The 144,179-nt window shown below is 35.0% G+C and overlaps 1 long non-coding RNA gene across 1 annotated transcript; it reads left to right on the plus strand.

The window, feature by feature from the left end:
* The first annotated feature begins 24,313 nt into the window (after positions 1-24,313).
* On the plus strand, positions 24,314-94,365 carry LOC103890704 (uncharacterized). The gene is made up of 4 exons (XR_008525457.1): positions 24,314-24,608; positions 46,428-46,523; positions 87,108-87,144; positions 94,207-94,365. It is a non-coding gene; the product is annotated as an uncharacterized LOC103890704 (long non-coding RNA).
* Positions 94,366-144,179: the final 49,814 nt, after the last annotated feature.

The following is a 144,179-nucleotide window of genomic DNA, read 5'->3' on the forward strand; positions in this document are numbered from 1 at the left end:
TTTATATTTTTTTCTTTTTTTTTTTAGACAGAGAGTCTTGCTCTGTTGCCCTGGCTGGTGTGCAATGGCGCCATCTCAGCTCACTGCAACCTCCACCTCCTGGGTTCAAGCAATTCTCCTGCCTCGACCTCTCGAGTAGCTGGGAGTACAGGCACGTTGCCACCACACCCAGCTAATTTTTTGTATTTTTAGTAGAGACGGGATTTCACTATGTTGGCCAGGGTGATCTCAATCTCTTGACCTCATGATCTGCCTGCCTCAGCCTCCCAAAGTGCTGGGATTACAGGCATGAGCCGCCACGCCCGGCCCTAATTATTTAGATTTTTAAGTTACTGCTTCTTTTATTGATAATATGCTTTTCTTCTTTTCTTGGGTAGACTCCTTCAAGTTTCAGTTTATGTGAGATTTCTTCTATTAGAATATTTCTTACATCAAATTGACTTGTCTCTTAATTCTGTCTACACTGCACAGTTTATACTCCTCTTGTATTGATTGCTTAAAATGCATTTCTTATCTCCATAATATATTTTAATCTTCTTGTGTATAGGAATCATTTTTATTTTTCCATGAATAATCCACTGCACAGTCTTAAGCACATAGTAGACACTTATTTAATATTTGCTCAAATCAACTGCATTGTACTGGTGCCATTGTGACTTTTACTGAGGTCAATATTGGCCTCTATCTATCACTATCATTCTTCCCTTTAAGAACTCTCTCTGATGTGGCATGATAAATAGGAATTATTCTAATCAGTCCCAGTCAAGCCTGGAAGCGGAAAGCAAAATGCTCAATTGAGGGCATGTGGCCTAAGAAAAAAGCTCTTCTGTGGGAAAAGCAAGTAGTCATAAAACATGTGGCATTATTGTTCTTCAGATTTATAAACAGTTTGTAACCAAATTTCTTCATTTCTACTGAGGGCTGAATCAGAGGAAATGGGTTCATTCTGAAGCCAGGTGGTTTTTATATAAAGAAAAATTATATTTCTGTACCCAAAGATATTAAACTGGAAAAGCTTGAAGAAAGGGAATATTTAGATAACCTTAACTCATTCCCCATCTGTCTGAGATGGCCTGCCTTTCCGAGCTATTCTGAAATTGCTGCCATCACTACATCCTTTCAACTCTAGACTCGATTTCAAGACCGTTAATACTAAACTCTAGTTCTTTGTCAGGATTTGTTATCCTGAATCATAATGAAACCATGGAAAATTTTTCTCACAGCTGAGTTCAAATAAATGTTGGCAGAATTTACTCCAAATTAAGTCTGTAAAATGGATAAGCACCTGACTGACTTACTCTATTCACCACCTAAAAACGCTTTGTAAGAGTATCCTCTCTCACGGCACTTAAGAATTTCCTGTTTTATTCCTGGCAGGAAATTTTACTGCTTGCACCTTTTGGGAACGTTGTAAAGAAAAACTAAGCAGTTGTTGTAAAAAACATGAGGAAATTTTACAGTACTCTATAAATATTGACTAATGACCAAATTAATTATAGAAATTCCAAGTAATAAAAGCATGAACCAAACAGTATAGCATCTAAGGGAAAGTTTGACTAAAGTTGGTTTTGCAGTAAAAAATCTCTTGGATTTTCCTAATATTTCCTTTTCTTCATCCTTTAAGTACACAGCATATTCTATAATGTTTTAAATCTGCATCAGATAATTGAATAATTGCTGAAAGATCTATGGGTAAAGGAAAATGTGAGTATTTTACCTTGCAGCTGTGGTTTATATTATGTCAAAATATTTCCTTTTATGGCTGATAAACAACAGTATTTGCCCTGAGATGTGAAACCGTGTTGTGCTAATAAAAATAAGAATAAAGTAAAATAATGACATTCTAACAAGAAAATTAACAATATAACAAATATACCAAATTGCACTAGCTTACATTACTGCAGTACTTTCCCAGTTTTTGTGTTTTGTGCTTTCTTCTGAATAAGGAGAGGTATGAAATGCTTGCATATTGCATGATTTTAGATTTTACTGTCTCCACCTTCTAACTACCTCGGCTCCCTCTACTACCTCTCAGTGATACCTGGCGCTGTGACATAGAAAGACAACAGTCTCCCAGAGTTTTGGAATAACATGATGCCCTGATAACTTTGGCAGTCCTTATACATACTCAACAAGACCTAATTTTCCTCAAGAATCCGTGCTGTGAGGGTACATGAGCACTTCACTTCAGCGGCTCCAGGGATTGCATCAATTTGAATTTACCTTTTTCCCAGGGGATCTGTCTTTCGGATGCATTTGCTTGGCTTACTCTTTGTTAGTGCCTAATTGGAACATTTGGGCCAGTGGCGATGAGGGTGCCGAGGGTGCCAATGGTGCCAGAGGCACTTGATGGCAAAACTTGGCCAGAGCTCCCAGGTGGAGTTTAGCTCGTGATTTTTCACACCTGTCCTATTACCCCTGCCGTGTGGAAAACTGCCCAGAGTGCTTCTAGAGTCAAGGCAGTGACGTTTTTATTGCCCTTAGGCAACCGCAGTGAATGATTTGTTTTATGGCTGAATTCTCTTGAATGACCTCAGAACTTTATGCAAGCGATTCAGAATGCCAGCAGGTTGGAGCGGAAACCCAGTGGTCTCTCTTTTTCTGGGTCTGCTCCTCAGTTATGGTGAAAGTTGGAATGAATGGAATAGGGTTTGCCATGCATGGCAGCAGGGCATGATATAGTTCTCAGAAGGAGACATAGCTGGGTGGACCATTTATAATTTTAATTGCCTATGTAGTACAGGGCTCAGCTGCATCATGGAGCAGAAACTGGGGAATGTTCACTGCTAAATGGATCCTCAGAGTCTTGCTTTACTTTCCAGGCTGTTGTCCCTTTTACGGAGATTGGTTTTTTAGTCTTCCACACATGTTTTCCCTCTTGTCAAAATCTTAACCCTAGACAACTATTAGTTGCTTCATTATTTTAAAATTTAAAGAACACGACATTTAACAAGCAAAGAAAAAATTACCAGGAATTTGGCTAGAGTAGTTAAGCAGCAGGTGTTACAAGGGAAGTTTATGTCCATCCTTACCTTGAGAAGAGTATAAACATTCTGTTTATTGATTGGTTAAATGAGGTATTTTTCTTCTTTTTAAGTTTTGGAAAGACCATGGAACCTACATCATTTTGCCTAGGTACTAAGCCTCCAGCTCCACTAAATGCATTCTAATAATGTCTTCAGCCAGCAGAATATTGGCCTTAGATATAGAAAACGCAATGCTTATTTTACCTAATTGCTCCTTTTCATGCAACCTAAACTTGTTAAAAAGATTACCTATCAAATGTTGACAAAAAGTTATTTTCTGCCTACAAAATGTAATACAATATTACAGGCATGGTTTTGTATTACTCAAGATGTCAAGTACCTATAAGGTCAGGTAGTGAAAGAGAAAGAGAAAAAAATACCCCAGATTGGAAATATTGGGAAATAGAAAGGGTGGCTTTATCTAAAGCTGGCTGTGATAACTCAGCTCCAGCTGATTTAGCCGTAAGATAGTTCATACTTTTTATTTCTAAAGAAAATACAGAAACGGACATTTCTCTCCTATTTTTAAAATATTAACATCAAATTTATTTATGTTTTAATTTTGGAGGGAGTTTTGATAGACAAACTCATCCATGAGTTGACAGTTTATGATCTCTATCTTAAAGCCAGACGGAAAAAATAGGAGTTAGATTAAGAAATTATTATTGATGACCTAACAGAGTGAGAGTTACTATATGCAGAGCCTTTTGTATTCTCTCATTTACTTTTATAGTATTGGAAAGATACATAAAGAGGTGTCAAAAGCCCTTTTTAGGGAGGTTTAACTGTGGACCATAATTTCTTTTTTGCCCTTATTAGAGAAAGGGCCTTATATGTCTGCTAAGCATTCCCAAATTGTCATCAGGAATTTATTTCTTATTCAGCTCATTTGCAATATTCTTTTTAATACCCTCCCAGCAGCCTGCCTTGAATAAAAATAAGCCTTTCCTTTCTGTAGGCAGCTTGGTTACAAGAAGGGAAAAAGGTTTAGAGCTATACAACATGAATGCTCATGCGACACGACGCTACTTCAATCAGGAAAGGCTTCCCAATCAACTGCACCGATGTCAGTCGTTCCCCCCTCATCCATGATAAATTTCTTCTTTCCTCTGTGCATTCAATATTAACAGACTTCTCCGTGCGTTTAAATCCTGGTGCGGCCATGATTTTTAACTTCCTAAGCCAATTCAAATACACTTGCATGCAGCTATTTTTGAATTGAGAAATACATTTGATTTTCCTGCATATGCCCAGAGGACAGCATCTGTCAATTCCACTCCTAACTTTTCTTGGCACATCTCACATGAGGATCAATATTTATCCTGATAAAATCTACATGCTGTTTTGAAGATGAGTTTTCTTTTCCACTCTTGTCTGCAAATGCATATGCTGTTTGCTTACTTTTTTTTTGGACTTCATTATCAGCCACAACAGAAGGAGATTGCCACTGGATCTACTTATAGCTAGTGTGCATATTACCTCCTTTTCCAAGTCCTTCTTATTAAAGGAAGTAGGAAATATCTCTCCAGTGAATATCATACAGTAAGAAGATAATACATTTACAAGGAAAAATAAGCCACATTTTGATCTTTGCATCTCTAACAGTTTTAGTCACTCCATTTACCTTGATTTGATCAGCATTCTTAGTTTATCTTGTCTCAGCCACGCTTACAGTTTCTACGAGGTGATGCTATTCATTTTCAAGCCAATTTGAATTAAATCTTTGGTAAGATAACTTGAGGCAATGTACTAAAAAATTTAGCAATTACTAATTCATTACGTCTATTGCATTTTATTTGTGTAATAATCGAAACTCTTGGCAACAAAATCAACATTAGAGCAATAATTTCAGCCCTTTTCTCCATACTCTCTTTATCTTTCAGGCATTCACAATAGACTTCCCTGTGTCTTTCAGATAATCTACATCTGCATGATTTACATCACAATAATTTTTGTGATTGTATCCCAGATGTTTCATATTATTTCTCTATTCCCTTAACCTCCACAGCTCAAATCAACCTCTGCCCATTGCTGTATTTTGGGCCACATATTTATACATTATTTTTAAGGCAAAAAACTGACACTAAAAACAATTTTGGTTATCAGAACTTGTGTTTCACTTCTTTCATACTCATAAATAATAGCACATAGCATAGAAATCTGTGTGGATATACTTTGATGCAGAACAAAATATAACATATGTGACATATATGATTTTAAATTAAAAACTTTCCTCCCAAATGTCTCTGTAGAATAAATCATTGTAAGAAATGTCCATTTCCCCTTCATCATTAAAATGCCTCCTTTCCAAAACTTTAACTCTGAGTCAGCTAGTGACTCTTTCTGTCTCTCCGGAGTCCATGTCACCAGCATACAGAGGCTTGTCCCCGTTGTTCAATACAGTTTACAATTTTATACAACTTTAACCATTACTAATCTCCACAAAGCTGAAAAATATAGAAGTTAGATGACATTTGTAGAGCCATAGAATTTCAATTTAATATTTTTCTATATTTCCTTAAGTTTCTCTCATCTTACGCTATGTTTCCATACTTCAGCACTGATGGAAATGCTGTGTTTTAATCTTTTTATTTTTTTTGGTCTTACATTTTTATTCTTTCCTTGAAGCAAGGAAAATGTGAACCTAACTGCTGGGATGCCTAATTTGAAGTGACTTCAAATGGTAGATATTAATGATGTGTAAAAAGCCTAAAGCCAGAATAGTTTTAAACCCCGTTTTATTATACAGCTTAAGCTTCAGTTATACCTGAGAGCCTTCTTTATGGTTTCATAGAGGCTCTATTTTCCTCCACATTTTCATTTATGTCTAAGCTTGATGTGCACATTTGGTATGTCATCGTCTTTTCAATTTTTAGTGTAAAATAACTTGCATGTATTTGTGTAAATATATGTGTGTGGTATATTCATCCTAGTTTCACAAATAGCTTAATAAGTATAGTATCTCCTTAAAGAGTGACTTTACTGGTTAGGGGGAAAAATGGTATTTATTTTTAGCACCCATTTACACTTTGATCTTACCTATACTTATAATTCTTATTCTCTAAAAAGCATCCCTCTTAGTAATTATTTACAATGCTTTTGAAAAGGCAGAAAATTCTGTGCTTAACATTCCATGATTGGCCTCAGTCCAGATGCAGTCCCTCCGTGTCTCTCACTTGGCATTCTCACACATGCATCTGGCTGCTGCTTGTCATGTATTAGTTTATTTGGTATTAGCTCAGGCCATCTTCTTTTTATCTGTATATATTACATTGTTATTCTTTATTGCAGCATCTGTGCCTTAAGCAGATAGAATGTAAGGTATGGTGACAAGATCAGCAATCCAGGCCCTTGATAATAAAATGGCTTTTTTTTTCCCTAAAGATAATGCAATAATTATATTCCAAAAAATCCATGTTTGTAAAAATTTGAAGAGTTTTTGCCAAATTGCTCTTTATTAACTTAGAAAAGTTTAGTCTATCCATCTTTTGTTTGTTCTTATCCCTCAAAACAATAGTTAAGAAGTTATACATGTTTTCTTGTGAGACTTTTTAAATGTCTATTTAGTAAATGTCAATTGTATACAAAGTAGACAGAACAGTACCATGAGCCTTGTGCACGCATTGCCAAGTGCCCGTAACCATCAACTCCTGCCAACTCTGCTTCATCCATGCCTTTAGCCACTTCTCTTCCTCCACTCTTAATCTGCAGCAAGTCTCTAATATTAAACTATTTCACCAATAACTACTCAGCATTTCTATGATAAAAGTATTCTCTTTAAAATAAAATGAAATATTATCTTTTTCAAAAAATTAACAAGAAGAATTTAACATCAAATAGCCAAGCTGTTCAAATTTTCAATTAACTTATAAATGTCCTTTGTTAAAAATATAATATCAACTGAATTAAACTCCTGGTATATTGATTGATATGTTTCTTAATTCTTTTCTTAAAAATACTTTAATTTTAGGATATGAACAGACACTTCTCAAAAGAAGACATTTATGCAGCCAAAAGACACATGAAAAAATGCTCATCATCACTGGCCATCAGAGAAATGCAAATCAAAACCACAATGAGATACCATCTCACACCAGTTAGAATGGCAATCATTAAAAAGTCAGGAAACAACAGGTGCTGGAGAGGATGTGGAGAAACAGGAACACTTTTACACTGTTGGTGGGACTGTAAACTAGTTCAACCCTTGTGGAAGTCAGTGTGGCGATTCCTCAGGGATCTACAACTAGAAATACCATTTGACCCAGCCATCCCATTACTGGGTATATACCCAAAGGACTATAAATCATGCTGCTATAAAGACACATGCACACGTATGTTTATTACGGCACTATTCGCAATAGCAAAGACTTGGAACCAACCCAAATGTCCAACAATGATAGACTGGATTAAGAAAATGTGGCACATATACACCATGGAATACTATGCAGCCATCAAAAATGATGAGTTCATGTCCTTTGTAGGGACATGGATGAAATTGGAAATCATCATTCTCAGTAAACTATCGCAATGACAAAAAACCAAACACCGCATGTTCTCATTCATAGGTGGGAATTGAACAATGAGAACACTTGGACACAGGAAGGGGAACATCACACTCTGGGGACTGTTGTGGGGTGGGGGGAGGGGGGAGGGATGGCATTGGAGATATACCTAATGCTAGATGACGAGTTAGTGGGTGCAGCACACCAGCATGGCACATGTATACATATGTAACTAACCTGCACATTGTGCACATGTACCCTAAAACTGAAAGTATAATAATAATAATAATAATAAAACTTTAATTTTAGAATAGTTTTAGATTGATAGAAAAACTGTAATAATAATATTGACCATTCCCATATTTCCCGGTCCCAGTTTCCTCAATGATTAACATCTTATGTTCGTATGGTACATTTGTCACAATAAATGAGCCCCATATAAATACGATATTAATATTATTAGCTAAAGACTACACTTTATTCAGATTTTTATAATTTTTTTCTGTTCTAGGCTCCTATCCGGAATCAACATTGCTATTATTACTTCAAATATTTTTTCTACTCTATTCTTTCTTTCTTCTTCTTCTGAGATTACAATTATATGTATGTTACACCTATTAAAATTGTTCCACAGTTCCTGGATATTCCATTCTCCTTGTTTGTTTTTTTTCCTTTTGTTTGCATTTCAGTTTGTGAAATTCCTGTCAATCTGTTTTAAAGCTCATTGATGATTTTTTTACAGCCATGTTTAGTCTACTGATAAGCCCTTTGAAGGTATTATTTGCGTTTTTTTCCCCCAACAATTTTTTTTTTTTTTTTTTTGAGTCAGAGTCTCACTCTGTCACCCAGGCTGGAGTCCAGCGGCATGATCTCAACTCACTGAAAACTCCGCCTCCCAGGTTCAAGTAATTCTCATGCCTCAGCCTCCGGAGTAGTTGAGATTACAGGCATGTGCCACCATGCCCAGCTAATTTTTGTATTTTTAGTAGAGGCGGGGTTTCATCATGTCGGCCAGGCTGGTTTTGAACTCCTGACCTAAAGTGATCCACCTGCCTTGGTCTCCTAAATTGCTGGGATTACAGGTATGAGCCACTGCACCCGGTTCCTGTCCACTGATTTTTCTGTGTTGCCTTCTTTTTTCATTAAAGTGCTTAGCATATTAACCAAAGTTATTTCAAATTTCTTGCCTGATATTTTCTACATCTATGTCATGTCTAAGTTTGGTTTTCATGTTTGTCTCTAGATTGTATTATTTTTTGCCTTTGTCATGTTTTATAATTTTTTTGTTGTGTTGGGTAACAGGGATGTTATATACAATGTTATTGTGAGAATTTATATTAATCTAGCTGGGAGTTTCTATAGCTACAGAGGGCAGAACTTCAAGTTCCTTTAGTGTTCTTGCTTTTCTCTCTCCTGACTTTCTTCTTCCTGTATTCCTTCTCAGAGACAGTCTGTGTTTTGCAGCTCTCTCTGTTGCAATGCACTCTTATATTGGAGACTATTGGCTTGAGGTAAGGTTTGGGGTAGGGGAGTCTTCTATGATTTGCATTCTATTAAACTTGTCTTTTAGCAGACTTGTCTTAGTGGCTTTCAAGAATGCTTCTTCAATGATACAGCTTTTTTATTAATTTTTATTTTTTTAACCCTACCTTTTACTTCCTTGCCTGCTGCAGCATTGCCAGTCTACTTCCTTGAATGCCTGACCCCTGTTGACTATGTTGTTTTTTCTTCCTTACACAGGAGATGAAGGATAGAGGGTTCAGAGAGATGCTCTTCCCCAAGGTAGAAGGCTCTGGCAAAGTTTTTCCCCTGGAGGGCAAACCCAAATATGGAGAAGGCTTTGGTTATATTTCAAATGATTAGCTTTTTTCCACTGCAAAACCCGTGATGGAATCTTTGTCAGATCTTCACTTTGAGAACCTGGAGACAAACCCTAAGAAAATGTTGGGCTCCCCTAAGACCACAACCTCCCAGAGTTTCTCACTGGTACTAGTCCACACTCAGCCCCCAGCAGTTCATTAAAGTTACAATTTAACTAGAGTTTCAGAGGCTTCTTTCATTTCAGTTAAGCAGATTTGGGCTGTGTTCCTTGGGATACCTCTGTCTTCAAATTTTAGAGAGGTAGTTTGTTCTACCATGTTGTTTCTCTGACAGTTTCATAAAAAGTCATTGCTTTTTATTATTTTCAGCTTTTTCTTATTGCAAGAATGTGAGTGATGACTTTAAAACTCTCTTCTCAGACGGAAATCAGAAGTCTTCTCTTAATTAGCTTCTAATGTATAGGTTCCACTGTCTTTTTTCTTTGTCTTTTTTTAATCTTTGATATTTATGTGTTGAAGAAACTCACACATTTCTTCCTGTTGAATTTCCCACACTGTGGATTTTGCTGATTACATCCTGTGTTACCATTTAGGGTGATCTTCTGTCCTCTATTTTTGTCTGTGAATTGTTAGGTGGATCTAGAATATTTTGGTGAGATTATTTCAGAGGTGAAGTTGTGCTGTTCGGGAAGCCCATCATATCTAATTTGTGAAGTTAACAGCCATTGATGATTTATACCTAATCCATTAATTAATTATGGGTTGCAAAGTGGTGATTATCTTCTTTCATTATAACTTTTTGATTTATTGGCTGCAATATTTCTGAAAGAGAAGCATTCCTCATTTATCATTGGGTTACCTAATTGTACAGTTTTTAAAGGAAAGACTGGATACATGCCAGAATCTTTTCTTTGACATGTCAGTTTTCAAAATAAAAATTTAGTTTTCTAGAATCCTCTCAAATGGATATATATGATTGTATACATTTGAACATATTTGATGAAGTTCCATCCCTGAGAGGTTTAACGTCATTAATATTCAAATATTGTTTCATCCTTAGATGCAAACCTAAGTATGGAAACCTAATACTTAGGCTTACTCACATACCTCTTCTTGAGAGCTTCATGGCTATGTTGTAGTCTTGTGTTGTACATTTCCTGCTCCAGATCTAAAATAAATCATTTCACTGAACTGTCCCTTTTTTTTTTTTTTTAGTGGAAACTGCTATTCCAAAACTGCCATATGGGCACTTGCAGTGCCCATTGCTTCTGAGCTGGTTATTGCTTCTAGACTTTTCAGCAGATGGAACTAAAAAGTTATAAAAACAAAACAAATCAAAACAAAACAGAATAAAGATAAAATCAAGCAAACAATAGCAGTACAGATGCTCCTCAACTCACGATGGGGTTACATCCTAATAAACCCATCATAAGTTGAAAATATCATAAGTCAGAAATGCATTTAATGCAGCCAATCAACCAAACATCATAGCTTTGCCTAGCCTACTTTAAATGTGTTCACAATACCTATATTAGCCTATGGTTGAGCAAAATCATCTAAGACAAAGCATATGTTATAGTAAAGTGTTCAATATCTCATGTAATTTATCAAATACTATATTAAAAGTGAAAAATAAATAGTTGTATGGGTACTGAAAGTATGATTTCTACTGAATACATACTGCTTCCACATCATCAGAAAGTTTGAAAATGTGTTATGTGGAACCATTGTAAGCTGGAGACTTTCTGTTATATGTGTATATATGTACATATATGTGTACGTGTGTGTATACATATATGTACAGACATATACATACATAGTCATATGTATAATACATATAGTATGTATGTGTATGTATGTATATAGTTGTTTGCTTACATTTTTGCTTTGTTTTTATTATTTGAGGATAGAATACTTTATGAATTACTTTCTACTTATCCAATAAATTAAAATAAAAAATGAGTGAATTTATTTAATTTCTTCAATCTTACATCTCTCCACATTTTTTTCCACATTGAGAAGCTCAGCAATGATAGAGTTGGAATATCACTTGATTCTTCATTTGTTTTATCCCACATTATACACATTAATTGTCTCAAAACCACAATGCTGACACAAGAACAATGATATAATTACTGAAAATGGTTTACAAGGTTGGTGTTTTTTTTTAAGTTCTTTGTGCTATTAAGTCATATCCCATTAGGGAAGTATACTCCAATTACTGTTTTTTACAGTCGTTTGAAATAATTCCTCTTGAAATGAATATGCTGCCAATAGGATACACATTTGATTTATTTGATTCATTTTATTTTTAATTTTTAGGGATTTGTCTTTCCTTAATGTTGTTTCACAATCATACTAAACTTTGTAATTATACAATTATATATTTTCATTCTTTCCTATTTCTGATAGGTTACCATATCTACATTGTCAAAACATACAGCTGTTTCATGCTATAATCCATGCCTTATAACCGTGTTTATTCCTATTCCTACATATTAAATGCTCATCACCAATCCTCTTGTGGTTTCTCCATTCATTTTGGTTGTCTAAAGTCCACTCTCTAGTAAATTCTTTATAAAATGCTAACAGAAACAGAATTTTCCAAGTATTTGATTGTCATAAAGTTTATCTAAACACTTTATAGTTGAAATTCAGTTTGCTGGGATCAAATCCTAGGTTCATAGTTCATTTTCTTAGGTATTCTGTTATCCTTTATCTTCCCTTAGGTATCCCTCACCTTCTGCTATAAAATACTGTTATTGAAAAGTCTCATGATAATTTAATTTTCTTTCTCTAGTAAGAATTTTCATGTTTTTGCTTAGATGTAAGATGAATTTTTTGTTTTAATTCTAGTAATTTTATTAGACTAAGCGTCATTATTGGTTATTCTGGGTCTATTTGTCTATATTTGTGTTGTACTCTTTTATTTGTACTTTTAGTCTTTTTATTTTTTTTAATTTTAGGAATTTTCTTGCATTATAACTTTTATTATTTTTTGTTCTCTGATTTACCTTTTTATTTCAGGGAATCATAACATGTATCTTGAATCATTTTTATCTGTCTCCTACATCTGTTACCATTTCTCATATTTTTATATAGCATTTTTTATTTTTTGTTTATTTAAAAATATTTCCTTCTCTTTACCTTTGTCTTTCTCAGTCATAATCTGTTATGCTTACATGTTCTTGTGTTTTTCCTAGTTTAGTCTTCAATTCTAAATATTTTCTAAATCTTTCCTAGTTCTATAATCTCAGTTCTAAATTTTACCACTTTACCTTATGTTGTCATTCAAATAATTAAAAAAAATTATTTCAGTTCATTTTGAAAGATTAGATTACAGTGCTTTCTGATTTATCCATGTGTCTAACTGCCTATTCTACATCAATCATAATGACCTAAAATGGACCATGTTTACTGAGAGACTGTGATAAAGCAGTTACTCAGCATGTATCATTAAATGTTGAATGGAACATTCCTATCTACTTTATCTACTTTAGCTGACACACTCCCTTCCTTCTTTTCTTTTTTTTTATTTTTTTGAGACGGAGTCTCACTCTGTCACCTAGGCTGGAGTGCAGTGGCGCAATCTCAGCTCACTGCAAGCTCCGCCTCCCGGGTTCATGCCATTCTTCTGCCTCAGCCTCCCAAGTAGCTGGGACTACAGGCGCCTGCCACCGCGCCCAGGTAATTTTTTGTATTTTTAGTAGAGATGGGGTTTCACCATGGTCTCCATCTCCTGACCTCATGATCCACCCACCTCGGCCTCCCAAAGTGCTGGGATTACAGGTGTGAGCCACCGAGCCCGGCCCCTTCCTTCTAATAATGCTATGGGTTTTATTTATAAGGTCGTCTTCATTCACTTTATAAGATTTGAGAGAACTTTGTTCCAATCTTGGCTCTGCTGCTACTTTTAATAGGTCATTTCAAACAAATTACTTAATTTCTCTGAGTCTCGATCTTCCTCAATAAAATGTGGGTAATATCTATTTATAAAATTATTATATGAATTAAATAAATGTAAATGCTTAACACAGTGCCTCACTCTGAATGGTTGTCACTTTTATTATTACTTGATTAATCTTGGTATAAATCATCAAATCTGCTGAGTAAAAGTGCTCAATCATCTCTTTTCAGTAATGTGAAAATGACATTTTCTTCTAGCTCAGTAATACCATATTTTTCATTGATAATTTAAATTCTTATTCATGATATACTTTCATGTGTCACTGCTTTTCTAGCCCAACCTTATTTTCCCTATCTTACTGGTTACTTTAATTTTAATTGTATCATTATTCTGACTTTTTTTCCAATAAGACAAAATTCCTCACATGCCATGAAGTTGCTCAGTTCTGAATTACTGTCAAAAATTGAAGATATGCTTTACAACGCTTGCAGATAACACCTATACCATATATGTGGACAAAATGAAGAGAAACGGGCTGTGGGTGAAGGTGGAAATCCCTGTATAACTCTGCACCTACCATGATTCTTTTCTCCACTCATAACTTGTATTTCCTCCTTGCTTTTATTTACTTTTTATTTTATAGAATGTTCTGATTTCAAACACATTTTTCTCTTTTATTGTTTTATTGGCCCTGAGTTGGAGACACAAGGCATTTAAACAAATGGGTGGAAGGGGAGAGAAGGGACTACTATCTAACTGTTCCCTAGAGTACTGTCTACATTCACATTTGCAGACTACGTATGAACCAACCGAACTATGTAACCAGGTTCATTTACAGTGTTTTGAGACAGGTTGATTTGAGTTCCGGGTCCAGATAATGAGGTGGATTTTTGTTTTATTTCAATTTTGTTTTTTAAACATATTCATTTAGATGATGATTCATATATCCAAGGCTGTTGCAGATCTGTTTCCACACATTGTGGGTATAAGGTAATGATTACTTGTCCTGGTTGTGTACCAGGATATTTTTAGAAATATGAGCCCCACTCCCAAGACAGTTTTATTCGGAAGGTTAAAAAACAAAGGCCTAGTCATTAACATCCAGATTTATTATTCGCTACGAAATGTACTAGTTGAATAGGCTTGCACAAGTTACTCAATTTCCGTGAGAATTATTTGATTTTTAAAATGAAATGATGGTAATAAAATATCTGTAATAGTTTTGGAAAGCCACTTATCATGGTACTTGGAGAGAGCATGTTGTAATAGCAAATATTAAGATTCCTAAAAATACAAATTGTGGAAGTTGACTGAGCAAAGGTGTTGATATATGAGATGCAGAAATTCAAAGTCAACTTTAGAATAAGTACCTTTTCTGCTCCAGCTCGTTTGTTTCATTTCCTGAATTTTAACTGTGACGCAAAAATAATTTTGACTGTACTCAGTGGCATTTTAAGATAGTTTTCCATCTTTATCCCTCCATAACTATTCAATATTAGATCAAAGAAAGAAAGAAAAATCACAGATCTGAAACTGATCCTAGCACATTCTCCAGAGAGGAAATGCTACCAGTACTTGCTGCGACTGGGTCGCTATCTCTGCACTTTGGCTCTCACAGTAACGGCTGATGCTCAGCTGGAAAAGAGTGGCCTCCTGGGCTCCCTGCTTTTAGGGTAGAAATGGTTACAGTTTATCTGTGCAGCTTTCTGGAGTTCATGGACTTCACAGTTATCATCCACATGTCTTTGTTAACTATTCTCACTGGGAAAGTATATATTTTGTGTTTAAACCGTTTTCTTTTATCTACTCCCTAATCAATTATGGCAGCAAAAGAGGAACAATCTATTTTAGAGGATATAAAGGGACATAAAACAAAGATACATTTCAAAATTCTTATCATTTTTATAATATGTAGAGAAACCAAATTTGAACAATTCATTATAAGTCAATTTGAGAAAAATATTCCAATGAATACTTCTTTTTAACTGTATTAACAATTTAGTATTGCCAGAAAGTAATTCCTTCAGCAGATGCGTTGCTCACAAAAATCATCCTAACTTCATACACATAAATAAAACCCTTATTTTATACTTTTTGCCTAGTTTCTGGTCCAGTTCTAATATTTACCTTACTTTATTTAAAACATTCTATATAACATGTTCTATATTTTTCTTTTTTTAATCATGTCTAAGATAATGCCAACTATACTCATTTCATTTCATTTCTTATTCATTATGAATCTTTCTAACATCCACTTACAAATGTTTCTGTTGCCTCTCTTCTCTTTCTTCTGTGTCCGGAATTTATTCCTTCTGGTAGGTTCTTGGTCTCGCTGACTTCAAGAATGAAGCCATGGACCCTTGCAGTGAGTGTTACAGTTCTTAAAGATGGTGTGTCCAGAGTTTGTTCCTTCAGATGTTCAGACGTGTCCGGAGTTTCTTCCTTCTGGTGGGTTCGTGGTCTTGCTGACTTCAGGAGTGAAGCCGCAGACCGTCGCCGTGAGTGTTAACAGCTCTTAAACGTGGTGCATCTGGAGTTGTTTGTTCCTCCCAGTGGGTTCGTGGTCTTGCTGACCTCAGGAGTGAAGCCACAGACCTTTGCAGTGAGTGTTACAGCTCTGAAGGTAGTGGATGGACCCAAAGAGTGAGCAGGGCAAGATTTATTGTAAAGAGCAAAAATTCGACAGTGTGGAAGGGGACCCAAGTGGGTTGCTGCTGCTGGCTGGGGTGGCTAGCTTTTAGTTACTTATTTGGCCCCGCCCACATCCTGCTGATTGGTCCATTAAACAGAATGCTGATTGCTCCATTTTACAGAGCACTGATTGGTCCATTTTACAGAGTGCTGATTGGTCCATTTTACAGAGTGCTGATTGGTGTGTTTACAAACCTTTAGCTAGACACAGAGCACTGATTGGTGTGTTTTTACAGAGTGCTGATTGGTGCATTTACAATCCTTTAGCTAGACAGAAAAGTTCTCCAAGTCCCCACCCAACCCAGAAGTCCAGCCAGCTTCATCTCTCACTTCTTTTTAAATGTTACATATATCTTGGAACATAACATTTTTTGGCTTGCCATTCTATTCCCCCCACCACCTTTAACATGTTACTTTTTTCATTTAAACAAACTTGAGCTTTTATTCTGTTTTCTTTGCTTTCAAGAAACACACTTTCGAGAGTTTTTGTTTTTGCTTAACTTCAATTTAATTTAATTATTTAATTATTTTATTTTTTTGAAATGGAGTCTCCCTCAGTCATCCAGGCTGGAGTGTAGTGGCGTAATCTTTGCTCACTGCAACCTCCACCTCCTGGTTCAACTGATTTTCCTGCCTCAGCCTTCCAAGTACACACAGGCACACAAGCATGTGCCATCACATCCGGCTAATTTTTGTATTTTTAGTAGAGATGGGGTTTCGCCATGTTGGCCAGGCTGTTCTCGAACTCCTGACCTCAAGTGATCCACCAGCCTTGGCCTCCCAAAGTGCTGGGATTACAGGTGTGAGCCACTGAACCCGGCCAACTTTTATTTTAAGTTTAGGAGTACATGTGCAGGTTTGTTATATAGGTAAAATTGTGTTACAGGAATTTATTGTACAGATTATTTCATCACCCAGGTACAAAGCTTAGTACCCACTAGTTATTATTCCTGATCCTCTCCCTCCTTCCAGTCTCCACCCTGATAGGTCCCAGTGTGTGTTGTTCCCTTCTATGTGTCCAGGTGTTCTCATCATTTAACTCCCACTTGTGAGATTTACATGTGGTATTCGTTTTTTTGTTGCTGTCTTAGTTTGCTGTGGATGATGGCCTCCACCTCCATCCATGTTCCTGGATAGGACATGATCACATTCTTTTTTTTTTTTTTCTGCATAGTATTCCATGGTGTTTGTGTACTACATTTCCTTTATTCAGGCTACCATCGATGGACATTTAGGTTGATTCCACGTCTTTGCTTTCTGAATAGTGCTGCAATGAACACACACATGCATGTGTCTTTATAAGAGAACGATTTATATTCCTTTGGATGTATACCCAGTAATGGGATTGTTGGGTCAACAATATTATAGATCACATTGTATTTCTTTCTTTAGGTCTTTAAGGAATTGCTGCATTGTCTTCCACAATTGTTGAACTAATTTACACCCCCATCAAGAGTGTATAAGCATTCCTTTTTCTCAGCAACCTTGCCAGCATCTGTTGTTTTCTGACTTTTTAGTAATAGCCATTCTGACCGGTGAGAAATAGTATCTCCTTTTGATTTTGATTTTCATTCTCTAATGATAAGTGATGTTGAGCTTTTTCTCATATGCTTGTTGGCTATATGCATGTTTTCTTTAAAGAAGTATCTGTTCATGTCCTTTGCTCACTTTATATGAGGTTGTTTGTTTAAGAATTTATTTCCCTTTTGACTCCATCATATTTTTATATATATTTATATATATATTTATATATATATTTTATATATATATTTATTTTATATATATATATTTATATATATTTTTTATATATGTATTTATATATATTTATATATTTTATATATATTTATATATTTATATATATATTTATATATTTTATATATATTTATATATTTATATATATATTTATATATATATTTTATATATATTTATATATTATATATATTTATATATAATATATATTTATATATATTATATATATTTATATATATTTTATATATATATTTATATATATTATATATATATATTTATATATATTTTATATATATATATATTTATATATATATATTTGGCTTATAACTTCCTAATTTGAATTCCACGACCTTATATATCTCTACAGATTGTCTTTTTTTTTTCTTTTTTTTTCTGAGATGGAGTCTTGCTCTGTCACCCAGCCTGGAGTGCAGTGGTGTGATCTCGGCTCACTCCAACTTCTGCCTCCTGGGTTCAAGCAATTCTCTTGCCTCAGCCTTCTGAGTAGCTGGGTTTACAGGTACCCGCCCACCACGCCTGGCTAATTTTTGTATTTTTAGTAGAGACAGGTTTTCACCATGTTGGCCACACTGGTCTCAAACTCGTGGCCTCCTAATCTGCTGGCCTCAGCCTCCCAAAGTGCTGGGATTACAGGCGTGAGCCACCGTGCCCAGCCTCTTTTATTGTTTTGTTGTTGGTGGTGGTTTTGTTTTGTGTGTGTGTGTGTGTGTGTGTGTAATTTATGAATCTGAGGCAGAGAAGAATGATGATAGGGGAATAGGGGGGCTTAGACTCTGCTTAACTGAGTTCTAACTAGTCTGGAACTATTGAGAAGACAAGTGGTAGTTTCATAGACGTAGGTCCGAAAATGGGCTGCATCACTCACTAGGTGTTTGACCACTGACAATGTAAACTTGCTTATTCTCAGTTTTCTCCTCTATCAAATGGAGAAAAAATACATGGCTTGTACAATTGTTGCTACATTCTATATGTATACTGGCATATATTGGCCACCCAATTAATTGTAAACACTATTGTTTTTGATTTTTACTAACTGTTAAAAGTCTATACACTATACAAATTCAGCATTGAGATGTTAACAAGATGAGTTAATTGCTACGTAGGTTCAGGTCTCAGATTTTCTTTGTATCCCTAAAAGTTATGAGTGACTCAAAGAGCTATTTTTATATGGGCTATATCTATTAAAAGTAGAAGTTAAGGCAAATAAATTGTCAACATATATATTTATGCATTTATTAAAATAATAATAAATTCATTACCTGTTACACCTTTGCAAATATCACCTGTTTACTAGAAGACAGCTAGTACTCATATCGGCGTCTGTACTCCATCTGTGTAGTATCACATATCACATAGACTTTGGAGAACTTGACGGTTCACCATGAGAGTATAAAGTAAAAAAGATAGTAAGTTCCATTACTATTAACAGAATAGATTTGACTTTGTGGATTCCATGAATAGATCTTAGAATCCCATGGGATCCTGAATCACACTATGAGGATCACTAATTTATAGCAATCATGATCCCTAATTTTTAGTCTTATATTAATGTCCACTTGACCTGAAACCTTGTGGACTTTGGTTAGTTATTTTTGTTGTTTTTTTGCTTATGTATTTGACTTTTAATATAAAAAAGGGGAAGTTTGGACTACATTTTCTCCAAGATTCCTTTCAACTCTTAAATTCAATTGCATAAAAATGTTTTATTAATTTTTCAACTTATTATTGTCTTATTTTGGTACAATATTCAACATTTCACTAATTCTTCAAGATTTCATTTTTTTTTAAATTGGGGCAACAAGCTGTCTTTACTTGCCACCATAGTAAGTGTTGAGTGATACTGCTATATCTGAGTTATGGGGATATTCAACAGCTCATAGCATTTCCCCCCAAACTGGGTAAACATAATGAATTCAAGAAAGTCTAAGACAGGCTGGATGTGTTCAGCAGTGAGATTTCTTGCTTCACACTAAGGAATTCATGAAACTGCTTCAGTTCTCTAGAAGTTACTCAATCTCTGATAATCAAAATCAGATATATATGCATTGTGCATTACTTACACATTGGAATTTTATATACCTTGTCCCATTTAGAATGTGAGCTTCATGAAAGCAGAATTTTTTTCCTGTTTTGTTCCTTCCTCAACATCCAGACAAATACTGGCACATTCTAGATGCTCAGTAAATGTTTGTTGAATAGAAAAGGACATTCAGATATACGCTCATGAATCATAGTATTTTCATTTAAGACTGTATATGTTGGCAATGAAATATCAGTAGAAAATTTTCACTGAAATAAGCCAGACTGCTATTACCTTTCTCTTTCTCCTGCCCACATCAATAACATATCCTGAAAACCAGAACTTATCATTTATTTTTAAAAATAAAAATAATGTGTTGAAATTTTATTTGGTTTCTACTAATATGGTGAAAATACTAACTTGCAAATTAAAGCTTCCTAGAACTTTCTCCACAGACAAAATAGTGTAGCTTTAATTTATGAGGATTGTGTCTTCTGAAAAACATCAAAAAATACAAATCATTTCAAATGACCGGGCTTCAATTATCATTTCATTTATGAAAGGATACTCTATTTGAGAGCAGGAATTTTTCATAAAGCTACTCTCCTCACTCTTTCACCTCCTAAATTATTTCTAGGCTGTTACTTGAAATTGGAGTATGGAGTTGAGTTCCAACAAAAATCCTTGGTACTCACTGGCCCATGCTCTTCTTGTGCTAATCCTTTGATTGTGATTGTGTTGCATTCTGTGCCCAGCTTGGCCTTTGCTCAAGGTGTTCAGTTGTTCTGAATGAATCCCTCCATCTTTTTGCATTTCAGCTCAATGAAATCCCTGGAAACACCTTGAAAACAGGATCTGTATCTTTTCTCTGTATCTCACCAGGGTCTCATCAGGGCCTTCTTGTCTAACAAGGAAGTGCAGGACAAGAACACATTTCATGAATTAATTCAGTGAATAAATGAAAGAATGAAATCAGAAGCAAACACAATGCCCTTCTTGCTCAACTTCCTGTTTTTGGATAATATTATGCTTAATCATCTCTAAAGAATGGAGTGGATCCTCTCAATAAAGTCTGTTAGTCCTTACATTCCTTTGTTAGCAGCAGGCCATAAGCCTCAGTGTTTATAGGAAGGGTGATATCCTTAATGCCTAGCAATCACTTTAGGTTTATTTCTTCCTTTTGGCTTGTGTTCCACAGACAAATTACAGTGTTCAGGCAATTATTGAGATAACCCAGGTAATAAACCTGCTTTTACTAAAAGATCCCTTCCAGTGCAAATGAAAAACAGTTGTTCACAATTAGGTAACATTTTTATGGGCATGGTTGAAATCACCACTTAATTGTTTAGAGGGAGGCAATATGTAAGCCTCAAATACTTAATATTTTTTCTGTAGTAGATATATCTATTTTTCACCTCTTTTATCATTTTGGTCTTTGGTTTCCTCTGGTTTTCTTATGGATATTTCTTGTACAATATTTACAAGTTATTTTTTGAATCAGTGTTTTCAGTTTTACCATCTCCATCACTGTTAATATATATGCAAGAGATATATTTGTAGAGAACTTTAGCATTAATGGCTGGATTTTAAGGAATCTTTAAAATGCAAGGAAACACAAAAAGGTCCCCCAATAGTACAATACTCCCTGAAGACTTGATGACATATCAAAATTATATCCAGTTCTGCAATATAATTTTGTAAATAATTTCAGATTACATAACTAGTAATATTTTCATAAGAAAACAATGTCAATAATAATCTGTTCTGATACCACACACAGCACCTGAGAGGCTCATTCAATGGCTAGTTGTGGTGTCAGCAGCTGTGAGAGCTATCAAGGTTTAAGGAGGTGGATAGAATATGCCATGTAGCAGAGTTTCTTATGGAAGTCTCCTGAGTGCTATTTATATGGCACAATAGGTTTAAACAGTACTGATGGACACCCAGGAAAGATGAGTTTTGGCTTGAAATGGTCATTCTTTAAGAAATCAGAAACTAGGGCAGAATACTAAATTGCTGCAAATGAAAACAGAAATAGTGAGTCTAAGGAAAAGTTTGCCTAAAGGCACAAATCACTCTGCCTTTATTCCCTGATTAGACAGATAATAATAGTGAATTATAACAAGGCTGCTGCAGAATCGGAGTCAGTAAACAGAGTCTATACAAAGTCGTAATATTTGTAAACCCAACTAGAGATAATGGATGTCAAATATATTATTTTTCCCTCCTCCACATTTTAACATTTTATCAGAGTAAGAGGTGAAATCTTTTCGGTAATCTACAAAACAAAATAACAATTACAATTTTCTATAAAAAGCAAATAGCAAACAATTGATGGATTAGTAGTTACCAGCACTCAGCCGAGAAGCTTTTCTTCGTGTTTTCCTCTGCCCGCTATTACTACTTTCGAGCCAAATTCCTTTGTCAACTAAATTGCAATTTAAAAAAAAAGAAACAAAAGAAGAAAGCAAGAACACACATACTGTACATATATTCTATATATACCAGTTAGTGATCAATCACTGTTAATGGACAGCATGTTTACGTCTCAACTGTTAATTCATTGCTCCTGGGCACCATTTAGTTCTGCAAAATACGCAGTGTTTTAGAATACTCCCTGGATGAAATTTTACCTTTTCTGTTAGGGTTACCAGTCAAAACTTAAGAGCTATATATATGACACATCTTGGGGACATGCAACACAAAAAGAAAATATATCCATGTTCATTTCATAAAAGTTTCTGATAACCTCAGTGATAGTTTGCAGGGCTTGAAAATCAGATAGGTGCTTTTTATAAAGCTAAATGTGTCATGGAGTTCACAAAGTTGAGCACCTATTATTTTGCACTTTGAATTCTAATTTATTCTTTTCATTAAAAAGAATGCGAACGTATAAGTCACTTTAACAGGTTGATATACGGGCTCATGACAGTTTCTTACAGGACTTGCCACCTAGAAATACTCTAATGGGATGTCATCTACACTTGCCAAATCATATTATATGACTTAGCCATAGCTGTGAAAAAAGCGATCTGAGTGCCTCTTTTACCCTATTGAAGAATTTAAATAAAGTTCCTGTAGCCTTGGCCAATCAGGCATATTACACTCCAATAATAGAATTGCAGTCACTCGATGTTCCATTTAAAGACAGCATTAAAAATTTTCTTGTCAGGAGACTCACATGGCTGGAAAGAAGGGTCCTTGATGTTGAATGGAAAGGAAATATTTTTCTGAGACAGTTTGGAAACCAAGTTCCAGATGACGGCATCCATAGTATCACATAAAGATTTTGCCAGAAGCAGGATATATTTGACTTAGTTGCTCCTTGTTAGCCTGAGAAGGGGTTGAGAAATTTCATGACAGCAGAACTACTTTTGAAATTTTGTGCATCATTTCTTCTTTCAGATGTGTTGGATTTCTAAGAAAATCATATTTCTTTGAGGAAATACAGTTATTTTGCTTGTAGCTACTCACTAAAAAGGACAGTTGAAATTAACAACAACAACAACAACAAACAACCAAGAGTGAATGTAAAGCAAAGTAGTTAGCATAGTTAGCACTAGAGAACTCCAATAGACCTTCAAAGTTTGTCACATTTCTTCCTACCATTACAAAGTGAGAATATGCTATCAGAGACTGGTGAGAATTAAGGACATTTCAACGGACCTTATTTCCAAAGAAGTAGGACTTTCTCTGTGCTAAAGGAGATACTTAAAGATAAGAAGCCAAGAAAGATGTGTCACTTTTGGATAATCTCTGCTTTTCATAAAGTTTCACTAAGGAATGGGGTGTCCTAATGAATATTTACTATTTGAAGAGCTAAGAAAATAGAAGTATTATTAAAATAATAATTTTATTGAAAATGTGAGAAAATACTGACTTCCTTACACAATATTACAGATCCAAAACTGATTTGGGAAACAATAGGATTAGCCATCCAAATAATTTAACGCTTTAGCTTTTGCTTAGTAAATCATGTTTTAATATAACAGTTCTTTTGGGTAATGTGGAAGACATTAATATGGCTCATCAAATGTTCCCATCTTTTTGCCTGTTAGGCACTCTCTGGCCCTCTTATGAGAGGGATGGACATGTGACTAAATGTGGCTGGCCAATGAGTTCTGAACAGGAATGATGTGTGTGACTTCTGAGCCATAATATTTGACAGCTGACACAGAATATTCTTTTGATTACTGATCTAGAGTTTTCTGTGTCTCTGACAATATACCCAGTCATGGCTGCTATATCTGCTGGGCTCCAGGTTATGAACAATGCTTTGTTGTGAACAATGCATAACAGAATTCTTAGCCATCCAAGATAGACACAAAGCAGAGATTTAAAATAAGCCATACCATTTCAAATCATGGAGATTCTGACGTGGTTTGAACAACCACAATCTAGCCAATCATGACTTGATAAAATAAAGTTTTTGAATTTCTAAAAATATTTTTCTTTACAAATTAAAGGGCTGTGGTCTAAAATTGGTAAACTATTTGAGAATTTTAGAGTTGTTAGGAACTTCTGTATTAAGCAGCCCATTCAGTAGCCTGGCATTTAAGCTAAGTTCAACGGAATCCTGTATGCTGATGCAATTGTTCTTGAGAGAGTTAGGTCCAGAATGTTGCTTAGTTTCTATTCTGAAAGCATCTCTGCCAACTCTAGAGAGTTTAGATATCTGCTTATTTATATCTACATCTATCTATATTTATATTAAACAAAAGTGACAGGACATGGTAATAGATTCGATGTATAGGTGAATTAGAGAGAGGTATCAAACTTGACTCCCAGGTTTCTGATAGAATGGCTGAATTCATGACAATAACTTTCACTGAGAGAAAACATTGGCAGAAAACCAGTGTTTTGAATGAAGAGGTAAGTGCATTTTTGGACATGTTGACTTTTAGTCACCTTTGAGACATCAAGTAGATTGGATGTCAAGATGCTAATTAGATAGAGAAGTCTGAAACTCAAAGTAGAAATCTGGACTTGGATATACACTTGTAAATTTTTTGTATATGGTGTAATTTAGTGTTTATAAATGAGATGGTGGAAGAAGAAAGAATGACAAGAGAAGAAGAGGCTTTAGAGTTAAAACTTAAAAAAAATGTTTTTCTATGTAAACAAAGTGCTTGCAATTTAAAAGGAGTGATAGAGAAGGGATGTAGAAGCAAAATCAGGGAGTATTGCCTAATAAAAGCCAAGAAAAGAGAGTATTATAAAAATTGGTCAATAATGTTAGATGGCGCTGCAAATTCAGGTAAAATAAGGACTGTTATATTTAGTAAAAATGAGATTACTGTTGACTTTAGTAAGAGCTGTTTCAGTGGAGCATGGAACTAGGACAACATTTTAAAAATAACATATAATGGTATTTTAAATAGGTTTGTTTTTCCCTCTTCATTTCTAGTTAGAGTATGGGTTTGTTGCCTTTTTTGATTCCTAAAAGAAATGATGCAGAAAATACATTTTTTAAAATACAGACAGTGCTTCAAATCCTCAAATCATTGTAATAGCAATAAAGCATATAGTAGATGAAATGCTTTCATGTACATTAATTCATAAAATCCCCCAGAGGTGAGAATCTTTCATTCATGATCATTGTTCTAAAATTCATAAATAAACACCTATTTCACTGTCTTAAAATTATCATTTATGAAGTAGCACGGTCTCAATATTTTGCTCATAAGTCATAATAATTGTGAAAATGGCAACTTAAATTATTTATTTACATGCTAATTTTTATTCAGAAAATACGATGTGAATGTTTAAATGCACAATTTTAGCTAATCAAAAAAACATTATTAAATTACAGTCCAAACAGATTGTGTGACTATTAAAATTCAGCAAGTCAAATTTTCTAGGGGTCTAGCAGGAGGATTAAGGCAAGGTCGCTTAATGGCAGGCATACCACTTACAGCTCCATTTATGAAGAGAACAGGCAGGCAATCTGGCTGAGCTTCACCTGAATTCTGTAGAATTTCTCTAGAAACTCATGAAGGGCAATTGTGCATTTCTGGTTCTCCAAATAAGGTGTCTACAATTAAATCCAGCACATGTGCTATTTCTTCAAACATCTGTGAAAATAGGTTCTGAAATATAGAGTTAAATGAGTAACATGCTTTGAAACTACTTTCTCTCATTTCGAATTCACATAAATGCCATGCATGAAGTCATTTTATAAAATGTTTTAATCGGTGTCTATGATACTGCATTTGTGGCAGAGCATGAATGAATAAAAAGGAAAAAAATGTAACAAATCTGTTCATTGATTAGTACATAATTTAGTGTGGTTTAAGTTCCACTTTCCTAACTTAGATGCTTAAGCCAAAAAGTAGTACCTATTAGATTGAAAATTACTTATTTCTTAGAGTCTATTTTTCTTTAAATTTTCCAAATATTTGCAGCAGTGAACAATCTAGCTCATAGCTTCAATTACATATTATTTAGATTTGCTCAGGTATTTCGTTTAAATGTTCATTTCGCTTGTTGCTAATTGTTATCACTGAGGAAAAAATTCTCAAATTCAAATTTAATTTTATTAAAACAAACCTCTCTTGATTTATGTGGGGACATATGCTGATATTAATTATAGAGAGAAATTTTATCTGAACAGCAACTGGACATTAACCTTCACATCCTAAAATAAACATCCTGGAAAACCATTCAATCAGCCCATATTATCTTTCATCATTACCACAGTCAGAGGATGTTTAATGGTAGCAATCCAACAAAAGGTTAGAAAACTAATAAATATTTAGGCTGGAGTCAATGGCTAATTAAAATCACATAAACAGATAATCAGATATCCAAACCTCCAAGTTTATTGTTGTCCTTTTAAAACTCAAAAATCTAATGAGCATAGCCTTTAAGAATAAATTAAGAACTCTCAATATCGAGATCAAGCAGGGGAGTGCATGTTTATAAGAAAGACTTTAAAAAAAATGCCCATTATCTTTTGGCCTTTGGGCAAGTCCATGATATTCTCATATGGAGTAAGCCCCTTGTGGATATTTGGACTAATGAACTTAGTGTGTCTTCCAATCACAATATATTCTGATTCTATTATTGGAAGCAACTCCTCATTTCTACTCCAAACCCATCAACTCTAACGAATAAGAAAACCACATGAATTTGCACATTATCAACTCAATTATGATCTGATAAATAATTTCAAGACTATTCTTAAAATGGTCAAGAAAAAAAATTTTCTTTTCTAATTAACTTGTTTATCTTTAGCTTTATGGACTTCATTGATCATCAAGCCTTAAATGACTATTAAAGTCACTGCTTTCTGTAAACAATACTTATGATAACTTTACAGATAACTCACTCAAAGGATTTTTTTTTAATTACCTCTTGAGGCAAATACGTCACAGTGATTGAAGCTAAATGAAAATAGCTGGTTGCACCAGTTTTGACTATGTGTTTCACTAGCAAATATTAAATTGTTTCTAATTACATTTTTTTGTCTTAGGATGTAAAGTCATCCTAGATGACAAGTGAGGAAAACATGTATTAAATACAAGTATAGATATTTGTCATTTTTTAAACCTCCTTTCTGGGCCCAAAATGAGTGAAATAGTTTTGTCCTGTAGTCACAAAGTGTATAGCAACTCTTTGTAGTTTTTGATATATGGTTATTAATTGGGTTCTAAAAGAGCTTTTAACCTCCCTTGGCTTCCGTTTGCTGTTACCAACCAAGCTCACCTACTTGCTAAAACAGGAAGAAGGCCATGCATGCTTTTCATTCTACTGCGAAAAAAAGTCTATGGCAAAAGATCAACTCATTGCTCTAGAAATGTTATCAAAGGTTTTAATCATGACTTTAATAATTTAGTAAACTTAAAATAAATAATTTTGAAGAACAGAAATAAATTGTTCATCATAAAAATTTTAAAATAGCCATGTTTTTCTTCAAAACATTTAGGAAGAAAAAATCAAATGAAATATTTTTTAAAATCATAAAATAAGAAAAACACCCATTATAGCAATATGACAAATTTGAATGAGAAGAATTCTCTAATAACATAGGAAAGCATTTTAGAATGAACTTATTTATGTTAAAACTTCATTTTGTGATGAAGAGATATCAGATAAATAGGAAGATAAGAAAACCAGGGAGAGTAATGTTGGTATCACATACTGTACGTGAAAGAAAAATATTTCATATGATATAAAATCACATTTCATTGAGAAAAGTGTGATAGCAACATATGAATCATAAAACTGTATTAAATATTACAGCAGCAATAAGTCACAAAGCAAAAACAATTTGGAATAAAATGACCTATTAACAAGAAACTATTGCAAAAATTTTAGAATGCCATTGTGATTCAATGGCAGATCAAATGTACAGGGTACTAATGAGAATTGCCATTTACTTGAGGAAAGGGTTTTTTTGTTTGATTTTTACTTGTTTTTGCAGTTTTTTATTGTGATAATATACATATAATATAAAATTTACCATCTTAACCATATAAAGTATACAATTTAGTGGCACTAAACACATTCATAATGCAGCACAACCATCAGCACCATCCATCTCCAGAACTCTTCAATCTTGTAAAACAAACTTTATATGCATTGAATTATAACTTTCTGTTTCTCCCTCTACCCAGGCCCTGAAAAGTAACTTTCTACTTTCTATCCCAATTATTTGGACTATTCTAGGTACCTTATATAACTGAAATAATATATTATTTGTTTTTTTTGTGACTTAGCATAATGTTCTCAAGGTTCATCCATGTTTTAATATAGGTCAGAATTTCCATCTTTATTAGGGCTGAAAAATATTTTATTGCATGTATATGCCACATTTTGGTTATTTATTTATCTGTATATGTACACTTGCGTTACTTTCACATTTTACCTATTATGAATAATGCTGCTATGAACATAAATATGGAAGTATCTGTCCAGCACCTCACTTTCAATTTTGGGATATATACCAAGAAATGGAATTGTTAGATGGTGTGATAATTCTATTTTTGATTTTTTGAGGAACTGCTATAATGTTTTCCACAGTGATTGTACCATTTTACATTACAACCAACAGTGTACAAGGGTTGCAATTTTTCCACATCCTGACCAGCACTTGTTATTTTCTGTGTTTTTTTTTTCTAGTGATAGTCATTCTAATGGGCATGAGGTGGTATCGCAGTATAGTTTTCGTTTGCATTTCTATAATGCTTAGTGACGTTTACCATCTTTTTATGTGATTTGTTCATTCGTTTTGTATTCAAGTCCTTTGCCTGGATTCGAATTGGGTTTTTTTGTTGTTGTTGTCGTTGAGTTCTGTATACATTTTAGATATTGTTCCATTATCATATACGTAATATGCAAATATTTTCTCCCACTCTGTAGGTTGCTGTTTTACTCTGGGAAAGCAGTATCTTTTGATGTGCAAACTTTTATAATTTTTATGAAGTTCAATTTGTCTATTTTTATCTTTTGTCATCTGAGCCTTTGGTGTTATGTCAGAAATAACTGCCAAATCCAATGGCATGAAGATTTTATTATTTTTTTAAAGCTAACAGTTTTATAATTTTAGATTTTACATTTAGGTCTTTGATCCATTTTCAGTTAACTTTTTTGTATTTGGTGTTAGGTAATAGCCCAACTTTATACTTCTGCATGTGGATATACAGTTTTCCCACTACTGTTTCTAGAAAAGACTGTCCTTTCCCCATTGAAAAGTCTTGGTACCTTGTCAAAAATTATTGGATTGTATATATGGAGGCTTATATATAAACTTTCTATAGTATTTCATTGCTCTATATGTTTGTCTTTATGCCAGTAGCACACTGCTTTAATTACTGGAGCTTTGTATAACAGTAAGTTTCAAATCAGGAAGTGTGAGTCCTCTAGCTTTATTCTTTTATAAAATTGCTTGGGCTATTTGAGGTTTCTTAAGATTTTATATCAATTTTAGAAGATTTTATATAAATTTCTTTCAACAACTTTTATAGTTTTCATTGTACAAGTCTTTTACCTCATTGGTTAATTCCTGCTTTTTTATCTTTTTATCAGGAGATTTTTGATTACTATTTTAATCTTCTTATTAGTTAGAGTCTATTGTATTTTTTTTCTTTGAGACAGGATCTTGCTTTGTCACCCAGTCTGAAGTGCAATGCCCAATCACAGCTCACAGCAGCCTTGACATATAGGCTCAAGTGATTCTCCCACCTCAGCCTCCCACAAACCTGGAACAATAGGTATATGCCACCCATGCCTGGCTAATTTTTTAAATTTTTTGTAGAGACAGGATATCACTATGCTGCCGAGGTTGGTCTCAATCTCCTGGGCTGAAGGGATTCTCCTGCCTTGGCTTTCCAAATTGCTGGGATTACAAGTATGAGCCAGTGCACCTGACCAGACATTATTTTTCTTTATGACTTAGTCTTAGCAGGCTTTGTATTTCCAGGAATTTGCACATTTTTTCTAGGTTATCTAATTTGCTTCTATAATTGCTCTTGTATTTAAGTTTAACAAAATATTTCTTTATTTTGCCTCATGTTTCTATTTAGTGTCCTTAATTTTTCCTTGGAGGAATCCTTTGAGTATTTCTTGCAGGGAAGGTCTACTGGTAATAAACACTCTGAGCTTTTGTTTATCTTGGAATATCTTAATTTCTCTCTCACTTTTGAAGAACACTTTTGTTGGATATAAGATTCTTAGTTGACAGTTTTTTTTTCTTTTAGCACTTTGGATATATTAGTTCACTACCTTCTAGTCTCCAAAGACTCTGATGAAAATTTGCAGACAATCCAATTGAAGATCACTTGTATGTAATGAGTTACTTCCCTCTTGCTGATTCCTATATATTCTTTTTGTCTTTGGTTTTGAAAAATGTGATTATAATGTGTCTTGGTATGGATCTATTTGAGTTCATTTTACTTGGAGTTCCTTGAGCTTCTTGGATGTTTGTATTTATGTATTTCATCAAACTTAGAAGTTTTAATCCTTCAGATACTATCTCTTCCTCTTTCCCTGTCTCTTCTCTTTTGGGGGATTCACATAGTGTGCATGTTGGTCCACTTGATGGTATTCCATTGGTCCCTCTGCTACTATTCACTTTTCTTCAAATATTTTTCTTTCTGTTCCTCAGACTCAGTAATTTGCCTTTTCCTGTTATTGTTTGCTGATCATTTTCTCTGTCCACTCAAATATGCCTTTGAATTCACCTAGCGAATTTGTTATGTCACATTGTACTTTTCAGGTCTGTAATTTTTTGTTTACTTCTCTTTGAAATTTTTATTGTTGTTAATATTTTTATTGTTGTTGGACTTCTTCCACATCTTTTCTTAGTTCTTTGAGCATCTTTAAGATAGTTGTTTTAAAGTCTTTGTCTAGTAGTTCTGCCATTAGGTCTTTCTCAGAGAGAGTTCTGTTGATAATTATTATTTGAAATTGTGATACCTTCCTGTTTCTTTTTATGCCTTCTTTTTTTATTTAAAAAATAACATCTGAATGTAATAATGTGATAACTTCTGAAATCAAATTTTCCCCCTTCCCCAACATTTTCTGTTTTAGATTATTGTGTTTGTTTCTTCTTATTATAATTTTATAGGCTATTTCTGCACCAACAATTGGCCTAAGGTATGGATATATAAAACATATACATAAAAACAGTAAATTATATTGATTGAATTATATTGTTGAATAATGAACCAACCTTGCACCCTTGAGATAGAACTCACTTGTTAATGATGTATTATGTCTTTTATGTATTGTTGGATTCAATACATAAAATTCAGTTTGGAGCCAGCAGATGTCATCTCTCATGCTAATATTTGGTTAGAAATTTCTGTGTCAATGTTCGTGAATAATGTCCTTTGCCAGCTCTGATCTTAGGTTAAACTAGAATTAAAAAATGACCTAGAAACTGTTATTCATCTCATATTTCCTGAAAAAGTTAGTGTAAGATTGTGGAACCAGTTTAAGAATTATCAACAAAAAAATTTGATTTCAGATAGATATCTATTATGGTTTTGTGTTATTTTTTTCTGATCAGTTTTTATTAATTGTATTTTTTAAAGACTTTTGTACTTTATGTACTCTGTCAAATTTATCAGTATAAATTATGCATAATACTCTTTATTAATGAATATGATCCAACTATCTTGCACCCTTTAATACTTGTATTTGGGAATTTGTCTTTTCTCTTTTGTGTGTGTGTTAAATCTTGTTAGTAGCCTGTTAATTTTATCAATTATTTAAAAGAATTAATTTTTAGCTTTGTTAATAATCTTTCTAGTATGCATTTTACTTTTATTGCTTTTTGATCTTTTAATTATTACTTTATATTTACTTTGAGATTAATTTGTTCTCTTTCCCCTGCTTATTCAGAGAAAATTTAGGCTTTTTAAAAATATTTTTTCTTCTAAGCTTCTAAGCACTGTTTTAGCTGCATTCTCTATCATGTGATACCTGTATTTTTATAATTATTCAGTTTGAAATATTTTCTAATTTGCCATTATATTTTTATTTTGAGTCATGAGCTTTTTAAAGAAATACTATTCAAATTCTAAATATTTGGGATATTTCTAATAACTTTTTATTATTGATTTCTAATTGAATTGTGTTTTGGTCTAATGATAGTAATATTTCAGTCATTTAAAATGTATTAACATTTATTTTTATGGCCTAGCATGTGGTATAACTTGGTGAACGTTTCATGCACACTTGAGAAGAATATGTATTCTGTAGTTGTCGGATGCTGCATTTGGTGAAAGTCAGTTAGGTCAAGGTGATTAATTTTGTGGTTCAAATAATAAACATCTCTATATTCTATCTGTTTTTGAAATTTCCAGTGTGATTGTGGATTGGTCTCCCTCTTTGGTGTTATCAAATTTTGCTATATGTACAGTGAGGTATTAGCTTCAATTTTGAAAGACAGTTTATTGACTATGGAGTTTGACTTTTTAATTTGTTTATTTAGTTCTTTAAATATACCGTTTCATTGTCTTTTGGTCTCTATTATATCAAATCACCTTGGTCTCTAATAACCTGTGGGTCCTATATAAAGAATTAGTCTTGTTTTGTCTCTATGGGACAGATATAATTAATGCAAATTTACAAATACATTTTTAAAAACGTTTAAAGTGCATCATACAAATACGAAATTGGATAGTGTAATCTCTCCCTCTCTTTCTTGTCCCTCCTACTACCTTCCCATTTATTGATCATAATGTATATTCTAGCCAGGTTTCTATGCAATTTAGGTATAATATCTGAACTTTTGCAAAGCAATATAACTGTGGTATTAATATTTTTTTCCTTATTCTCAGCTGGGCATGGTGGCTCATGCTTGTAATCTCAGCACTTTGGGAGGCAGAGGCAGAGGCAGGCGGATCACCTCAGGTCAGGAGTTCAAGACCAGCCTGGCCAACATGACGAAACCCCGTTTCTACTAAAAATACAACAATTAGCTGAGCATGGTAGAGGGCACCTGCAATCCCAGCTACTCAGGTGGTTGTGTCAGGAGAATCACTTGAACCCAGGAGGTGGAGGTTGCAGTGAGCACGATTGTGCCACTGCATTCCAGCCTGGGCAACAGAGCAAGATGCTGCCTCAAAAAAAATTTCTTATTTTCTTCATCTATAAAATGTGTATAATAATAGTAAATACATTATATGGTTTTAGTGAGAAATAGTGCAGTAATGATTATGAAACTCTTAGGAAAGTGTCTGCTTCTTAATAATTGTTTATTAAATGACAGCAATTAAAATTATTTTTGTTATGCCCATTTTACAAATGCCAGTTACCAATTTATTGCCTCTCAAGTTTAAATCCACCTTATCTGTCATACTTTTGATACTGTTGCTGGCCCCAGTAGATTTCTTTTTTCAGCAGGCTTAATGTTAGGCTCTGTCAATAAAGGGTACTGCTTCAGTGTGTGGCTTCTTTGGTGCAGAGTCAGCAGATATCTTCTCTCATGAACCACCTCTTGCTCATACCTTCTGGATAGTTTCTTTGCAGTCGGAGGCTGCTTATTCTTGTGACAGCCACGCCCTCTCAAAAGATGTCCGAATCTCAGTTTTGGGGATAGAGGCTCTTGTTAACATTTTAGTTTCTCCATTGCTTACTCTCCGTCAACTTTTGATGTAGTAGCTTTGCTTTTGCTACTACTATACTAAACCCTCACTTGGTTTAGTAGTTTAGTAGCTACCTACATTTTAACTAGCTTACAATTCTTTATATATAAAAATTTTTTTATATAAAATTTCTTTGTTCATCTTACTGATGAAGTTTCTGTCTCTTGATTGGACCCTAAGTGATGGCACATACAATATCTAAATGTTAGAAAATTGACTAACTAAATGTCACAAAATGGATGACTTGTAGGGCTTAGAATTAAAACCGGTTTTACTTTTGTGCAGATTATTATCCATTAAGGCCTACAGATCTGCTCTCTATCTCCCTCCATCTTTCTTGGTGCCATGAGAGGCTGACTCTATCAGTGAATTCGTTTGTCCTCTGTTAGTCGGTGGGGAGTACCAGCAAGCGATCAGGAGGAGGGAGAACATCAAAGTATTATTCTCCCAGCTCTCTTCCTGCAGGGTTGCTGTAGTTTGGCTTCTTGTTACATGGCTTCGGCTTCTGTGACAGTCCTCTTATTTCCATTTCCTGATAACACTTTCTCCTCTTGTCTTTTTAAACCTAAGGGAGGTATCTTAGCCCTGCTATATCTAGCTATAGAATATTGCACTGTCTCCCATGGTTTCCCAACACCTTGCCAACACCTTTGAAAAAAGTGTCTTTATTAGATACGCCTTAAATTTTACTAACTTTATTGCACCATCTGTTTTCTGTAGGGATCTTGACCAAAATAACAATATTCAAAAGTCTGCGCTCAATACCTTAACTTATAATGCCTCTTTGGAAGCCAAATATCATGCCAAGTGCAAAAGTTTCTCTGCCAAATATTTTAACGTTTCATGTATGTGAGTTGGGATTTACTTAATTTTAAAAATCATCTAGAGAGGAAAATCCAATTTGAATGTTGGCAAAATGTTCTTTAAAAAGAGAATTAAGTTTATGAGGAAAAGAAACTCTAGCTTCCACCTATATCTTCTAAGCATTCATTTTCTCCTCTTGGAAGTAAACACCTTTAAGTTTCTTGTATTCTCTTCCAGAAATTGTCCATTCATTTACAAAGATTTTGATAGATAAATGGATGTACAGACAGATGATAGATAGATTAAAAAAATCTTTACACAAGTGGAAATACAATACACACAAAATAAAATTTCACTTAAAAACTACTTGGAGCTTTTTCTGTATCTGTCTTTATTTATTTATTTTAGAGACAAGGGGTTGTGCTGTGTTGCCCAGGCTAGAGTGTAGTGGCACAATCATAGCTCACTGAGGTGTCACACTCCTAGTCTCAAGTGATCCTCTCACCTCAGCCTCCCAAGGCAATAAGATTACAGTCATGAGCCGCTGTGCCCAGCTCTATCTCTTTTTTAAGGTAGCCTTTTAGTATTTTACTTTGAAAATATGCCATCATTTATTTAGCCAGTAATCTGATGATGGTCAATTGGCCTCTTTCCAATGATTTACTATCACAAAAATTCCACAATGAACATATTATGTTTGTAAAAGTGCACATGTATATGTATTTGCACACAACAATATACTTTTAGGATTAAACCTAGGGGTAGAAGGTATACACTTAATATATTGACATTGCCAAATTTCTTTCCATTGAAGTTGTACTGAATTGTATTTCCACCAATAATAGATTACAATTCTCTTTTTCCTACAAATTTCCTACACCATCTAATAGATAAAAATGTAGTATAATTATACCTTTGGTAGCACTTCTCTTCTGATTTGCAAGGGTGAGATTAAGTAACTTTTCATATATTTAAGAACTATTTGTATTTTCTTTTTAAGTGTAACTGTGTTCAATGTTGTTTATTTTTCTACAATGCACATTTTTTGAGCTATTATATTGATAGAGCTTTTTGTGTATTAAGGAAATGAGCCTTTATCTGTAATGATGTGACAATATTTTTTCTTAGTTTTTTTCTGTTTTTCTTTGGACATAGTTTATGGTTTGATTTTGCCATTCAGACATTTTTAAATTTAATGTGGTCTAATATGTTAGGCTTTTATGGTTTGGGGGTTTATTTCATACTTAGAAAATCATACATTTTCTAATTTTTTTTTGTTTTTAGTCCAATATAATTTTGGTATACATTTATATTTGTCATCCATTTTGAATTTTTTTCAGTGTAGGTAATATAGTTGTCCAATATATTTTTTTCCGAAATGACAGTCGATCATACAACCATTATAAAATCATTGATTGAAAATCAATTTTCACTATTTATTTTCAGAATTACTTTATCATGTAATAACTTTACACACATATATTAATATATGTATTTATACATATATAACACCATCTATACTCTTTGTTCTATTTATATTTCTCTGTTATTGATTTATTTCATACTATTTTATAATATGTTTTGTAATCTAATAAAATATTTTCTCCTAGTTTTGGATCTTTATTTTCCCACATGACTTTGGATCTTTTTTATCTGGATCTAAAATCAAAGTCCTGTTGGTATTTTTATTGTGGTTTTATTAATTGAAATTTAGTAGAAGCGTCGATAGAGTTGTGATACTGAGTCTTCCTCTAGGAATGGCATATTGAATGGTTTACTCTTTAGGATAGTTTGTTATTTTCTTACCTCATTGCCATAAAATTGGTTAGGTATATATTAAACAATACGTTGTGAGAAAATTCTCCTTCTGTTCTTGACCTTTCTGATTTGTGATGAACTTTATCTGCCCTTTCCTATCAGCAGATGACCTAACTCTCTCTTTCATGGACTAAATAAAATCCACAAATTTAAATTTTCTGCCACAATATCCTTATTTACTTGTATCTGTATCAAAGCTTCTCCTCTTTTCTTTAAGAAAAAAACAGAAATGGTTCTTTACTTTGAGATAGGCATTATCTGTTATCCAAGTATATTTCTTTTTTGCTCTTCAGAGCCATAACTTCATGGCCTTTAGCAGCTAAATATTTCTTCTAACAAATTCCAGCTATATTCTCTTCTTTTGACCTACATCACTGTCATTGTTGTGCAGAAGGTCAACAATATTTTCTTTGGTAATTGGAATAACTTCCTAATAAATCTGCATATCTCCAGTTGTGACAATTTTCCCCAATCTCCACAAATTCATTCTTCAACTTTCATTGTTAGTGTCCAACTGAATTCATAATGTTCTTGTTCAACTACGCATTTGATTGTTATACAGTCTTACTAAAACCCTTCAGTAGGTTCCCAATGCTTTTCAGATGAGGGCCAAGCTCCTGATCATGGCTTGTAAGAAGGAGACCATATATTCTGGCTTCTCTTTATCTTGCCATTCTAATCTTACTATCATCCTTGTGACACTTTGTGGGCTCCCAAGGTACCCAGTTTAGTTACCTGAATCTTGAGTCTACCATGCTCCTCTCTACTAGTGCAGCAATATATATATATAATTTTTTTTTTCAGCTGATTTTCTCTTTGTCTGGAACTTTCCTCTCTCTATTCCTCTCCTACCCCTAAAGGAAAACTGTTTTAATTCAGGTCAACTTTACTATTTACCTGACTTATTACAGGCAGTAGAGCATAGTAATCAGGAATATAATATTTAGGATGAAAAATTCAGTTTTTGAATCCTGTTTCTACCATATACACACTTTGTGTGATCTTGGGCAATTTCTTATCTAATCTGAGCCTCCGTTTCTGATTTACATAAAATACTGATAAGATCTACTTCACAAAGTTATGACAATTAAGAGGTATAAAATACATGATGTGCTTAGGACATGGTCCGGCTCTGAGTAAGTAGTCCATAATATTATCTTCTTCTGTTATGTCCAGGGTTGCCTTCTTTCTTTAGGCTATTCTCCACAATACAGTGACCTCGTCAAGTTACAAATATGCTTAAAACTCATCTGGGCCTATTCAATATCTATATAATAAAGAACAAATTCCTTTCTTCTTTTAATCAGCATGTATTTGTTGGGAACATTTTATATGAAAGTTATAGTGTGATGAAATAGTGAATGGTAAATGAAACACTTTCAATATACTGTCTTAAAGAGCTTATATTCTACTAGAGTAGACAGATCTAGCATTTATATCTAACTCTTTTAGATCCTAACTGAGGATTTTAGGGTGCTGTTGAAGCAATGAAATCATGTATCTTGTGCCCTCATGGTTTAAAGACCCAGAAAATGTTTCCTTAGGGGAATTGTTTTAACTGAGCCTGATAATATGAATAGAAATTACAAAGGAAACTTCAGTGTAAGTAGATTTGACTTGAGAGTCTTTAATATGGCTATGAATCATTTTGCAATTTTGTCCCTTCTTGCTTTTCCGCATCTTTCTGTTTTTTTCCTTTCAGAAGCTTTGCTTAGGCCATAAAAATTATCTATAGTTTCCCAAAGAGACCAGATTCTATTGACATAAGCCCTTTGCATATGTTACTGTCTCCTGTTTGACTGATTTTTCTCATTTTCTTTCTTAGATAACTCATCCTATCCTCAGGTTTTAGCTTGGATATTCCTTCTTCTGGAAGCCAGTTGAATTTGTTGTTCCGTAGATTACGTAGTACCTACTCATACAACATTATACTGGGTTTGCCTCTGTAGTTTACAAAGCTCCACAAAGGCAAAGGCAATATTCCATTCTACTTTTTTACCTTAGTTTCAAAAACAGTGCTTTGTACATTATTGCATGTTGTCAATAAACATTTGTTGAGTAGATATATGAATTTCTAATATAAAAAGAAAATGCATTTAGCACATTCAAATCAGAATGCAATATTTTCCAATAAGTTGTTGAATAATATAGTGTGTGCCAAAAATTTAGGAAAGAATATATCTTAATCCAAAAAATAGAGCATCTATTTTCCTAGCAGAATATAATCAGGAAAAATTTATGGCATAGACATGGCTTTGGAATGTGAGCTGCCACTTTAAATTAATACCTTTTCTGGAAAAACTTTGCTACTCTTAGCAATATTGAAATTGTTTTTTTCATATAACAAGTGAATGCACACACACATATATATATATATATATATATATATATACATCCACATGTGTATTCTCACATTTAAAATTGATGTATTAAGAAGGTTCTAGCAACTTTTAGGGAAACATTAAAAATCTATGTCCATGCAAAGACTTAAACATTTTTATAGTGGTATTATTTATAATTACAAAAAACTGGGTAACAATCCAAATATCCATCGACTGCTGAAATGGTAAACAAAATGCAATCATATTTATACGATGGAGTATAATTTAGATATAATAATGAACAGACTACGGATATGAATAAACCTCAAAAGCAATATAAAATAGTGACAGAAACCAGACAGAAAAGACTATGTATTGGATGATTTCATTTATATAACATTTCTAAAAGAGACAAATCTCTAAGAGACAGAGAGCAATGCTTGCCTAGGCCTAAGAAATGAGAGTAGGGACTGACTGCAAATGGACAAGAGGGAATTTTATAGGGTGATGGAAATGTTTTAATGTTACAATGATGCTTACACAACTGTGTAAATCTACTAAAAGTCATTGAAATATAAACGTCAATGTGTGACTTTTATCGTATATAAATTACTCCTCAATAAAGCTCTTTACAAAAGGATTGAAAGAAACACATACTAGTGCATTTTCTATTGGAGTATAAATTAGTACAGAGTTTTGGAGGATATTTTAGTAATATATATCAAAAGCCTTAAGATTATTTTATCTTTGACATAGCAATTACACTTCTGAGATTTTTGTTTTAAGGAAATAATTAAGAAATTATTAATGTACACAAACATTTAAATATAAGAATTTTATTTCAGGATGAAAATTTTTCTTTGTTCAAAACAAAAGTTTTCTTTACTTATAATTGCCTCAATTTTTCTATTTTGGTTTGCATATAATCAGTGCTTTAATAAAAATAACATAATATTTGGTTTTAGGATGAATATTAACAGTAAAAGAAGTTGGTATTAATCTAAATGTTCCAAGGGAAATATGGAAGCATTTCCTAACTCTTCCTCATGAATAGTTATTCTCTTTTTAATTCATATAATATAGCTCCATAGCTCCTTTTGCTTCCCCACCCATACCGTCAGCTTTAATTGACTACATAAACATACAAGAGAAAAACTACTTTCCTAGCCAACTTAACAGTTAGATGTGCACATGGTATGAACTACTGACCAATGTATGTGAATACAACTAATGTGTCCAATTTCTAAGCCATGCCAATTAAAGTCATGTAGCTTGCAATCTAACTCCATTTTTTCTTTACCCATCCTGTGCTTGGCATGTAGATGTGGTGTTGGTGAGCCACTTTAAAACTCATGGATGAGGACAATGTACTATAAGTTACGACAGAGTGACAAGGTAGATGAAACCTAGGTCCCTGAATGACATGAAGCAGAGCTGTCCTTTCAGCCTGGACTGGCCAGATGGTTAATATAAAACAGAGATCCATCGCAGGTCCTCCAATAACATCGTTTCATTCAAAGTTCCTTCGTCATTATGTTGGTAAGAAAACAAATAAAAGAATCCTGCCTGGGCCAACTCTCTCTGTGGAGTTTGCTCATTCTCCCCATGTCTGTTTGGGTTTTCTCTAGGTACTCTGGTTTTCTTCCACATTCCAAAGATGTGCACATTAGGGTGAATTGGTGTGTTTCAATTATCTCAGTGTGACTGAATGTGTGTGGGTATGTGAGTGCACCCTGCGAAGGTATAGCATCCTGTCCCAGATGGTTAAGGTCCCCACCTTGCACCTGAGCTTCTAGGATAGGGTCTAGTCACCCATGACCCTTAACTGGAATAATTGGGTAAATAATTGTCTTACTTATTACTCTTTCTCAAAAATATGAATAGCTCATATTTAGTTTAATGTTTAAGATTAGAAGTGTTTTGATCATTTTTTTCTTAGAAGTTTGATGATGCACTGTGACCAGAAATATGCCATTGGAATTTGCCCCTTGTTTGTATCAACTAGCTTATGGTAAAATTGGTTTTGTTATATATGGTTTTGCTTACAGTCACAGCTTCCAAGAACGTATTGATGTTTAGTGAGGACTTAATATACTTTGATCGTATGTCAGCTGCTCTAGTTCTTGTTCTCATGTTATAGCAGCTTAAAGTAGCACCTTCTAATATAGGAGAGGCCAAATAAAAAAAAAAGTGATACGATTAAGTGAAATTTAACCATTAATTACATACTGGAATTGAAAGAGAGCTGTGGGCATGGGACATGCTTTCTTTCTGGATATATCTATACATTTCAGCAGTAGACACACCAAGTTATAATGGCACTAAAAGTTGAAAAAGCATGTAAACAATTTGCCTGGTAAAGATATTTGGGATTTTTTTTTTTTTTTTTTTTTTTTGAGATGGAGTCTGGGTCTGTCACCCAGGCTGGAGTGCAGTGGCGTGATCTCGGCTCACTGCAACCTCTGCCTCCAGCGTTCAAGTGAGTCTCCTGCCTCAGCCTTCCAGGTAGCTGGGACTACAGGCATGCACCACCACACCTGGCTAATTTTTGTATTTTTGGTAGAGATGGGGTTTCGCCATGTTGGCCAGGCTGGTCTTGAGCCCCTGACCTCAAGTGATCCACCTGCCTGGGCCTCCCAAAGTGCTGGGATTATAGGCATGAGCCACCGCACCTGGCCTGGGATTCTTAAGGTAAAAATGTATTATATGCAGGATGGTTAAATGATGCTAAGATATTTAGTTATACCCCACATAACATTCTACAATGTGACAATATGATATTTTTCATTCTCATTCAATTCTCTATCTTTGAGAACTCATTAATTCATAGAACTTAAACTTCTACTACTCTATATACCAATCCCAGATCTATTTCTCTGAGTGCAAAAAATTATCCTAAAACCTAAGGGACATGCAACGCTGGGGCAAATATTATGTCTGTTCACATGACGGGGGGTAAACTTGACTACAAAGAATCTTTGGGCACCTAAGACCAATAACTGTACTACCAAGATAAATTCCAGATTGATATTATATTGCACAGTGAAACCTAACTCAGTATGAAATGAACTGTCTTAGGAGATACTGGAGTTGTCTTAATATAATCCTGTCAAGTGTTGTAGTTATTAAAGATAAAGTAGAAAAAATTATAAATATATATTTTGGCCTAAGTGGCCATTCAGACTTTTGGTTATCTCACAGGTCACCACATTCTTTGTTAAAATGCATATCCAAACAATGCCGTAGTTTGAATGCAATGCTTTGTACAAAAAGAGTTTTTTGAAATTATATTTTCCTTATTTTTAGAAAATAATATTTTTATATTAACCTTCAAAGTCTATGCTAGCTATATTTAGGCATGTCTTTATGATCACGGTTTCAGCTAAATTTCCTGGAAACTCACTGTTGTAGTGTGCTCTTACCTGAATTAATTTTGTTTTACTCTTTTAGGTCCTCAAAGACTGAATTTTTGGAACATTTTAGCAAAAACCACATACATCTTTAAGGAAAAACAAATAAGATACTTTTTGACATCTGGAAACCTTACAGTTAGTTTTTAGCTTATAAGTTTGGCCACCGTTCATAAGTTTACTTACAATAGCAAGTACATTTTATGTGCATTTTACATGTTGGTGTAATATAAGATACGGTCAATGCTGACTTGGAAAGATACACAGAAAATCTTTGCAAATTTTGAGGTAGAAAAAACTACTGTTTTATATGTCTCCACTAAAATGACAAAGATGCTTAAGTAAAGTTATAATGCATTTATGACTCTTTTTTTCTATTAAAAATAAGAACTGATAAAATGATTTTCAACATCTACTATTGATTTTCTACAGACTGGTGATTCGATCAAGAGTAAAGGAATGGTGATTGATTTTAGCTTTTGGAGAGTTGAAGAGAGCTCGCTAAAACTGCAGGCTGTGATTCAGAAATCCCATAACTGAGAAAGCCTAAAACTCAAAAAGGACACGTTTATTGTTGAGACAATTTGGCCTAAATTAATCTGAGTATATTCAAATGCAAAGTGAAAATGCTAAGCATTTAAGTGCCTTCGGCTCCTGTTCATTCCCCTAAATGGAAAAGCTGCTACGATAAAGAAAATACCTGGCAGCAGACACAGTGGCTTGGATGTGGCAGGCAGAAATGAGATGCTTACACACCCATGTACTCCTCTACAAACCATGTAATAAATGTGCATGGGTCAGTGGGAAGTGAAATGATTAGCCATATAATGCAGAAAGGTGTGTTTTCTACACACATTAGCAAATTAAAATACAGCCTGCCTTCATTGTGAGATGCAATTTCTCTTTATTTTATATATATTTCCTCCAAGCTGGTTCTCTTTATTTTATTTTCTTGAACCCTCTTCTCACACTTTGATGGAGTCAGTTAAACATTCACTAGCTCTGTTATCCCCACCTTTAAATGAAATAAATATGGTTTAAGTCTCAAAGCTGCTTGCTGCTACATGAATAAAGGTAGCAGGCACTTGCCTCAGCAAAACAACAGCAGCTGAAATGTGGTGAAATGCACATATTTATAGATGACACTACAGTATTTATAATGTGAGGCTGGAGTCTCTACAGCGGAGATCTGGCTCTGTGTGACTGTGCCACTGAGGTCAGTTCAAGGCAGCTGACTGGCTTTCTATATATGGCCTGGGGGACAGCTGTTAAGTTTTGAGACTAGAGCATTTAAAACAAGTCTTGGACCTGTTAAAGTCTAATAATTAGAATGAGAAATGGCAGGACTGGGAGTAAAAGATGCCATAGTCTTGACATTAGGGAAATATTTCCAAAAGAAATGATTTTGTGTCAGGTTGTAGTTATTACAAAGAAAATATTTAATTATTTTTGTGGTCTGAGTAACAAGTAGAACAAAAAATCAATGCAATAAAGTTTATAATTTTGATTACGTGACTCTCTCTTTGAGCAGTACTTTAGCAGAAAAGCAGATGGGCTCTGATTAGGCTTATAAATATAGAAATGTATTGATCACACACAAAAAACTCCTTGAAGTGTTCCCTGCATGAGGTCAATGCATCTTTTAAAAGAGTAAAAAGATGTAGCTTGTCTCTCAAGGCTCCAACAAAGTTCGTGGAGCTGACATCTCTATAAATTACAGAAACATATTGACTTCTTTACGGACTAGCCACAAACCAAATGGGATTATGTTGAGCAGTGTTCAGAGAATGTACAGAACCCTATTTTGATTCCATTGTATGGATGTAAATTTTGTCAATGTTAAAGAGTCCAAAGGAGCAGGGGGAGCTGTAGAATAGACACATTTGCACGAAGGAACTGGATTGTTTAACAAAGTTGTGAAGATTTTGGTTGCAACAAATTCTAGCCCATTTACCTCAACACCCTTCACTTTTGTTTATATAATGAATGAGATGTTTTCACCTTCCAAGGTTCTTATCCATCTATAATTTTAGTTCCTCTGAATTATCCCTGACTACATTCTCCAAACCCAAACAAGAGAATGTTCCTGCTGAACATCATCCTGTCACTACAGAAACTTTGGAATCTTTGTAGAACATTTCTAATGGCTGGCAGAAAACTTTCCTTTTCAGAAGTACACTTTGGGCTCAGTTCCTTTTCCCAGGGCAAATAAGGAGCTTTATCATTTCTCTTAGTAACTAAATACACGCTTGTAACAAAGTAACATTTATACAAAACTCTTAGAAAATATAAAAGAAAGCTAAGCATTTCCACATAAAGCAGTCCCTTTGGTCTAAAAGGATGTTTGTTAAATTAACAATTATGTAAAATTATTTCAATTGTTTCTTCATAGCATCAAAATTCTAGAAACTCTTTCAAGACCCAAGTAGGCAACATCCACTGAATAAACGTTAAAACTGTCACTTATGTATCATAGTTCTATTCTCTAATCACTCAAGCATTTTTAGGAAGAAGACTCATACTTCCCATCTTATAACAGGCATTTTATCCTAGTCATTACAGATGTAACTTAGCTCAAAATAAACCAGCCTAGATCTGAAGGGATTTGTACTAGAGACATATCTATTTTAAAATATGAGAATTAAAACCTTATTAACTTCGGTGTCATGTTTTCAGCTGCATAAGACATTTATCCAATTAACTATTTTATATGAATGACTTCGAGAAGATGTAACTAGTTTGAAAAACAGGGAAAATCAAGATTATAATTACAGAATAAACAAAAAAATCAGAGATTAAAAAATATACAAGTCTTTCATTGTACATATTTATTTGTGTCTTCTCAGTTAAAAAAGAAACAATTCTCTTGAGTGCTTACCATGTCGTAAGTAGATATCATGTTAAGGGTTTTGCAGGTGTCAGTTCAACCATCTCAAGAATCATTTAAGTTTGATACTATTAACATTACTTCTATTGTAGGAATGATGAAACTGAGACTTCATCATTAATTAAACAAACTTATTGGTAGAAGAGAGAGTCAAATTCTGGTATTTATGTACCCCTTAAACAATATTGTGCTGCATTTCTGATGGAAAACAAGAGCAACAAATAGAAAGTCCAGGCAAAGCAAGTTCATTAACTGAGGTCACTCATCTGCCTAATGGCAAAACATGAGCTGAGACTATAATCTACTGACTCATAATCATTAAGACATTTTTATTCCATAAAAAAATTTGTGTGCGCATTGTGTATTATATGCCATCTTATAACTACTGTTTATAACTCTTACATAATTTATAGCATATATAAAAGTGATACAAGATTAATAGATTTTTTTTTAATGATACACTTCGTAATTTTGTCTATTCTTGCTGAAAAGGGCACTCAAAAACATCTCTCCCAAATACTCCACCAAAAGTTTTGTGGAAACCCCTTGAGAGAATTGCTCTATGATAAATGGGTCATTCCCTCCTCAGAGTGGTTGACTTTAGTTGAATAATTTAATTACTCTCCTTTTACTACTAGCTGAGTTTAATTGCATGGAAGGTACAGGGATGTATTTTATTGGTCACCATTAATTGTTGAATTACTTAATTTTGAGTTGGCATAGTGAAGGAATTCAGGGAAGGAAAGATTTGATTTTGTTGCCCCCCACCCCCCGCGCACCCCCACCGCCCCCCGCTACAGGTGATTTGTGTAGAATAAACTTGATAAGTTTTAGGATGCAGAGGATGGGGTAGGGAAAATTCAAGATCAGCAACTAGGAATAGTGCCAAAAGGGAGGAAAATATACCACAGATACTTCAGCTACTTGTTCATTTTTCCAGATGACTGGGTACTAGATTTCATGTGGTGCTATAAGAGAAACAGACAGACAATATCTCAAATAAATGATAAGCAGTTTGGACCGTGAGGGATCAAGAATGAGAAATGAAAACTTTGCCTTTACTCACACTATTTTTTCTTTCCCTTGGATACCCTCCTTTCTCCCTATGCTGTAGTTTGGTGTGTTTGACCCCTCCAAATCTCATATGGAAATTTGATCCCCAGTGTTGGAGGTGGGGCCTAACAGGAAGTGTTTGGATCATGACAGAGGATTCCTCTTGAATGGCTTGGAGCCATTCTCCAAATAATGAGTGAGTTCTCACTCTGTTTGTTCCCAAGAGAGCTGGTGGTTAAAAGAGCCTAGAACATCACCCCTCCATCTCTTCCTTCCTCTCTCACTGTTTGATCTCTACACAGGATGCTTCCTTTCCCTTCTGCCATGAGTGGAACCAGCCATAGGCCCTCATCAGAGGCAGATGCTGGCACTTTGCTTCTCGTACAGCCTGCAGAATGGTGAGTCAAATAAATACCTTTTCTTTATAAATTACCCAGCCTCAGGTATTCCTTTATAGCAACACAGAAATGGAGTAAGAGCCTCTCTATCCACCTGGAAAATCCTACTTCCCAGAGAGTTTTCTTTTATTTGCTCATGCCGACAAAGTAGGGTCAACAGCTTGAAACCAAACCTTGTAAATGTTGCTAATCTGTGGTTTTAAAAATTCAAATGCCTTTAGAAACCAGGCAGGGGACCTTAATGTGAAGCAGGAAAGATTATTCTAACAAACGATTGTGTGGACTAAAAGGGGCATCACCCTCAGACACTGAATACTCAACAAGTATTTGAACAACTTGAGTTAGGATTTCTTCTGAATTGTGCTGGATACAGCTTTGGCAACTTAACAGAGGCTCGAGAGTATGTTGCCTCATGATTGTCAAAGGAAAGTCTATTATTACACTCCACAATGGCTCTAAAACCTGGGAATGGGCTAGCCTATTTCTTACTATATTAAATAACTTCTATGTCTAATGGCAATAATTTTTCAAGGTTCTTGAGCCAAATTTTTATAGATTTTTAAATTACCTATTCTCCGTATATATACATCAGTTTATATCCACCACTTCCAGACTTTTTCTTCTAACTTTCAACGTGCTGCTTCTGATTTTTTGTGGCCTAAGACTATGGATAAATACATTTTTGAAATTTTGCATAAAATAAAAATAAGGTTTGAGTAAGCAATCTTAGAACTGTGTATAAATTCAAGATATATTTTTATATAATATTTGATAGATATTAAGCAATACATCTAACATTTAAGTAAATTTAAAAGTTAATTAAAACATTAACTATGACCTATCAAACTTATAAACGATTAAAACACTAGTAATATTAATACCTATTATCTGTTCTTCCCATATTTAATTTCTAACTTCCCTACTAGAACCAAAACTACTCTTAATTTTGTGCTTATCATTTGTTTGTTGTAGTTTTTTAAATAGTACTACTATATATTTAAGTGTTAAACAATATGTTGCTTAGCTTTCTTGGTTTTGAGCATTATGAATTATCAAAATTATGTTTTCCACTATGAATTGCGTTTCTCCCTCATTATATTTCTCACATTTATCCATGTTGTTTTATGTAGTTGCAATTTATTCTTCTCATTCTTTCATAATATACCACCGTGATTATTGCAAACTTTATTTAGCCACGTTCTAGTCAATGCATCATTTCTGTTTTTTTTCAATTCTATGAACAATACTGTTATGAACATTATGTCTTTCCTGGTATACATATGCAAAATTTCCTCTAAAATATTGTTCAAACATTTTACTGTGATTTATACCAAGATATAAATTTTAAACAACAGCTTGGTAGATATTTACAATAAGGAGTCTTTTAGTCTATGAATGTGGTATATCATTCCACTTATTTAAGCCTTTTAAATCTTTCTCTTTTTTTTTTCTTCTTCTAGAGACAGAGTCTTACTCTGCTGCTCAATCTGGAGTGCAGTGTTATGATCATAACTCACTGCATCCCCAAACTCCTGTGCTCAAGCTATCCTCCCACCTCAGCTTCTTGAGTAACTGGAACTACAGGCATATGCGAATATGCTTGGCTATTTTTTAAATTTTTATTTTTTAAACATATGGGGTCTTAACTTTGTTGCCCAGTTTGTAAATATCTTTTCATAAAGTTTTCTTCTTTGCATAGAAACCATTAGCCACATTGAATTTTTCTATTCCCTCTTGAGATTACAAGTAGAAAGCAGACCTTCTAGTTTATCCCTTAGTTCTTTTAACATTCTTTCATATTTCCCATTTTCTTTTATCTCTAAACTATGACATGAGTACTTGCTCCACATCTATCTTCCAATTCTTTTATAACCATTGGCTGCTTTCTTACCTACAAATTAATTGTAAATTGTAAATTGTTGTTCTAGAATTTCATTTATTCTTTTCCAGATAAGTTTTGGAATTGTAATAGTTTATTTTCGGTTGTTCACTTAAAAAAAACTTTCTTCTTTTTCTCTTGAATATATTACATGATTTTATATTTTCTATGATAATTATATTATCTGAAGTCTTTGAGAGGCCTAAAGTTGTTGCCTTTTTAGTTTCTGCTTACTCTACCTCATGTTATTGTGTTTTCTAGGTTGGTTGGTTGGTTGATTTGTTTTTGAGACGGAGTCTCGCTCAGCCGCCCAGGCTGGAGAGCGGTGGCACGATCTGGGCTCACTACAAGCTCCACCTCCCGGGCTCAGGCCCTTCTCCCGCCTCAGCTTCCCAAGTAGCTGGGACTACAGGCGCCCGCCACCACGCCGGGCTAATTTTTGATTTTGTATTTTTAGTAGTGATGGGGTTTCACTGTGTTAGCCAGGATGGTCTCTATCTCCTGATCTTGTGATCTGCCAGCCTCGGCCTCGCAAAGTGCGGGGATTACAGGCATAAGCCACCGCGCCCAGCTAGGTCTGTTTTTATGATTAAAATATATTAGCTATACTTGGTTGAAGTTAGCTTGTAAAAAACTGGGTATGACTCAGTGATGTTAACCTCCAAAGAGAATTTTATTTGTTCCTGCCGGATCCAAGAACCTGCTATTAATCTGAAGCTACTTTAACCTCCTCAGTGTTTCAATCTTAATCCAGTGATATTAGGTCTAGCTCTTCCACTGGTATTCCCAAGGCCTTGGCTCTAATTGCATCATCACTAGTGGCATTAGTTCCCAGGGCAGTTATGTACCATTCACAGCTGCTTTCTCTCATTAAAGTTCATCGTTTTGTTGTGGTGGTGGCGGTGGTGCTTTGGTCTTAATTTTTAGTCTTTGGAGATTTTCCTTATTTGACCTTGACCTCAATGTCTTTCAAAGTATGTTTTATCCAGATTGTAGTCATATTGTAGCCAAAAGACCTTTCAAAGTAGCTAGCTTAACTCCCTTATTTCCAGAAACCAAAGGCCCCATGCATGATATCAACTTTACGGCTCCTTGACATCTACTGAGTGAATGACAAAATTCATTAGCAAACTAAAGAACATAATCAGCTTATGTGTGAATGTGTTGGGGAGTCTGCTTATAAATTTATGTTTGACTTTTACAAATAACTGTACATGTTACTTTGGATAAATGAAATTGATGAATCTCTTTGGGGACTATGCAAATATTAAAAAAGAAGAGCCTGAAGGTTTTATCTGCTGGATATAATGTTGTGGGAATGTTAATAAGAGTTAGATTATAACTTCTGTTAATAAGATATCTCTGGTGCTATAAAAAGAGGTTTTTGCTTCGTTGATAGTACGGTGAATTAAAAAACATTAAGTAAATGCTTTTCCTCTAGTGTCCACATTAAGAGGAGAAGGCAAGTTCTTGTTGGAAAAGTACTAATAGGACTTCATTCTTCTAATTAGATTTACTTTTTTTCTTTTCCTTTTGACAGCTGCCTGGGAAATATATAAAATGTAGTGAGCTGAATGGCATTGGGGATTTAATAGTGTCTGAGAAAAAATTCAACTATCTGTGCATTGTTTTAAGCCAAAGAAATACAATAAATTATCCAATTAACCTTACAATCCTGTGGGTCTTTAAGTGTTATATTGTACATATTATCTTTCAAAGGACTATTCCACTGTCTTCATGGTTTTGCTTTATCATTTTGGTAAGTACTTTCAAGTTTGTGTATGCATCAGGATGGCTGAACAGGTTTCTTAATACATCCCATGAGGTGGTAACAGAGAAACTCCAGGGTTGAGGTGGAGACAAGTGATACTACCTTTATGGTACAGTGTTATCATATTACTCCAACTACTTGCCACAGCAATGGCTGGAGTACAGGAAGGTTCTGAGGATGTGAGGAAGAGGTGTATAAGATACAACTGTGCCTAGGATGCTCATTTTGAACGATCAGTTAGGACTTTCTACAGTTTGCGTACTCCTTAGTCTCTTGTACATCACATAGTAACTACTCCTTAGATTCCTTTTCCTGTGCTTTTTGCAAGTTAGGGATTATTCACTTCATTAAGGTGTAATCTAGTACACTGGAATTGTCTTTTCCATAAATCATAAAAACAACAGTTCTATAGTGTCCTTTTTATGAAAATTCTTAAATATCACTTAGATTTTATGGTAAACATAAATATCACAATTACTCCTTTGTGTTTAATTACAGAAAAGCAGAAAAATATTATTTTATGCCTCTGACATGCAATGCAGGAAATTTGAATTCAGAATATAAATCAAGCAGCTGAGAGAAAAATCCATGATTAATTTAATACTTTATTGAAAAAGGCACTAAAGAATGGTCACAAATGTAGTGGTGTATTATAGATAAACTAATTGTTCATGTAACTGCAAATTTTTTTAAAGGCAATGTCTTTAGTTCTGCTCATAAAAAAAAAAGAAAACAGCTTGAGCCCACAACTTCTAATCACACATTCAAATGTATTCGAACTATAGATGTTAATCACTCAATTCATCTTTCCAAGTGTGATGAAGATGAGTTTAGGGTGAAGTTGAGTGTATGAGTTTTTAAAGATAACAGATTATTGAAAATCTGGGCATCTAGCTGGCTTTTGTTTTTTATGTTTGGAAATAAGAATGGGTCAGAGCACATAAGAAAAATGTTAAAATCAAACTGAAATCTGAGAAGAGACAGTCTCTCAGAGAGCCAGCAAGCCTGAATGGGATAGAAGAGAAAACATGAATTAATTAATTAAAAGGAGGAATTGAAAGACTGCTGTGAAACAGCGTTACTGAGGAGGACCAGTTTCAGAGAACATAAGGTAGGAAGATGATTTAAAAAGCAATGACTATGGACCAATCAGACGAGAACAATCAGAGATGAAAAAAATAATTTCTGAAAATGTATCGGGTAGCTTATGAAGCTAAGATCATGAGATGTCACCTAGGTCAGAGCCTGAGTGTCTCTAAAACTTCTCTCACATAAGTCTCTATAACCTCTCAGGTAGGTATATGCACTAAAGACATGCAAGTACAGTTGAGAGGGCAAATTAGTTTTCTTCAATGCTGTCCTAATATGTTCAGACACATATTTCATAGCAATTCTCATACCCATGTGAGAATGTGTTCATTACAACAATGTTTATGGTGGTCAGGTGTTACAGACAATTTGGGTGACATCACCAGAAAATGTGAGTAAACGTAAGTAAATGTATACCATGATAAATCTTTCAGTGATTCAAAACAGTGAATTAGATGTATTTATGGCAAAATGGATATATAAATAAATATATATAATATTTATATATATTATATATATCCTTCCTGATATTGATCAATCTACCTAAAGTTATAACAATTTCATCAATCTTTTTTAAAAATCTGCATTTATTTGCTTTTTCTTTAGTTTTCTCTCTTTTTAAATTAACTTTTGCTCTTACATTTATTATTTACTTTCTTCTACTTGCTTTGAGATTTTCTTCTCTATCCAGTTTATTATATTAGAAGCTAATATCACTATTTGAGACTTTTCTTGTATTATAAGTATTTAATGCTACAAATTTCTTTCAGAACATTGTTTTAGCTGTATTCCACAAACTTTGATATACCATTAGCATCTTTATTTAGTTCAAAATGTTGTCTAATTTGCCTTTGCTTTCTTTGAAACATGGGCTACATAGAAATGTGTTGTTTACTTTGTAATTACTTGAGAATTTCCCATACATATTGCTGTTTTTTATATATATATTTGATATATAAATATATGTGATATATATAAAATATATATGTTAATATATAGTTTAGTTCTATTATGGTCAGAAAATACGTGTTTTATAATTTCAATTCTTTTAAATTTATTGATTTTGCTCTGTGGCTGAAATTATAATTTCTCTTGTTAAATGTTTCATGTCCACTTGAAACTAATGTCCATTCTGTTAAGTTGAAAGTTCTTTAAATATCAATTAGTTGATTTTACTCCCTGGTAAAATTTCTTGTTTTGAATTATACTTTGTATCATATTTACATAGCCACTACAGTTTCCTTTTCATTATTATTTTAATGGTGTATCTTTTCCCATCCTTTTGCTTTTTCTGTATGTGTCTTTACATATATATTTTGTAAACAGCATGCAATTCGGTATGGCTTTGTTATCCAAACTGATAATCTTTGTCTTTTTATTGGAGTGTTTAAAACAATTACATTTAAAATAATCATGGATATGTTTGGGTTCAAATATTTCTTTTTACTTTTTTTTCAATTTGTAATATCTGTTCTTTGTTCTAATTTTCCTCTTTCCATGTCTTCTTGGATTATTTTTATTATTTCATGTTATCTCCACTAATTATTTATTAGTTACACTTATTTCTTCTCTTTTTGTTTTAGTGATTGTTATAGGGTTTTATATACATATGTCTCTGTCTTTCTCTCTGTGTGTGTGTATGTGTATTTAGCTTATAATGGTCTACCTTCAAATAATATTATACTACGTTACATGTAGTATAACAACATAGAATATACATTCATTTTCTCCCCATCTTGCTTTGTGCTATTTATGTCATTCATTTTACTTCTACATATATTATAACTCCCAAAATATATGTTATTATTTTGGTTTACACATTTGACTTTTCAAGAGATTTAAAATAAGGAAAAATATAGTTTACACATTTTCTTACATTGCTATACCTCTTTTTTTGTGTATTTATAAATGTATCTGTTATATTATTTCTGCTTAAATAACTGCTTTTAATGTTTATTTTAAACTTTTGGTTTGGCTATTTTTCTTTCAGTACTATATATTACCTCATTTTCTTTGGACTGCATACTTTTAAATGATATATCTAATATAATTGTTACCTCTGTTCCTTTATATAAGGTGTGTTTCTAGCTTGTCCAACCTTTATTACTTTTTACTCATCTTTGGTTTTCAGTAGGTTGACTATGATATGTCTATGTATGTTATTCTTTATATTTATGCAGTTTTGAGTTCTCTGAATTTATTAGAGCTGTAGTTTACTTAGTCTTTCATTAATTTGGTAAAGTTCTCACCCATTATCTTTTCAAATGCTTCTACAACTCTATTCTCTTTGTCTCTCTCATCTAAGGCTGGGAGTCCAATTACACATATATTAGATCATTTATTAATGGTCTTGGATATTTTATTTTTTCACTATATTTCATTCTCTCTCTCTCTACACACACACAGTCACACACACATTATATTTTGGAAAACTTTAATCAAAATGTATTCTAATTCACTGTTAACTTTCTGTAATGCCTTTAGTCTGCATATAAGCATGTAAAAAAATTTTTCAACTTTGATATCATGTTTTCTTAATCTTTCATTTCACAGGATTTCCTTTATAGTTTCTATCTTACTGCTAAAATTCTTCATCTGTTCCACACTGTTCTTATTTTCCATAGATTAATGAACATATTCATTATAATTATTTAAAAGTCCTAGTCAAATAGTTTCAAAATATGTTTCATTTCTGAGTCTGGTTCTGTTGACTGCTTTCTCCCTTGATGATGAGTTCTTTTTTTCATGCTTATTCATGTCTCCTGTGATTTTTAAAATTAGATTTAGGTATTGTATGCAAAAGAACAACAGAGACTAAAGTAAACAGCATTAACTCCTGGGAATTGGTATGCCTCTGCTTCTATCAGGTTGTCTGAGGGATTGAGACTTCTATTAGTCTATTTAACTCTGAGTCTCAGAGAATGTGGAGAGAGCCTATTCTCAGTATTTTTGTCTTTTCCTCCACAGCAACAAAACTGCCTTTCATAGTTAAGAAGTCTTGTCCAGGCGGTCTTGAACATAAGCAGTTTTTTTCACTTCTCTTCCAGTAGCAACAGCATCGTGCTTTGTATTTGTGTAGGAGCCTTGAAACAACAGAGAATTTATCCTTTCTCCAGCAGCAGCCAACCTTTGCTTGGGATAAAAAGAAGAAAGATTTTCTCTAAAAGACAGACAGGTTTTATTTTATATTTTCTCCAGAGGCAGCTTACCTATTTCTGGAATCTAAGCTGAAAGTTTTCTTGCCCCTTACCTAGAGGAAGACAGTTTTTGCTTTATATGAGAGAAGAGTTAATTGTGGGTTTCATACCTGTTCTATAGAAGCAACTTACCTCAATGTTTCATCATTAACGGAGACTTTCTCAGGTGGCCTTTTTTGATTCTACTCTTTCTCATGGACACCTGGTGGAGGCTCATGAGAAAGATCTGGCAAGTGGGTGAAGACTACTTTTGTATTTAGAACTCTCAAGAATATTAACCTGTCCCACTAGCCCACACTCTCTGTTTATATGTTTGTTAACATTGAAGATTTTTTCTTCTTATTCACTTCAATGAGTGTCATCTCTGTTTGATGTGCTTTGCCAGGGCACAATACTTAGCGCGGCCGGTCCTTTCTTTCCTTAGAGGAATTTGTTACCCTTTGAAAATCAAAGTACCTCATTGCCTTGGGATTTCAACTCATTGAAGAATTGAAAAGCAAGCAAACAAGCAAGCAAACAAACGAAACCCCAATAACTCTGGTTCTGTATATTTTCTTTGTTTTACTTATTGTTGGGTGGGATCAACGTTCTCTTATGGCTTTCTATATTCTTAACAGAAGTAAAACTCTGATTGGTCTTTAAGAATAAATCTTAGTGAAAAAAATGAGAACTATAATGACATATATAATACCATTTAAGTAAATTAAAATATCTTCACATTATACAATTTGCATTTTCTAAAAGAATTTCAAATAAAATTAAATACATTATAATTGTTGCCTGAGGAAGAAGCAAAGGAAAGTGATATATATTAATATAAATGAATGAATTAAAGATAAATGAATAAAGCAAGAAAGGAAACTTTCATTAAACAAAGTTGATTATGTGCAATAGACAGTATGATAAACTCTGTCCTTTGTACCTGAAATCCAAAAGGTATTGATAAACAAACAACCAAACACAAAAGATTGGATATATGACATTATCTTTTTCCACTTGTATTGCAATACTGTGCATATATATCATCTTTGTTCCATCAGTATGCTGTTTATAAAACTTTTTTTACTTTAATAATAAATGTATTATGAAATATAAAATTTGACTCATTGCATTACTGTAAATATTTTAGTGGTTTTTTTGTGAGTATATGTAGCTAATTGGAGGATGAAATACAATGTTTTAAGCAAGTGTGATTAACATAATAAAGCACATGAATTACTATATTTTTGTGAAAAGAATAAAACAAAATACTATGAACATACATCATGGAGGAAATATTTTATTTGTTAATACCATGTTTACTTCTTTAATGGAAATAATTTTAGTTCTGTGTATCCATTTGAAATAAAGACAATACGCAAAGTGATTTATCTAGGCTATGAACGATTTGTGGTACCTTGGGTCAGATATTATGCCAATTATGAGCCTCAGTGTTTTTCATCAGACTCATGAGGTAATTAGATTTTAAGGTCACTTCCAAATCTCATAATAAAGAATAGCCTACAATAGATAGCAAGTTTTGGAAAATGTTTGGATAAGATACCGGAGAGTACAGCCTAAGACAGGACACCTTGATAAAAGAAAATGAGAGAGAGCTTTGTAGGTTGAGATTTATCAAGGTAGTTAAAAAAATAAAAACTAACTAGTAGAATAGTAAAAGTAGGAGCAACTTTCACTGATTGTAAGTAGCATCATGTAGTAAGCTTTGAGTAATATTGAATAAGATCTTAATTCAATTCCACTCTCTTGTGCCTACACATACATCTCTGTATGAGTCTTGTTGGCTGTGCAGATTTAGAAAATTGATAGTTCTACCTCAAAACTACTATGAGTATTCTAAATAGGATTTAGATTCCTCTCTAATTTAGCTTGGTTTTTCATCAAAAGCAGAGACTGTAAAGGATTTGTACATAGGTGGTTTATTTAGAAAGCAATGGAACCTCAATTTAGAGAGCTAAATGAGTTTCCAGCAAGAGTGGACAGCAAAGGAAAAAGAGTCCACCCAAACATACATTATCGGATTGCCCAGTGGATGCATCAGTTGGAGATAGATCTCTTGAAGTCCTTCAGAGGAGTAAATAAAATGTTTCTCAAATTTTCCACAAAAGATCTCTAAGCAAAAAGCCCATGACACACCTATCTTGAAATGCAAGTAATATCTTATACCCTTGAGCTGTGTGTATATGCATGCCATACAGTCTCTCAACACTGCTCCACATCAGGACTTGGAAAAGCCCAGGAAGAAAGAAAAACTCATGCAGAGACTGTTTGAACCAAGGCACTGTCAATATACCTAAGTCCAGTCTTACCAGAATCTATTTACAGAACAAGGTGAGTCTGAGAGGATGATGTGGGGTGGTGTGGAAAAGGGTCTGATATACCTGAAGCTTTGGCATGGCAAGTAAGTGATTAAATTCCCTCCATCTGGGATTGGTAAGATGGTCTTTCAGTGTGATTCACAGAAGAATTTGCTTCTTATCTTCTGGCTAAACTTAAGACTGAGCTTAAATCTCAGACCATTGGCAGAGTATCTGCTTAATCTTTCAGTATACTCAAGGATCGGCACGGGGATGTTGGGATGGAACATTTTTCTATGTACGTTTAAGTTTCATGGAAAATAACACATATTTTACGTGTGATTCTTACATAAGGCAACGATTATTCTAAGTACTTTTTGAAGTAAGAAATAATATTTTTATTAATTTACACTTAAGAAATAATTTCTCCTGCTGTTTCTTGTGCTTTCTTCACTCTATTGGCAGAGGTTTTCTTGTGCCTTTGAAAAGCTTTCCAAGTGCTAGAGTTGCTTCATTCAAAGTTTGCTTTCTCAAAGTTCCAATAAACCTAAAACCATATTATTCTCATAGTAGAAAACTCAGTGTGCTAGTTTTCAATTAGAATACATATTTTTTAAATTTCTGGTTGCTTTGTTTCACCTTACTTAGCTTCACAACATAAAAATAAAGTAAAGAATTAGAAGTGTTTATTTTCTCTTCAATAAAGACATATCTTGAACAATAGTATTAGTTATCAAAAGTGACTTTCACCTCTAGATGAAAGATACATTGTTTAAAGAAAGGAAAAGTATGGAAATTTCCACAGAACTACTTTTCAAAATTACTGTTTTATTCAGTTTGATATATTTAGAAAAATGGGAAAAGAAGTCGTTTTGAAGTGGTAATAAGACATAATCTTTAACAAAAGAAAGTTCAGGGACAAACTACTAAGAAAAAAATAATAGCTTTGTCATCAGTAAGAGAGATGTCACTGGGTGACTATGAGAAGATTGCAGGTAAAGTGGAAATGCAAAAAGTTGAAGGAAGCCAGCTGAGGGGTTAGATTTAGATCATAAAATTCTGAGAAAAATAGATGAAGCTTGGTGAAATCTCAAATACATTTTTATTAGTAAAACAATTACAATCCCACCTTCTTACCAGGTATTAAAGGTACTTGAAACTTCTAATTCAAAAGATCAAAGAGAGTGGATGCAACGCATTCATATTGTTCTTTTAGTATAGTTTTATGCTTCTCATGGACTATAAACACTTTTACTTTCTTTCATAATTATTTGTGCTGCACAGTTTCCTCTCAGTGTGAAATCAAATACCATTTCCTTACTTTTTGGTAGACCTTTATAAAAAGATTACGCTATAAACCAATCAACAAAAGATGACATTTAAAATAGCCATCTACCTTTTGGCATTGTCTACTGTAAAATTTAAAAAAAAAAGATTGAAGCAGTGTTTGCCTCCCAACTGTCCTTGCCCAGTCACAGAGGACATGAAAAACCCAAATCAGAGGGCTAACAGTGCCACTGTTGAATTCCATGTCCTTTAACTTCTTACACAAGTAAGTGCTCAACATACCAATGACTTTTTCTAACCCAAATTATTGTAAAGTTGCTATTTTGTTAATCTGGAATGCATTTTCCTGTGGAAACAATATCATAAACAAAATGGTGTCCCAGATATACCTGTTGAAGTAGCTTTAGTATTCATTTAACAACTAGAATATTAATTGGGACAGTGCTGTTGCTGAGTCTTACATTGGCTTTGGGGAAAGGATGAGGAGAGATATACAATCAAGCAGAAAAAAGAAGAAGAGATAGTCTCCCTATTATAGGTTCAGGCTAAGTCATGGGAAGATGTCAAAATAAGGCATTTGAAATAAAGAGGAACATTCTCTCTTGGCTTTTCAGTTCAGAACTCATGCTCTAAGTCTCCCTTAGTTGGCATCTCAGATAGGTGTAAAGAGGGAAGGCATCTTATTCAGTCTTATTGGTTATGACTGATGCATCACTTTTTAATTCTGTCAAAAGGTTAAAAAGGAATATTAATCAAAAAATCTGTAACTACCATGCATGGCAGACCATATTAGCCTTTATCCCAAATCCATTTTACTTCTTATCTGGGCAATTTTTTTTTTTTACTTTCTTATCTGGACAAGAAGGAGTGATGAACTCCTCCTTCTTGAAGGCAAAGTTCACATCGCTTCACTTAGCAAAACATCACCATATTCTGAGCTCCCAAATCATTTGGCTATTCTTTGATGAAGCCAAGGTTCTTTATATTTAATAAAGCAGGAGTAGAAGGAAGACAGGTAAGGAGAGAAGGGAAAGGAGGAGAAAGACAATAAAGGCAGAGAAGGAGAGGAGAAGAAAAAGAAGAGCAAAAATGTTTTATGCTTTCTTTCTTTTATATTCACAAGGTATGACCCATATCCAATAATATTTGGTACTTTCAAATCTTATTTGGAATATTTGGTACTTCCTTGTAGTAAATTTTATTTTTTTAAAAAGTAATAGGACTTAATATTTAGAGAGTTAATTTTTGAAATTTAATATTAACCTAATGCATACTTTGATTAAATAAAATAAATTATTCCCTACAAGAAAGTCCCTTTGGGGAGTTTATTGTCTTTATATTTTGCATTCTATTTACATGTTTTCTTACAGAGTATCTGTGGCGTGATTTTTATTTTATGGAAGGAGTGGCTAAGAAATGGTCTGAACACAGGTCAGTTCAGAATTCCCACTACTCCACATTTATCCAAACAGCCAATTCATAACAAGTGTTATGAATGAGAGTTACATTTAGTGACATAGAAACACACTTCCAATTATAAAAGTCATTTCTTCCCTTCTTTCTTTCTTTTCTTTCTCTTTCCTCCTTCCTTCCTTCCTTATTTTCTTTCTTTCTCTTTCTTTCTTTTTCTTTCTCTTTCTTTCTTTCTTTGCTTTCTTTCTTCTCCTTCCTTCCTTCCCTCCCTCCCTCCTTTCTTTCTTTCTCTTTCTTTCTTTCTCTTTCTTTCTTTCTTTTTCTTTCTTTCTTTCTTTCTTTCTTTCTTTCTTTTCTTTCTTTCTTTCCTTCTTTCTTTCTTTCTTTCTTCTTTCTCCTCCTTCCTCCCTCCCTCCCTCTCTCTCTCTCTCTTTCTTTCTTCCTTTCACCACATTTTCACAGTAACATCAGCCCTATGTCAAACATGAGACAGGCTGGACCAAGGTCAGGTTCAGGAAAAGTAGACAGAGTACGCTATGAATTATCTGTGCTTCTTGAAGTTGTGTGTATGTGAAATGCATTAAAGTAAATATATGTTATTATTTGATTTAAATATTAAATGTACCATGTACATTATAGGGTTTACTTATTCTAGAAATTAAATTCTGGCTTACGTACTTCAGAAACAGCATTTCTTCAAGGAATTCCATCATACTTGTCCCAAATTCAAAAAAAATTTCCTTTTCACAGATTTTTGCAATTTTTTTACCCATTATCTCTCATAGTAGTATATGATTTTCTAGAGGGCAAAAGTATTTTTTATCGTCTTTGCACTTTGCTGTCGTTAGCAAGGATCTTAGTGTAAGACAGGTGTTCAATAAATATTGAATGATTGAGTAGAAATTGTCCAAATGTTCTGCTTTCTGTAGAATGTTTTCATCCTTTACTTTTTACATCACAAATCCTCTAATAGTTTCTATTATTAAATTATTAACTCAATTAAACATTAGCTCCCTTGGGGCCACAGAAAGGGCTTCTCCTCTATATCTACAAGGTCAGCAAGAACAATCACTTGTAAATTAGCTGTAATGGGATGTGATTGCTGATGTTTCTCTGTACTTATAAACCTCATTTCTTATTTTGCAGGCATGTTCCTAATGGATAATATGATGTAATTTTGCTGATTTTGTGATTTTGACACCTATAGTAATTGTTTCGAGGGAACTAAAAAAAAACCTCATAACAGATAATCTTTACAAAAAGCAAAGAATCATGTCTCTATCTATAGTCTGCTTTTTACAATAGATCTGTATAGTTGGAGCCTACATTTTATACCAAGTATTCATAACTCTAGATATACTTATTGCTCAATTAACACCTTCATCAAATATTTTTCTACTGCTTTCAAAAGTCTAAATTACAGATACACAATAGTTATTACATGGAGCTTGGTAGACTGAAAGTAAACTTCTTAAAATTATTTTTAGATTTACCTTATTCCCATCTTCTCATAAAATATATCACTCTGTCTAGATGAATGGGAAAAATGGATAACCACAGAAAAGAAGTTTTTGGTTGAGGATTCTAGCGATAAGAATATTGGTCTTCCAGCTTCTGTTGAACCCTCCAGGCTGGCAAAAGCCACTCTTTCCCCTTGCCAGACATGAGCAGCCTCATCCCAGCAGTCTTTACAAAAGCCCCATTTGAGGAACATAGCTCAGAAGATAGCATCTTTTCTACTCAAGATGCTCCCCAACCATTTTTAATGTCTCTAGGTGGATAAGCAGAGTCCACTTTCAGCATAAGCCATTCAGAAAAGTGAAGTCTGTGGTCTGGAGGAAATAGATCATACCTAGAAGAAATTTTAGGAGTTCACTAATATACACTAGCCCACCTGGACCTGGGGGAATATGTGTGGAAGGAATACTGGACTGTAGACTTATGCAGGATTTATCAAAGTGTAGTCTGGGGTCAGTAGCATTGCATCACCCAAACTTGCTAAAAATGCATTTTTTGGGCCCTATCTCAGACCTAATGAATCAGAAACTGTGGGGATGGCACTCAGCAATCTGTGTTGTAACAAGCCCCCCAGGTGCTTCTGATGCCTGCAACAATTGGAAAACCACTTCTCATATGCATCATGTCACATCATTTGTAGCTTCACTATGCCTTGTTACAGCTACTATTGTGGTCACCTGCTCTGCATTGGCTCCAACAAATGCAGCCTAACAGTACCATGCCTCATGCATGTGCCCTGAACCTCTTGCCTCCTGCCCTAGGGCTATCTTTGGATGCCAAAGGCACATAATGCTATGGGATTTAGTTTACTACCATATATATACAATGTGGAAGTATGAAAATTTTCCAATTTCCCCAGAGACAATCTTTGACACATGGGAGACACTGGGGAAAACATTTTTTATCACTTTTTCCCTCTGGATAGACTTTTGAAATGCAGTTTATATGTTTTCTTAGAGAATGCTTCTTTGAGATCAGGCAATTGCCACTAATTCAATAGCACATTTTTGTAGTATATGCTACTTTTTAAATACTCTTTCTCTCCGTTGGTCTCTCAGGTCAGCTCTCTGGGACTACATTTCCTAAAACAGTAGTAGCTCATAAGCCTTTGCCTCAAGCTCCAATTTCTGGGGAAATCAGGCTAAGAAAAAAGATGCCCAGTACGTGAGATTCATTGCAGTATCATTGTGGCAGTTCTGATGTGTACTTTCTACATAGAAAACAATATGCAAAATTCATATTTTTATAAAATGTTACAATAAAAATTATTACATTTAACTATTAAATAATAATGCAAATGCCTGAGAGCAAACTAAGAAATTTAATATATGCATTAAGTTTCTAATCATTATTTTTAGACAATTCTACTGGCTACTCAATGAGGTTTTATTGTACCATTTATTTATTTATTTATTTATTTAATTTTTATAGATTTTAGGGGCACACATGCATTTTTGTTACATGGATATATTGCGAGCAGTGAAGTCTGAGTTTTAGTGTAACCATCACCCAAATAATGTACATTGTACTCTTTAGGTATTTTTTCATCCCTTACCCCTCTCCCACTGTCTCGCCTTTTGTAGTCTCCAAAGTCTATTATTCCACTCTGTATGTCCACATGTATACATTGTTTAGCTCTTATTTATAAGCAAGAACAGGTGGTATTTAACTTTTTGTTTCTGAGTTATTTCACTTAAGATAATGGGCTTCGGTTCCATCCATGTTGCAACGAAGGATGTAATTTCATTATTTTGTATGGCTGAGTAGTATTCTATGGTATGTATATACCACAGTTTCTCTATCCAGTAATGTGTCAATGGACACTTAGGTCAATTTCACATCTTGGCTAATGTGGACAGTGCTCTAAAAAACATAGAAGTGCAGGGATCTTTTTGATATATTAAGCTCTTTTCCTTTGGGCAGATAACCAATAGTGGGATTGTTGGATTTAAGGATAGTTCAAATTTTACTTATTTGGGAAGTTTCTACACTGTTTTTCGTAAAGGTTGTAATAATTTACATTCATACCAACATTGTGTAAGCATTCCCTTTTCTCTGCATCCTCTCCAACATCTGCTATTTTTTGACTTTTTAATAAAAGCCATTCTGATTAGTGTGAGATGATATCTCAGTGTGGTTTTAATTTGCATTTCTCTGATGGTTAGTGATGTTGAGCATTTTTTCATGTCTGTTGGCTGCTTGTATGTCTTCTTTTAGAAAGTGTCTGTTAATTTCCTTTGCTCACTTCTTAATGGAGTTTTTTTTATTGTTTAAGTTACTTGTACATTTCTGATATTAGCCTTTTGTGGGATGCATAGTTTGCAAATTCTTTTTCCCACTCTGTAGGTTGTCTGTTTACAATGTTGAGTATTTATTTTGCTGTGCAGAAGAAGCTTTTCAGTTTAATTAAGTCCCATTTTTCTATTCTTGTTTTTGTGGCATTTGCTTTTGAGGTCTTAGTCATAAATTATTTGCCCAGGCCAATGTCCAGAAGGGTTTTTCTTAGGTTTTCTTCTAGAATTTTTATAGATTGAGGTCTTACATTTAAGTCCTGATATGGCTTGGCTGTGTCCCCACCCATGTCTCATCTTGAAATGTAGCTCCCATAATTCCCACGTGTCATGGGAGGGACCCAGTAGGAGGTAACTGAATCATGCGGGCAAGGTCTTTTCCTTGGTGTGGTGAATTTCTCAAATGGTAGTTGTAGTAGTGACATACTGGGCATGTGAGTAAATGCTCAGTCTCCTATAGAGACAGGGAGGTGGAGGCCTCAAGAAGCTTATCTCATTTCCATGCGCTGTGCTCTGGAGTCAGATTTTGTGTCGGGTTGTGCAGTTCAACCGCCCTGCCAGTAGGTGGCACTAGTAAGTAAGAACCGGCTATGGCAGAAACAGGTAAGTATAGGCTTAATCTTTATTTTCTAGGAGGAGCTTGCTGTTGCCTGAAGGGATGGAGTGGTCTGTGGAATGTCCGGTGCTGTGAGTTAACCTGCTCAGCCCTGGAGCAGGGGTCAAAGCTGGGCGGAGCTGGACAGCCAGTCTCGGCCTCAGGTACTCCAGTGACAAGCACCAGCACCGGTGCTGATGAGGGTAGCAGGGAAAACTGGTGAAATGTGCCGAGGTCTCTCCAGAGGTGGTAGGCGGTTGCGCCAGCTTCACATCCTGGATAAGCAGGAGCATTTCCCTATCATACTCCTGTCCCGGGTCTCCTGTGTCTCAGTTCAAACAGACACTGCCGTCTATCTTCAAGCTGCAATGAAGCTGAGAGCCACAGAAAACACCTGTACCATGGTTTCAGGGAGGAGTCTCTTCCCTCAACCCAAAACAGACAGCTTTGCTGGTCATCTGTTCTCCACTGCCAGGACGCTGCCACTCAGTGTGGAGAGAGGAAGAGGCTCTGCCTATGGTGCAAGAAGGTCGGACTCGGCAGGTAGGCACACCACCAATATCATTGTAGCTGTTCCTAATAGTCCTGGATTGGCTGTCCACAGGCATCCACGGCTTTCTCTGCAGCAGTGGGCAGTCAGGAAGGAGAAATCCTCCTCTCTACTACTGTGCCTGAGCACTGGGGCTGCCTGACCACTGGGGCTAAAAAACACTTCCCCCCAGAGCACTGAGCATGGTGTCCATTTCTCTGCTGGAAGGGGTGCTGTCACCCTCAGTAACCAAGCAGGAAACTCTTGGGCACAGGAGAGCATACGCTCTGGCTTCCTTTGTCCCAAGGGGCACTCCCTAGGCGCACTGCACTCTCCCTTCCCCTAGGGGCAACTTACCCTGAGGGTCAGACCACCGGGAATTCTGCAGCTACTTTGGGTACATCTGGCCCCATGTGTGGCTGCTGCAATCTGAGCAGGTGCTAGGGAATGTCTGCGGGGGATCTGGTGATGTGGAGACAAGAAGGCTGAGATTTTCTGGGCAGGACAGAGGACCACAATGATGCACACTCAATATGGCGCTTACCACTGCAGCTCAGGTCTGGGGAGAGGGTGAGCAACCTTATACAAGCTGGTAGCCTGGTGCAATGCCCTCAGTAAATTAACAAATCACCACCCACACCGGTCCTTGGGCTAGGGCCAGCAAATGAGCTCTCCTACAGTTCGGAAACCCAGTCTGCCACAGCTGTGAGTGGAACCCAAAACACCGTACCTACCCTTTCCACCAGACTCCAAGTTCCCTGGGGTTCAATCTCTGCCACACTCTTGCTTCCTTCTTTTTTCTGTGCCCTAGCTTCTTTCTGTGAGTTCTCCAATAGGTTCTGGCACTTTCTCCTTAATCTTCTATTCAATTTACGATTATTCATCTGTAACTTTGGTTCTTTCTTAGGAGAATTGGCATCTGACATCTGAACTCAGCCATCCTGACAAAGCAGAATTTTGATAAAACTAATAACACTATTTTCTCCCTTTACTCTGCATCTCAAGAGAATGAAGCAGAGTTATGACTTTTTCAACAGAATCATAAACTTCCATATGCCATTGAGGAATAAGGAGCATATTCCTTCAGCACCAGATTTACCTTTCTTCTTAGTGGCCTGATTTTGATGCTGCTTTTTTGGATTAAAAAAAAATCATTCACTTTGCAAATGGGATAATGAAAAGTATACACCTCAATTTCTTTTTGGGATTCAGTGGATCTTAAGAGAAATCAAGTTTCGATGTGATCAATGCCCCAGAATACAGAGGTGCACTTACGGAGACATGCCAATGCTCTTGGTGATCCGTCTGTGAGATGGGAATGGTCATTTATTCCTCTCTTGTCTGAAAAGTCCTTCCTTAGGTGCCTAAATTACTCTTGGGGGTGCATCGCCAGCCCAGGAGAAACAGACTTCTGAGACAAGGCTATCTTTTGTTTTGTAATTTAGGGGATGTTATGAAAAAGCCCCTAAAGTGAAATGTTCCCTTAACCTGCTCACAACACTGTCTTACATTTTTCATTAAAATTATTTTCTTCAACATAAGTTTTGATTTCCAGGAGGCTGGTGTTAAAGTTTTAAGTGACTTTCTTTGAATGTCCAAAAAGCCTTTAAGTGGAAAAACAGATGTTTTAGTTCTTTCTGTTGAAACACCAACCAAACACTATTCAGATCAATGCATCTTCTCTAAGGATTCTATATTTAGCCCATTATTATGCATCGGGGCATGCATTAAAATCTTTTTCTTCCATTTTCAGACTATTCGTATTTTAGGATTCTTGACTAAAACCTAAACCTATCTTGTTTTCATACTTCCACATGCTTCTGTTATAAACATGTCCCTGTTGTCAGTTTCAGCTCCACTCTACAGCTTATCTCTGGCTGACCCCCTCCACCTCTGACTTATTGGATCGTCATGAGGTCTCCACATCTTGATTTCTGAATAAGGCCTATCCCAAAAGATCCATCAGTAGTTATGTCATTGCTAACTCACAGTTACATCCCTAAAGTTCATGCCAACAAAATAAGCAATTGGATAAAATTATACTGGGGGATGCAGTAGAAAGCAAGTCCATTGGGGTTTTACATTTTAGAAATGTGAAAGTAAAAAAAAGAGAAAAAGTTGTCAATTGGTTGTAAGAATGGGACAGACTAAACAACATAAATGTCATTTAATCTTCTTTAAAAATAATCCATTTATGTTATACACATTTTCATGAGTTTTGATATATGACTTTTAATGGCAATTTTTAGTAGTTTTAAAATATTCATCTAGCATAAGTAGATTATGCTTGATTTGATCACTTCTATATTTGTGGTTGTATTGATTTTCTTCAATTTCTTAAAGATAAAATTTATTGCAATAAAAATCTAGTTCTGCATATAAGTAGTCCTCTTCTGTGGAATTATGACTTTAGGAAATATATTCCCAAAGGTGGAACTACTGACTCAAACTGGATAAACATTTTATCTTTTACTACATATTGTTTATTATAAAGCAAACAGCAGTGTTCAACTGTATTAGTTTCACCACAATCTCACAAACTTTGAATGTTTTTATTTTTATTTTTTTAAATTAATTAATTAATTTCTTATTATTATAATTTAGGTTTTAGGGTACATGTGCACAATGTGCAGGTTAGTTACATATGTATACATGTGCCATGCTGGTGCACTGCACCCACTAACTCGTCATCTAGCATTAGGTATATCTCCCAATGCCATCCCTCCCCCCTCCCCCCACCCCACAACAGTCCCCAGAGTGTGATGTTCCCCTTCCTGTGTCCATGTGTTCTCATTGTTCAATTCCCACCTATGAGTGAGAATATGCAGTGTTTGGTTTTTTGTTCTTGCGATAGTTTACTGAGAATGATGATTTCCAATTTCATCCATGTCCCTACAAAGGACCTGAACTCATCATTTTTTATGGCTGCATAGTATTCCATGGTGTATATGTGCCACATTTTCTTAATCCAGTCTATCATTGTTGGACATTTGGGTTGGTTCCAAGTCTTTGCTATTGTGAATAGTGCCGCAATAAACATACGAGTGCATGTGTCTTTATAGCAGCATGATTTATAGTCCTTTGGGTATATACCCAGTAATGGGATGGCTGGGTCAAATGGTATTTCTAGTTCTAGATCCCTGAGGAATCGCCACACTGACTTCCACAAGGGTTGAACTAGTTTACAGTCCCACCAGCAGTGTAAAAGTGTTCCTATTTCTCCACATCCTCTCCAGCACCTGTTGTTTCCTGACTTTTTAATGATTGCCATTCTAACTGGTGTGAGATGGTATCTCATTGTGGTTTTGATTTGCATTTCTCTGATGGCCAGTGAGGGTGAGCATTTTTTCATGTGTTTTTTGGCTGCATAAATGTCTTCTTTTGAGAAGTGTCTGTTCATGTCCTTCGCCCACTTTTTGATGGGGTTGTTTGTTTTTTTCTTGTAAATTTGTTTGAGTTCATTATAGATTCTGGATATTAGCCCTTTGTCAGATGAGTAGGTTGCAAAAATTTTCTCCTATTTTGTAGGTTGCCTGTTCACTCTGATGGTAGTTTCTTTTGCTGTGCAGAAGGTCTTTAGTTTAATTAGATCCCATTTGTCAATTTTAGCTTTTGTTGCCATTGCTTTTGGTGTTTTAGACATGAAGTCCTTGCCCATGCCTATGTCCTGAATGGTAATGCCTAGGTTTTCTTCTAGGGTTTTTATGGTTTTAGGTCTAACGTTTAAGTCTTTAATCCATCTTGAATTGATTTCATATAAGGTGTAAGGAAGGGATCCAGTTTCAGCTTTCTACATATGGCTAGCCAGTTTTCCCAGCACCATTGATTAAATAGGGAATCCTTTCCCCATTGCTTGTTTTTCTCAGGTTTGTCAAAGATCAGATAGTTGTAGATATGCGGCGTTATTTCTGAGGGCTCTGTTCTGTTCCATTGATCTATATCTCTGTTTTGGTACTAGTACCGTGCTGTTTTGGTCACTGTAGCCTTGTAGTATAGTTTGAAGTCAGGTAGTGTGATGCCTCCAGCTTTGTTCTTTTGGCTTAGGATTGACTTGGCGATGTGGGCTCTTTTTTGGTTCCATATGAACTTTAAAGTAGTTTTTTCCAATTCTGTGAAGAAAGTCATTGGTAGCTTGATGGGGATGGCATTGAATCTATAAATTACCTTGGGCAGTATGGCCATTTTCACAATATTGATTCTTCCTACCCATGAGCATGGAATGTTCTTCCATTTGTTTGTATCCTCTTTTATTTCCTTGAGCAGTGGCTTGTAGTTCTCCTTGAAGAGGTCCTTCACATCCCTTGTAAGTTGGATTCCTAGGTATTTTGTTCTCTTTGAAGCAATTGTGAATGGGAGTTCACTCATGATTTGGCTCTTTGTTTGTCTGTTGTTGGTGTATAAGAATGCTTGTGATTTTTGTACATTGATTTTGTATCCTGAGACTTTGCTGAAGTTGCTTATCAGCTTAAGGAGATTTTGGGCTGGGACAATGGGGTTTTCTAGATATACAATCATGTCATCTGCAAACAGGGACAATTTGACTTCCTCTTTTCCTAATTGTATACCCTTTATTTCCTTCTCCTGCCTAATTGCCCTGGCCAGAACTTCCAACACTATGTTGAATAGGAGTGGTGAGAGAGGGCATCCCTGTCTTGTGCCGGTTTTCAAAGGGAATGCTTCCAGTTTTTGCCCATTCAGTATGATATTGGCTGTGGGTTTGTCATAGATAGCTCTTATTATTTTGAGATACATCCCATCGATACCTAGTTTATTGAGAGTTTTTAGCATGAAGGGTTGTTGAATTTTGTCAAAGGCCTTTTCTGCATCTATTGAGATAATCATGTGGTTTTTGTCTTTGGTTCTGTTTATATGCTGGATTACATTTATTGATTTGCGTATATTGAACCAGCCTTGCATCCCAGGGATGAAGCCCACTTGATCATGGTGGATAAGCTTTTTGATGTGCTGCTGGATTTGGTTTGCCAGTATTTTATTGAGGATTTTTGCATCAATGTTCATCAAGGATATTGGTCTAAAATTCTCTTTTTTGGTTGTGTCTCTGCCTGGCTTTGGTATCAGGATGATGCTGGCCTCATAAAATGATTTAGGGAGGATTCCCTCTTTTTCTATTGATTGGAATAGTTTCAGAAGGAATGGTACCAGTTCCTCCTTGTACCTCTGGTAGAATTCGGCTGTGAATCCATCTGGTCCTGGACTCTTTTTGGTTGGTAAGCTATTGATTATTGCCACAATTTCAGCTCCTGTTATTGGTCTATTCAGAGATTCACCTTCTTCCTGGTTTAGTCTTGGGAGGGTGTATGTGTCCAGGAATTTATCCATTTTTTCTAGATTTTCTAGTTTATTTGCGTAGAAGTGTTTGTAGTATTCTCTGATGGTAGTTTGTATTTCTGTGGGATCGGTGGTGATATCCCCTTTATCATTTTTTATTGCATCTATTTGATTCTTCTCTTTTTTTTTCTTTATTAGTCTTGCTAGCAGTCTATCAATTTTGTTGACCCTTTCAAAAAAGCAGCTCCTGGCTTCATTAATTTTTTGAAGGGTTTTTTTGGTCTCTATTTCCTTCAGTTCTGCTCTGATTTTAGTTATTTCTTGCCTTCTGCTAGTTTTTGAATGTGTTTGCTCTTGCTTTTCTAGTTCTTTTAATTGTGATGTTAGGGTGTCAATTTTGGATCTTTCCTGCTTTCTCTTGTGGGCATTTAGTGCTATAAATTTCCCTCTGCACACTGCTTTGAATGCATCCCAGAGATTCTGGTATGTTGTGTCTATGTTCTCGTTGGTTTCAAAGAACATCTTTATTTCTGCCTTCATTTCGTTATGTACCCAGTAGTCATTCAGGAGCAGGTTGTTCAGTTTCCATGTAGTTGAGCGGTTTTGAGTGAGAGTCTTAATCCTGAGTTCTAGCTTGATTGCAGTGTGATCTGAGAGATAGTTTGTTATAATTTCTGTTCTTTTACATTTGCTGAGGAGAGCTTTACTTCCAAGTATGTGGTCAATTTTGGAATAGGTGTGGTGTGGTGCTGAAAAAAATGTATATTCTGTTGATTTGGGGTGGAGAGTTCTGTAGATGTCTATTAGGTCTGCTTGGTGCAGAGCTGAGTTCAACTCCTGGGTATCCTTGTTGATTTTCTGTCTCGTAGATCTGTCTAATGTTGACAGTGGGGTGTTAAAGTCTCCCATTATTAATGTGTGGGAGTCTAAGTCTCTTTGTAGGTCACCAGGACTTGCTTTATGAATCTGGGTTCTCCTGTATTGGGTGCATATATATTTAGGATAGTTAGCTCTTCTTGTTGAATTGATCCCTTTACCATTATGTAATGGCTTTCTTTGTCTCTTTTGATCTTTGTTGGTTTAAAGTCTGTTTTATCAGAGACTAGAATTGCAACCTCTGCCTTTTTTTGCTTTCCATTTGCTTGGTAGATCTTCCTCCATCCTTTTATTTTGCGCCTATGTGTGTCTCTGCACGTGAGATGGGTTTCCTGAATACAGCACACTGTTGGGTCTTGAGTCTTTATCCAATTTGCCAGTCTGTGTCTTTTAATTTGAGCACTTAGTCCATTTACATTTAAAGTTAATATTTTTATGTGTGAATTTGATCCTGTCATTATGATGTTAGCTGGTTATTTTGCTCGTTAGTTGATGCAGTCTCTTCCTAGTCTCGATGGTCTTTGCATTTTGGCATGATTTTGCAGCGGCTGGTACCGGTTGTTCCTTTCCATGTTTAGTGCTTCCTTCAGGAGCTCTTTTAGGGCAGGCCTGGTGGTGACAAACTCTCTCAGCATTTGCTTGTCTGTAAAGTATTTTATTTCTCCTTCACTTATGAAGCTTAGTTTGGCTGGATATGAAATTCTGGGTTGAAAATTCTTTTCTTTAAGAATGTTGAATATTGGCCCCCAACTCTCTTCTGGCTTGTAGAGTGTCTGCCGAGAGATCCGCTGTTAGTCCGATGGGCTTCCCTTTGAGGGTAACCCGACCTTTCTCTCTGGCTGCCCTTAACATTTTTTCCTTCATTCCAACTTTGGTGAATCTGACAATTATGTGTCTTGGAGTTGCTCTTCTCGAGGAGTATCTTTGTGGCATTCTCTGTATTTCCTGAATCTGAATGTTGGCCTGCCTTGCTAGATTGGGGAAGTTCTCCTGGATAATATCCTGCAGAGTGTTTTCCAACTTGGTTCCATTCTCCCCGTCACTTTCAGTTACACCAATCAGACGTAGATTTGGTCTTTTCACATATTCCCATATTTCTTGGAGGATTTGTTCGTTTCTTTTTATTCTTTTTTCTCTAAACTTCCCTTCTCGCTTCATTTCATTCATTTCATCTTCCATCGCTGATACCCTTTCTTCCAGTTGGTCGCATTGGCTCCTGAGGCTTCTGCATTCTTCACGTAGTTCTCAAGCCTTGGCTTTCAGCTCCATCAGCTCCTTTAAGCACTTCTCTGTATTGGTTATTCTAGTTATACATTCTTCTAAATTTTTTTCAAAGTTTTCAACTTCTTTGCCTTTGGTTTGAATATCCTCCCGTAGCTCGGAGTAATTTGATCGTCTGAAGCCTTCTTCTCTCAGCTCGTCAAAGTCATTCTCCGTCCAGCTTTGTTCCGTTGCTGGTGAGGAACTGCGTTCCTTTGGAGGAGGAGAGGCGCTCTGCTTTTTAGAGTTTCCAGTTTTTCTGCTCTGTTTTTTCCCCATCTTTGTGGTTTTATCTACTTTTGGTCTTTGATGATGGTGATGTACAGATGGGTTTTTGGTGTGGATGTCCTTTCCGTTTGTTAGTTTTCCTTCTAACAGACAGGACCCTCAGCTGCAGGTCTGTTGGAGTTTGCTGGAGGTCCACTCCAGACCCTGTTTGCCTGGGTATCAGCAGCGGTGTCTGCAGAACCGCGGATTTTCGTGATCTGCAAATGCTGTTGTCTGATCGTTCCTCTGGAAGTTTTGTCTCAGAGGAGTACCTGGCCGTGTGAGGTGTCAGTCTGCCCCTACTGGAGGGTGCCTCCCAGTTAGGCTGCTCGGGGGTCAGGGGTCATGGACCCACTTGAGAAGGCAGTCTGCCCGTTCTGAGATCTCCAGCTGCGTGCTGGGAGAACCACTGCTCTCCTCAAAGCTGTCAGACAGGGACATTTAAGTCTGCAGAGGTTACTGCTGTCTTTTTGTTTGTCTGTGCCCTGCCCCCAGAGGTGGAGCCTACAGAGGCAGGCAGGCCTCCTTGAGCTGTGGTGGGCTCCAGCCAGTTCGAGCTTCCCAGCTGCTTTGTTTACCTAAGCAAGCCTGGGCAATGGCGGGCGCCCCTCCCCAGCCTCGCTGCTGCCTTGCAGTTTGATCTCAGACTGCTGTGCTAGCAATCAGCGAGACTCCGTGGGTGTAGGACCCTCCGAGCCAGGTGCGGGATATAATCTCCTGGTGCACCGTTTTTTAAGCCTGTCGGAAAAGCGCAGTATTCGGGTGGGAGTGACCCGATTTTCCAGGTGCCGTCTGTCACCCCTTTCTTTGACTAGGAAAGGGAACTCCCTGACCCCTTGCGCTTCCCAAGTGAGGCAATGCCTCGCCGTTCTTCAGCTCGCGCACAGTGCGCGCACCCACTGACCTGCGCCCACTGTTTGACACTCCCTAGTGAGATGAACCCGGTACCTCAGATGGAAATGCAGAAATCACCCGTCTTCTGTGTCGCTCACGCTGGGAGCCGTAGACCAGAGCTGTTCCTATTCGGCCATCTTGGCTCCTCCGAATGTTTTTATTTAAGCAATTGTTTTATCCATGGAAGAAGAATACAGTGTGTCCTGAAAAAAAAATTTATTTTTTTGTTTCTTCAATAATGTACAGAATGCACATTTTTCATGTTTTTATAATCTCTGCTTATATAAACAGAGATTATATATTTGTTCATATCCTTTGCCTTATTTAATATGAAAAGTAAGACTCTAAAAATACTACAATAATCACAATATAAACACTTTGGAAATCATGTCTGATGCAAATGTTTTCCTAACATTATTTTTATCTTGGGCACTTTCATTTGTATGAAATTTTTATTATTTTATATGTGTTCATGTTATCCTGTCAATAATTTCTTTGTGTTTTTTAATCTCTGCTCTTCCTCACTGCTAGAGATTGGCATACCCTTGGATGAGTTCTGTATTTATCATCTCTTCTATATCTGTTGTCATTTATAGGTGATTTCACTTGCATCTCACCCCTTTGGCTTTAAGTATCATTTATATGCAGATGATTTTTATATTTTTATGCCCTGACTCTACTTCTCCCCTTAGTTTCACACACATGTCCAACCAGCTACTCTTCGTCTTTACTTATACGTTTATCTCAAACTTAAGATATCTAAAGTAGAATTTTTGATTCCATTCTCTAAACCTGTTTCTCCCCACTCTATCTCATCTTAGAAAATAGATCTATACCTATTTTTGTAAGTCAAAATCTAGCATTGGTTTGATTTCATTCTTTCCCTCAACTTCACCTCTAATCATCAATAAAGACTTTCATATTACTTCCGTTTTTCCCCAACTCCATACTAGCTGAAACACCATCATTGTCTACCTAGGATACTAAAAGAATGACAATCTGGCCACCCTGCTTCAACTCTTGCCCCCTAAAATATGCAAGCAGAAAGCAGATTCAACCCTTTTACTTCCATAGATCAAATCACATGATCCTTCTGTGTAAAACTTTCCAATGTCTTCTCACTCCATGTAGAAAGCAATCCAAATCTCTTGCCCTGGCCATCCAAGGTCTAGATAGCTACACATTATGAAGCTACACTTACCTCTTAATTCATGCAATTCTAGTTCTTGGTCATTTCTCTGTAATAATGGCACTTTTTTCTGTCCATAAAGCATGAAAAATTTGTTCTTACCCCAAGCCTTTACTCTTGCTGAACTCTGCATAAAATCCTTGTCTTTTTGATATGTGTATGACTGCCTCCTTTTTGTCACTCAAATCACAGTTCAAATATCACCTCCGTCAGTTTTTATTTTGAAAGAGACTTTCTCAGACCACTCAGCAAAAAAAAAAAAAAAAAAGCTCCCAAGACACTATCTATATAGTATCATCGTATTTTGTTTAAGTAATAACACTTATTGTTTCTCTGTTTTTTTTTCTTTAACTTGTCAGTTGTTTATTTTCTATTTCACGGAAATAATAGAAGCTTCAGGAGAATCATTATCTTGCATCTCCAGCATCTTAAATCATGGAAGTAATTCAATCAACATTTGTTTGATGAATTAATATAATGAGTTTTTTTTTTCTGCTATAAATCTGAGAATGTTATTTTGTGATGAATCCGGACACTGGTAAACTTTTTTTATTTGCTTGTTTTTCTCCACAATTTCTTTCTTAATTAAATTTTAATTTTTTGAATCAGAAATTTATTTGCATGGTTCAAAAAACTGAAGCTATAAAAAGCAGTATATTCATATCTTTCTCCCCTCTCTCTTTCTTGTCTCTTTAGTTTCGTCAGTCAAACAGGGGAACAACTGTTTTTAGCTTCTCATAGCACTTCCAAAGTTTATCTATATAAAAATGACTAAAAATAAATATTTTTATTTTCTACCTTCTTTGTAAGCACTGAGGTTTCATAATATAAAAGCTGTGTTGACTTAGATTTTTCTTTCATCAATCGTACATCCTGGATATCTTAGGAGAATTCTCATTATTTCTATAGCTATATCACGTTTTCATTGAGTAGATATATTATAATTAACATAGCCAATTCTTGTCCCCATCAATGCATATATGATTATTCCATTATTTTACATTTAATAGTAATGTTGCTATGAATAACCTTGTACATACTTCATTATGCACATACATATGTCTCTAGGATACTACCCAAGTTGGAATTTCTGTGCCAAGAGGTATATGCCTTTGTACTTTTCATAGATATTGCCAACTTGCTTTTCATAAATCTTGTACAAATTACATGCCCATCAGCGATATATGATAATAACTGTTTCCTCAGAACTTTGCCAATAGGAAGTTTTAGCACTTGAGTTTTTGCCAGTCTAATAGATAAAAATGGAATAATTTATCTTATGACTGATGAGAGAACATCTTTAAATATGTGTAAAAGCCATTTTTACTTTTTTTTTTACAAACTATGTTCTTTGCCAAATTTTTCAATTTGATTCATGTATTCATTCAATAAATATTTATTATGTGGCAGGTAGTGTTCCAGATACTTGAGATATAGCAAGTATATAGATGAGTTATATATTGCAAATATACTTATGTTTATATGTTTGACTTTGCTTGTGTTTTCTTACCTTTTGGCCATGCAATGGTTTTGTTAGGTAACTGAATTTCTACTTTCTTTCTAAACCTTGTCTAGGAAGCTTCTGCTGCCACTCTGATACAAGTCATAGTTTTTGCACTACTGAATGAATGACTCCTCATCTTTAGGAAGTATATTTTTCTGGTGTCTTTAAAGTGCTGCCACTACTGGGTCTTGCTTCACTCTCTTTTTTTTCTTCTTCTTCTTGTGCAGCTTCTATATATTTCTACTAGTTTCATTTTAAATGGGGTGCATGGAAAAGATATTTATTGCTTTTATATAATTTCCAAGAAGAACAGGTTGGCAGTAGAAGTTGATGTAGACAACCATGTTCATACCAGAAGTCTCTACTTACATTTTTTTTTAATGAGACATATGTAATTATAACCCTATAATAGGCATTGTCACAAAAAGTAGTCAAAAAAGTTTTGGGGGTTTCCACAGTGGCCAGCTGGGAGAAGTGATGTAGGAAAAATTTAGTCTTCAAAGGTCATTGATATTGGAAGTGAATTATCCAATCAGAATACTATTAAGAAGGTAAGAGACACAAAATTGAAAAGTTTGAAATGGTGGAGAAACTCTTACTTCCAAGACAATGTAATTCTATATAAAATCTCTCTCTAATATCTTCACCAACAAGTGTAAAGATATTCATATGCTGAAAATATTATATAATGAGAATCCCATGCAACATGCACCATGGATGCTAAATCATTACATGTAATATTTACCTATTTCTTGGGAAAATGTAAGTCAGGTTTCTGTTTCTCAATCGATATCTCTGCACGAAAGCTATTAGGGATGTGCTCAGTCCTGACACTGCCTATTTTGCATAGCATATATTCCTGTACATATTGAGAGGATTAATGATAAAAACGAAGGGGAAACTTTTAGATCACAATTTGCCCAGTTAATTGAAAACTACATCTGACTAACACTCCCTTTCCATTGCAATAAAATGAACGTAGAGACCACTTCTGATTTTTCAGGTGCACACTAACCAATTTAAAAATAGCTGTGGTTCAAACACAAAAAGGAAGTGGGCTGATCTGTGGTCAGGTAGGAGCCTTGTAGCATTGGTTGTCTCTCCCTCTGACTGGAAGCTTGATGGTGTTCAGCAGGATAGAGGGGACAATAATGGAACTGAGCAGGGGCATGTAACTGGTCAACATATTGAGAACTTTCATTATAGCCAACTAAAATTTATGTTGCTCTATTTTTGATAATTTTTTGTTTTATAATCCATTTACTCCAACAAAAAGCAAAGCCAATTCATTTGTTTTCTGCTTTTATAAAATAAGAACCTCATGGAGTTAGTTGTGAAACAAGATTCCACTTAGAGAAATATCCTCAGTAACAGGAATAGTAGACAATACCGTCTTTATTTCAGACTAGAAAAGTAAAGCTTCTAGTATAAAGAAATCCTGTTATATGTTGCCAATAATTAGATTGTAGATTTGCACTTTGAGGTGGTGGACATAGAAATAGATTATGGGAATGAGCAGCACCAGATATGAGTAATGTAGAACTTTGTTCAGAATAATTCAGTTATATCAAAGAACATGCTTAGGGAACTATGTCTACCCTGTTATTTAGAGTCTGTGTAGAGCTGAATGCCAAGGGATCCTTCCTGTCACAAGTCCAGAAATCCTAAATTCAGTACATTCAAGCCAGCTGTTTCTTGATTATTCATTAGAAAACACTTAGTAGAAAATAAACAAAGTTGAATGCTACAGGACTAGTCTTTAAGGAGTTTATTTGTCTGGAAATTACTCTTATCCCATAATTCTAACAATGAGTAATATTTTTCAAATTACATATTCTTTAAAAAATATTATTGATATTTTACAAAGGTAAATACCCTCTGCTCTTCACTATAATAATAACAATTTACTAATGGCTCAAACTATATAAAAAGCAGTTAATGTTTTTGGAAATAAATAAATTTAGGTCAAAGGGGTACTGAAGCCCAGATAAAGAAATAAAGGATCTTTGTATTCACATAGGCAAAATTTGATTTTCTGCTGTGCCTTGTGTCTCTAAAATTTAGGCATTAACATTTTAAATTGTATTGTGCTCATAAGAAGTAGGTTGTGTTCAACGATCAAATCATCAAAAATGATCAGTGATCAAAAAATGATCCAAAAAGAAAAGATGTTTCATTTTATATGATACTATTGAAAGTAAACTGGTCTCTTCTCTTGCTGATGAAGGAATATGTACTACATCTACATTTATTTTACACAAAATCTAGAAAATCAATGAATTAAGATAATTTTCAGAAAATTCAGAACAACAAATACCTTTATTGAATCAAAATAATTTGAAGAAAGTACACTTTGCAGCTAGAATAATAGGTGAGTATCCCATGCTTTGAAATCAGAAGAGAGTTAGAAAATGAGTGTATATATGTGTATATATGTGCATGCATTTTATATGAATGGTCTGGATTTGTTGTGCCAATAATCACACTAAAAACAAAATGTGTTTTTATATGTTTATATGTAAAAATATTATCATTACAATCATATATTTTCTCTTCTATAATATCTGAGAATTTTCCCTTTTCTATTGTTTTCATATTTTTCTGAAAATAAATGCTAGAATACTAGATTATATTTTAGTACATAATACTGAAATTAGATAATTGATGACTTTTTATTTACACATACAAATGAATTCAAGATACTCTAGGAATTTATAATTCTTTGAAAAACAAATAAAATTGCAATGAAAAGGTAAAAATTCTGAAAGTACTTTATTCTTCAATTCAGTTCAGGAATCCTGACTCTCAGATACAAAGGACATGCCTGAAATAGTCTACTCCCTCTGTAAGTTTGCTGATTTGTAAGAGTTTTGCTTTTTATTCCTCCATACCAGCAGAAGATTCAAAAAGATTTTTATTTTTGTGATACTATTTATATCAATTAGGTATGGTTCCAAAAAGAATCATCACATTTACTTCATAAGGCAGATAACTGAAAGTTTATCCTAGAGGCCAAATACTTTTTATTTCTACCCTCAAGCATATCCCTATAATTATCTATTCCTAGTCTTTTATTAGTACATGTTCTCCACACAAATAAAGCAGGTTAATGATCTCTAATCCTGAAGGTCATTGTTTCCCAAATCCATAAAATTGAATTTACTCCTAAAATTTGCAGCCTTTATTTTATCACATTAGCAATAGAAGATCATTCACATAATCTCTATTAGTTTTCCACATTACTTTTTAAAAGTTAAAGAAATAGTGATTATTTGAAAATTAAGGACTTAAATATGTTTGACATGTTGAAAGCCTTGTATCTTATGTATTTCTTCTGAAGTGTTTTGTCATTTAAAGCTAGCTTTAGGCTTAGGGATATTTATCCAGTGGCAGCATGACTATAAACATGTCTCACTGCCCTCCTTGCCAACTCCCTATCCCTTTTATTGGTAAGACTCACGGTTTTGTTATGAAATATTCATATTTGGAATTTCAGGCTGCTCCATCCTGTCAAGTGGATGACAGTCGCCTGGAAGGCAGCTGTGCATGTAAATTAATCAACCTTACTTATCTGCCCCAATACATCTTCTGTTTCTTAGGGATTGAAAAAAATATCTAGCCATTTCCAAAGCACTGTGCAATGAATGTAGACTTGGGAGATTTTTGTAGATTTGACTGTTTTCTTCTCCAATATAGCTGGACAGTTGACATTATTATCTTCTTGAACACTTTGAAAAGCCATTTATGAATAAACAGAAGTGCTGCAATTGGCTTTTCTCACAAAAATTTTGTGTGGGTTCGTTCAGTTGCTCAGGACACAAAGACACACAGTGTACTTCATTAGTGTCCTTGCCTTGTACTCTGGTTCTCAAACTGATCCTTAGAAAGCTTGTAGCAAAATAACCTCATAAATGAGAACTCTTGGACTGAGGCCAAGGACACTATTTTGCACATGCATTTTCAGTGAACAGCTTGGAGTCCAGATACCTTAACTAACATCTTTACAATCTGGCTCTAACAGATATTCTACTGCTCCTGTTTGATCACTTTAGGTACACTGAACTGTTCATGTATTTTGGCATGCATACTCTCCAGTTCCTCCATGCACTTGTGGTTTTCTCTGCCTAGTCTACCATTGCCCTTTTATGTTTAAAAAACTCTTGATCATTATTTTTTTCATAAGAAGCATGCTTAGATATACCTTTTATTTACATATGTATATTAAATTTTTAGGCATATATAACAGTTGTACATTTTTATGGAATACATGTGATATTTTGATAATCATATAATGCATGATGATCAAATCAGGGTAATTGGGATATTCATCACCTCAAACATTTACGTTTTTTCTGGTGTTGGTAACATTCCAAATCCACTGTAGTTATTTTGAAATATACAATACACTATTGCTAACTATAGATGTCCTATTCTGCTGTAGAATATTAGTTCATATTCCTTCTAATTGTGCATATCCATTAACCAACTTCTATTTATCCCCTTCTCCCCCAGTACCCTTCCCACCCTCTGATAACCATCATTCTACTCTCTACCTTCATGAGATCAATATTTTGAGCTCCCGCATATGAGCAAGAATTTGCAATATTTGTCTTAATGTGCCTGATTTATCTCACTTAACCTAATGTCCTCTAGTTCCATCCATATTGCTGTAGCAGACAGAGTTCCAGTATTTTTTTTATGTCCGAATAACGTCCCATTGTGTATATGTGCCACAATTTATCTGTTCATCTGGGTTCATGGAAGTTTGGTTGATTCCATATCTTAGCTATTGTGAATAGTGCAGCAGTAAACATGGGAGTGCAAATATCTCTTTGATATACCAATTTCCTTTCTTTTGGATATATACTCAGCAATGAGATTGCTTGATTGAACAGCAGTTCTGTTTTTAGATTTTGAGAAATCTGCATACTGTTTTCCATAGTACCTATACTAATTTACAATCCCACCAACAGTGTCCACATGTTCCCCTTTCTCCACTTTCTCGCCAGCATTCATTATTTATCTTTTTGGTAGAAGTCATTTTAATGGGTGGTATGATATCTCACTTTGTTTGCATTTCTGTAATGATTAGTGTTGTTGAGCATTTTCATATAACTATTGGCCATTTGTATGTCTTCTTTTAAGAAATGTCTATTCAGATTTTGGCCCATTTTAAAATCAGATGATTATTATAATTATTTTGCTATTAAGTTATTTGAGTTATTTATTTGTTCTGATTTTTAACCTTTTGTCACTTAAATTTTTTTTTTTATTATTAATATACTTTAAGTTTTAGGGTACATGTGCACAATGTGCAGGTTAGTTACATATGTATACATGTGCCATGCTGGTGTGCTGCACCCATCAACTCGCCATTTAGCATTAGGTATATCTCCTAATGCTATCCCTCCCCCCTCCCCCCACCCCACAACAGTCCCCAGAGTGTGATGTTCCCCTTCCTGTGTCCATGTGTTCTCATTGTTCAATTCCCATCTATGAGTGAGAACATGCGGTGTTTGGTTTTTTCTCCTTGCAATAGTTTACTGAGAATGATGATTTCCAATTTCATCCATGTCCCTACAAAGGACATGAACTCATCATTTTTTATGGCTGCATAGTATTCCATGGTGTATATGTGCCACATTTTCTTAATCCAGTCTATCATCGTTGGACATTTGGGTTGGTTCCAAGTCTTTGCTACTGTGAATAGTGCCACAATAAACATACGTGTGCATGTGTTATTATAGCAGCATGATTTATAGTCCTTTGGGTATATACCCAGTAATGGGATGGCTGGGTCAAATGGTATTTCTAGTTCTAGATCCCTGAGGAATCGCCACACTGACTTCCACAAGGGTTGAACTAGTTTACAGTCCCACCAACAGTGTAAAAGTGTTCCTATTTCTCCACATCCTCTCCAGCACCTGTTGTTTCCTGACTTTTTAATGATTGCCATTCTAACTGGTGTGAGATGGTATCTCATTGTGGTTTTGATTTGCATTTCTCTGATGGCCAGTGATGGTGAGCATTTTTTCATGTGTCTGTTGGCTGTATAAATGTCTTCTTTTGAGAAGTGTCTGTTCATATCCTTCGCCCACTTTTTGATGGGATTGTTTGTTTTTTTCTTGTAAATTTGTTTGAGTTCATTATAGATTCTGGATATTAGCCCTTTGTCAGATGAGTAGGTTGCAAAAATTTTCTCCCAATCTGTAGGTTGCCTGTTCACTCTGATGGTAGTTTCTTTTGCTGTGCAGAAGCTCTTTAGTTTAATTAGATCCCATTTGTCAATTTTGGCTTTTGTTGCCATTGCTGTTGGTGTTTTAGACATGAAGTCCTTGCCCATGCCTATGTCCTGAATGGTAATGCCTAGGTTTTCTTCTAGGGTTTTTATGGTTTTAGGTCTAACGTTTAAGTCTTTAATCCATCTTGAATTAATTTTTGTATAAGGTGTAAGGAAGGGATCCAGTTTCAGCTTTCTACATATGGCTAGCCAGTTTTCCCAGCACCATTGATTAAATAGGGAATCCTTTCCCCATTTCTTCTTTTTGTCAGGTTTGTCAAAGATCAGATGGTTGTAGATATGCGGCATTATTTCTGAGGGCTCTGTTCTGTTCCATTGATCCATATCTCTGTTTTGGCACCAGTACCATGCTGTTTTGGTACCAGTACCATGCTGTTTTGGTCACTGTAGCCTTGTAGTATAGTTTGAAGTCAGGTAGTGTGATGCCTCCAGCTTTGTTCTTTTGGCTTAGGATTGACTTGGCTAAGTGGGCTCTTTTTTAGTTCCATATGAACTTTAAAGTAGTTTTTTCCAATTCTGTGAAGAAAGTCATTGGTAGTTTGATGGGGATGGCATTGAATCTATAAATTACCTTGCACAGTATGGCCAGTTTCACGATATTGATTGTTCCTATCCATGAACATGGAATGTTCTTCCATTTGTTTGTGTCCTCTTTTATTTCCTTGAGCAGTGGTTTGTAGTTCTCCTTGAAGAGGTCCTTCACATCCCTTGTAAGTTGGATTCCTAGGTATTTTATTCTCTTTGAAGGCTAGTTCAATATGTATGTGTGTATATAATATAGATACATATGTATCTATATTATATGTATAGATACATATATACATATATAGATACATATGTATATATGTATACATGTATGTATATCTGTATATACATATGTATATATGTATCTATATTATATACACCTTTGTATATATTTATATATGTATCTATATTATATACACCTATGTATATATGTATCTACACACATCTGTATATATGTATCTATATTATATACACCTTTTAATTTGGAGTACTTTTAAAGAGCTTCCCAAAATTTTATCTATAGCAAATCACGAGTTCATAAATTTGAGCTTCATTCATTAAATGAGTTGAACAAAAAATATCCCTTTGTAGCCTTGAAATACTCGTCAGTCAACTGTTGTCATGAGGTTCAGTTTGCAAAAGTTATTTTGAAGAAATATATAGATATCTTCAAAATTTGTTTAAGTGGTTGTTTTCTATTAATGAACCTTAAAAGGAGCCATAAGAGTTCACCTTTCATTACCTTGTCTCTAGTTTGACCCAAACCATTTATTTTTTATAGTCTTTAGAGAAGAAGAGCCTATAGCCTGAATCATTTCAGTGATTAACAATGTTCACTACCAAGACAGTTTTATTTGTTATTAATCTAAGTTACTAAATGTAAGTCTATTTCCTTTTGTCTTGTCTTCAGAAAAGATGGAAAACAGCAGGTTGAAGACCATCAATAAGCCATCCTCCTCCAGGCTAAACAATCTCTGTCCCTTTAGCCTCTAAAATTGCTCTTATAGTCCAACATGTTAATCATCTTTGTAGCTCTTTTCTGAACATTATCCTACTCCTATAAGTTGTAGATTGCATAATGCTTTTCTAGGTGAGGATTCAGTACATTTTGTTTTAATTGATTACAAAAAAGAACATTTTTTCCATAGGTAATTTATTAGAGCTTTAGAGTCACACATTTTTCAGAACATTCCCTACTGAAAACTCTTCTATGTGCTCCAAATATGGTTAATATAATGAATTAAATGTGCGAAAGAGAATATCCTATGGCTACTTTTATTACAATTTGAGTATGTAAATTTAGCCACTTAATTATACGTCAGAGTACTTTAAATGGATCACTATGACTTAACTCCAGCAACCCAAAATAGAGCCTGGCTCCATTGAGTTTAACTGCTATAATCAACTTGAATTTACAAATCCATAGAAATTTGGTATAATACATATAATGGAGAAAGATGATAAACTGACCCTGAATGGGTCATTATTTTAGAAATGATGTTGCACTATTATGGTTCTAAACACATCAATCCCATTTTCTTTTTAGTTGCCCCTGGTGACCAGGCAACTCCATTATGTAGCTATGGCTCCCAGGTAACCTATGGCCAAGAAAAGATAGTAACTATACACACGGAAGCTAACAGAGCCCCCATTTAGTACAGGGATTGTAACCATTAGAAATTCTCCTTTATATAAAGACATGTAACCCTTTTGGTTTTAACCTTTTCCTTTTACACTATTTATCCGTACTAGTAGTAGACTAGAAAACTTAAATGCAAATAAATGCTGAAGAGAAGTTGAAATAATATTGAAATTTTTAGAAATTTTAGTCATTCCAAGGAGATGTTACTTGTATTATTTCTAGTCCTTCTCTATTCCTGATACAACATGAGTATTCTAAGCAGTAGATCCTTCTTTAGTGTTAATAGCATGCTCCAAATTATATGGAAAATATAAGGCCTCATCTTTCCACTGCCCATACTTGCCCCCAAGTACAGTGATATTATGAGTAAAGGCCAAGGATATGTATCTAAGAGTGAAAATTTAGGTTAATGAGGAAACTTGGATTTGTGTCTCTTGGATTGTGTGTGTTAGTGTATGTTCTTTTATTAGGCCATCTTTTTGTACTTATTTTCTCCATTAGAGTTGCATTAGCTGGGCTGCTACAACAAGCTAAGCCTGGGTATTTGTACTGCTAGGAAGAAAATGCGTGCCATCAACAGTTTAATTAGGCAACTGGACGGAAAAGAGGAAAAGAATCATTTTCCAGACCTCTTAGAAATGTTTTGTTGAGGGAAAAAGCAGCCAATATAGATATATTGATATACTAATAAAGATACAAATATACTTATCAATCCATCAATCAATCAGTCTATTTATCTATCTGTTACCTGAGCGATCACAAGGAATTGGTTTACATAATTGTGGAGAAGTAATTTGAATCCACAGGGCAAGAAGTCAGGAAGTGAAGATCACAAGCAGACTGAAACTCTGAAGCTTCATGATGAAGCTGTTGTCACAGGTAATGAGGAAGGGAAGGTTCCATAAAGGAAAAACAAACTGTAGACCAAAAATATCAGAGCATGGCTAAGGACAATGCCTAAGTCTTTTTAAAAAGGCTTCCACTGATTAGGTCAGGCTCATGAGGATAGACCCTGTACTTTATTTGATTACAATTTTAATTACATCAGCAAAATACCTTTACAGCCAGCACCTAAGTTAGCATTTGATTGAAAGACTGGAAGAAGATGTATGTATGGTACAAAATGGCTGCTGTAGTTCCTTCTGCCCTCATATTTTATGTTGCCAATTTGACACCTTAAAAAAGTCATCATAGACAGGTCTGGATGTTTTTCCCAGACATTTTTCTTAGTGGGCATCTATCAGGGATTCCTCTGATCATTGCAGTTGTGAGAATAGAATTCAGAGGTCTGAATCGTGATCTTTTGCAGGCAAGTCTATAGATCGAACAGTTATACCTAGATGCTAAATTAAAAACAAAATGAAAAGCAAAAAGCCCCTCAAAAATTGATGATGGCATAAAATTTGAGAACTAGAAATCGTATACATTACTGTGCTTATTTTCTCATTGTTATAGTGCTAGTTAGTAATAGAGTCACATCGAGTGGACTAATCATATCGTATCTTAATAACACTTAAAGACACTACTCCATGATAGTTACCTGTGGAAACCAAGGAAAAGGGAGGCTAAATAACTTCCCCAAGTTACTGTTAGTAAGGGAGGTAGGATTCAACATAGATGGCCTAATTTCCGAGGCTGTTTTTAACCTGCCTGCTCTATTACATATCCCAGACTAGAATACACATATCACAACTGCTGGTAACATAGTGTCTTTTTTTCTAGTAGTTTCTCATTTAGTATGGAAAAATCATCTCAAATTACTTTTATCATTTGGCAGGTAGGAAAATCCATCATCCAATGGCTTTTTTTCTTTAGTTCTAATTCTTCCCTTTTTTAACTCCATTCTTTCTCTTCTAAGAAAAATACCTAAAATATATTTCTGTGTTTTGACTTGTACCCATTTATTAGTTTCCGTTTATTTTCTCTTTCTGTGACTTCAATAGATGAATTTTATCAAAAGGTTGTTCAGATATTCAAGGGTCCCCTTCTTATTTTCACTAGCTTTTTAAACTATAAGCTTAGCAAGATTTCAAGCCTATAATAGCTATTCTTTTTGAATATCTGAAGTCTAGAATTTTAGTTTAACATTTATTTTTCCTAAATCACACACATTTAAAGATCTTTAGATGTGGCATGTACAAAAGATTGATCACAAGTCTAACATGAATCTGGAAAACTGTTATTTCCTAGGGCAATATGGAATTACAAACCTGTTATTCCTTATAGTTTTTTTCTGTAGATATGATTCTGGTAGGTTGTACTAACTGCAAATGACTTTCATCCAACAGCAGGTTTGGAATGACTTATTTTCATACAAAAATAAAACCATATTAAAAAATCAAAAGCACTAAACAACAAAAACGAATAATCAAAGACTGTAAAGTAAAGATCATACGCATGCCAAAAGAAAATAACACACTTTTCATAGCTATATTGGGGCTTAATTTATGTACCATAAAACTCACCTGTTTAAAGTGTACAATTCATTATTTTCTTAGAATATTTAGAGAGTAAAAAATAAAACTTTCTTTGGAGAAACAGCTATTCAAATCCTTTCCATTTTTAAATTGTATGATGTGCCTTTTTGTAATTTAGTTGTAAGCATTCTTTATGTATTCTAGATACAAATCCCTTACCAAATATATGATTTATAAATGTCTTCTCCCATTCTATGGGTGGTCTTTTTACTTAATGATGTTCTTCAAAGCACAAGGGATATATGTCATATTTTAAAAATTACCAATTTCTTTAAATAGTTGCATGAATCTAAACAATTAACTGGTTAATTGGAGGAAGAAGTATTCTGGTTCCACTTCTAATATCATATAACATAAATTAGAGCAAGTAGATAACATGGTATTTAATGGCTGTACCTTGGTCAAGGATTATTGAAATGACTAGCTTAGTATTCTAAAATATTTGGAGTGAGTGTTTATATCTACTTTTATGCATTCTTTTTTTTTCTTTTCAGTTAATACTCTTGGATAATGTATTTAAGGATGCTTAAGGTAAGCCATTTGAATATTATCTGAGTCTTAGTTTATAGATGCAATAAGATTCTGCCTACTGAATTTTCTCTTTTTCTGAGATTTGGTTAGCCCATTTTCTAGCAAACTAGGACAAATTTCTGTAAGTAGTATTATAAATATTTATAAAAGACTACAGTAGACACAATTTAGCTTTTTGAATTTTGCATAAATGCTACCTTATTCACTATGTCGAGTATTTCCCTTACAAATTAATTTTTATACTAGTGCATTCAAAAACAATGTCTTGAGAGATTTCCCACACCTGTTGAACTAGAGATGACAAACTGCAATTGAAATAAAATACAAACATTTTCCAAATGTCAACATTTGTTTACATTTTACATAGGTTTCTAGAAGGAGTCTTATCACAAACTATTATAAATAAAGGTGGTGCAATCTAGTACATTGTTTTTTCCTGCTGTAGTTGACGTACTCATTCAATTTTCTAGAAACACCCATAACTTTAGATCTATATATCACAAGTTAATCATCTTGATATATAATTACTTTTATGATTAGTTTATGATTTTATTTGAGCCCTTTGTGTGAAGATAGTGAAAGCTTTTTATCTTACACTAATTTTATACCATCTTCAACTTTGTAAGAAGCCATTTAATCAGAAAGGCTAAGAAATTAGTCAACAGCATGTATTTGAGAATATAGTTTTAAAAAGGTAGAAATATTATAGGTTTGATATTCTTTTCCAGGTTATAAAAATTATGTATGAGTTTTCATAATGTTAACAGTGGAGGTAATGGGAATAACTATGAATTGGGTAATTTTCTACTTGGAGGAAACCAAGGCAACATAAATAATCTTTAAGTGATTTAGTTATGTAAAATTACTTATTGGTCTTTTGAATGACTCTATTCTTGTTCATTTAACTAGGTCATATCACACATAATCATTCATTGTAAAATAAATTATAAATTGCGCTTCTAAAAATATTGCGATATTCTCATCATGATTTGTTATTCTTCTAAGAACAATGTTAAAGTGATTGATGCATTCTAAAGAACTGCAAAACAGAAACAAAATAAAATAAGAAAGTTTGAAAGTATAAGATTTTATAAGTTCATAGCAGACACACCATAAATGAAGTTAGGGATGTCAACAAAATTCTGTATAACAAGCAAGAGTGCTGAAGAAATAAATAGGTTGCAGCTTCATATAAAGCTCTTCTCCTTCTCAAGAGAAAACTGCTTTTTTACATGAAGTCTCTAATTTAACATAATGTGATTTGAATCCTTGTCCATAAAGTATGTTGTGCATTTCTTTTTATTGTCGTGGGCCCAGCCCCTGCTGGGACAAGTCTGCTGTGAGAGATTGAAATTTTCTCCTTCACTTCAGCTGCAGCTGCCAAGACTCTGCCTCCCAGGCCTGTATTCACCAAAACAATGATTACCTTGGACACTTGCTAAATCATGGAAACCTCATTTGCACTTAAATACAGTCTATGTACATGAATAATAATTGCTCATCTTTCGGGTGAAATTACGTAAACATACAGAGAAGCTACATACTTGGACATATTTATGGCAGCTTGGCCAAGAGTTTTCAAAAATCATTACATCAGGCTAATTAATCTTTTGAATTTTGCACAAGGAAGTCTGTTCACATTAACCAATGCCAACCTTTCCTTCTCCCCATCTCCTGCTATTCCACATCTCAAACCAAACTGCCTTGCCCAACCAATTTCATTGGACATAGCCTTAATAGACAACATTTACTGAGCATTTGACATGCATGAGACTCTAAACTAAGGACTTTATATGTGGGAAGAATATTTTGTAAAATATTGGAGAGATAGTCATGGCACAATAATTTAAAACAGCATGAATTTTGTATTCAGATATACCCAAATTCAATTCTTGGCTGTGTCTCATGCTAACTTGGGCTTAAACTTTCTGTTTCAGTTTCTGCATATTGGAGGTAAGGGGGGTAATTATAACTTGGAAATTTTTTGAGACACTTCTCCCAGGACATGGAGCCAGTCACTTGAGAAATCAACATAAAAACCCAGGACTCAAGTCCATGTTCTTATCAATAAGTTTTATTGTCACCATTAATTTTTGATAGCTCTTCCACTTTTAACATGGGTGTTGAGAACCTTCAAGGTATTGAAAAATATTGCTCTATTTATGGCTTATCAGAGATAGGAAAAATATAACATTATTTTATATTTCTGAACAATTTAAATTCATACCATGCATTTTAAGTTTTGAAAACTATCCTACAGTATTTCCCACAGCTCATCCACTCCTGTTTTTCCAATTGCTTTTCTTAACTCAGCTCTGATAAATAATTTTGTACAGTGTACAGGGTTGTGCCATGGGTACAGTGTACAGGGTTGTGCATGGGTGGCTGGGCAGGGAGTCATGGCATATGTATGAGGAAGGAGTCACAGAACTGAATACAAGTAGTGGGTTTGAAGAAATAAAAAACTTGATTCCATTTTCTAACGTCTCATTTTGTCACATGTGTTCTGTGACTATGAAAGTGGTGTGTTTTTCAGTATCGATGACTATCACTCATAAACTGGAAACTTTGGTCTCTAATTGTTTCTTTTAACACCAGTATAGAATATGGCAAGGAAATATTAAGGAGAGTGAAGGAGAAGAGATAAAGACTGTTTTTGATGTTATTAAAATCTAAGTAATAACCATAAAGGGTTATATAAATGAACATAAATCTACAGGCCGTTAGAATGAATTTGCTGTTAGTTTTATTTTATGAAGAACTTGGGGTGAACCCTTGAGCTCTCGTCATTATGTGGATTTCATCCCAAAGTATCCTATGGGCTGGATTACAGGAAACACAATAAGATTTATAAAATGTTATTTTAACTCTCTTTATTGGCACTTTGTGCATGCACACACAAATGTAACTTTACAGCACCCCTGCATTGTCCATGATAACGTGAAGATGCTGAAGAAACAGAAACTCAGATTTCATTGGATTAACACTTATTTTTACCCAGTGGAGTGCAGGTCAAAGGCACTCCATAAACTGAATTTGTAACTCTAGGAAGCAATGTTCTGAACCAGAAAGCAGGAAAGAGTATTAATCGAAAGTGAAAAGGCTCTGCTGAAAGCAGAACGGTCTTGGAAAATGATTTTAAAGATCACTTGCCATGCACACAATTATTTTGTATTTGCAGTTCATGCCAAGATTTTAAAGAAAACTGATGGGAAATTTCATTATTCAAGTATGTACTGTATATACAATGTAATCCCAGTCACTCACTGGGGCAAGGCAAAAGTGACATTAACAAACAATATTTTAAAAATCGAATTGTTCCATACTATACAAAGTGAGCTTTCATTGCAAATATTTATTTCTATTATGAGGTCTACAGAGGCATAATATTGTTAAAATGAGAATAGTTTCTGAACCGTATAGACTTTTATGGATATTTTAAAAATACGTCTCTAAAGTGTTGAATAACTGGCACTGTTATTCATTATTTTCATTTTTTAATGTATTTTACCAGTTCAGGAAGGATGTAGTTCAATAAAAATTGCCATTACAATCTGAAACTTCCTCTCCATTTTCATAGTAGTAACTGGGGACACTGCTTCAAACATAGTTAAGCCTTTTAAAGGTGTTGAAGAGACAGCTTTTGTCATTTTTAAAAGATACTTATTTCTTAAAGAAGGGATAAGGTTGATAGACTTAATATGGTAAGAGATTCTGTCTTACAGAAAAATAAAATCAACTCGAAGAGATGTTTTTTCTCTTTCCCTTACGTGCCAAAGTAGTGGACTACTTTCTTGTCCCAGGGTTTTCTATATAAGCTCAAGAACATACATCCCATAATATCTGTTAAATAAAAAAAAAGATTAACCTTTTATTAAAAAGATAATAATAGAATTAAGTGAAACCATTTACTACATTGAAGGGATTGATGTTTTGTTGAAATAACTGGTTAAACTAAAATATTTTGTCCATTGTCTCATTTTTATTCTAATTCCAGTCACAGATTTACTTGTTTATCTGACAAAAGATAGTGCTATCGTGGGGAATTATGAAATAAGTATAAATCTTCATAGTATAGGTAAAATACACTTTCAAAAAATAATCCTGTAGAGGAAAGAGGCAGTATCTTTTAAGACTCACCATCAGTTCCAGTCTTTGACCTTTGAACTTTTCCTGTTTCACTTTCATTGGACTAACTCTGTATGATTCCAAAGCTCATTCTCTGAGGTAGAAGTTATAATGACAGTTCTGCAACGCTTTTATATTTTCCTCACCCAGATTGCCATTCTATCTTAGGAGTTTAAGCAAACTATACAGTAAATACAAGATACCACGTAAAAAAGTTAGTACATGTCTTTGATGAGTTTTACCTAAGTTGCATCACTTTTTTTGTGGTTACCTTATTATTATTCTGAAAAAATTATTTTCATTTCTCTATGTAATATATAGAAAATAACTTTACATTAATGCACAGACCACTAACATATATTAAAATCTCAATGAAATTAGTGTCATTTTATCCTCTTTTCCTGAGCTATTTAATTGGTTGTTACTTCTGTTTCCTACAATGTATCCTTTGTTTTAATATGATTTTTAATTCATTCATCAAATATTTATTAACTGCCAACTATACTATGGCAATATATTTTGTTCAACAAATGCTTCTTGAATGCCTAGTGTGTGAAAGGAATTATACTGTGAAATTCGGGTATAAAAACATATGCTCTTGATGGTCTTATCCTCCAAATGCTTATAAAGAGCTAAGTAATAAGCCAAATGCTATTCAAAATTAAAAGTCATTGTGTAATTTTAAGACCTTCAATACAATCACCAAGGAAATATTATGAGACAAACTCTAATAGCTCATTTTATGCACATTACTCATTTTGATAATTAAACTGATAGCACTTAGAATATAGTTATATCTTGCTTTAAGTTGGATAAGTTAAAATATTTTTTCTAATGCAATTGTACCTGATTTTGTGAAATATTTTAATTCCTAACAGCCTTATAGGCATATCTCACTTTATTGTGCTTCAGTTGATTGTACCTTCTAGAGTCTATGTTTTTACAAATTGAAGGTTTGTAGCAATCTGTATCCAGCATGTCTATTGGTGCCATTTTCCAACAGCATAGGCCCTCTTTTGCCTCTGCATCACATTTGTTAATTACTGCAATAGTTGAAACATTATTAGTATTATTATTATTATATCTGTTATGGTGATCTGTAATCCATGATCTTTTATGTTACTGTTGTAATTGCTTCTGTACGCCATAAACTGCATCCACATAAGACGGCAAACTTAATACATGTTTTATGTGTTCTGACTGCTCCATTGACTTGCTGTTTTCCCATCTTGCCCCTTCTCCTTGAAGGAGAGGCTCTTTATTTCCTGAAACATAGCAATATTGAAATTTGGACAATTAATAACACCACAACAACCTCAAAGTCTTCAACTGAAAGAAAGAGTTGCACATCTTTAATTTTAATCAAAAGCTAAAAATGATTAAGCTTAGTGGGGAAGTCATGTCGTAAGTCAGGACAGGCTGAAAGCTGGGCTTCTTGTGGCATTTAGCCAAGTTGTGATGCAAAGGAAAAATTTGTGAAGTAGGTTAAAAGTGCTACTCTAGTGAAAACATTAATCATAAGAATGCAGAACAGCCATACTGCTGACATGGGACAAAATTTGAGTAGTCCGAATAGAAGATCAAACCAGTCACAAAATGTCTTCAAGCCAAAGCCTAATCCAGAGCAAGATCCTAATTCTCTTGAATTCTATGAAGGCTGAGAGAGGTGATGAAGCTGCAGAAAAAAGTTTGAAGCTAGCACAGGTTGGTTCATGAGGGTTAAGAAAAAAAGCCATCTCCATAACATAAAAGTGCAAAGTGAAGCAGCAGCTGCTTATACAGTGGCTGTAAGTTATCCAGAAGATCTAGCTAAGATAACTGATGAAGGTGGCTACACTAAAAAACAGATTTTCCATGTAAATGAAACAGTCTTCTATTGGAAGAAGATGCCACCTAGGACTTTGATAGTGAGAGAGCAGAAGTGAATGCCTGGCTTCAAAGCTTTAAAGGACAGACTGACTCTCTTGTTAGGAACAAATGCAGCTGGTGACTTTCAGTTGAAGCCAAAGGTCATTTACTATTCTGACGATGTTAGGGCTCTTAAGAATTAGGCTAAATCTACTCTGCCTGTGCTCTGTAAGTGGAACAATAAAGCCTGAATCACACCATATTTGTTTACAGCATGGTTTACTGAAATATTTTAAGCCCACTGTTGAGACCTACTACTCAGGAAAAGAAAGATTTCTTTTAAAATATTACTGCCCATTGACAATGCACATGCTCACCCAAGAAGACTGATGGAGATGTACAAGCTAGTTAATATTACTTTCATGCCTGCTAAGACAACTTTCATTCTGCAGCCCTTGGGTCAAGGAATAAATTTCACTTTCAAGTCTTATTATTTAAGAAATATATTTTGTAAGACTATAGCTGATGGATCTAGGCAAAGTAAATCAAAAAACCTTCTCAAAAGGATTCATTCTTCTACATACCACTAAGAACATTCATGATTCATGAGAGGAGGCCAAAATATCAACACTAATAGAAATTTGGAAGAAGTAGATTCGAAGCCTCATAGATGCATTTGTGGAATTCAGTACATCGGTGGAGGAAGTAACTGCATGTGGTGGAAATAGTAAGACAGGTATAATTATAAGTAGAGCCTAAAGAAGAGACTGAATAGCTGCAATCCTAGGGTAAAACTTGAATGGATGAGGAGTTGCTTCTTAGAGATGAGCAAAGAAAGTGGTTTCTTGAGTTGGAATACACTCAGTGGATATGTTGTGAACACTGCTGGAATAAAGACAAAGGATTTAAAATATTATGCAAACTTAGTTGATAAAGCAGTGGCAGTTTGATAAGAGTGACTCCCATTTTGAAAAATGAAATTGTGTGGGTAAAATGGCATAAACCAGTATTACAACTTACAGAAAAATATTTTGTGAAAGGAAAAGTCAATTGATAGAGCAAACCTCATTGTTGTCTTGTTTTCAGAAATTGCAACAGCCACTTCAACCTTCAGCAACCACCAAACTGATCAGTAGTCATCAACATTGAGACAAGACTGTACACCAGCAAAAACATCCCAACTCAGTGAAGGCTCAAATGATTTTAGCATTTTTTTAGCAATAAAGCATTTTTAAATTAAACTATATACATTGCTGTTTTAGACAATGTTTTTGCACATTCAGAATACAGTAAAGCATAAACATGACTTTTATATACACTGGGGAAACCAAAAAATTTGTGTGACTTACTTTATTGCAATATTTGTTTTATTGTGCTGATCCGGAACTAAATATGTCTAAGGTATGCTTGTACTGATGATTATTTTAACACCAAGATATTTTAAAATTCATTAAATAAATTTTTATTTAAATAGACCTCTAGCATACATTTACTGGTAACTAAAGGCTTAGTTAACAAAGGGAAATACCAAATTATTAAGGTTTTGCATGACTTTGAAAATTTATATATTGAATTATAAATATTATGGAATTATAGCCTTTTTTTGTTTTTTAAATCAAAGATTTAGTTAAATTTTTCTCAAATGCATCTTCTTGGTTGAAGTCTGCTTATCATTAACATTTGATATCAGAAGCACTAATTCTTTGTTGTAGCCTTATTTCATCAAAAGCTGATCAACTATGTCTATATGAGTCTCTCAGAGAGCTGAAAAAGTGATCAAAGGTCAAGATGGAGGCTACAGCGACATACAGGATCCCCGTGCCAACTCATGAGAGCTGACAGTTATGACATGGATAGTTCTGGGTGAAAAGCTTACTAGTAATAGAATGTAATATGTTTTAATTTAAAAACAATTTACTATATTTAATTCAACCTAAAATCATAAAATCATTAGAATAAACTATAGGGATAAATTTTAATGACCTTGGCAACAAAAGAAAAAGTAAAAAAAAAAATGGGCTTCACAAATATTAAAAACTTTAGTGCATCAAAGGACATTATCAAGAAATTGAAAGGCTCTCTGGAAGAATGGGAGAAGATATTTGCAAATCATATGTTTGGTGGGGGAACAGGATCCATAATATATAAAGAATTCCTACAACTAAGCAACAAAAAGACAAACAACCCAATTAAAAAGTTGGCAGAGTACTTGAATAGATATTTCTCTAGAAAAGATACAAATAGCCAACAAGCACATGAAAACATATTCAAAATCATTAATCATAAGGTAAATACAAATCAAAACCACAATAAAATACCATTTCAAACCTATTAATATAGTAATAATAATAATAATAGGCTGGGTTGGGTGCGGTGTCTCATGCCTGTAATCCCAGCACTTTGGGAGGCCGAAGCAGGTGGATCACCTAAGGTCAGGAGTTCCAGACCATCCTGACCAACATGGTGAAACCTTGTCTCTACTACAAATACAAAAATTAGCCGGGTGTGGTGGTAGGCCTCCCAGGTACTCGGGAGGCTGAGGCGGGAGAATTGCTTGAACCCAGGGGGCAGAGATTGGAGTGAGCCAAGATCACACCATTGCACTCCAGCCTGGGCAACACAGCAAGACTCCTTCTCAAAACAAAACAATAATAAGAATACTAATAATCAGAAAAATAACAAATGTTGGGACGATATGGAGAAATGGCTGATAGGAAGGTAAAATGGCACAGCCACTGGGGCAAACAGTATGAGTTCTTCAAAAAGCTTGTTATGGACTTGATGTGTCCACCCACATCCACTGCCAAGTTCACACTCACTGTGATGCTATTTAGAGGTAGGGCCTTTGGGAGGTCATTAGGCTAGGAGGGTAAAGCCCTCATTAATGGGATTAGTGCCCTTATCAAAGAGACCGTGGGGAAGCCCCTTACCATGTGAGGGCACAGTGCAAAGACAGCAATCTACAAATCAGGAAGTGGTGTCTCACCAGGTACCTAATCTACCAGATCCTTGATCTTGGACTTCACAGACTCTAGAACTGTAAGAAATAAATGTTTGTTTTTTAGGCCATCTAGTTTGCGGTATTTTTGTTGCAGTAGTCAGAACTAAAACAAAGCTAAACAGAATTACCATGTGACACAGCATTTCCACTACTAGGTATAATGCCCACTGTAATTGAAAACAGGGACTCAAACAGACACTTTTATAATAATGTTTTTGCAGAATTATTCACAATAGTCAAAAGGTGAAAATAGCCCAGTGTCTATCAACAGATTAATGCATAAACAAAATGTAGTATGTATATACGTACAATGAAATATTATTCAACCATAAAAAGGATTGAAGTTCTGATACATGCTACAATGTAGATGGATCTTGAAATCATTATGTTAAGTGAAATAAGCTGGGCACAATAGGACAATATTGTGTGATCCCACTTAAATGAAATATCTAGAGTAGGTAGAACTAAAGACAGAAAGTAAGTTAGAGGTTACCAGCGTTAGGGAGGAGGTGGGGAACAAGGAATAATTGCTTAATGGTTACAGAGTTGCTGTTACAGGTGACGAAAACATTTTGGAAATAGATAGTGGTGGTGGTTGAATAACACTGTGAATGTAATTAATACCACCAAATTGTATGCTTAAAATTTTTTTAATTGGCATTTTACATTATATAAAACCACAATAAAACATATTTTAAAACATTTTATACTTAGTTCATTTTAACTTACTTTGTATATCTTTCTTTATATAAAAAACTTTATATCTACTCGAGTAAATATAATTCTACAAGAAAATTGAAGAATATATTATTTATATTTTCCAAGCAGTACTAAATATGTCAAGAAATTTTATTTGGTTCTACACGTTTCTAGGCACCGATTTAATAACTTTACCATTCTTAACTATTTCCTACTCGTAAGAACCCTATGAAAGAGTAATTATTATTACTTTAGCCATTTTACAGATGGGGAAACTGAGAGGTAGAGGGTTAAGTAACGTGTTCCAGGTGCGGTAAGCAGCAGGTGGTCAAGCTGAGCAGCATCTTCAGTTTCCAGAGTTTCTGCTCCTAACCACTAAGTTTGGCCATTTTGACATTTTGCATTTAAATTACTTGAAATTTAATAATCACACTGAAGCCAGGGAATGCCCATGTACAAGTGGAAGAATTCTTTCAGTTCTTTCAAGAAAAGTTTATTTTGCTGTCTACAAGTTCCCCCTGGAACTGATTTAATTGTTGCTGCTACTAGTTATCATTAAAACTTGGCAAGTGTTTATCAGTACTTTTGCATTCAAACTATACATGTCATGTCTCATTTTCAGTGTGTCATCTGAAAATTGCTCTTTAGTCAGTTCAGTTCTCAGAGTTGTGATGCCAAAAGGTCAGTTAAAACATGGAATGTATTAGGGAAAGAGCCTTTTCCCCTCCTTTATGAACCCTCTGTCACAGCAGTCTGTTATCTCTGCAGTGACCGGAGAATGGATGAAATTTGTTGGAAATGAGATCCACACTGTATCTCATTCATCTCTGTGTCTGCAGCACAAGGTACAGTGCTTAGCATGTGGTAAGGGCTAAAAACACTTGTTACATGAATGAAGAAAGGAATGGCACAAACAGAGCTGAGTAATTTTCTAAAGACCTTCTAAGGTGTCAAAATTCATGGTGTAACATCACAGGAAGGCAAAGAACTGAGTCCTCCTGCTCTTTACATGTGTGCCTGTGTCATGACTGGGTGTGAATTCTACAGCACTTCTGCAGTGTCCATGACACCGTGATTGTACTCTATGTTGTTTTATCTTTGGAGTTTATGGATTTGAATTTGAATGTTTTGATAATCCAAAATACATCGTTGGTTGTGAAAAGGAATGGGAGGAAGGATCAACTCTTTCTGGCCAAAATGGAGACAGTGCTCCTTTTTTAATACTATTTCTTGAATGTGTCTAAGCAGGGCTGGCACTCTGCCCAGGGATAGGGGAATGAGACACCCAGAGTGCAGGGTTCAGACACTCACTCTGAGGCCTGTGCAAAGACAGAGTAAGCACAGACGTGGACCTGAGAGTAAAGGCTTCCTAATGTTTGCACCCTAGGCACCCTTTTTCCCCTGAGCCTACAGTATAAGAGGGCAGCACTGGAGCTAATAATGAATGAGTCTAGGGCACACTGTAAATGGAAGTGAAAAGCTGATGTGGAGATGGAAAGAGAGTATGGCAGCTTTGAAAGACAGGGAGAGGCTTGCAGGTGCATGTCTTCCTTCCATGTGTTGTCGCAGGCCCTACTATGCACTGGTGCAAGCAGGCTGCTCAATAAATTTAACTTGTTGGTTAGCAGCTTGTTTGTCTGTGTGTTTAGGTATCCCACAGTTGTAGTTCAGGAAAGATCTTTGCTACCGAGGCAGAGAAGATGAGGGAGACAATGAAATCTGTAGGGGACTAATTCATATTGTCTTTTAAGAAGGCCTGAAATATGAAGATAGAGATTCTCATGGTGGTTGGTCTAAACTTTCAACTTTGAGTAACTATGGACTGTCTTACTGTGGGAATTCCAGGTTTGTTCTATGGAAGGAAGAACTTTCATTATTTTTGAATATTTTTAAATAACTGTAAATCATTAGATGACATTGTTTATAAGTCATTGCAAAATAATTTTAGTTTATTGATAGATAGAGCTATAATGACTGAAATATTCATACTTGGTGAGTGCCAGTGATGTAAATAATCTCTATTTCATCCAGATACCTTTGGGTTCCTTTGTATTGTTATGGTGTAACCACCCACTCTCAACTATTCTATCTCCCCAGTTCATTATACTGTCTGTGTGCTCTGGTTTCCAGCAGCTAGCCCCTGCCTCTCTCTGCAGAGGGCCAACCGTGGATGCTATGTTTTGCCATGGCCTCCCATGCAGACAGCTCAGAGGACCTGGGGGTTCCTGCTCCTTCCCACCTCAAAGTCAGATGCCATTTCTTTAACATTCATTATATGGTCGTCATGACCTGCTTCCTGCCTGTCCTGTGAAAACCCTGCATCACTCTCCCCCATAATCCTTTCATTCCAGAATGCTCTCTCATAGCCCCTTTGTTTCTTCTGCTAGAAATAGTCGTTCTCTTCTTTTACACCTCAGTCAGCTAACGCTGACTGGTCCTTATGATCTCAGCTGAAAATTAATTTTCTTCTTCATCCCCTAAATTTGGGGTTAGGAGTACATCTGATGCAATCCCAGAATGCTTTGTACTTCCATGGCAAGCTTATTTATTTATTAATGTACTATTTGTACATGTTTAATTTATTTTCCTACCAAGTAGCCTGTGAACTTTGGAGACCAGGGATGGAAGTTTTGGCTTCACTGTGGTAAACCTGAGGGTGTACACAGTGCCTGGCATATGCAAAACACACAATAAATACACATTAAATATAGGAGTAATTCCATGAATTGATTTGATAAATTGGTCAATATATGGTTTATAAATATAAATCACTTCTGGTAACCTGAGAGTATACATAGTGCCTGGCATATACAAAACACATAATAAATATGTATTGACTAGATGAGTAATTAGATGAGTTGATTTGATTAATTAATATATGGCTTATAAATATAAATCACTTGACATTGTATCTTATTTTCTTGGCTTACATGCATATTTGCCAGATTCTACATAGTAACCTTATATATGTTATATATTATTATGAGGGATATTAATATATATATGTATGCTGCCTTCTCTAGAAAAGTTCAAAACCACTTTACGAATCAACACATAAATACATTTAAAAACTAAATATTTAAAGATCACTTTCTATTGATTTTCTAAGGGGTTAGGTGTCAACATGTAACCAAAAATTCATGTTTATTCACAGACAGTATTTTCTAACTTGGGGGCAATCCCTGGCCACAAATGTATAATGTTTTCTCCTGCCCTCTCTCCCAGCTTAAGTGTATTCATTTAAATATTTAAAAATCAGAGTTGGCCTGTAATCCCAGCACTTTGGGAGGCCCAGTCGGGTGGATCACCTGAGGTCGGGAGTTTGAGACCAGCCTGACCAACATGGAGAAACCTCATCTCTACTAAAAATACAAAAAATTAGCCAGGCATGCTGGCACATACCTGTAATCCCAGCTACTCCGGAGGCTGAGGCAGGAGAATCGCTTGAACCTGGGAGGTGGAGATTGCAGTGAGCCGAGATGGTGCCATTGCACTCCAGCCTGGGCAACAAGAGTGAAACTGTCTCAAAAAAAAAAAAAAAAAAAATCAGAGTTGGTTTGGATCTTCTACCATAAGTATTCAGTATTATGTGAACATAAAATGTCTCTCAGAAAAATTATAGAGGCCTTTTAAATATTTTCCTAAAGCAGAATTTGCAAAATGATAGAACCTTAGGAGGAATCTCTTCTGAAAGTAGAGCCCAAGGAAGGGTTTTTTTTTCAATTTCTTTACAGAAGTGGAGAACTCAGGAAAATTAAATCAAGGGAGACAAAGCCAATATAAGGATGTGTTCTCAGCCTTTGTCCACCACTGTGGGTGACTGTAGATGATCCATGTATGTGAGCTTTGAGATCATTCCACCAATGACACAAAAAGGAGAGTGATTATCGACTAGCTTAGGTACCGCAATGGTCAATGTGTGCTCCACTTGCATTTCTAACTGCCCAGACTCTGACACTGGGTGACTGCTGTAAGTGTAGCATGCTGAGGGGTCAGAAAAGCCCTGGATGGAAAAGTGAAATCTATTCAGCGCTGCTGAACAAAAGTACATCAGGTTCCCCTCAGAGGGGCTGATTTCCTGAGCAACGTCCAGAATATTGTTGGGTGTAGAAGATGTAAGTTGAAAAGCAAGAGTTATCCAATACACTTAGCCTGGTGGTTGGGGAATGAATACCTCTCACAGATGTGTTTTGTTTGGTTGTTGCAGGATTTTTTTTTCAGTTAATTGCCAATATTTAAAAATCAGTAGAATTCTTATAATAACCTGAATGTTGTGCTTCACTTCCAAAAATGAGATGAATCTCTCATAGATGTGGTTTGTTTAACTATTATGAAATCCAATTGTTTTGCCAATTAAGTTTTAATCTCTAAAATTAAGGTGATGTCACATAGCTATCTGGATTATAGATCACTGCAAAACTGAAACTCCTGGGCTCCAATGATCCTTCCACCTCAGCCTCCCAAGTAGCTGATTTGCTTAACTTCCTAAAATGGATCTTCTAGCCGTGATGGATTCACATTACCTCAAGGCTGGAAGGAAGTTACATGTGTGGTGTTCATGCCCTTTTAGATGGGGGCATATTCAATAGTCTGTCATTCACTCATGTTGCTCCCTCTTTCTATTTGCATACTTGTCTGTCCCCCGCAGATATTTGCACGTGAGACCACAATTCTGAAGACTGGGACCCCTTCCCAAGGTAGATGGTTAATGTGTTTGCCTAATTGGAAACATCATTTGCCCATCTCTATTCTACTGTGTGCCCTGAGCAGCTGATGTGCACAGATGGCATCTCTTGGGCTCACTTTCCACTGTGGCTTCAGGTTGTTCTCACCAATGGGAGCCATTGGCAAGAAATCAGAGGGCAGGAGGAAAAACAAGTTGGGGAATATTTTCTCCACTCTCTCCCAGTTTCAGCATCACAGCTATGAAAGTGGCTCTCTGTAGTCACAGCTCCCCTGAGCTGTCACTGGTCTCTAGCAGCTTAATATTCTCCCCTTTCCCTTTTAGGCTGTTACTAAATTTTGGATACCTCCACAGTATTCTTTGGGTTTTCAGAAACCTGACCTCACTACTGTATGCTGTCCCTTCATTAAAATATCTTCAGCTAATTCACCTGATCAAAATTCTGTTTACTGGCAGGGTCCTGACTAATATTAATGATAATAGAGCCACCCTTTTCTCAGCAGTCATTTGTCAAACCCTCTTTTCACTTTAGAGAAACAAAAAAATCATTCTATTCTGAGCTGCTTTTACCTTCACTGCTGATCATGATCCAGTCCTGTTTTCCCACTTAGCTGACCATGTGCACTACTGAGGCCTAATCTGCTGCCTTGCTTTGGTTTACACTGTCTGCTTCAACCTGACAGCAGATTGATTGACTACTGGGCCAAGAGACTCCTTGCTGGGCTCTCAGGTTACCCACTGTACTTGCCAAGGCTTCAAGTGACCATAATGAGTTTCCCATGCACCAGCTGTAGCCCAACCTGTCTTGCTTGCAATAAGCAAGGGCAGTCAAATATCTTATCTTTCTTTCCTCCTCCAGAGCAGTGTTTGTGACTTTAGATTGTTTACTTTCTTGATAACAATCTGTGTAAAAAAGCCTATGGAGACCAACTTTTGATCCTGGTATGGCAAGGCAAAGATTCCTCCAGAAGAGAAGGCACTAGAGGCTTTAAGAAGGTTGTGACTTTGACCTTTGCACAGCTTGACATGATGAGTAAGCTTTGGATCACTCCTTGGTCCATCTTGCAAGATACTGAAGTGTCTAACTCCCCAGGCAAGTGCAGACTCCTGATGATCTTCTTAGCCTCCACTGCAGCTCTAAGCAAGCTCTATCAGCCCAATTTCAGATTCAATATTTCAACAGCTGTTCAAGCTCCTGCTCTTACCACCGCATCAAAACACTAGAATGAGACAGACTTGGGTTTGAACACCTATTTTGCCAATATGAACAAGTTACTTAACTTCTCTGAATGTATTTTTTTAATCTTTAAAACTGGGATAATCCAGGAAGATGGAAATAGATAAGTTATGTTAATTGCTATCCCAGTGTCTATTATGTAATAAACATTCTACAAATGTTAGTTTCTCTCGTGAAATGGAATCCAAATTATTCATCCCTATTATCAAATGCCTGAAAAGCATTAGCCAACTTTGTTAAATTCTCAACCACAGCATAGAATCATGTGGTTAAGAGTATAATCTGTGGGCTGGGCGCGGTGGCTCAGGCCTGTAATCCCAGCACTTTGGGAGGCCGAGGTGGGCGGATCACAAGGTCAGGAGATGGCGACCATCCAGGCTAACATGGTGAAACCCCGTCTCTACTAAAAGTACAAAAAAAAAAAATTATCCGGGCGTGGTGTCAGGCACCTGTAGTCCCAGCTACTTGGGAGGCTGAGGCAGGAGAATGGCGTGAACCCTGGAGGTAGAGCTTGCTGTGAGCCAAGATCGCGCCACTGCCCTCCAGCCTGGCTGACAGAGCGAGACTCCATCTCAAAAAAAAAAAAAAAGGTATAATCTATAAAATCAGAAAGATCTGGGCTGAACTCTGGCTTTATACCTTCCCAACTGTATGATGCTATAAAAGTCACCTGATCTTTCTGCATCTGAATGTATTAACTCTGGAATTCTATTGCCTGGGTTCAAATTCTACCTTTATTCCCTTATTACCCATGCAAACTTAGAAAATGTGCTTTACTTCTCTGTGCTTCTGCTTCCTCATCTGAATTTAGATTTTGACTAGAGATCATCTTCCTTATTGGGTCATTGAGATAATTAAATGACTTAATTCTTATCAAGTGCTTAAAACAATGTTTAACATAAGTTAACATACTCATTTCTTTATATGTAAGATTGGTGTGATATTTACTCACAAAATTATTGTGAACATTAAATAAAATAATAAATTGTGCAGAACCAGATGAAAGTGCCAACATCTGGCCATATGGCATTTTCTTAAGTAACACAATAAGCTGTTAACATAATGGCTGACACATATTTAGTGCTCAATAAATGTTACCTGTCACCATTTTAATATCATGTTAAGGTAAAAATTCACAACTCTCACTGACGTCTCTGTATGTAGTTGATATCATTAACACCCTATACTCTCTCCTCAGTAAGCCACCCTAATGTGGCCCAGCCTCAGATATTGCTTTTGTAAGTTGAGAATATTGGGTCTGTTTGGTCTAATCTTCTGTAGACGGAAGAGATAAGAGCTTGCTTTCACTCCCAATACATGTTTTGAATCCAACTTCTAACTCTAAAAAGAGTATCCCTTAATAGAGCTTTACAGGGATCTTGCCAACTTCTTGTCTGAAAGGCATAGTGGTATTCTCCTCCACCCCTCAAGGCTCTGTGAGATTGTGTGTACTGGCAATATGTGTCCAGATATTCCTTCTGGTTTGGGCCATTTCCAGATTGTGGCAAGCTATAATTCCATGAGTAGCTTCAAAGTTGCAGTTTAAAAACCTCTTCCATCTACTGTCCCTAGTTGGCTCCTGACCAATCACCCCCTTGAAGTGATGGTTATGTCAATAAAAAAAATTATGGCTTTTGGTGTGGAGCAAGAGAGCAGTTGGCAAAAACTCTCCTGTGTCTTTCATTGAGCTCAGCTAACAATGTGCCACTTCCGTCTAACATCAGAGAAACAGGATAGCACACTCTCCAGAAAACAAGGCAGGCTTGCCTTTGCCAGCACCAAGGAGAGAAAGGTGGTGAGAGGGCAGAGGGATGCTTGGGCAACAAGCTCCTCTTGTAATAGTCCATGAGAAAATGACCAAGAAATATACTAAAGGCCTTCTGCTTAGACATTTTGTTCAAGAGTATTTATATAGATCCACACAAATGGATAAGTTTATAGAACCACTACACTGAAGAAAGCCCTCTAATCAGGCCTCTCTCCCCAATTCTAAACACCATCTCTGCAGATGGTGTTTCAAAATTCATTTGAACAAAAGTGGCTAGATGAGGTAATGGCCAGTTAGGTAAAAATGTGCTGGGAGAGAACAAGGGAAAATCCTTGCTATAAAAATATTTTTATTAAATAATTGGAAAAATGGAATGAAACACCTGCAGTTTATAAATCAAAGTTACCATATGGTATAGAATATTTGCTAATAAATTCTTACAAGCACAACCCTAAAAGTGAAGCCTTTTAAAAGTTTTTGCTATGGTGCAATATCTTTTTATATTAGTTTATTTCATCCTATGACTTTTATTTCAAACTTTAAGTTAATAGATTATTAAATTGTACTTTGAAGCTCATTTCAAACTCATACTAGTGTTAAAAACGGACAGCAGAGCAAATTACTGAAGAATAAATGGCAGCAATGAATTAACAGTTGGGGCATTAGAATAATCTTTGGACAGCTTTTACTCCACTTTTTGTTGATGCTCAGTTTTACGTTGATGCTTTGGGGTGACGAAAGCAATAGTTTGTTAATAGTAAAGTGGTTGTAGCAAGTATCTTTTCATTTTCAGTCACTATATTGTGTATACTTTTAATTGTCAAATATTCATTAGCATCAGCATTTTTTTCCAGACCTTCTTTCCTCTTTTGGGAAAGAAACAACAGTAACACAAAAACAGCATAATAATCACTTCCTAATATCCCATTTACTTTTGACATGTAAAAGAACAATTTTGTTTTTAAAGACAGATGGTACATCGCTTGCTCTATATTATAAAATTCTTCCTGGACACATATTGTCATAGGCTCAACTATCAAATATTCCAGCCCCCATTTACTTTCCAAGTATTTCATCCTGATTAATTCTTACACCTTAAATACAGGATATTAAAACGTAGAAATGGGTTCATTAAAAATGTGTTATATGTACATATCTGAAAGAGTGTTGCAGAACCAAAACAATACCAATGTCTAAGATTTCTAAATTTGTGTTGAATTGCCTTTAGTGTCTTGGCATATGCTTTTGAATATCCTTAATGATTCTAGCTCTTTGCCCCTCTGATGGTAGATTTAATGCTTCCAATTGTCCAAAGGGCTCTGGGAGCCAAGTTCAGTGCAAAAGGAGCATGAACTGGCTTTATTAGAAATAATTGCACTTATAAAATATTAAGTCCACTTTTTCTTTGTTAGTAAATTCACAAGTCATTTACTTTTAAACAACTCAGTGTAGTGCTACTATTTTAAGTTAAAAGAAAACTTTTACAGAGGTATTTGTAAAGTTTGGTGTGTAAATCTGACTTGGTGAAAAAGGGTAAATTTAAAATTAGTAGAATAGATGCTTCTAATATGCTGGATAGCCAGCAGGATTATAATTTTCTGTAAAAATCCTATTCCATAGCAAATGTTCATAAAAATCCAGAGGAAAAATCAAAATCTAATGGGTAAATGGTGATTTATATTGAATCAGAAAGATTATCATTGACATCTCAGCCAAAACTATTTGCTATGTTATAAAATCGCTCTTATTTTTAAAATCATAATTTGATGTCATTTGAAAGACACATGTCAACCCTGTAGTGAGCTACTAATTTATGTGTATAGATACATATTTTTGTATCATATACATTGTATACATTAATATATATTAATATTTGTTAATATACATATATTTTCAATAATGTGTTATTGAATGTTATTGAAATTATTGAATAAAAATAATATATATTATTTTCAATAATAAATTTCAATGCATAATATACTTAACTATTTTAATTAAAGTAAATCAGAATTCTACTTGTACTATTTGCCACAATCTATTATAAAGTATTTTTAAAAATTAAAATTGAAGTTTGCAGAAATATTCTTTGGTCTTTCAAAATATTCTTATTTTGAATAAAATAACTTCTTTTTAGTCTAAATCAACAAATATTATTGTATATACTATAAGTAATTTTTCTCATTTTTTATTTCTCTCCTAATCTTTTGCTATGAAGTAGGTTAAGTAGAAATTCATAAATTATGTCATTAGAAGATGTATATTTGTTTTGCATTAAGACATTAGTAATAAGCACTTATTTAATAAACAGATCTTTTTTCATGCAATTCCTCTTAAATTACTATAGTTATTATCTAACCACTTAAAAATATGCACAAACTCAAAATTAAAAATTAACTAGAGCTCTGAATGGCTATACAATATCATTGAAATTATATTTGGAGTCTCTGACTCCAATAAAATTGATTTTAGTAGATGTAAGCAGAATGGTACACTAATTTCAGCAGTAGTAGTTGTCACCATACAATTTTTTGTCTCAAGAAATGATGTAAAGACTTTAATAAATTACCTTCAATCTATACCAAAAAATATTCTGATTCATTCACTCCCCTCCTTGGGGATCATTCACTCCCCTCCTTGAAAAGGAAAAAAAAAAAGACAACCTTTATAAATTTAAACCTCAGAAAGGGAAAGGGCAGACTGATAAATTATAATGCTTCCTAATGTACTATGGTGTCCCATTTGCTTTCTAATATATTTTAATTTATTTTTGAAAATTTTGATGATAGAAACATATAAAAGATTTGGATTATTATATTTCTAACAAGGAGAAAAGTTTATATAAATTATAAATGAGCTCAGACAAGAGAAAGATAAATTTCAAAGCAGGAAATGTGTGAATATTCCTTGCTTAAAACCAAATACGGAATCATAGTTAATGATCAAAAATACTTAAACACTAAAAATGTAATGTCAGTGTTTTTATCTCAACAGTGAAGATACTCTATGTGTAGAATTACATGGCAAAACTGAAAGAAAAAATCCTAAGTCAGTTATTAGACAGACTGCCCATTGATGAATTTTACAGGAATGGTCCTTAAGGAAAATGAAAGTGAAACTGATTCACTTTTGCCATGACAAAAGAGGGAGGTTGAGAAACTCTCACCACAGAAAGTGACTACAAAGCTGTACGAAACTGTCAAAAACAATCATTTAAACATTTGGGAACTATAAAAGATGTACATAACAAATCAAGGAGTGTTTATTCATAAAAACAACTAAACTTTAAATAATAACAGTGAGAGCATGTGGCATTTTTATTGGTGATGTTCCTATCTGCACCTCATCTTTTTTGGCAAAGGAGTTCAACTAGGAAGAGCAGACCTTGAAAATTAACAGTCAGATTGCTGCTGCTAGTGGGGGCTCACTGATGTAAAGCACTGTCAATTAAAGTGATGATCTCAGTGACACATGAACATGCAGGGTCAGCAGCTATATTAGCCTGAGATTGAAATCCTGTTTGGGGCAAACAGCAAGTTTACAGCCAGGGAATTTCCAGGGAGTTCCAGGACGTAAGCTAGCTGTAGCAGGCTTGGTAAACTCTCTACATATCCTGGGCTGGCCCAAGGCTCAGTTCATGCACAACAGAGACTGAAGGAGGCCCAAGCTCCCCATATATCACTGGCTAAGGGAAGATAAACATACATGTAGAGGATATGTGAAAGGGCCTGGCATAAAGTAAGAACAAAAGCAGACTTGAAAATGGCCTAAAATTTGGGTGTGTTCCCCTGGCCACACAGAGATTTATCAGCAGAGAATGGAAGAGAACTTGGCTAAACATATTTGAGCATGACTTCTGACAAATGTTTTGCTGAACACCAAGATATTCAGACACAGGAGAAACCCCTGAGGAGCCAGAATTAAAAATAAAAACTGCAACGAAAAACAAAAACTGCAAGTTCACACTTTAGGGAAAAGAGACTTCACATATTTAATCCAGGGAAGTTACTAAGCAAGCAAACAAACAAAACACAATGACAATCCTTAATAAAAAAATCAGAATTCAAAGTTACTAAAACCTATAATAAAAAATGTCCAATATTCTACAAAATTTTAAGAGACCTGCAAAAAAAGAGAGAAACGTGACATTCAACAAAACTAAAAACAAAACCAGTCAATAGAAACTACCATTAATTGTCCACAGATATTAGATTTAGTAATGACTGCAAATGAGCTATTATTAGTATTTTCAAAGAACTAAAGACAACAATATTTAAAGATTTAAAGGAAAGTATGACAATGATAACAAATAAGTAATATCCACAAAGATAAATGAATTATAAAAATAAACCCAATGGGAGTGCTTACAATGTGATTATCAAAGTTAGCATAACTATTGAAAAGCTCAAACTGTGTGAATTCAGACATTTTCAAATGCTCTGGATGTTACAACTTGAATTCATTTTAAACACATTTTTTTTTTCTCAACAGGTATATAATGCTGTGTATAGCGTTTAACAAAAATTGGTGCTTTCTTTTTGAAAAAATAAGTCCTGGAATTTTCTGGTCCCTTTTTTCCTCCTCCTCCCAATACAAATGCTCACTTGCTCAAGAGCAATAAGTAACTCATCCTGGCAAATTTTGGAAAAAAAAAAAAAAAGAGTAATGAATCCAAATGTAACAACTTTTCACGCAATGCAAGTAAAAAATAAGAGATAAAATTAATATGTTCTGCATTTTTTCAGGGTAAGACTGATACTCCATTGATAGATCTATATCAGTTTTCTGCTAAAAGGACAAAACCCAACTGAAAATGGTTATTAGAGTCCATCAATTTCATGTGTTGATGTTACCAGCTGTACTTTCCACTGAGTTTCCAGTTCACTCAATAACCCAGAAACAGAATAAATTGAATTGTTTCTTTTAAGGAATAATATAGCAAAAAGCAATGTGAGGTCAAATTAAAATAAATACAGTAACATTAAGAGTTGGAAGAGTTCATAATTGGACAAAAATACCTATGGCCTTTGTGATCAGAAAACCTTCAAATAAAAAGTTGCATAAAAGGCTGGTGTGGATTGTTGGCTGCATATCCAGATTGTATAAGGAAGAATCTCAACAAAGTGAGTAATCCACAGCATCTTGCAAGATCAATATGACTGAGCTATACAATAATTTTTTTTCAGGGAACTGATGAACCAAAAGCTTGAAAAGTAGGTTGGAGTTAAAGAATTGAAGCCCAGACTAAGATACCAAAACTCTGAATTCTTGCACTCAGCTGCTCAAAAAGCATTGATTGTTCCCCATTGCTAAATGTGAACAGACAGCCTTGAAAGATCAGTGTGGTACTCACATTAGGATGGATTAGAGAGGCAGTGTATTGGAGGCAGAAATAAGATTTCAGAAAAACATATTTTCAGAACAGAGAGTTGGCATCAGAGAAGGCCTGTTGATCGCTTCCAGACTCCCCACATCAAATCAAATGTTAAACTACATTTTTATAAACATGAACCTTCTCAAACTCTGACAGGTTTGCATGCATAATTGAGTAACTTGTGACCCCTGACTCAACTTTAACATTCTTCAGTGACTTTGCAATTTTTTCTCACATCTTTCACACTTTATGAAACATATATTTTCAGAAAATTATATATATATATCTCCTAACAATGTAATTAAACTTGCAGCTTAGTAATATATATCTTTAAATACTATACAGTATCATAAAAATGTTATACATAGCACCATCTGTTGGCTGAGGTATCTTTAACAGATGAGAAATGTTTTATATAAAATTGGATTAGAATATCATTAAGAAATTTGAAAAGAGAAAGGGAAAATAGTTTTAATTAAGATGAGAAAAAGATGAAGTCTATATGTGGTCAATGATAAGGAATGAAGCTTGGTAATTCAGATTATTTTGGCCTCTACCATTTTTAATAGAAACAAGTATGACAAATTGATCTTGTAATAATTTGTATTAATTTGAGATAATAAAAGTGATTTTTAAAAGCCATCCTTCATGCATTTTACATAAAACAGGTATAAATAGTGAATGCAGTCACCTCAAAAATGCAGTGCAATATGTAAAGCAATTTATGAAACAGAGACACTATTTACTATGTAGTTAGAAGATGGAATTAACCAGATAATAAATACTTTACATGTTACTCCTTGCTTCACTTTAGCCCATCTCTGAATGTTCAATAGTGTAATATGTATAGACAAGCTGCATGGGAAATTTTAGTTATATTTACATGCACATCACTGGAAATTCAGCGATGGAATAAAACTCTATTCTTAATATTTATTTCTTAATGGGTATTTGTCACAAGGACGGTATCTGGTGCTTATAAATTTTTTTTTTTAACTTTTCCCTAGGTTGTGTCTATTGCTTTTAAGAAATACCAACAACTGAAAATTATCAGAGAAGTTCAAGACTACTATTTTCAGTATTAGATTTTCACCATCTACTATATCAGAAAATCAGTAAATATACATCAGGTGTCACGGCCCAATATTAGGCAATCCCTGTCTCTAAGGACTGCCAACACATTTTAATAAATGAGAAGATTCACATGAAGGACAATATAGAAAGAAAGGTTATATTATTGTAATATGTAATAAATAATTGACAATAAATGATAAAGGTGTTCATATATGAGAGTTCTTTTAGACCTGAAGCGATAGGTAAGACTTAGTGCTTATATATCTTGTCCTTTCCATGCTTATTCGTCAGCCACTAAACTCCAGTCCATTATCCTATTGTTCTTTTCTAAATAAGGCTTTCATAGTTCTGTGTGTTTGCACAATACATTCTCACCTATTCTCTTTCCAAACTCAGATTCACTCTTTAATAGTCATCTTAACATGACTTTCAAAGTGCTTTATCATATAGCCCCTGCTCATTTCCCAACTTTATTCTCATCAATGTTTCAATGATATATGCTCCATCTATGCTGAACTTACTTATGTTCCTAAAACATGCTAAATTCTCTTTTCTATATAATTGAAGTTACTGTTTCCTCTGTCTACAATGCATTCTTTTTCCACCACATCTCATCCCATATCTCATTATTACTTTATAATTCTAACTCATTCTTCATCTCTCAGATTAGAAATCATACCATTTTCAGAAGCTTTCCTGTTTTTCCAATATGGGTGAAGAGTTCCTCTCAAGTACTCTCTTGTATGTCTGTGTATTAGTACTTACTACAACTATACTGTAAATCTCAGTTCCTTTCTAGCCTGTAATTTCTATATATATTCTTTAAGACTGAGATCTAACCAGATAATATAGTGTCTAATACATGGTGTAGACACAATAAGTGTTTACAAGTAATTTAACATACAAATGATTCATCTCTCTTTAAAAAACAGAGTTAGTTGTTACCCTTTATATGTTTCCAATTTTTTTTACCTTTTGTCGTAAGTTACCGTATTTATTTTAGGAAGTAGTTTAATCTTTACGTGCAAGGATAGGGACTGTCTTGGCAATCCCAAACCTTAGCAGAGTGGATGGCAGGATAGGTTTTAAATACATGTTTATTGATATATTAATGATAATAATACAAAATCAGATTGGTAGAAGGTATAGAAAACTAAGGTACTACAGTTTGTCTCTGATTCTGCTACAAATCAATTATAAATGCAACAAATATTTTTCATCAGACAACCAAAATTCAAAACTTTAGTCCTCCGAATAATGTTTTACAACTATTTCTTTTGATCATTTTTTTCTCTAAGAGATATCAGTAAACATGCTTGACATATTTGAAAAAAGTTTTCATTTTTAAAGAAAATCTCCTTACTGTGGGATTTGCTGTTATTACTTCTTTTTTTCCTATAGTTGTAAATTTACTGTGGCAGTGAACACAAACATAAATGGCAAGAACCTATTTGAACTGGTTTTATGCATTAGAATAAAACTTTGCAGTTTTATTAGAATATTAAACACCTTTCATTTTTCTTCTAAGATCTTGAATTCATCTGTATATCCTGGAAAAGGCAGAAAATAATCTTGGGAAGCTGAATTTAGTAGACATGTATACGGAACCCGAGTAATCTCAGGAGGATTGCAAATATGCAGTTATTCAGCATCTGCTAGACACTCTTCTGGATGCTGAGATATGGCAGTGAAGAAAAGCCCAACTATTTTCGTGGTGCTTATGGAGTTTTAAGCATCGAAAAAAAAAAAAGAAAAAGAAAAAGCAAATACAGAAAAGGAAAGGAAGTTAAGATCAAAATAATTAAATAAGATAATTTTGTATGAGTATAACTTCCATGGAGAAAATTGGAAAATGACAGATTTAAAGAGAGGCAGAGCTTTAAATACACTGGCCAAAAAAAGAGTTGAGATCTGAAAATGATTGAAAGGGCAAATGAGAAAAAAAAAAGTGACAAATGCTTTAAAATAGAAACAAATCAAAAGTTTGTTAAGCAAATTATCTGTTTTCTTTGATAGAGTTTACATTTTATTAAAGGTATATTAAATCACGACCCTTGATTGTTCCACCAGATTGGGCAATTTGGTGAATTAAAAGGAGTTATGTGAGTACAGCATCTCACTATAGGTAACAGCTCTTGGTAGAGCCCTGTGTATTTAATAAGTGCTTAGGAGTATCTGTTGACCTGATTTGAGAATTTCTACTGGGATACATTGCTTTTTCTCTTTTATGACAAGAATAGTTTTAAAATAAAGCACATTGCTTAAAATCAGGACACAAGACCACAGAGACCACTGTGTAAGGCAAGTCCATTTTTAAGCCTAACAACCTTGAGGGGGTGTCCCTTTGAGCAGGAAGTATTACGTGTATACTGGGAAGAAATAACTTCATTACTGTGTCCATTCTTTAGGAATCACAACTATCCTTTCAACTAAATAGTTTGCTCTGTCTCTTGGGATATAATTTGGATCTTTGAGAAGGAATGCAAGATTATTGGTCTGGCTTGAAATGTTTGCACATGGTAATCTAAATCCCTGAAGAAACTTTCAAGTTTCTGGCCAAGGCTGCTGCTATTGAGTACGATAAATATGTTTTCAGAAACTCAAAGCAATAGAGAGTGAAATAATTTACTGGTAACCTTTTCAAAACTTTAGTTTCCTGTTGTGAACATAAGTTTGGTCTTTTGTCTCATTTGACTATCAATTTTGAGTTGCTTCATTAAATTTTTCCCTGGGTCAGGGCCAGGTTTCTCAAGGGGTGGGGAAGAAGCATAGAAAATTGACTAGGTGTAGGCTGTTTTTGAGACTTGTTTTCTCCTTTGCATTCTGTGTTTAATGTGTTTAAGAGCTTCGGGAAAAGGAGGTGTATAACCTGCCGTGGGACAAATTCTGCCCTCAAAAACAAAACATAATTGATTTATAAGTTAGCAGTAATATATACAGAGAAAAAGTTATTGATATTTTTATTTATCAATATAATTATTAAGGTGCAGGAAGGGCTAATTGATATAAATATTTAGTTTCACAATTTCACTTTTAAAAGTTAGCCTAGTTCAACTCTCTGTGTATATTAACACAGATAGTCATAGGAAACCCAATCATGGAAATTTGTTGACAGACATGATCCCCATTATATGTGGGAATTAAGACCATTTCCTTATACATACTTTATTTCAGGTATTGGCATATCCATCTTTATTATCATAATCACTGAGGTATGTATGAAAGTAGATGTGTTCCTGGAACTTTTTATATAGCTTTATACACTTTATCTCATTTAATATATACAATAACCCTGTAAAGTGGCTATTTTTTATGGCTACATATTATGAATGAGAAACAAAGAGTTTAGAAAGTTTAAGTAACAGGCCCAAGGTCACACCCAAAATTTCCAACTTGTGCACAAGGTAATTTCCAGTACATAAATAGCCAATAGGAAGATTCAAATCAAAATGTAGAATTTTATCTATTTTGTGAATGCTTTGATAATCAGTGATCCTTGATAATCTCATTTTTTTTTTTTTTTTTGTGAGAACAAGAAACCAATGTGATGGTCAAATTAAAAACATTTTCTCTAAAAGTACTAAACATTTTTGGGGTCATTATTAAGTCTAAAAGGAATAGAGAAGTAACCCCAGGAAAGTAGAAAGTCCCACTTGCATTTCTGTTTTCCAATCTAAGAAGTACTAGGTAGGCTCAGCTAACTCTGTAATTGTATGATTTCTAGAAGTGAGTAAAGAAGTCCTTGGTTTCTTCAAGGTGTCTCGTCCTGTATAGCTACTCATACATTGCAAGGAGAGTATGAGAGAGGCAATACAGTCCAGAGAACAATGTCTGGGTTAGGGTGGCTGAAGGCCACCTTGACTATTCGTCTTAGGAGCAACCCCCCAATTCTACAATGTAAAAATGGTGGCTTTGATACAGTTACTATCTGAGGTCTTCCCCAGATATATTTTTTTAAATATATGCCTTAATTTTCGCCTTGACTACTTTCTTAATGGGGCTCTTCTATTGAAAGCATTATATTTTAGGAACTATTGTCCTATGAAGAACTGAACCCAGTACTCTAGTTCACCTGTGTCTTCATCATTTAATATAGCAAATTAGTTTGTTGTTATGAAAATAAAATTCACAAGTAATTTTTATGTCAGCTTTGTGTATTATAGCTAGACACCCTTGACACAGATTTATTGCACTTCTTGGCAAAATATGTGAGCCAAAGGAACTTTCAAGACAGCGAAGAGAAATATTACAATAATGCAGTGTTTTGTGATGAGATAGGTTAAATCAAAGAACACTGGTGTATTGTGAGGAAAAATATACAAACAGTTATAAAGAGAGGTCATGACACGAGTTCATTCACATTTAAACAGGCTAGAAGAAAAGAATCAGGTTATTTCTGAAAGTCGTTGTGAGTGAGATTGATGCTTATAGTTTTAGGAAATCAATACTGTGCCGTCTCTACAGTACATCTTGATTTGTAATTCATACAGTGTTATGAAATGTTATAAATCTTCAGGAAGAACAGGGGCTAAGCCTGAGGAGTTCATGCAGGAGAAACTAACGTTAGAGCAAAATGATGACTATCCCAGATTTTACACTTATTTCCTTTTCTTTTACCTATTAAATCTAGCTTTATGGTAAAAAGCCATGATATCTGTCAAAAGATATAATTGAAGGTCAAGCCATATTTGTTTTTCAGTTAGTGAAAGTCTAATTTTCATGCTAAATGTAACTGAGAAAATGTTATGATATATAAGGCTTAGTTAAAAACTGTAAATAGAGGGATGTATAATTTTTTAAATTACTTGAAAATATTCAAATTTTAAAACCTTGTATTTCAATTTATGACTCAAGTGGTGAGCGTACAGTCACCATGAAGAAGAGAAATAAGATCTAGTTTCATTTAATAGATAAAATATGACATGATATTTTAAACTTACATGAAAACTACATTATTTGTTTCTCTGAGTAATTATTATGTAATAATTAAGATTGTAAGTTTTTAGAAGAAAGTGACAGTAGCTATGTTTTATACTCCATACTGAATAGAAAAATTTGGACACATCATTAGACTCACAGTAAATACATATAGAATAGCATAGCACAGTATAGTGTAAAACTGAGTAGATCACAAGATCTCAAACACTTTCAGTTAAATCCATCTATATATAATAGCATAAAAATTGTGCTACTTTACATTATTGTTTGTAACCAAAAAAAATTTAAAAAATGAAAGTTTAGGCTCAGTAAATTAATGGCTGATTCTGTTGAATTTATCTGCAAACCTAACATCAGTCTGCTAAATTCTACTTTTTGGGCCAGATGATAAAACTTTTTCAACACCGAGGCATGTTTTTATTCAGCCTTTCATTTTTCTTTAGCACACTACAACATATTTCTTCATCATAATCATAGTAATATTATGCCCTACAATATTTATTGTTTTAGAATCAAATGAAGCAAGCACACTTTATTATATACATATTTTCCAGCTACCTACCCACCCTGCTATCTGCCACCTGGTTTAGAAGAAATCTTGACCCTTAACAAAAGATTGCTAGCTCTATTCTGTGGGTAACTAAGATGGTTTTTCAGTAGTGTTCTAGAGACAGTGTTCACAAGAGCCAATTTTTGCACAATCTATGTTAATTGACAAAACATTGGTAGCTTGAAATTGACCGTGGAGGGAATATTTATACTATGGAAATTGGCAAACGCTACGAATCAGGCTTTTTTTCTCTCCTCCCCCGCCCCACCACACCCCCGGCTCCTGTGATAGCCAAGTATGTTAAGTATACCAGCCTACCACTGGTTTTCCTTTCTTTTTCTTTTCTTTTCTTTCTTTCTTTCTTTTTTTTTTTTTTTGAGATGGAGTCTTGCTCTGTTGCCCAGGCTGGAGTGCAGTGGCGCTATCTCGGCTCACTGAAAGCTCCGCCTCCTGGATTCACGCCATTCTCCTGCCTCAGCCTCCCGTGTAGCTGGGACTACAGGTGGCCGCCACCACGCCTGGCTAGTTTGTTTTTGTATTTTTAGTAGAGATGGGGTTTCACTGGGTTAGCCAGGATGGTCTTGATCTCCTGACCTCGTGATCCGTATTGTCTTTTTTATTGCTTCCCATTTTTACTGGAGAAAAAACAACAGCAAAAAAAAAAACCATGGTGGTATTTATTTAACTACTTCTTTTACAAACTCTAAACCACAAATAATCATGGGATCCGACAGGCCTGCAAAAATGGAGATTTATAGATATATTTTGGAAAAGAGACATCTTTATTTCTTACCATTTGTAGTAAGTTAAGAGGAAAACGTTATTTTTAATACCCAATTCAAGTATATATTTTGATACATTGTATTTTCATACTCAAAGTCTGATGAACTTTACAGCCTTTGATAATTGGAAATTTAGAAAACATTCCTTCCTATCTGGGCTTGTAGTTTCATTTCATTTGGAGATTGAATTTGTCTTTCTATTATTCCCTACCTGCTAAATTGAACTTTTGGAGTAGTCTTCAAACAGTGATGGGATGCACAATATGATTATGTTTTAGAATGAAAGTATTAACGAAAAAACAAGAACTATTACTAGTGTTAAATTGTAACAGGTATATTTAGCCATGTATGTTCATTTACTATACTTACATGGTATTTTTTCTCTTCTATTTCATATGTGGGCCTAGAACTACTTAGCATTTTCTCTTTCATTTTTAATTGAAATACAGTTATGAAATAAGTATGGAATTCACATAGGGAGGCTTTCCATTTGCTCCACTATGTATGTCAAAGTACATGTGATTTATACTTTTCTCTTTAAGTCAAACAACATTAGTTTTCTTTAAACATCTGGCTGGCATCTGGGAGATCTACTCCACGCAGTATTAATCAGAATATCATTGTGCAGTATGGGTAATGACCGATGTGAATAGAATACATTTATATGTAGAAAAGTTCACTTTATTGATTTAATACTACTCAGTGTCCTGAAGTGCTTTGGTTTTCAACGCAATTTAAATATACTGCCAAAGTTTTATTTATTTTGTCAATTTACACAATATTTTTCTTCCAAAGTGCTGTATAGTAATCACAACCAGGCAAGACCCAAAAAGCACTTAGTCCTCCATCTTCAGTCATTTTCACTGAACATTTTCCTAGGAGCTAACTTTATAACCAGCAGCTGTCTGGTTTAAGATATAATGCAGCCGGACAAGCAAGGTGGCTCACGCCTGTAATCCTAGCACTTTGGGAGTCCGAGGCGGGTGGATCACCTGAGGCCAGGAGTTCAAGACCAGCCTGGCTAACATGGTGAAACCTCGTTTCTACTAAAAATACAAAAAATTAGCCTGGCATGGTGGCGTGTGCCTGTAATCCCAGCTACTCAGGAGGCCGAGGCAGGAAAATTGCTTGAACCTGAGAGGTGGAGGTTGCAGTGAGCCCAGATAGCACCACTGTACTCTAGCTTGGGCAACAAGAGTGAAACTCTGTCTCAAAGAAAAAATAATTGTATATATATATATATATATATATATATATATATATATTGCAGTCTTTTTCTTTTTTTTCCCTTCCATCCTCTCCTGTGTGAAAGGGACACTTTCACTTTGTTTTGCCAACAGTCTGCTTCTCTCTCTCTGCCTCTCTCTCTCTCTCTCTCTCTGTCTTTCATTCCCTGTCAGTCTCTTTCCTCATTAGGAATCATTTCAACCTCTGATCATGGAAAACATAAAAATTAAATTGTTAATGTCTTGCTATTTTTTTTTAAATTTTCATGCAGTTTTCCCCTCCTACCCTACGTAAATTGTTTGCTTTCTTTTTGTTCTTCTCTGAGTGTCTCCTATTCTTAGCCTAGTTCAAAAGCCCTTAAAGTCAGGACTATTTATTGTTGTATGGGGGTCAATCTTACTATCTCAATTTATGAATGAAGAAAAAAATAAGAGAAAATAAACAGACAAATATAAAAAATGTGAATTAAAATGATATAAATCTAAGGGCTTTTAATATGTTAATTATTTAGTGTTTAAATTATTTTTGAAGGCATTCTTTAAACCCAAACCCTCAAATAATGAATAACTAGCATGTTTAAATTTTTTAAAATTTTTTATTTCCATTGTTTTTAAAAATTTTTTTTGAATGTTCCACTGTTTCTTAATTGTTAGTCCCCTGAAGGGAAAGACTCTGTTTAAATCATCATGTAAAGAACATTGTGCCAAATAGAAACAAAAGATACATTTTTTCTGGCAATTAAAATAATAATCAAATATTAACTGGTTTATTATTTTTCTTTTACTTATAGTAGCAAATGGTCAGTATGGTAAGAGGCAAAATGAGTGAGTTATCTCTGAAGTTCCTTTATCTTATATTTCTTTAACAATGAAACATAAATATGTCTATAGCTTGGAAATTCTAATTTTGAAGCCAGGATTACAATTCTGAAGGCAATACGAGTACCTGCTGAACATATTCTTCCCAACAAATACATCCAATAGCCCAAAATCACTAGAGATGACTGCTCTCCGTTTATCCCATCGGATCTTCTTTAGATACCAGAATCAGAGATTCTTGATTTCCAGACAAATATGATTGTGGTAATCTTGATTTTAAAAAATAGCACATACCTTTAATTTCTACGAAAATATAAAATTTGATATTTCTCTCTAGTTCATATCCCACTTTCCAAATGACTTTGCCTGTGATGATTGTATATATACTATTAAACTTTGACTGAGGTCTTCCCCAGATGTAGCTACATGAGTCACTGGTTAAAACATTTCTTTACAGATGTTTGGAAAGTGCTCTGGGAGTTGGTGTAACAGAGGGTGTTTACTTATATGCTGCCTCAAGTAAATCAGCGACTGTTATTTCACGTACCGGAAGCCTAATGAGCCAATGGTGACTGCAAAATAAAAGCAAACTGGGTGTTATTCATCCCACACATAGCTATTAGGAAGAAGAAAAACTAGCTGTAGATTATGCTAAGTCAAAACAGCAGAACAACCGATTTTACCGTTTCCCACCATTGCTTTAACAATTGAGTTTAGCACTTAACAGGTCACAAAGCAGTTCTGTATCTAACAACTGTCATGTATTAAAATAATTTAAATAGAGGTCTCTTTTCTTTTAAGAGAAAATGAGATAGTTTCTGGCAAAAGCTTTATTGAGCAGATAACAACTCAGAAAGCAGTCTAAATAGAGGAGAGTGGAGCAAAGGCACAAAGAAGGGGTGACCCTTGATTTCCTCTGTGTTTCCCTGCAACCCCCTAAGCCCCTTAGTAGCTATTTTCTGCTGGCTATGTAGGTCATTATTATGGCTGGGAGTGCATTAGGGATTCACTTTTTTACTCCTATATTCTGAGATGCATTTTTCTTGTACATATACACTTACAAACACAGACATATATACTCTTTTCTAATTATACTGTTATCCTGGAAATTTCCACTTTTGTGATGAGGATACTAAAAGCACAGAGTAAGGAAAAAGCGACAAGAACTTTCAAATTTTAGGGGGGTGTTTCTCCTTTCTAGATTCCAATGGCTTGGAACTTCTGTTCTCTTGAGGGAGTAGTGTTTGTGCTGATTGAAGTGATTAAATTTATAAGCAAATTGCTGAGTTGGAGATAGGAGAACAGACACCAACATGAGAGGAGGAAGAGAGAAAAATCCTCAGTCACAACGAAATAGTAGCATGTAATTTTTAGAACAGTAAGGGGGGGATCAAAAAGTGGAGAAAAATACAAACATTTGAGGGAAATGGAACAATACCTCTACTTGATTAATCAAAGGTGGGTTTAGTCCACACATTTGTGATACACACACTTACGCACACAGAGGCACACATTCAAGCTCACATTCCCAATGAGGGAATGTCAGTTTTAAATGTTTTTACTTCACTATCAATAACCAAAATTAGTGCTCTGATTGTGGCTTCAATGTCCAAATATTGGGGGAAAAATCAGAACTGTTGTGCCAAATTGTGCCTTCTTGTTTCAGGTTAACTGGTCCACTTGTGAATTCCTTAAGAGAGCCAAGGATTTGAAACTCAGTTGGCATGAGTGAAAAGGTGTGCCTTTCCTTGATCCTTGTTTTTCCGAGCTTGTGGACAGTCATGATCTTTTCATTTTATGTGATCTCATGGGTGAGAGAACTGCACACCTGCTTGGCTCACACTAAACTACATTTTTTAAAAGCCTAAATACATAACAGATGCACCAGAGGATTTTTTCTGGGAGGAATTTGCTTATAAATTCAGACAATTAACACACACCCCACAGTTATAATCTTATCCCTATGCCATAATTATGGTATAGATTGAGTAAGTTGGCATTGTGTATTCCTTATGGAAATGAATCCAATATATTTTCTTCATATTTGTTAGATATGCTCAATAAAACATATTGCACATATATTTAAAATACGAGGCAGTTTTATACATGCTATTGGAAATATAACCTAGTTAAATATTTCTAATGACAGTAACAGTGTTGACAGGTGATATTCTGTTTCCACATCTTTCTAGAATTTATCAGGACCACCAAATCTGTCAGACACTCTTTGTTTTTGTTTTTGTTCTGAGACACAGTCTCACTCTTTCACCCAGGCTGGAGTGCATTGGCGTGATCTAGGCTCACTGCAACCTCTGCCTCCTGGGTTCAAGCAATTCTCATGCCTCAGCCTCCCAAGTAGCTGGGATTACAGGCGCGCACCAAAACACCTGGAGAATTTTTGTGTTTTTAGTAGAGATGGGGTTTAGCCATATTAGCCAAGCTGGTCTTGAACTCCTGGCCTCAAGCAATCTGCCTGCCTCGGCCTCCCAAAGTGCTGGGATTACAGACATGAACAACTGCGCCCAGCCTGTCAGACACTCTTGAAACCTACTTCCTCCAGGAAACTTTCCTCAACTAATTCGAGTGATGCCGAAGCCCTTGACTAGAAATTCCACAAAGCCTCTTTCTTCACGGTCCCTCTAAATGTGGCTTTACAAAATCAAAATGCTTCATTTACTCCTTCTGATTTTCCTCAGAGTAATTATTCTGTGTCATTGCTCTTGTTTGAGAGACAGAGGTTTCACAATCACAGTGTCTCAAACTTACTCATTAGTGTAATGCCAAATGTTTACCATTTTCAAGTATCCATTGTAATATGTTATAAATTTCACAAAATTGGCTAATTTTTATATGTAAGTCATTTATTTAAAAGGGACATTTTAATTACTACTATACATCTGAAATTAGTATTTTTCATAAATGAAAGATAAATATAAAGGTAAAACAATAAAAACATAATAATGTAATTAAATTCCAGCTTGAAACCTTCGCCAGAGGAAGCTAATTTAATGCCTGATTCCCAATTGTCAGAAAGGACATAAGCAAGTGTTAAATGTTAACGACTTAATAGTAACAGGCATAGGCTTGCTTCTGATGTAAACTGAGAGAATAAAAAAGCAATCTTAATACTTACAAAGAATTCTTAGGAAGAACAAAAATTAAAAAGGAGTAACTTTCTCACCATTTTTTAGTAATGTACTTGTATTACTGACTACAGTCATCTTATGTACCATCATTGTAGTGAGTCACACATTTGAGGACCTTCTGCCTTGCTGATGTGCAGTATTATGTCATCTGTAAAGTATAAAATATGATATAAAATATAGACGGTAACTTTTTTATAGAGAAAAAAATTTAAAAGGAAGTCCACTTATGTGAAGTTCAAAAACACTCTAATACATGGTAATAGGAGTCAAATTAGTGGTTACTTTTGTGGGTTAGTTCATGACAGCAGATATGCAAGATGCTTCTGCAGTCGGGGGTGGTAATATTCTATACTCAGTCTGGGTAGTAGTTACATGAGTGTGTTTACTTTGTGAAAATACATTCAGCTGTACACAGTATATGTGCACATTTATGTTGCGTACTATGTGTCAATAAAATATTATTTAATACAATAATAATAAAAAGATACACTTGCTTACTTAGGAAGAAGTTCACAAAAGGATGGCTTCATGTTAAGTAGATTCCAGTGGTGTGTTAAAGATGGCTTGTACGGGCTTGTGAGAATTAACAGCTAATCTTCTGGAGTTTTGTAAGCTGGCTATTAAACACAGCCATTGCCCAAAATCAAATTATATAAAATTATGTTAAAATGAAGGGTAATAAATATAACTCATTGTTTCCTAATTATTAAACGATTGTTTATATTCTTGAAGTTATTTACATCTAAATTCTATGGTGAAAATACCATATAATGTACTACTCCACATCTTTGCCCAACTCTGCTTAGTGAAATCAAGGTTGTTACCTTAAATCAGCCATGCAGAGAGTATTTCCACCACAAAAATTATCAAACGGCTGGGCGCGGTAGCTCACGCCTGTAATCCCAGCACTTTGGGAGGCCCAGGAGGGCGGATCACGAGGTCAGGAGATCGAGATCGTCCTGGCTAACACGGTGAAACCCCGTGTCTACTAAAAATACAAAAAGTTAGCCAGGCGTGGTTGCAGGTGCTTGTAGTCCCAGCCACTCGGGAGGCTGAGCCAGGAGAATGGCCTGAACCCGGGAGGCGGACCTTGCATTAAGTGGAGATCGTGCCGCTGCACACCAGCCTGGGCGACAGAGCGAGCCTCCATCTCAAAAAAAAAAAAAAGAAAAAATTATCAAACAATGTAAATTAGGGCATCCTTTACATCTAAAGAGCCAATTGTTAAACATTTATAGCACAACACTGCTACATACAGTGTTTCAAAAATGACATCAAAAAATCAAAGACTGTTCACCCTGATGATACTTTCTTTTGCTGTGCAGAAGCTCTTTAGTTTAATTAGATCCCATTTGTCAATTTTGGCTTTTGTTGCCATTGCTTTTGGTGGTTTAGACATGAAGTCCTTGCCCATGCCTATGTCCTGAATGGTAATGCCTAGGTTTTCTTCTAGGGTTTTTATGGTTTTAGGTCTAACGTTTAAGTCTTTAATCCATCTTGAATTAATTTTTGTATACGGTATAAGGAAGGGATCCACTTTCAGCTTTCTACATATGGCTAGCCAGTTTTCCCAGCACCATTGATTAAATAGGGAATCCTTTCCCCATTGCTTGTTTTTCTCTGGTTTGTCAAAGATCAGATAGTTGTAGATATGCAGCGTTATTTCTGAGGGCTTAGACACATGCACATATATGTTTATTGTGGCACTATTCACAATAGCAAAGGCTTGGAACCAACCCAAATGTCCAACAATGATAGACTGGATTAAGAAAATGTGGCACATATACACCATGGAATACTATGCAGCCATAAAAAATGATGAGTTCATGTCCTTTGTAGGGACATGGATGAAATTGGAAATCATCATTCTCAGTAAACTATCGCAAGAACAAAAAACCAAACACCGCATATTCTCACTCATAGGTGGGAATTGAACAATGAGAACACGTGGACACAGGAAGGGGAACATCACACTCTGGGGACTGTTGTCGGGTAGAGGGAGGGGGGAGGGATAGCTTTAGGAGATATACCTAATGCTAAATGACAAGTTAATGGGTGCAGCACACCAGCATGGCACATGTATACATATGTAACTAACCTGCACATTGTGCACATGTACCCTAAAACTTAAAGTATAATAATAATAAAATAAAAAAAAGAAATATTCCGTGTTATGATATATCACAGTTTGTTTGACCACTATCCATTGAAGGATATTTGGATAATTGTCATTTCTTTTTTTTTTTTTTTTTTAACATTATCAACTGGTTTAATATAATGGACATTTATAAAACACTCTATGCAAGAGCAACAGAATACATATTCTTTCCAAGTGCCTACAGAACATACACCCAGATAGATCATATTCTGGGTCATAAAGTAAACTTTAACAATTTTTTTTTTCTTTGATTACTATTATTATTATTATACTTTAGGTTTTATGGTACATGTGCGCAATGTGCAGGTAAGTTACATATGTATACATGTGCCATGCTGGTGCGCTGCACCCACCAACTCGTCATCTAGCATTAGGTATATCTCCCAATGCTATCCCTCCCCCCTCCCCCCACCCCACAACAGTCCCCAGAGTGTGATGTTCCCCTTCCTGTGTCCATGTGTTCTCATTGTTCAATTCCCACCTATGAGTGAGAATATGCGGTGTTTGGTTTTTTGTTCTTGCGATAGTTTACTGAGAATGATGATTTCCAATTTCATCCATGTCCCTACAAAGGACGTGAACTCATCATTTTTTATGGCTGCATAGTATTCCATGGTGTATATGTGCCACATTTTCTTAATCCAGTCTATCATTGTTGGACATTTGGGTTGGTTCCAAGTCTTTGCTATTGTGAATAATGCTGCAATAAACATACGTGTGCATGTGTCTTTATAGCAGCATGATTTATAGTCCTTTGGGTATATACCCAGTAATGGGATGGCTGGGTCGAATGGAATTTCTAGTTCTAGATCCCTGAGGAATCGCCACACTGACTTCCACAAGGGTTGAACTAGTTTACAGTCCCACTGACAGTGTAAAAGTGTTCCTATTTCTCCACATCCTCTCCAGCACCTGTTGTTTCCTGACTTTTTAATGATTGCCATTCTAACTGGTGTGAGATGGTATCTCATTGTGGTTTTGATTTGCATTTCTCTGATGGCCAGTGATGGTGAGCATTTTTTCATGTGTTTTTTGGCTGCATAAATGTCTTCTTTTGAGAAGTGTCTGTTCATGTCCTTCGCCCACTTTTTGATGGGGTTGTTTGTTTTTTTCTTGTAAATTTGTTGGAGTTCATTGTAGATTCTGGATATTAGCCCTTTGTCAGATGAGTAGGTTGCGAAAATTTTCTCCCATTTTGTAGGTTGCCTGTTTACTCTGATGGTAGTTTCTTTTGCTGTGCAGAAGCTCTTGAGTTTAATTAGATCCCATTTGTCAATTTTGGCTTTTGTTGCCATTGCTTTTGGTGTTTTAGACATGAAGTCCTTGCCCATGCCTATGCCCTGAATGGTAATGCCTAGGTTTTCTTCTAGGGTTTTTATGGTTTTAGGTCTAACATTTAAGTCTTTAATCCATCTTGAATTGATTTTTGTATAAGGTGTAAGGAAGGGATCCAGTTTCAGCTTTCTACATATGGCTAGCCAGTTTTCCCAGCACCATTTATTAAATAGGGAATCCTTTCCCCATTTCTTATTTTTGTCAGGTTTGTCAAAGATCAGATACTTGTAGATATGTGGCATTATTTCTGACGGCTCTGTTCTGTTCCATTGATCTATATCTCTGTTTTGGTACCAGTACCATGCTGTTTTGGTTACTGTAGCCTTGTAGTATAGTTTGAAGTCAGGTAGTGTGATGCCTCCAGCTTTGTTCTTTTGGCTTAGGATTGACTTGGTGATGCGGGCTCTTTTTTGGTTCCATATGAACTTTAAAGTAGTTTTTTCCAATTCTGTGAAGAAAGTCATTGGTAGCTTGATGGGGATGGCATTGAATCTGTAAATTACCTTGGGAAGGATGGCCATTTTCATGATATTGATTCTTCCTACCCATGAGCATGGAATGTTCTTCCATTTGTTTGTATCCTCTTTTATTTCCTTGAGCAGTGGTTTGTAGTTCTCCTTGAAGAGGTCTTTCACATCCCTTGTAAGTTGGATTCCTAGGTATTTGATTCTCTTTGAAGCAATTGTGAATGGGAGTTCACTCATGATTTGGCTCTCTGTTTGTCTGTTATTGATGTATAAGAATGCTTGTGATTTTTGCACATTGATTTTGTATCCTGAGACTTTGCTGAAGTTGCTTATCAGCTTAAGGAGATTTTGGGCTGAGACAATGGGGTTTTCTAGATATACTATCATGTCATCTGCAAACAGGGACAATTTGACTTCCTCTTTTCCTAATTGAATACCCTTTATTTCCTTCTCCTGCCTAATTGCCCTGGCCAGAACTTCCAACACTATGTTGAATAGAAGTGGTGAGAGAGGGCATCCCTGTCTTGTGCCAGTTTTCAAAGGGAATGCTTCCAGTTTTTGCCCATTCAGTATGATATTGGCTGTGGGTTTGTCATAAATAGCTCTTATTATTTTGAGACACGTCCCATCAATTCCTAATTTATTGAGAGTTTTTAGCATGAAGGGTTGTTGAATTTTGTCAAAGGCCTTTTCTGCATCTATTGAGATAATCGTGGTTTTTGTCTTTGGTTCTGTTTATATGCTGGATTACATTTATTGATTTGCGTATATTGAACCAGCCTTGCATCCCAGGGATGAAGCCCACTTGATCATGGTGGATAAGCTTTTTGATGTGCTGCTGGATTCTGTTTGCCAGTATTTTATTGAGGATTTTTGCATCAATGTTCATCAAGGATATTGGTCTAAAATTCTCTTTTTTTGTTATGTCTCTGACAGGCTTTGGTATCAGGATGATGCTGGCCTCATAAAATGATTTAGGGAGGATTCCCTCTTTTTCTATTGATTGGAATAGTTTCAGAAGGAATGGTACCAGCTCCTCCTTGTACCTCTGGTAGAATTCGGCTGTGAATCCATCTGGACCTGGACTTTTTTTGGTTGGTAAGCTATTGATTATTGCCACAATTTCAGCTCCTGTTATTGGTCTATTGAGAGATTCAACTTCTTCCTGGTTTAGTCTTGGGAGGGTGTATGTGTTGTGGAATTTATCCATTTCTTCTAGATTTTCTAGTTTATTTGCATAGAGGTGTTTGTAATATTCTCTGATGGTAGTTTGTATTTCTGTGGGATCGGTGGTGATATCCCCTTTATCATTTTTTATTGCATCTATTTGATTCTTCTCTCTTTTTTTCTTTATTAATCTTGCTAGCGGTCTATCAATTTTGTTGATCCTTTCAAAAAACCAGCTCCTGGATTCATTTATTTTTTGAAGGGTTTTTTGTGTCTCTATTTCCTTCAGTTCTGCTCTGATTTTAGTTATTTCTTGCCTTCTGCTAGCTTTTGAATGTGTTTGCTCTTGCTTTTCTAGTTCTTTTAATTGTGATGTTAGGGTGTCAATTTTGGATCTTTCCTGCTTTCTCTTGTGGGCATTTAGTGCTATAAATTTCCCTCTACACACTGCTTTGAATGCATCCCAGAGATTCTGGTATGTTGTGTCTTGGTTCTCGTTGGTTTCAAAGAACATCTTTATTTCTGCCTTCATTTCGTTATGTACCCAGTAGTCATTCAGGAGCAGGTTGTTCAGTTTCCACGTAGTTGAGCGGTTTTGAGTGAGATTCTTAATCCTGAGTTTTAGCTTGATTGCACTGTGATCTGAGAGACAGTTTGTTACAATTTCTGTTCTTTTACATTTATTGAGGAGAGCTTTACTTCCAAGTATATGGTCAATTTTGGAATAGGTGTGGTGTGGTGTTGAAAAAAATGTATATTCTGTTGATTTGGGGTGGAGAGTTCTGTAGATGTCTATTAGGTCCGCTTGGTGCAGAGCTGAGTTCAATTCCTGGGTATCCTTGTTGACTTTCTGTCTCGTTGATCTGTCTAATGTTGATAGTAGGGTGTTAAAGTCTCCCATTATTAATGTGTGGGAGTCTAAGTCTCTTTGTAGGTCACTCAGGACTTGCTTTATGAATCTGGGTGCTCCTGTATTGGGTGCATATATATTTAGGATAGTTAGCTCTTCTTGTTGAATTAATCCCTTTACCATTATGTAATGGCCTTCTTTGTCTCTTTTGATCTTTGTTGGTTGAAAGTCTGTTTTATCAGAGACTAGGATTGCAACCCCTGCCTTTTTTTGTTTTCCATTTGCTTGGTAGATCTTCCTCCATCCTTTTATTTTGAGCCTATGTGTGTCTCTGCACGTGAGATGGGTTTCCTGAATACAGCACACTGATGGGTCTTGAGTCTTTATCCAGTTTGCCAGTCTGTGTCTTTTAATTGGAGCATTTAGTCCATTTACATTTAAAGTTAATATTGTTATGTGTGAATTTGATCCTGTCATTATGATGTTAGCTGGATATTTTGCTCGTTAGTTGATGCAGTCTCTTCCTAGTCTCGATGGTCTTTACATTTCGGTATGATTTTGCAGTGGCTGGTACCGGTTGTGCCTTTCCATGTTTAGCGCTTCCTTCAGGAGCTCTTTTAGGGCAGGCCTGGTGGTGACAAAATCTCTCAGCATTTGCTTGTCTGTAAAGTATTTTATTTCTCCTTCACTTATGAAGCTTAGTTTGGCAGGATATGAAATTCTGGGTTGAAAATTCTTTTCTTTAAGAATGTTGAATATTGGCTCCTACTCTCTTCTGGCTTGTAGGGTTTCTGCCGAGAGATCTGCTGTTAGTCTGATGGGCTTCCCTTTGATGGTAACCCGACCTTTCTCTCTGGCTGCCCTTAACATTTTTTCCTTCATTTCAACTTTGGTGAATCTGACAATTACGTGTCTTGGAGTTGCTCTTCTCGAGGAGTATCTTTGTGGCATTCTCTGTATTTCCTGAATCTGAATGTTGGCCTGCCTTGCTAGATTGGGGAAGTTCTCCTGGATAATATCCTGCAGAGTGTTTTCCAACTTGTTTCCATTCTCCCCGTCACTTTCAGGTACACCAATCAGACGTAGATTTGGTCTTTTCACATAGTCCCACATTTCTTGGAGGCTTTGCTCGTTTCTTTTTATTCTTTTTTCTCTAAACTTCCCTTCTCGCTTCATTTCATTCATTTCATCTTCCAGGGCTGATACCCTTTCTTCCATTTGATCGCATCGGCTCCTGAGGCTTCTGCATTCTTCACGTAGTTCTCGAGCCTTGGTTTTCAGCTCCATCAGCTCCTTTAAGCACTTCTCTGTATTGGTTATTCTAGTTATACATTCTTCTAAATTTTTTTCAAAGTTTTCAACTTCTTTGCCTTTGGTTTGAATATCCTCCCGTAGCTCGGAGTAATTTGATCGTCTGAAGCCTTCTTCTCTCAGCTCGTCAAAGTCATTCTCCGTCCAGCTTTGTTCCGTTGCTGGTGAGGAACTGCATTCCTTTGGAGGAGGAGAGGTACTCTGGTTTTTAGAGTTTCCAGTTTTTCTGCTCTGTTTTTTCCCCATCTTTGTGGTTTTATCTACTTTTGGTCTTTGATGATGGTGATGTACAGATGGGTTTTTGGTGTGGATGTCCTTTCTGTTAGTTTTCCTTCTAACAGACAGAACCCTCAGCTGCAGGTCTGTTGGAGTACCTGGCCGGCCGTGAGAGGTGTCAGTCTGCCCCTGCTGGGGGGTGCTGTTGGAGTACCTGCCCGGCCGTGTGAGGTGTCAGTCTGCCCCTGCTGGGGGGTGCCTCCCAGTTAGGCTGTTCGGGGGTCAGGGGTCAGGGACCCACTTGAGGAGGCAGTCAGCCCGTTCTCAGATCTCCAGCTGCGTGCTGGGAGAACCACTGCTCTCCTCACAGCTGTCAGACAGGGACATTTAAGTCTGCAGAGGTTACTGCTGTCTTTTTGTTTGTCTGTGTCCTGCCCCCAGAGGTGGAGCCTACAGAGGCAGGCAGGCCTCCTTGAGCTGTGGTGGGCTCCACCCAGTTCAAGCTTCCAGGCTGCTTTGTTTACCTAAGCGAGCCTGGGCAATGGCGGGCGCCCCTCCCCCAGCCTCGCTGCCGACTTGCTGTTTGATCTCAGACTGCTGTGCTAGCAATCAGCGAGACTCCGTGGGCGTAGGACCCTCTGAGCCAGGTGCGGGCTATACTCTCCTGGGGCACCGTTTCCTAAGCCTGTCGGAAAAGCACAGTATTCGGGTGGGAGTGGCCCAATTTTCCAGGTGCCGTCTGTCACCCCTGGAAGGGGAACTCCCTGACCCCTTGCGCTTCCCGAGTGAGGCAATGCCTCGCCCCTGCTTCGGCTGGCACACGGTGCGCTCACCCACTGACCTGCGCCCACTGTCTGGCACTCCCTAGTGAGATGAACACGGTACCTCAGATGGAAATGCAGAAATCACCCGTCTTCTGCGTAGCTCGCGCTGGGAGCTGTAGACCGGAGCTGTTCCTATTCGGCCATCTTGGCTCCTCCCGGATAATTGTCATTTCTTGGCTATTACAAATAAAGCTGCTATGAACATTCATGTTTTTTTTTTAAAAAAAAATCAAAGACATTTGCCTGAGGTCTTACTCATGAATTCCTTACCTAGACTATTGTCCAAAAGAGTTTTCTCTAGGATTTTCTCTAGTATATTTATGGTTTCAGGTCTTACAGTTAAGTCTTTAATGCATCTTGGGTTGATTTTTGTATATGGTGAGAGATAAGAGTCCAGTTTCATCTTTCTGCATAAAGAAATTATTCTGGTGCTGGACACACAAAAAGCCCTGACATCACCACTATGCACTACAGTCATGTAACAAATTTATATTTGTACCCCATGAATTTTTACAAGTGAAATTTTTTTAATTAAAAATACTTGTAATACATACAACTAATAAAACTGATATCAAGAATATGCAAAAATCTCTATAAGTCAATAGAAAAAAAAGAGAGACACCCAAATAGAAAAATAGGCAGAAGGCCCCAACCTTGCAAAAATGTATATATGTGATCAAAAAGTATGAAAATATGTTATACTTCATCAGTCATTAGGAAAATGTAAATTAAAATCATAGTGAGATACAAATATAAATGCATTGGAATGGCTAAAATAAAAAAAAAACTGAAAAATCTAAGTGTTGGTGGCATTGTGGAGCAATTACAACTTTTATACCCAACTGATAAAAGTGTAAATTTGTACAATCCACATGGCAGGACTTTTATAAAGCTACACATATGAAAACCCATGACCTAGAAATTCCCTTAGATGTATACTCAACAAGAATGTTGACATATCCAAATGGACCTAACAGACACGTAAAGAAATTTCCAGCCAATATCAGCAGAATACACATTCTTCTCAATCTTATATGGCACATTCTCTAGGATAGATTATGTGTTATATCACAAGTCTTAAATATAAGGTATTGTACCAAGTATCTTCACATATCAGTAACAGAAATAAAACAGAAAAATTTAAAAACATGTAGAAACTAAACAACACACTCTAGAACAACAAAGAAGATGCACAAAGAGCATTTGACAAAATTCAACATTGTTTCATGAAAAAAAACCTCCCAAAAGGTAGACATTTTATAAATGAAATTATAAAACCACTGGATAAATGAAAAAATAAAAAGAATATTTAAAAAAAAACTTGATTCTAAAATAAAAATGCAGCTTATCAAAACTTATGGGGTGCAGCAAAAGCAGTACTAAGAGGCAAGTTTATAATGGTAAGAACCTAGATTAATAAAGAGAAAAAATCTAAATTAAAAAAAACTTTACCTTAAAGAACTAGAAAAACAAGTTAAACAGGGAAATATTGAAGATTAGAGCAAAAATAAATGAAAGAGGCTAGAAAAGCAATAGAAAAAAATCAATAAAACTAAGTGTCGTTTTAAAAAAAAAGTTTGAAAAAATAATATTGACAAACCATTAGATACGCTATAAAGAAAAAAATAATTATTTAAAATCAGAAATAGAAGATATTACAATGAATGACACAGAAATGAAAAGAATAATAAGAGAATATCATAAATAATCATACACCAAAATATTTGGCAAACTTAAAAAAATGACAAATTCCTAAAAACATACAACCTATGAAGACTAAATCAAGTAGAAACAGAAAGCCTGAATAGACCAAAACAAGCAAGGAGTTGCATCAGTAATCAAAATACTCCCAACAAAGAAAATTCCAAGACCAGATAGCTTGCCAGCTGAATTCCACCAAACATTCAAAGGATAATTAATATCAACCCTCCTTAAACACTTCCAACAAAATAGATAAAGAGAGAACACTTCCAGCTCATTTTATTGGAACAGCATCATGCTGATTCTGAAGCCAGACAGAAACAACACACATAAAAACTGTTGGTCAATGCCCTTGATGAATAAAGATGCAAAAATCCTAGCAAACCAAATTCAATAGCACATTAAAAGAATGAGGCATCATTTTTAACTAGGATTCATCCTTAGGATGCAAATTGTTTCAACATGAGAAAATCAATCAATATGATACACCATAGTAACAGAATGAAAGACAAAAACCACATGATTATCTCGAAGAGGCACAAAGAGCATTTGACAAAATTCAATATTGTTTCATGAAAAAAACCTCCCAAAAGGTAGACATTCTAATAAATGAAATTATAAAACATTAACAATTTTTTTAAAGATACAAATAAGTGAAAAGACGTTTCATGTTCATGCATTGAACACAATTAATATTGTCAAAATATCCACATTGGTCTTTCACAGGTTGCCAAGAACAGACAATAGAGGAAAGAATAGTCTCTTTAACAAATGGTGTTGGGACAACTAGATATCCACATGCTAAAATATGAAATTGGACTCTATCTCACACCATACACAAAAATCAACTCAAAATGGATTGAACACTTACATATAAAACTTGAAACTGTAGAATTCCTAAAACAAACAAACAAAAAAAATAGGATAAACTTTCTTGACATTAGTCTTGGTAATCACCATTTGGATATGATACCAAAAGCACAGGTAACAAAAGCAAAAGTTGACAAGTGGGATTACATAAAAAATCTTCTGAATAGCAAAGGAAATTATCAACAAAATGCAAAGACAACATATTGAATATTTGCAAAAAGTATTTGCAAATAACATATCTAGTGAGGGATTAATATCCAAATATATAAGAACTCATACAACTTAATACCAACAATACAAATAACCCAACTTAAACATGTGCAAAGGACCTACATAGGCTTCTTAAAAGAAGGAATTTAGATGGACAACCGGCATACTGAAAGGTACTTAATATCTCTAATTATCATGGAAATGCAAACCAAATCCACAATGAGATATCACCTCATAGCTGTTAGAATCACTATTACAAAACAGGTAAATATATCAAGTGTTGGTGAGGATGCGGAGAAAAGGGAACCCTTGCATACTGTTGATGGGAATGTAAATTAGTACAGCATTTATGAAAAAAATATGAAGCGTCCTCAAAAAATTATAAATAGAACTACCATATGATCCAGCAATTCCACTTCTGGGTATATCCAATGGAAGTAATGTCACTATCTGAAAGAGGTATCTGCATTTCCATGTTCGTTGCATCACTATTCACAATAGCCAAGACATGGAAACATTCTAAATATCCTCTGATGGATGAATGCAGGAAAAAAAAAAAAAAAAAAAAAAAAACTGTGTGTGTGTGTGTGGTGTGTGTGTGTGTGTGTGTGTGTGTGTATTATTCAGCCTTTAAAACGGGTGGAAATCCTTCCATTTGTAACAATAATTGGAGCGGGAGGACATTATGCTAAGCAGAAAAGGTAAGACACAGGAGGAAATACTGTACAATCTCACTTGTATGTGGAATCTAACAGAGTATAGTCATAAAGAAGAAAGTAGAATTATGGTTTCCAGGTAAAGGGGTGGAGAGGAATAGACTGATATTGGCCAAACGGTGTAAAGCTTTAGTTATGCAAGGTGAATAATTTCTGGAGATGTAATGCTGTGCATGGTGACAATAGTTAAAAATACTGAATTGTATACTTGAAATTTGTTAAGAGGATGCATCTTAAGTCTCACCACACACACACACATACACATACACACACACAAATGGTAACTATGCAGAGATGATAGGTATGTTAATTAGGTGGAATGTGGTGATCATTCTACAATGTATACATACATCAAAACAAAAAGTTGTACACTTTACACATATACCATTTTATATGTCAATTATACCCTAATAAGTCATTGAAAATGAATAAAAATAAAAATAAAAATAAACTCAAAAAAATGACCAGCACGAGAGAGGTTTCTCAATTCTCTCTTTAAGGATTGAAGAGGAATTCTCACAACTCTACAGCTGTTTTATCCTTTTATATTGTTTGTCAGAAGTGTCTACATGCTTATTCTATTAAGGAAACAATATTTTCTTAATTCTAGTTCAAGTAATAGGCCAGAATGGAGTAGTCTTCAACCTTTAAGTTATTTAACAATGCAGGGGGGATAGAATAGATATTAGAGAATCACCTCCAACACCCAAGCCATTTTGCTGCTTTCTGGTGGATACTTTTAACTTGTGGCCCATACTTAAAGCCACATTTTTACATCTAGAAATTTCTCAGCACAAACCATATCACAGTTTACATCATGATGTAAAGCAGTGATTCTCAATTCCTTCAGAACCAATGATCCCTTCAATGTCTTAAATGAAATCCACAATTCTTTAACTCACCTTCTCGGATCAGTTTAAAGTTTCAATATAACTTTCTAATAATTGAAGAAAAATAATTTACAGTAAAATAATGTTTTATTATTAAAACATATAGGAATAACTACATTAGTTGACATAATGAAGTAGCCAGATGCTTGACGGCATTTTATGATGAATAAAGTTGTTTTTAGGGGAATAAAAATAATAACCAATAGAATATTTTGACATCTTTTCTTTATACTTGACATTTTAATGTGAGGACTATACAAGCACATGACTATGGAAGCTACGATTGAAGATTGATACAAGGTGACTTAAATGGTTATGGCAAGTTAAATACCATGAGTAGCAATGCGTTGAGCAAAGAGATCTTTGAAATGGTGAACAACTTTGGAAAAATTTCCAAACAAAACAAATTGCAATCTTCTATTGACCTACCCAGTGTTATATTTCTGGAAAAATCAACATATATTAAAACTTACACAAATCCTTCTTTTTATATGGAAAGCAGAGTGTTAGACTTGAGGCTTGTAAAATTATTAACAGGTAGTTTTCTTTGATAATCTCTAGTGAAAATTTCAAAAGTCTCATAGCACACAAGTAATTTATGCCTAAAATAATCTCAATATTATTTGAGACACTATCCCTGGACACTACACTAAATGCCAGAAGTGACTCACAAACATTTTGATAATCAAAAATGCCCTCACACATCCTGGCTAACACGGTGAAACCCCGTCTCTACTAAAAATACAAAAAATTAGCTGGGCGCGGTGGCGGGTGCCTGTAGTCCCAGCTACTCGGGAGGCTGAGGCAGGAGAATGGCACGAACCCGGGAGGTGGAGCTTGCAGTGAGCCGAGATCGGGCCACTGCATTCCAGCCTGGGCGACAGAGCGAGACTCCGTCTCAAAAAAAAAAAAAAAAAAAAAATGCCCTCACAGATTTCTAAAATGTCCCTAGGGCCATTTGCAACAGGGTTATAAAAAACACTCTAAAAATGAAATGAACTTAGATATTTGAGTTAGAGAGTCTTGGTTTTAATTCCTTATCCTATCCCTCTTGGTTGTGTGGAATTGATAAAATTAATTCAAGGTCTTAATTTTCTTCTGCAAAATAGAAACAGTATTCCAGGATTTTTTTTTTTTTTTAATGATTAATGAGTTTACTAGGCACTGAATAGGTACTCCCAAGTAGTTACTTCTTATTTCTCTTCACTTCTGTTTTTCTTTCCATATTACTGTACATTATTCTTTCCAGCATATTTATTTCATAAGAGGCTATCACCAAGAGGGGAAATTATAAATCAAAAATATACTCTAATCCAGTATAGGAGAAGACATTGGCAACCATATGGAAAAATATGGAAGGATAAAATTGATTGCGCTTGTTTTTTTAAAAAGAGATGGTTGAAGCAGTCAATTTGGTAACTCCTATACCTAAATACTAACTCTTTCTTTAGCTCTTAAACTAGTAAATAAATTAAACACTGTACACAGGACATAGATAATATCATTAGAGCAATATTTTTTGAAATAGCAATGTCCAGAAAAAAGGCTTGGATAAGTAACCACACAAACCCACCTCCTAGAAATACGTTGAGGTAGTTTTTAGTTTATGTATGCAGTGAGTTAGGAAAGGAGCTATTAAGCCAATTTTGTCTTGTTAAAAATTCACAGATTTAAAGGGGTGCAAACCAGAATATAGCAATGCCAGTTTCTTCTACGTAAGTTGATTAGGAAATCTTGATTGATGGCCTAAAAATTACTGGGATTATTCTTTGGGAAAGCTGGAAATATTTCTTCCATGTTCTCAAATGGCAAAAAGGTCTTTTCTTTGCTATAGTTGAAGTAAGTCTTCTACATGGATGGCTGCATACATTTGGAAATTTGAAGAATATGAGCATAACACACTTTTTTGAAGGTCGCCAAAAAGCCCCACAATACTATTGCACTAAATATTAAAGTATTCACATGATAATTTCACAATTGTTTCCTCACTTCCTCTATTACTTTAAAGTTAGGTAAGATGCTCTTTTAATAATTAAATTCTTGGAAACAAGATATATTAGTCCTAGATTTAATACAATGAAGCCACATTTAAGACTGGGTTATATTTCTAAGGCTAATATCACTGGTACAATAAAAATAACCCTCAAACATTTCTTGATCCTTATTGAAGGTGCTACAGTGAATATTGGTGCATTGTTGCTCGTTTTTCCCTGTGTGTTGGAATAAAACCTTGCTTTTTTGATGGAGAGGTAGGTGATCTACTTTTCTTGCAGCTAGGGTTTGTTTTGCGTGAAATATTCACATCTTAAAATACTTTAATCATATTTAATATGTAAGAGATGTTCATATAATGAAAGAAATTACAAACTGAGGCTCATCGGAGAAACAACAGATTTATGGTTTCTAGAAATAAATTTAAATAAGTATAAAATCTCTTTAAAAATAAAGATTATTGAATCCCACAAAATATATCCTCGATTAAAGGGAAGATGGTATTTTCATCCAAAGGAAGACTCACTGTCTTAAAGAGATCACTGTTCAAGCTCCAATAAGCATTGGTAAATATTAATAAATTGGTTATAAAATTTATGTGAAGGTATAAATGTCCAAAATATCCCATATTAAAAACAAGGAAGGAGACATTGATTTCTAGATATCAGCTCTTTTTCTAAAACTAGATAATTAAACTTGTGCTATATTAAAATAGAAAAAGTGACAGATGACATAGAATTCAGAAACATATCCATGTATGTGATAAAATCATGGAATATGGGTAGATATTACAAAGCGTGATTTTTGACAGTTATTTTTCTTCAGTATTTGATAAACAGGTGCTGCATCCTTCTGGCCTGTAGGGCTTCAGATGAAAAATCTGTTGTCATCCAAATTGTCAATCCTTTGTAGGTAATGCATAGATTTTTTAAAAGAAACAACATTATAGCAGTTTAAATGAATGAGATATATATCAGTTTGAATAGTTCTCAAGAACTCACTGTTGACATGAAAAACAATCCAACAGTGAAAAACTATATACATTCTAATAGAATTTACATACACATAATACTTTTGAAACAAACTACATTGAATGTGTGTATGCATATGTCTAAAATTATTAAAGTGATTCAGAAATTTTCATACAGATTTTTTTTTATTGTAGAAGCCCCTCTGGATAGAAGAGAAACAATGGGATAGACAAAGGGAGAAAAAGATTGACTTTATTTGTAATGTTTGATTTCTTCTCTAAATTAGATTTGAGGAAAGTCTTCTGATTCTTTTATTCTGAGCAGAGCACACAGGTATATATATTATTTTTTAGGTTCCTATTTTTTTCTTGTAAATATCTAAAAAAATGGAAGTTTCTACTTGTGCACATTCTCATTTCAAACTGATCTACTAATGGTAATTGTGATACATAATTAAAATATTAAACTTTATACCACCTATAAAATATGTTCTAGAGAACCTCATGCAGTTCAACATACATATTTGGGCAAATTTTTGTGCCAAAGATGTAGGAACTGGGCTTTGGAATATATTACAGGTTATTCTGTTGGTCAAAATGTGGACATTTTTGCTAAGAGCAGAGAGGTGTAATTAACCGTGGCACTCTCAGAACTATAATTCTGTCCCCAGGTGTCTAGAAAAGGTATGCTTAGAATTAAAAGGAGAAATCTTACAATAATAAGTAATTTACTCTCTTACTATAAATTATAGAATTGACCTCCAAATCTGTTTTTTCTCCACATAAACTATAGTAGGTAGTATTCTTTAAAAGTTATATTCTGTGAAGCAGTGAATTATAGGGTTTCTAAAACTACTAGCTATCATAATTTTTAGAAACATACAACTCTCTTCACTAATGCAACTGTACTTACCCAAAGTTAAAGTATTATATATTTAGGTGTTGAAACATTTATATAGATGCTTCTTTGCCAACCCATATCATTTACAGACCTATGGTAATGTGGTGACATTTTTTGATTTAGGCATATAAAAATTTTGATTTAGGCGTATAAAAATTTCCTTTTATTAGATATTTTAAATAAAGTAAAGAAAAACTTCTGGAAGAGAAAGTTTTATTTTTGAGGCTTTTGACTGTTGTAAATCTCAGCAACATTTACCTTGTAAATTTCCTATGCATATAAGGAGATTTCATTTGCCAAGTGTAGAGGCTACAATACCCTCACAGTGAATGTATGATGCTTTGCACACATTATATCTAGTTTACTCTGTAAAACAATCATGTCTCTTGACCTGTTATGTTAACTTAATGTCAGGTACTTCTAAGTTCCCTACTGAGCTTCTGCTTTTTTTTTTTTTTTTTTTTTTTTTTTTTTTAATCAAAGGATTAGAGAAAGATGTAAAAAGAGGAAGGGAATTGAGAAAACTTGCCTTATGGGGTAGCAAACAACTAATGAAAATAAAAAGAAAATACCTTGCACTTCTATAGCTCTTAGAAGAAGGAGACACTGTTTTAAGTAATTTACAAAATGTTCCTTTATTTTCACGGCCACTCTCTGTGATGGACCCATTATTACAGTATTCCCATTTTACAAATGAGGAATTAGATCACAAAGAAGTTTAGAAACTCGACCAAGATCACACAGCTCATATAGTAAACAAAGAAGCTGAGATTTGAACCCAGGCATTTTAACTCCAGAGTTCATATTTTTGGTTGCTACACCATATTGCTACTGAAAAGTAAACTAAGGCTGTAAAAAGGTGAGTATGAAGAAACCCTAAATCAATATTGATGTAGTTAAGATAATTTGAAATATTTTTATAAACTTTTTTTGTTGCAAAAAAATTGCTGCTTCTACCTCTTATTGCCTATCTTAGTAAATGTGACCAATAATCATCTTTTAATACAGGCCAGAGAACATAGACTCATCCTAGATTTCTACTACTTTTACACTTCCAAATGACCAAATCTTACAGGTTTAGAATACGAATGATTCAAACAGCTATCATTTACTGAGCATCTGTGGTCATAAACTGTGCAAGTTACTTGATCTGTGATTCTTGTATATGTCATTTCATGAACACAATTTTAGGTAGGTATTATTTTCCCTATCTAAGATTCACAAAGTTGCATTAATTTGTTTAAATTACATTGTTAATAAGTAACTGAACTGGGGATATGCCCACACTCTTTCAACTATACCATACTATATTGATTATTAAGTATCTCTGCAGTGTAACCCATCTTTTCCATCCCCATTGCCATACCCCTCAGTCATCTCATCATCTCATCTTCATTAGTACAAAATGTTTTTTAACAGATTTTGCTGTTTTTAGTGTCAAAATTCTCATACTCTCATCCATCCATATCCTGTTGACTATTATCTAAAGGGCACATTTGATTATGTCACACCCTTGTGAACAATCACAACTGTTTATTACAAGATAAATACAGTTTCATACATTCATAAGGCACTTCCAAATGCCTCCTTCCTTCACTAGTTTCTTATTTGCCCAGACTATCTTCATCCTTTGCACACAGGCACACACACACACACACACACACACCATGCTCCAGTAAAATTAAACAATGGAAAGGTCTCTTTTTTCTCTTGCTGCTTAAACAGAAGGAAAGGTCTCTGAATGCACATTAGTGTTTCATGTTTATATACACTTATTTATTTAAATCCCCTTTGTTGTGATTGCCATAGTATTTTTTTCTTAATCCAACTACAAACTCAATTCATGTCTTGTTGCTTTATGCATGCTTTCCCACATTCTTCTTGCCCTTATCCCAGTCTGAGTTGTATATCTCTCTCTGTGTTTGCATAATTTTTATAAGACTATGTTGTAATTGTTGATTTTATTTTCTTTATATATCACATACAACATAAGAATTTTCAGGATATAATTTTCAAGAAGACTAGGAAATCATCAATTTTTTAAGATTTTAATGAAAGAACCAACAGCTACATTTCTGAAAGGGTTTAAGTCAAGTCAGTATGTAGGCAGTGATAAGGGTCATACTCTCACAATTCCAGCTTGGTAGCATGTAGTTAAGCTAATAAATATTTCCTAAGCAGGTCTGCAAATGAACACTGCTATAAAAGAATCTTACAAGATTATTTGTTTCATTTTGAAAATATACTCTTTTTATCCAATGAAAATATGCATTAGAATGCTGAGAAGAATGTATTAGAATGCTAAGTGTGGGTAAACAATAATTTTGCCTTGTGTAAAGAAATATGTTGTTTAAAAAAGCAAATCTATTTATGTGCACTAGTCTGAATATCAAGCTCATAAGATTAAATTAATTTGGTGCTCATGTTGATTCAGAAATCGTATTTAGTCATTCACTCAACGGATACGTATTGAATGTCCCAAATAGAGGAGGAGAGGAAAGGATAGCTCATTTTTGGGCAAATTATGAGATGTGACATACAGCAATGCTAGTCCAGATAGGAGAGGAATTGAGTGGTGAAAATGCACTGTGGGCACTGAGAACAGTGAATAGGAAGCAGTGGGAAGCTGAAGGGTCTTGTGTGCCAATGTCTGAAGATAAGATTTTGCCCTGAAGGTATTCTAATCCATTTAAAAATCACAAATTGATTATAGTCTGAGAAATATTACTCTAGCACCATCATGAAGCTCAGATAGGAGAAGACCTATTGAGTAGGGTTGTTATGAAGTAAATTGTTGGTTGACAATAGGAGGACAAGATTGGAGGCCTGGAGATGAAGCATATAAAAGTCAGTGACATGGGTTAAGGAATGACCAGCAATGAACAAGATGAGGAAGTTCTCACAGAATTTGGTTTCTGATGATTACATTAGTTTCCTTTTGCTGCTGTGACAAATAATTACAAGCTTAGTGGCTTAAAATAATATAAATTTGTTATGTTACACTTCTGCAGATTAGACATCTGAAATCAGTTTCATTGAGATAAATCAAAGTGACAGCAAGGATATGTCTCTTCTACAGGCTCTAAGAACAATCTGTTTTCTTGCTTTTTCCAGTTTCTAGAGGTCACCTACATGCCTTGGCCTGTAGATCCCTCCTCCATCTTTAAAGCTAGCAGCACAGTGCCTTCCAAACTCTTTCTCTCTGAACTCTGCTTCCTGACTTTGCCTCTCTCTCATAAGAATTCTGTGATTCCACTGGGCCCACCTTTATAATCCATGATAATCACTTCATCTCAAGATCCTTAACCTAAACCCTCATGCCATGTAAGATAATGTATTCATAGGTTCCAGAGATTAGAATGTGACATTTGGTCAGGGAGAATTATTCTGTCTACCATGATGATAAAGGAAAGGTTGAGTTGTAGATTGAAATTCACATATTTGTCTCAGAAGTTGGTAATAGTATTTACTGATATAAATAATGAAGGGAAAGAAGGGTGAAGTAAAAGGGAATGCATCTTTGTATGGCATTTTGAATTTGTGCTAACTCAATATGGGATATCATATAGTTGACCAAAAGAAAGGTGGCCATATGTACTAAAAGCTTAGCAGAGAGGATTTGTCAGGATGTATTGATTTCAGAATCATCAATATTTAAATGAATGGTAGGAATCCCATTTCATGTCATGAAGAAGTAACTTGTTCTGAACTTGCTCTCTTTCTGTCAGCTATAAAACTTGACAAATACATAAGGTGTTGGTTTTCAGGCAATAAACAACAGGCATTAAAAATTAGTATTCTTTGGCATTGGAAATCTTACAAAGATTTATCCACAGACAACTTTGCTCTTTGCTTGGGGACTAGCTCCTGACCAGAGTGCAAGGAGCTCTAACACAAGGTATGATGATCCCATTGAATGAAGTGGCAGAGATCACAATTCAGAAATGGGCACCAGAGAGGAGGAAACTAAACAGATATAGTACTCAGGTATTTATGGGAGGTTTTTTTCTAAGTCGTTGACTGTAGGCTTGGGTGCACAAGTACAGAATAAGACTGGTAGGCTTACCAGTGAGTAGCTGCTTCACAGTCGAGAGCTGAACAGAGATATTGATAGTGGTGAGAGACATTAGAGCTCCAGTTCAGCCAAAGAGGAGAAAATTCTCTTAAAGTTTTGGATATCCATCTGAAGCAATAAAATGCCCACCTTAGGTGTAAGAAAAATGTCCTATAAAAGAGTCAGCAATTTTTCAAGATATGGTGAGATAGTAAACATTTTAAGCTTTGTAGGCCATGTGGTCTGTGTTATGGTTACTCAGCTCTGCTCTGTAGAACAAAATAATCATAGGTAATACATTAACAAATGGATGAGACTTTGTTTCAGTGAAACTGCATTTACAAAGTCAAGAGGCAGGCTTGATTTGGCACTATACAGGGTGTAGTTTGCCAGTCCATATCCTGGAGTAAGGCCTAGTTGCGATCTAACAACCCCCCACCCCTAGCAAAAAACAAACAAACAAACAAACCCTGAACTCCCCCTAAAATCCCTGAAAACAAGCCCTGGTAAGATCCCATGAGAGAACCAGAGATTGACTCTGCAAAGTTAGAGAGAAAGGAGGACTCCTTGGGCTTGCCACATTCTGCCTTAAAAAAACATACAAACAAGCCTAAATAAGGTGATCAGCTTTTATATGAGCAAATGAAAGAAATAAAAATTAACATTCTCTAGAGGACAATAACGGAATGTAGACTCTTCACAATTCTTTCCTCATATGTTCACCATACAATAAAAAATACTAGATGATCAAAGAAATAGGAAAATGTGATCCATATCCGTGGAAAAATGCGATTAATATAAAATAACCCTGACATCTCCCAGATGTCAGATATAACAGAATAAAGTATAATAACTGTTTTCTATGATGAAGTACTTAAGGAAGCCTTAATAAGTCTTAATATGTGAACAGACAGAAAACCTCAGCAGAAAAATGAAAATTATGAAAAGAAACCAAATGGAAATTCTAGATTTAAAATCACAATAACTGGGCCAGGCACAGCTATAATCCAAGTGCTTTTGCAGGCCAAGGTGGGAGAATCACATGAGCCCAGGAGTTTGAATCTGGCCTGAGCAACATAGTGAGACCCTGTCTCTACAAAAATAAAAATAAAAAAAATAGCCAGGCATGGTG

The sequence above is a fragment of the Pongo abelii genome, chromosome 4 (genome assembly GCF_028885655.2).
Source record: "Pongo abelii isolate AG06213 chromosome 4, NHGRI_mPonAbe1-v2.0_pri, whole genome shotgun sequence".
In the NCBI taxonomy this organism is placed as follows: domain Eukaryota; kingdom Metazoa; phylum Chordata; class Mammalia; order Primates; family Hominidae; genus Pongo; species Pongo abelii.